The sequence below is a fragment of the Procambarus clarkii genome, chromosome 62 (genome assembly GCF_040958095.1).
Source record: "Procambarus clarkii isolate CNS0578487 chromosome 62, FALCON_Pclarkii_2.0, whole genome shotgun sequence".
NCBI classification, from domain to species: Eukaryota; Metazoa; Arthropoda; class Malacostraca; order Decapoda; family Cambaridae; genus Procambarus; species Procambarus clarkii.
The window spans coordinates 26,205,703-26,349,881 of NC_091211.1; the positions used below are offsets into that span (position 1 = coordinate 26,205,703).

A 144,179-nucleotide genomic window follows, 5' to 3' on the forward strand; every position below is an offset into this window, starting at 1 on the left:
AATGGCTTGTTGTATCTGCCAAATGTAAGGTCTTGATAAAAAAAGTCTCAAAGAAAACACTGCAAATGAAGGCAAAGAACATTTAAAAGCATACTATCAATGATGTAACTACAGTACAAAGTAACAGAATTCTACTTAAACAACTGACAATTTAAACATAGTGGTCTTAATAGGGGAAAGTTCAAAGAGTGTATTAAAAGTACAATGCAACAGACCTGGTTTCATGTGGGTTTATGGTGACTTAACGTACTCGTATTATCAGCACCTAGAACTAATCCTATGTTCAGAGACAAAATCCCAAGGAAAAGTGATGGTGGGAAAAACAAAGGAGGATAATCAATGTTGAGGCACTAATAAAACCAGCAGATAAAGTAACTCTGCAATGGCAATTAGCAATGAAATCCAGAAACATGAAGTGACTATGTTTACACACTCAAAAAGCATCCAGTGATGGCATGTTCCCATTTCAAAATTAAGGAAAATTCACAAGGATTAACACATCACTCAAGCAACCTAAAATGCACAGAGAACAGTCAGGAAAAATGTACAGTAGACAGAATTTTACATATAGGTGCTGACACCTGGTGACAGTTAAGGACAATGGTGTGGACTGGCCAACTAGCAATCAGCAAAGCTCTTTCTAGCAATCTCTCTGAATCTAAATAATACATGGAAGGGGTTTAATGTAAGACTCTCTGTCTCATCCACTGGTAACAACATGACCATGCCCATGGAAGCAACTGAATGGTACAACTGAGAACTGTAGAAGATGACTTTATTACTGTGGCCAATCATAAGAGGAAGAGGGACCTTCAACTTACATTGGCTGGACTGACAAGCTGTGTAGAATCTGAAACTATACTGTCACTAGGGGAGTCACTCTTCATTAATTTGATATTCTTTGAATTTACTTCAAATTTTTTTCTGAGAATTTCATCTTTTTTTCTCTCATCTCTCAAGAGACTAGTATAGCTGCCTTTAACTTTCCAATGTTGGTGCTTGTTCAGTGTCCTCTTGCCTTTCCCTTTCCTTTGTTTAACATTTGATGATTTGTTAAACTTAGTCTTCAGTTGGGGCTTGCCCAGCTTTTGCCCCTTCTGTACATCTTTACTTGTGGGTTGTGCCTTTTGCTTCTTATGTTTCCTCTTGGATACTGAAAGATCATTCTTCTTGGATTTCTTTGCAAGAGGTGCTTTGGCCATTTTTTATGTTCTGAAACGACACATAGAAGAATTAACACATTAATATTTATATGCAGTTGCCTTCAGACATCAATAAATCAATTACTGCATGAAAAAAATGGTGGCAACAGAAAGGAACCATTCTAAAGGAATGTTATAACAAAATATGACCTAAACTAAAAAACTTAGAATTTCTCAAAGCTAAGCAATTCATATAATTATATAAATAATAAATATATAAAATATTTTCATACAGTATTACTGGCACAGTAAGGAATGTAGAATGTGATTACACATAATATAAGTTGGAAAATACTAATTTTTATAACAAAATATGACTAAAATAAAAAACAAAGATTAAGCCTACTCAAATTAACCTACAATTATGAAAATAAAACCAATATATAAACTATTTTCTTACAAATATATTAGCAATGAATGTACAATATGAATAAACATAATTTGACTTTAATTTAATACTCATTGTAAACAAAATATTACCCAAAACAAAAAATGTAGAATTCCCCAAAGCTACCCAAATCTTTGAATAATTATATAAATAATAGATACTGTATATGAAATATTTTTCTATGGTATTACAGAATCAGTGATGAACGTAGAACATGACTACACATAACTGAAATTCCAAATATACTGGACAACAACTGTCATTTATCAGGCTCTTCAACTTCTACAAGTCACAAATGAAGTAATCTAAGGCACACTCCTTAATCTTTCAAAGCTCTCCATCTAGAAACACACGAATGACTGCCACACTTCAGGAGATCCTCTTCTGTTCTTTAACAGACTGAATTATGCACTCTCCTTACAACACAAGCTAGCACACACACGCATTCTGCCCCATGTGAACAGTTCTGATGGAATGTTCATGCATGTGAACAGAACTAATGGAATGTAAAATGCTAATGTACAATTTAATCAGACAAGGGATACAGGTCACTTCATACCCAAGACAGTCAAGCCTTGGCCTCTGGCTGTGCTCGGGGAGTAGAAGAACTCCCAGAATGCTCTCCAGGTATTACAGTTCACCAGCTTATTGTAAAACCTAATCCACCTAACCTTAATCTAACCCTGCCTAGATGATCAGCGCCTCAAGATGATCAGCGCCTGCGCTGCCTGCCTAATGAAATACAGCTCTCCACTGTTGAGGACAGGAAGCCTCTTAAATCATTGTGTCAGGGGACAAGCAGCCAGAGTATACATTTTAGGCTTATATTGAGGTCCCCCCCCAAAAAAAAGATCGAATTACTGACCATCCCAGGAAGTAACCCCACAAGATGACTTGACTCCTGGGTACCTAATTACTACTAGGTGAATATGGACATTAGGTGATAGGAAACATGCCCAACCATTTCTGTCCTGCCTGGGATTCGAACCCGGAATTCCCAATTGTGAGTCGGGAAAGAACCGGGCTGTACAACCGAAACACTTATCAAGGGTCCTGGTAGTACAGTCGAGTTCGTTCTTGAAGCACACTCGAGAATTCCGGGTTTGAATCCCAGGCAGGACAGGAATGGTTGGGTATATTTCCTTTCACCTAATGCATCTGTTAACCTAGCAGTAAGTACGTCCTCAGAAGTTAATCAGCTTGTTGTGATGTTGCATCCTGAGCGGGTTCAGTAATTCGACCCTGGCAGAGGGGGGGGGGGGGAAGGGGAGGAAGACATCGATAAAAGCTCAACATGTAGGAATATACTGGCTTCCTGTCACCCGACACAATGAATTATAATTATCGAGGTCTCCCCTAGACCAATTACTGACCTTCCCTAGGTTGCAACCCACAACAGTTGTCTAACTGCCACATGCTACAATTACTGCTAAATGAACAAAGGCATCAGGTGAATGGAAATGTGCCCAGATAAACGGTAAATCAGGTAGATACTTCTGAACGTGGAACCGTTTAGGTTGACCCAACTGCACGTTGTAGCTTTATCTAAATGCTATGTGTTGTTGGCTTTATAATAACAATAAATACCTATCACACACAGAGATCACACTAACGTGATGCATCAAATGATCCAGTAAGTTAAGTAGAACTTCGGTTTCAATCCCTTTTACCCTGTCGTAGCTCAGTCGATTAAGGCAGTGTCTGGGATGCTCCCGGACGCAGGTTCGAATCCTCGTCATGGCCCTTGTGGATTTGTTCAATAACTACCTACTATGTAAAAACTGTACTCAAACCCTCCTAATATTTGTTTGCAAATAAAATAATATTTGAGCGTAGAGGCTGTGCAAGGCCCTCCACGTGCACCTCTCACCACGCCTGCCACCTGCACTAACTCACAATACCCTGCATTAACCCCAGATGGTGTACATGTGTGTGTGTTCACCTCAGGTACCAGAGAAGCAACAGGTATTGGCTGTGTGCTACAGGAGCCACGAGGAGCGTCAACAGGAGCCACAGACCACAGCACACGAGGACCAACACCAAAACAATGTTGTCAACACCTCACTACGAGAGTAAACACTTCTTTCTCACAGCATCAATATTTTCATTAATAAATTGACATTAAATCATATAGTTTTATTTATTTCTTTCAATGCAAAATTTACTTCGGGTTGTGAATTACATAGATTGGTGTATGAGCATTACAGTCTCGCAGTCACTAACACGTACAGTATAGTGTTTCGGGCAGGTCCTTCAGCTAGCAATAAATGTAATTATACAGGATGTATTGTAACTAGAATTTGAATTTAACATAAAAACTACATTACAAATTTATAACATTGTTGTATGTCTCGAGTAGATTGACTGGATGAGGTTGAAGCACAAAAGTGGTATGACACTCGCCCGGGGTTTTGCGAGCACTTTGTCTTGGGCTCGTATCCTAGCCGGGGAGGATTGACTGGGCGCCAGTCCTTAACTGTAGCCTCTATTGACCCAAAAGTAAAATGAAAGTCGTACTCCAGGGAACATAGGCTTAAGGACTTGCCCGAAATACTATGGGTGCTAGTGGCTGTACAAGAATCGTATAAATATAATATAATATAATATAATATAATATAATATAATATAATATAATATAATATAATATAATATAATTTAATAAAATATAATATAATATATATATATATATATATATATATATATATATATATATATATATATATACATATATTATAGCTATAGTGTAGCCAAACTATATCTGAAACAATATATTTAACTTTGTCAGAGCTGCCAATTATATATGCCTTATAATGGACTAAGTTACCTGAGGGTCTCTATCTCTAGCGGCATCTATGGGGAGATAGGATACCACCAACTTGCCATAGGCTCCCCCATTATTCCTGAGGATTTATTCCATTTGTAGTTTAAACAGGGCATTTACATTGGCTTCAATGGGTATATTGATTCCATGGACTTATTACCCTCTAGGTGAAATGCATCTCCTGTTTTCTGTCCTACATTATGGTTTGTTGAGTTGCACTGTGACCAGTAGCACAAAACGATTACTTTTACCAGTACAGTAGCACGAAAGGATTACTTTTACCAGTACAGTAGCACGAAAGGATTACTTTTACCAGTACAGTAGCACGAAAGGATTACTTTTACCAGTACAGTAGCACGAAAGGATTACTTTTACCAGTACAGTAGCACGAAAGGATTACTTTTACCAGTACAGTAGCACGAAAGGATTACTTTTACCAGTTCAGTAGCACCAATGGATTACTTTTACCACCACAGTTGCACAAAGGATTACTTTTACCACCACAGTTGATTGATTGATTGACAGTTGAGAGGCGGGACCAAAGAGCCAGAGCTCAACCCCTGCAAGCACAACTAGGTGAGTACAGTTGCAAAAAGGATTACTTTTACCAGTACAGTTGCACAAAGGATTACTTTTATCACCACAGTTGCAAAAAGGATTACTTTTACCAGTACAGTAGCACAAAAGGCACAATTATAGATGGTGTTAATCAAACCCTAGTGGTTGTTGTTACGGTAATCTCCTGCTTAGGCAGTAGATCCTACCTGTTCCCTATACTGCCTATTCACCAACGTATCTGCATGCTCCAACATAAGGAATCATCAACAACAATACGTGCTCAAAACGTATGAAATTTCTAGACAGACACCACCCCACTCTACCCTCTAGTACCCAAGACACCTCGGCACCTGCTGTCTGGGTAAAGGCCTGGATGCCACTCGCTGGGCGACCAGACACTAGTTGGTTGTTTAATTGCCAGCCGATGGTTACCCACAACATTAGCGCCATCTATGCTGGCCTGGCCCATATAAAAGGAGCTTTGTGCTCCAAGCTGCAACATCTACTCTCGCTCCCCTGGGTGTCGGTAGACTCGAGCAGCTTTTGTATATTGTATTAATTTGCACCTCTCTTTTGCTTAACATAAAAACTCCCCTGTATTTATATTTCTTTTCATAATAGTGTGTTTTAGCAGAGTGGATAGTTATGTTAGTCATTTAAGTTTTTCTTGCCCGAAACGCTTTGCGTAATAGTGGCTTTAGGCATTGTATGTACTAGCCCTATCTATAAATCCATCACTCTTTGTAAAATCTCTTGTATGTATGTACCTTACCTAAATAAACATTTGATTTTATTTGATTTGTTATATTAAATGTTCCAAGGTTTTCATTCTTTGGTTTTTTACTTGCAGCTCTCGCACAGTAGAGGTCGCAAGCAGTCTTTACTTTATTTTACGTTTTTTTTATTTAATGTGCGATTGGCACAACACCAGCCAGAATAGCCACTGCTCTATTTCAGATTATCGTCACATTGTTGACATACTTTTTGTTTAATTTATCTGTACATCTAATTATATTAAATTACAATGGTAAATACAGGGTAGTGTAGTTTGCCTGAACCTTGGCTATTAGGATCAGCATAAGAGTAAGGCGTCTATAATCTCTTTAGGATAACAAAACGGATGGATATTGAAAAGCAACAATCAACAATATATATTAATAATGTAAGATACACAATGGTAGCAAACAATTCACGAGAAGTTAGGTCACTTGAGTTGCTAGAAGGCTTATTTAAGAAGAGTCCTGTGTCGACTGGTGAGGAGTAGAGAGGAGGGCTATTACTCTCAAGAATAATTATAGCTTTTGCTTCCCACATTACCATAGATCTTTGTCATCTTTAAATTTCATGCTGGGGATTATGGTTCTGTCATTTGTCATAGACATACATACTGTATATTACAAAAAAGGTTTGGCCCTAAAATGAAATTTTCTCATACTCTGCACAACATTTTTCCCAGTTAGATTCCATTTAGGATGACATTTTGCTTTCTTTGTTTTAACTGTTGCTTAATGCAGTTTATTATTTAACCATTTATTCCAGGTGCTTGTAGTCTCAGCCTTTTTGTGGTACCTTATCAAAAGCTTCCCCTATATATTATATATTCATTTGACAAATCTTTTTTAATATATTTATGGCTACTAAACATTTAAAAAGAAACACTAGCACCTATTCAACATTTTTCTAAAAATGGTTTCATGTTACAAAAACAGAGCTCAATGACAACACATTTGGGACTTTCACAGGCCTGGCTTGTGTAACAGAGGAGCTAATAGCAGGGTACAGTATATGCAATACTGTACTGCAATGCAGAAATAAGATCTCATAATGAAGGAAAGGAAAATATATGATAATAGAGTTCTGAGTATATTTTCAAACATACATCATATAAAACACTAATTTCCTCATTCAAAATTACTTCATTGTATACAGGTATTCTCATGCTACACATAATCAAGCAATAAAGGAAAAAATGTAATTTTGTTATACAATGTATAACAAAATTACTGCCATAAATTAAAGTACTGTACTGTATTTCAAAAGGACAAACTTATCTGAATAGTACAACTTATTTATTTCACCTGCTAAATGTCACGACATATTTAACTCATAGCAAAGGAAATTGCATTATAAATTGTGAATTGCATTATAAAACTGAAAACTTAAAGGAATGCTGTTATTATTTCATCCAATTTTAAATTTGTAGTAATCAGCACATGAGTAAACATTGCAGTTGGATCTTGGCTAAACGAGGTGCTACTGTAACCAGGTTTTGACTGTGTGTTGTAACTACAACACATGCTAAACTTGGTATTAATTTTAGTACTCAACCTGCTACATTTGTTATTTATTGACCTGGTATTATATGAAGGTTTTCCCTTAGGTTTTAGTGTAACCCCTGGGGCTGCTGATTTAGTTATGTCCTGGCTGAATATACAATTAAATTACCAGTACCTGATCTACTGGTTTTATATTGATCTTAATCCTCCGGCAATACTTATCTTATTGAAGCAGTGATCATTCAACCCCTGCTGCAGTTGGAAAAAATTACTCTGGTTGTTTTTTTTACATATTTTAATATTTAATTTATTCATTTTAAATCTGCAATCGCAATCTTGCTATTTCCTCATGCAGTTTTAAATTTTCTTCCTTCAACTCTGCAATTTCATTATTTTTTTGCAAAACCTGTTCCATGTTTTCTTTTTTCAGCCTTGCAATCTCATTATCTTTTTGAAAAATTTGTTTAAAACTTTCTTCTTTTAACTTTGCAATCTCAATATCTTTTAGACAAACTTCTGATTTTGTAACTTTAATGGGGGCATCTTTCAGTTCATCTTGATGGCTTGATTCCTGTATTGCATGTGTGTTTAAATCATTCTTGTGATCGCCTATTTGAATTACAGATAAATTATTGTGTCTTGCTTTACATCTTAAAGCATCGTCAGAGCAATTAGATTGCACAACCATATCATGACTGTGGTAAATAAATGATCGTTCATCTGTAAATGGGGGTTTAAACAATGATGATTCGAGCGCTTCACTTGCTGACGGCCTATTACTTGGTTCTGGGTCTGAGAGTTTCAGTATCCATGATGCCTGAAATACAATTACATCATCAATATCCATGAACATGTCTTATCCTACATTGGGTGTACAAATTTTAGTATCTGTACTTTCTTCTTCAATGCAAATTGGGATGTGTCAAGCATAATGGAAAAATATTATCTCACCCAAATTAAAAAGGACTGGACACCATTTATATCTGAAGGTCTGTATAATAAAGATTAATTTTGCTAACTGGAGGAAAAATAAAGTATTAGGTGTGGAGTGGTGGTGAGGCGTGGAAGTGATGTCTGGGAGTGAGACGTGTAAGTGAGGCATGAATGTGAGGCAAGGACGTGAGGTATTGGTGTATGTGAGTGGGGGTGAGAGAGAGAATGAGAAAGTGCATCACAAGAAGTCTGAATTTTTTAAAGGTGAACCAATAGCAGGCAATTAATTTCATTGTTACAAATCTTAGGTTTAGCTTATCTATGCATACAAAAACAATAGCTTTATATTTATTCATAATAACAATTACTGTACAATATAAGCAATATCCTTCATGGAGACTCCTACCATATTAATATGAATATTGTAATACTTACAATATTAGGCCAAGAAGCAATTACATCTTGGTTCAAATGTCTCTTCATTTTAAGTTTGTTGATTACATGGATTCTTTCTGATCCTGTATTGAATGACTGGAAAAGCTCCAGAAGTATTATCCCTAAATTATGCATATCACTCTGAAAAGAATTGGAAAATTATGCTTTTACACACACAAAAAAAATATATCTTATAATTTATGGGTGACTAATAAGAAATCACTATTTGAGTAGAAGTTATCATAGAATAATGATAACATGTGTGGAGAGATTTACTGTACTGCTCCTAAGCTGAATAAAAATATGATAATGATGAGTATGTTCATAGAAATTTCTGTAGAGATCTGTTAATGATAAATTTATCTAGAGGTGAAATAGTTTAATTAATATAAAGATAATACATATTACACCAATACCTTTTCATCATATTGACCTCCACTTGTGAGTTCTGGAGCTGCATAGATGGGAGTACCAACACCGCGGGTGTTTAGGTGCGTGCTCAGATATTGGAGTAAGACTGGACTGGGTGACAAAATCTGCCCCTCCATCTCCAGAAGTAGTCAAGTCAGGAAGTGAACGAGCCAAACCAAAGTCACCTACTTGGATATTTTTCCCATCCAAAGTAAAAAATATATTTGCAGGCTGTGGAAAAAAAAGTACATATGCTCAGTGACGAGAAAATAATTAGGCAAATGAATAAAGCACATATACATGCAAGCTGAGGTAAAAATAAGGCTCTGAATGAAGAGAAAAAGACCTTTTCTGAAGAGGCCATTGAGCTCCCTCAGGCGATGTCTGGTTCTTCCTTGGACATAGCCAAAATTCAGCCTGGTCAGCCCATCCCATGGGTGGTGGTGGAAAGGGTTACAGAAGCACATCGGTTCAGGAACTGAACCCCATAGTCTACTGCACAACGAAATAAATTGCTTACAAGGATAGTCACAAGTTACTTGAAAGATTTCTAGTGTCTGACTCTACACTCAAGTGAACTGTGTCCCAGTCAGCAGGAGGGGCCCACTGTTGTTGTTGTGGGAGCCGGTCGGCCAAGTGGACAGCACGCTGGACTTGTGATCCTGTGGTCTCGGGTTCGATTCCAGGCGCCGGTGAGAAACAATGGGCAGAGTATCTTTCATCCTATGCCCCTGTTACCTAGCAGTAAAATAGGTACCTGGGTGTTAGTCAGCTGTCACGGGCTGCTTCCTGGGGGTGGAGGCCTGGTCGAGGACCGGGCCGTGGGGCCCCTAAAATGCTCCGAAATCATCTCAAGAAAACTCAAGATAACTAGGTAACTACTGCCTGGCCATTCATGCCAGGCAGTAGTGACTGAGAGTTCCAATTACTGGTCCTTGTGATGTCATGTATCATTTGAAAAGGGCTTTAGATGTATTGGCATTCTACTTCTTGAGGTCATCCCAGGCTGGATGAATAATCCCCAGTGTCTCCCTGGCACCACCATAAGCCGGAAGGGATGTTTGAAAAGATCCTCGCTGCCTGGTGCTTTGTTCCAGATTCTGCCCAGGAAACATTAGTATCTTACCTTAGTGATCAAGTCAGCAATGTAATTCAAAATTATGGAAACAATAGCCCATAGCTTCCTATACAAAATATTAATCTCAGTAGTACTGTAGTAACATTATTATATAAATTATTTAACAAAACCCTTTTAAAAGTTCAAACTTACCTTTATGTCTCGATGAATAATTTTCTGCGAGTGAATATACTTCACAGCTAAGAGCACTTGCCTGAATAAGGACAAGCATTCAACTCGATTTATGGCAGCCTGCGTGTTGATAGCACTGGAAGTATGAGTTTCATTCCTGCTTATTAGCCAGTCCCTTAAAGATTTTCCACACAGTCCCATCTGGATAAAAAGAGTCATTCGAGCAATAGGAGGGCATCTACGATTCTGCTGTAGATCATTTCTGAATGAACGGTAAGGCAAAACCGATTTTTTACAAATATCGTCAGGAGAGGAGCTGAGGCTAAAAGAGTTGCAATCTAGAGCAGCTGTGCACTTTTCTTTGACAAAGGGCAAACTCAATGAAATTTCAGAACTTGACGAACTAATTTTCTTTTTACAATGATTATTTTCAAAAAATACTTTGCTTTCATCTGTTGAGCTTTTGGCATTCAAGCTTTCTTTATTAATAAATTTATTTAAATTATGAGTGAGATTGGAATTAGACTCGCACAAACCATTATTTAAAACTTCATTACTTTTTACAGAACTTAAAATATTTTTTTGTGTCCTTTTATAAAAAGAAATTTCCTTATCTATTTTTCTGTCTTCACGAGTAGCAAGACTTTTTTTTGCATCTTCACAAATACCATTACAAGTCTTGTGACCTATGGATCTTAAGTTTGGTTTGCTTTGAGCCTTGGTTTCTTCTCTGAAAGAAATTCCACCTGAAGATTCTTCAATTGAATCATCTTCTTCTTCCGAGCTGTAAGATAAAAGAAATTATTTAAAAAAATCTGTTAATGACAAAATGTATGAGATATTTACCAAAATAACCAGCTTTGAATCTAATGAAATGCTATTTTCTGGGCGAGCCTCTGAGGCTCCCTGAAGCTATCAAACTGACATGTGCCATATTACTTTGGTGCCATCCATCCCTGGAGTTTGAGTGCCTACTGGGGGGCCATGAGCCAGAACCTGGCACCCTCAGAGAGTTGCAGGGAGCAATATGAGCCCTGTATATTTAGAGTTTGTCATGTCTGCCATCGACCGATAATACCACCAGAAAGGTAGGCAAACCATTACAAACCTCTAACTGGTTAAAATTGCAACCTATGTCCAAACAGAGCCAAAGAACTCTCCCTAATAGAAAACATGGAAATAAGCAACACGCCATCCAACAAGGGCGCCCGCTCATTAGCGCCCCGCCCTCCCCAGATAGAGGGGGAATGGGATCCCGCTCAGGCAAGCCAGCCGCACCACCCTCAGTGAGAATGATGAAAACCATCGACTGAAGGGAAGGTGTCAGGGAGCCTATGGGGCTCACCCAGAAAATTGCATTTCATTACATTCAACACTGGTTTTCTATGGGTAGCTCCGTCGGCTCCTTGAAGCCGGGAGGCGGCAGCACTGCATGTCACACAACAAAGATGAGACAACCGGCCAAGACAGATGACCCAAGGCAACACAAGGCTGCAGAGGGCCTGGAACGTTGACAAGATATATGATGGTGAGGATGCTGTTCGATTTCAAAAACCCCGCACCCGAATATCGACCCAAGACATATTAACAAAGATGGCAGCAAGAGCTGCATATTTCCGTACATCATGGGCATGACCGCAGGCTGGCGAGACTTGAAAACCATGCGGACAACCTGAGAGGGAACCAGGGAAACCAGGTTTACCCAGAGTGCATCTACTGTAGCTGAACCAATAGTGCGTAGGTAGCGACATAAAGCCGCAACCGAATACAAAACATGATGCACCCCAGCCTAACCAACCAAGCATCAACAACCCACGGACCCCTCCAGAAACCAGCTGTCTAATTCTTTGCCAGAAAAGAAGGAGAAGGCTGCAGACGAAGATGAAGAAGGCCCCGGAGGATGCACCGGCACAGACTCCCCTCCCCCCCACGAAAAATTGGTTTTGCGAAACTCACGGCCCCCGGTAGGCACTCAAACTCCAAGAACGGATGGCACCAAACTAATATGGCACATGTGAGTTTGGTAGCTTCAGGGAGCCAACGGGGCTCCTCACAGAAATATCTTGAATTAACCTTTTGTTTGTACAGTAGTCACCTCCAAAATGCTTTGTTCCTCGGAGAGAAGAAATATTGCTAAAAATAAAGTGTCGACTGAATAATGAGCAGCACTTTGGAAGGGCCCCCCGTGCTTTATGCCATTTGCTTTCAAAGTCAAGCTTAGCAGGGTTTTCTTCCCTCACTGTCTAATGCAGGCCCATTTCCCAACCTGTGAGTTCACTAGATAGTAGATATGAACATCATGCCAAGCTCTGGAGACTGTTTATGCCTCAGAAGGTAAGTACTAAAAGTGTCTTGTACTACTAAAGGGGTGGGGATCTCAGTGGAGAGATTCATACCAACATAACAGATCACCAGAAACTTTTCAAAACATTCCAAACTCCCTCTAAATCAGGGGTTCTTAACTTGGAGTCCATGGATAGTTACCTTATTTATACTTTGTGTTGTTATACACTGTAAGAGGCAATCAATATTCAAGAAAATAAAGTATATTCATTTGCATACAAAGTGAATGTTTAAGTCCTTATGTGCATTCTTCTGGTGTTGGCATTTATAGTTTTCCCCAGATTTTCAAAAGGGTCCCTGACTAAATAAAAAAAGGTTAAGAACCACTGCTCTGAATGATCCTAGACCATTTGAGAATCAATAAGGATCACTATGAAACATTTAAAGACCCAGCACCAATTATGCTGACTGCCACTAGTGTTACCATGCAAATGAGTGATGTGAGGTGACAAGCCTAACTGTATGCCTGGCCTAGTCAAAACAATGCACAGGAATAGGGAACTAGCAAGGTACTGTAATACTCAAAAAGAGGATTGGCTGCGACATAACTACTGTATTTTAGTCTTGAAAATTATGGCTTAACTATCTATGCAAAAGATAAGGAACGACAACACTACACCTAAAACAATACTGAGGAATAGCAGCAAAATAATTTTCAGACTTACAAAAAATTACTTGTGTCAAATACTGTGCTGGTGTCGAAATTATCTTAATACACATTACTTGAAAAGCACTACTTACCTCGATAACTCTTCAATCCTGATTCTCTGCAGTGGTGATACATTCAAAACTTTTGGCCGTAGGATCACCGATGAAGGATTACGAGGTTTTCTTGCCAATGTCTCATTAAATTCAACACTGTGACTGAGGTGTGGTGGCAGGACATAAAGTTGTGTCCAAGCACAATGATAGCGTACAATGTGAGGATGGTCCAGCTGTGCCAGGGATGTCACTTCCCTCAATAAGTTGGCTTGGTCACTTTTACCATCATCTCTGCCCAAACAAAAATGTATATTATTAGTTGACAAACTTTTTTGCCTTTATGTGAGCAGAATTAGTAATGTATTTATTTATGCGAATAATTATTACATATTTGGATACAGTATTAAGAAATTACTGTGAAACAGAAATAAGATGACTGCAATTCTAAGAATTAAGAGTCAAGCATCATGCTAAATCTCAATGCAACAGGATCATGAAACGAAACGCTGCCCGAAACGCTTTGCGTAATAGTGGCTTTAGGCATTGTATGTAGTAGCTCTATCTATAAAGCCAACAAACTTTGTAAAATCTCTTTATGTATGTACCTTTGCCTAAATAAAAATTATTATAATTATTATTATAAAAATTATTATTATTATTATTATTATTATGAAAACTCTTATATAGATCAAATCCCTTGCATTCTGTTATATCAAGGTTATATTATGCTCACAGACTGCGTTATGAGCTAACCCACTCATTTAATCCCTAAAGCAGTCTTTTATGCCAAAAGCTAAAACAAATTGTCACTCCAGCAGCACAAGAGCTACACATCTCAGAACTTAGAACCCAAAAGAGAAGAGGTTAATTGTCTGGAAAATAGCCTATTGTGGAGAAACTTTGAAAGGGAGCTGAGAGATACAGTTAAGCAAATTCAGGTCTATGCAAGGCCAACAACTAGCAAGTGAACCAGTATAGAAGAATGAATGTGAATAGACTCACATAAGGAAATCCTGTTGTGGTGTAAGTGCTAGTTAGTGAGGGCATTGCTTAGTGGTCTCTGTGATGCTGAACAGCACTTGCTTAGTCTTTGAGTATACTGTACATTACTGTATATGAGTGAGTCTTCTAGATGTCATTCTGGACTGGACTTATCATTCTCCAGTGTCACCTTAGCACCAGTATGACCTAGCATGGACAATCTAAAAACATCCCTGCTGCATTAGTGCAGAGTGTTGATTTGCCTTGAGCATAATCCTACCCATGGAACCAGTAGGATTCTGTCTTAGAGAGCAACAGGGTGGGAAAGTTAGGAAAAACTGTCATAACAGAAATCTAATGTTGAGCAAACAGTGTCCGAGTTGATTAAAACAAAATGCATGATTAAAAAAAAATAAAAAATGATGGGGAAAGTACAATTAACTCACTTCACAGGAATAATTTTAATGGCGTAAAAACGCCCGTCTAGTCTATGTTCGGCCTTGACAACCACACCAAAGCCTCCTTTTCCCAAAATCTCCACTTCCGTAAATTCTCTAGTGTAGCGATCATCCAGGAGATGCCGATAAGAGTTTGTCATCATAAGTTGATTTCGTGGAGATGCTGGAAGTCGTAGCCTGTGTCAAGAAATTAACACAGTACTGTATAAACAATTAATTGTTACTTCTGGAATAATTTACTATCCTACCCTAATACATATGCAAGAGGTGACAAATGAAATGTTAAAGAAGCGGATGATGGTAGATTGGTGACAAAAGTGAATTAAATTAAATTCAAAAGTTAATTCTTAAATTCATGTGAATTTAAGAATTAAAAGGAGAGGACAGTCAAAAATAAAATGGCCATACATGGTCAGTATGAAGAAGCATAGGTGATCCATATGCAGATGAGGAGCCACAATAACGTGGCTAAAAAATGTTGACCTAACCACACACTAGAAAGTGAAGAGACGACGACGTTTCGGTCCATCTTGGACCATTATCAAGTCGATTATCACAATCGACTTGATAATGGTCTAGGACGGACCGAAACGTCGTCGTCTCTCCACTTTCTAGCGTGTGGTTTGGTCAGCATAGGTGATAAAGGCAAGGCTGAGTAGAAGTGATTTTAAGGAGTGAATACATTTGTATTTTACAGGACAGTTCACGAGGAGTATTGTACACCTAGTCTTACTAAATGATGGGGAGCTGTTCTTGATGACTGTTGGGGTTTGACGGTGATATTTTTTCAGTGAATCTACACTGTAGTGAAAAGATTCAAGAAATAAACAAGCAATAACTGACTTTTGTAAATATTCCCAACATTTCTCATTACTGAACATTATTTCCCTTATTCTTCATGACAGTGGGAAATTGGGAAATAATAATGAAAGAAATTAATGAATGAATGTCTTTTTGAGTATAATTCCCATTGTTAGGGACAGAAAGCCTGTATTTCGGCTAATTGATATTCCCGAAGACTAACTATTGACTTTCCCCAAGATGCAACCCACAACAATTGTCTACTTTCTGGGTACCTAATTTACTGCTAGATGAATAGAGGAATCAGACGAAAGGAAACGTGTGCAACCATTTCTGTCCTGCCCGGGGATTGAAACTGGATTCTGCGGTTTTTAGCCGAGAACATAGATCACTGTATTATGGGACTCATCTGTTTCCTACGGGCAGATGTATCTCCACCCCATGAAGAATGATGGATGATGATTAATGATGAATGATGAAAACTTCTAATACTTGAACTATGACTGGACCAACTTGTCTTTGCTCGAGATCGCCAAGTGGCAAAAAACAAACAAAAATCATAATTTGCTCTAATTTTACGGTTACCGTAACCTTTTCAGCATTATTATCTTACTTTTGTCCACATTCACTTTTGTGGTCATCTCTCACATAAATATCAAGAGGGAAGTACAGAACAATAATATATATAATAAAGTACTAACAATTAAAGTCACATTATTTTAATAAAAATCACACATACCGTAATATGGAAATGCACTTGCTAGATAAAGCTGACTAAGGTGCTTATTTAAAATTTAAAAATAATAACGAGGAGGTTAATAAAACTACTAACCTGGGAAGAACCAAGTTTGCAGAGTTTACTGGAATTTGACTTTGAGCATTTTCAAACAATTTTTCAAACTGTTTTATAAGGTTAGCCTGAAAATCTTGAAGCTCGGGAAAGGCATGCAGTGGTAAATATAGAGATGAGTTACACTGTCCAATCACCGTACACAAGGCTGAAAGGTGGGATATAAATCCAGGTTAGTGTATTACTGCCTTTGGTAAGTAAGCCAACATGGTAAGCTCACTAAAAGTCTATGGAACTGCATGGGATATGAAGTTGAACTTGATGAATTATGAATTCAAAGAACTTTATTAATAAGAAGTCACTTGGGACAGGGCCTCAACACTATTAAATGATTGCCTCTAAATAGTGGGATCAAGCCCTTCTAATGTACAGCATAATTAAGTGATTTCATTATGTTCATGAGACTTGGTACAAAGTTTCTCCTTAACCTTTAAGTGATTCCAATTGCTATCTGTGATTACCTCCTGTGCTCCAACCACCAGATGCAATTTTTTACATTAGTGTGAGAACTAATTTTTTGTCATGTACACCACAACCTAGGACCTGTAATTAGCTATAGTATTTAAAGGTTAAAGCAAGATCTAGCACATTCAGGGCAGGACGAGACTCCACATCATCACAGTGAGGAACTTTTCAAAATGTCCCTGCAGGGTTACACTAGTGTTAAGAGACAAGATAATACTTACCCAGCCCTGAATGACCTCCAGAGGCTTCATTCCAACAAAGTCAAAGCCTTTCATAGTGCTTCTGTACATTACAAACTGGCTGTTACCCATGACAGATGGGCATGTCATCTGTCATCACCAAATGACAACCAACGCCTCCGCATTAAACATAATCACATTATTTCTTACAGGGCTCAGTTCAGTGGAGTGCAGTAAAATGCAAGAATTGAATGAAATGGCTTATGTTAACCTCTGAAACTTCTTGTTTCAATGTGCAGTGGGCTCATGCTATAAACTGATACTTTTTGTTAGCATATATGAATCTATCATGTATTATATATCTGAACTTTAACCAACTAGCTCACATCGTTCTGTTTCGGTGTACATCAAATGTGGTTTTTATCATTCACAAGCACCCCAAAGTGCAAGGATGCTGTAGTCCTTTTAACACTGGTTATGAATATATCCTGCCTAACTGTAAAATAGTTCTATAGAAGTGCAGCGGATCAAGCAGTTCCTACAAGTGCAATGTCACCTCCAAATTGATAGACTGCAAGCTCAGAAATTGTAATAGAAATTTCTGGTGTTTAATTAAATTGCTGTATATACTACAATTTAGATCATTCTAAAACTACAACACTTTCCTGAAAAGCAATTGACTAACCTTTAAATAACACTTCTCTACTAGCGGGATCAGCTTCACGTTCTCGACAGAGCAGCTTAACCAAAATCTCAATGACTGTACTATTGTTAACAATTCCACGGCTAATACTGGGCAGAAGGTCTCCTGGAATGGCGGCATCACCACCCTGACCTAGAAGACGATTAGTGCTTTCATCATTTTACAAAATGTTATAAGGGATATTCTTAAAAATTAATAATTTCTTCTTAAAATATACAAAAATATACACTAGAGAAAATGTTTAGCAATTAGTCCTGTCTCAGCTCACTATGTAATAAGCAACCCGTTCTCGCAAATTCGTAAAGTCAATATTGACTTATTAAATAAGTGCATAGGTGACATACTAAACATAATAGATACCCTTAAAAAGCTTCATAGAAAACACCGACCTTACCTAACCTTGTTAGTATGTTAAGATAAGCATCTTATAGCTTCATAATTACAATTGTTACTTAACCTATTATTGGTATAGGTTAAGTAATAATTGTAATTACGAAGCAATAAGATGCTAATCTTAACATACTAACAAGGTTAGGTAAGGTCGGTGTTTTCTATGAAGCTTTTTAAGGGTATCTATTATGTCTAGTATATCACCTATGCACGTAGTTAATAAGTCAATATTGACTTTACGAATTTGCGAGAACGGGTTGGTAATAAGTTTAGATTAAGATACATGAGAAAACATACAATAAGTAAGATATTTAACATCATACTAGTATCTTGTCAGAGTACTGTATTTATTATTGTCAATTTGATGCATTTAAGAAACTTTAACCAGCAAATTTACAATAGAAAATTGTGGGCTATAAATCCAGTTTATCATACTAGAGTGAACTCAAATCTGACTAAGAGCTCATTATTTGAGTGTCAGTCACCAGAATTTTTTGTATTACAGTATTTAATAGGAGAATTCCATGTGTAAGGGAGAATCCTAGAGATCCAGAAGCTGACTTAAGCAGCTTCCTGCTGCGAGGGCCACTTATTCTATGGAGCTTATGATAATTTTATGATTTTCCTTAATCATCAATTACCTTTCACATCTCGGTTGCAACACACTACAACTGGTTTAATATTTCACTCAATGGGTTGAAAATTTCAAGAGGCTGATATTCGTATTATCATTGCAGCGACAATAACAACAGGCAATATTCCAATGGAATGAGGAAATATCAGTTTAACCTAATAAACCTAATTAAACCTAGCCTCCCTAGACAGAAGACTACATACCATAAGAATATCAGAGCAACCATTTTATCCATAAGCATATTTAACATTGGATAAGAAAGTGTCACGTCAGGGAGAGTACCTTTGCTCTTGGGGGGCCTTCACGTTTCTACTACTAAACTTACTTAACCTCACACACTTCTTCTTTTCATTATTATTTTGATCCCAGCATTTAATCTCATGTACACTTGTTAGCTACTTTACTGTGGCTTATTTCACACATGGCGCTGCTTCACTAAACACTCAAATTCATAATACTTTGTTTTAGTTTCCTTATAAAGAAATCTACACTTTAGTCAAAGTTTCACAGCTAAGATTATAAACTTTGCTCAGTTTCTGTGCATATAATCTATGGTAATACAAAGACTGGGCTTGCAAAACTGAACCATACAACTTTCTTGAACTGTATCTCTTTAAATATGTTATATTATATGCAAGGAGTCACAGATTCTCAACAGAGATTAACTGGTATTACAATTTTAAATGTAGTTTCAATAAGAACTTACTTATTGAGCTGTAAGAGTTAGACATTATAAAAGAATGAGTTCTTGATGCAGAGAATGTCTATACGAGCTCTTGGTGTTGAGACTGTTTACAGGACAACTGAGCTGAACGTTCACCACGTGCACTACATCAAGACCCGGATGTAAAGTTGCCAACATTCAGTAACTTATCAAACTCATTACTGCTTCAATTTAATTTCCACTTCTATCTATTTATAAATATAATGTTTCCAATTTTACCCATCACAAATTAAAAGTATGAAAAATATGATGGAACTAGAAACATGCACAAATATCAAATACAGTAATCATAACCACAGCCTACTCACCTAGTTGTACTAGGAGAGTACAACTAGGTTAGCACATCCTTGCCCTTGATACAGGATGTTTGTTATCAGTAGAAAAATCTCCACTTTTAATGATCACAGCTTCAATCTTATGTGAGGCAGTACTATATTACTTACCGTCTTCTCTAAACTTTCATTGTCAGTGCTGTAATCTGAAATGTAATGGGATCTTGTTTAACTTATTATTAGTTTTAATAAAATGACCTTCCCTGTCTATTTTCTTTAATTCTTTTCTACACGTTCAGAGTGTTTTCATATCTGTGTGTTTAGTATTCATTTGCATGTGTACTTGCCTTGTTCTAGTTGCCTAAATGTACTTGTCTAGTTGTATATGAGTCTGGAACTCTGGGATATTTCTAGCAAGGTTAACACCAATTGATGAAAAGAGGCTATTATATTCCGTTGCAGTTTCTAAATCCAATACCAGTGCATTACCATCTTCCGAGTTTAATCTGCTTGTTATTTGTGTTATTTATACACTAGGGTATTTCAGATGGTTTTTCATGTGTTTTTCATGGTTCCTTTTGCTTCTTTAAATCTGTTTATTATTATTAAATCTATTTTTATTATATTGGCAAGTGTTGAAAAGTATATTTTCTTTTTACTAGTTTTTTTGTAACTCTTCCAATCCTATGTTTTTTTTATATTCATGTTTCATGTTAATTGCTTTAAATATGCCATTTGAGAGTCAGGGGTTATTTAATCTTCTGGCAGTTACTTGATGAGACGAGGAAAATTTTGGTTGGTCAAAAATCTGGGTTTTTATCATTTTAATTAATATATAAACAGTGCAAGTTTAAATTGATATAGAAATAAGTTGGTCCATATTAAAGAATTTGTTTTTTAAACCTTCCCAGGTTTCTTAAACTAAAAAAATCCACCTGGGTGGGTAAATGGGTTGCTACCATGACAACCCTGATATACTGTACAGTATATCCATCCCAATATGTCCATCCTATTATATCCATCCCGAAATATCCATCTCAATACATTCCCTCTCAATATACAATCCATCCTCCTGTTTAGATGGTGCTTTTTGTAACTACAGTATGTGTACCATCGTACATACATAGAAATAATGGACAATTAGATAGTAGAATTTGATACTACAGTATTCACTTTATAGTCTGAAAAAAAAAAAAAACCTAAAAACCAAACTTAAACATTCCTAGGCCTAGTATAGCACATATATGTACTATATTAGGCCTCAGATACAGTAGCATGTATTAGGCCTAAGAAGGTTAGGTTAAGTTTTCTTTGCAATATCAATACAGATGCTTTTCCGGTTTGTCCAAATTCAACATATTTGTACTGATTTCTACCTTCTCATTGCATTTTACATCAATATATATGTATGATGGTCCTCATTGTTGCTATAAGTACTACCTAAACTGGAGGATGGGCTAAAATATATCTAAATATGTCAATATAGTATATCTTCTTCTCCCTCCTTAACTTTGTGGATGTGTTTTCACAACTCAAGAAGAATGAAGATACTGTACTTTATTCGTTTCCTAGTAAACATTAAGCACTAGCTAAAGTCTATGCTATCTACTGTAATAAAACAATAATTACTTTTTAACAATGCTCACCTTGCATAGGTGAAAATGATGTGATAGGTTGAAGTAGGGGCAAGTCATTATGCCAATTGAATTGAGGAGTGCCTCTATGGTTATTGTGTGTGTCAAATGCAGTAGCAGAACTGGAACCAGATGGAGAATGTAAATGGTCTGTAACTTGTGTCTGTAGTGGCGTGCCTGCATTACTTGCCAGCCCACGTCTAGGTCTGTATCTTCTCTTTTTCATCGCTAAACCCAAGTCCTGAGTAAGGAAACTAAATTATCAAGGAAAAATGTATAATGACAACAGAAATTTCATTATTTTATTCATTACAGTTATTATAGGAAACTGTCATTGCCCTTGAAATACTCTTCTAGTGCAGACAACAAGTCACAATACCGTGGCTGCAAATTAGATACCCAACCCACACAGCTGAAAATAGTGAAGATTATCAAGATGACTTGATAACGGTCCAGCATGGACCAAAACACTGTCACTCCCTATATTTTCAGATGTGTGAGTTCGGTGCCTTCCTATAATGTGACCGTGACAAATATTTTACTGTGACCCTGCTAATACAGTACAAAATACAGTATGCATATTTGACACCATCGGTCATTACTGCTTATCTATAATATCAGGATCGTATTGGTTACACTGTATGACTTACTGACAACTTTATGTTTGAAATTAAACTATGTTTACAATCGCTATAGGTAAACAACATAGACCCCCGTACCCTTACAAGAGGTAGGCAGAAGGCTGTTTTAGACAAACTTTAATAAATATATAGTACAAGGGGAAAGGAATTATCAGGGGAAAGCACTAAACCATTATGACTAAATAGCACTTGGAAGGGGGTTAGAATAAGGATTTGGGAAGAGACGGGGAAAAGGAATGGTGCCCAACCACTTGGACGGTCAGGGATTGAACGTCGACCTGCATGAAGTTCAACCGTCGCTCTACTGTCCAGCCTAAGTGGTTGGAGCCACATTGTAGGACAGAAAACAGGAGATGCTTTGTCACTCACAAGGGTTATATACCCTTGGAACTGCCTACCCACCAAAGCCATAAATGCCAAAATTTTGCTGAATTTTAAAATCCAGCGTGATAAAATTATCTGACACAAAGGGGGAACCTTTGACAAGCAGCCGGGTTCCTGTCCTCACCAAGGACACTGGAGATATAGCCCTAAGGTAAATTCAGGTAAATACTTTAAGACTGGAGACTCCCTTAAGATTCCATGTATGTCTCACACATTAGTATTCCTTAATACATACCTCCATATGTCGTTCAGTAATTACCTAAGTGTAGTTACAGGATGAGAGCTACGCTCGTGGTGTCCCGTCTTCCCAGCACTTTGTCATATAACGCTTTCAAACCACTGACGGTCTTGGCCTCCACCACCTTCTCACCTAACTTGTTCCAACCATCTACCACTCAGTTAAAAGTTAATTTCCTTGCATTTCTTCACAGTGGTGACTCTTCATTCTTCTTTGGTATATGTGTAGTTTACATTAAAGGTATCTCAGTAGTACAGTTGTACATGTTTTCTTTCCTCTAATGCCTCTGTTCACCAAGAAGTACCTAGGTACCCAAGGGTTAGCCAACTGTTGTGGGGCAGCATCCTGGGGTCAAGAGTTCCACCTTGGGCAGGGGCTTTGATACAACCCTAACGTACACATATACAGTATATACAAAGACTGCCTGTCTCCAACAAGGAATTATATTCTTCTGCTTCTTGAAGGTAAGTGGAGTTTGCCTGAAGGGTTTACCTTCCTCCCTGAGTGCAGAAGGAAGTGAGAGAGTGAGGCTGGTGGCGTGGTGCTCCCCAGGCGCCAGTGTGTGTGTGTGTTTACCTCCATCAGCTGTGTAGTTATGGGTTATTTACATAACACTACCTCCTTATAATTAATCATATTATACATGTGTGTAAGAGCCGCCCGTTGCTGCTACATTTATCATGAGTGTTTAAGAAAGGCGAGGAGTGAGGGTGACATGACTGAGGTCAATATTAGCACATTGTCTGTCAGCACCTGACACTTGAGTGACACCTAACACTTGATTGCAATTTAAACAAGTTAACAATTATACAAAAGACAATTAAATATAGCTTTGTTTACATAGGATTGTTGATCTATGCAACAAATTACTAAGTAATGATATAGACGTGGGGTCGTTGGATTGTTTCAGGTGAAACAATGACATGAGATTATTTACCTGAAAAGCTGCCTCGCAGGTGCTAATAAAGTTCATTTATTCATGTGTGTGTACTAATAATCCCAGTTAGGAGGCCTTAATACAACTGAGTGTATCTTAGCTAGCCACGTATCTAGTTAGCTTCCAATAAAATCCTATCATGGGTCGAGTTGATAGGAGGTTAATATATGATTATTGGTGCCATCTGCAGCCACTTTATCACGTAGATATTACAATTACTTATGCTATGAGCGGTAGCAGGAAGAGATTACCTTGAGGGTAAGTTATGATATAACTATACAATAGTGTGGCGAGGCAGCTGTGGTTCTCACACCTCGTAAAGCAGCATCAATTACGGAGCACATTTTTCTCAACACTTTATTACTCAATATATATACATCTTGAGGTGTATTCTGCTTAATACTCTATGTATATACTCTAGAAGTAAACTTTTTGCTCTAAAATATGTTCAGGAATAAAGTATGTTTGCTGATTTTTTAGTAATTAAGGTCTTAATAACCCTGCAAATATATAAGCCTCAAGCCAAGCCAAAACCAACTTATAGCGATTAAATATTTTAGATTTGGGTATGAGTTAAGTTACATTTAGGTTACATTTAGTGTACTAATGCGTTGTTAGTTAGTGTTTGGCCTGTAGTGATGTAGGAAATGTATATGTTTATCTCTCAGAATGTTCGGTAATACGTTTTATTGTTTGTGATGTATATCTATGTATGTATTAACACGATGTACTGAATGTGGTGAGAATAGCTTGAGCTACCTCATCCCTTTGTGTGTATTTTACCTCAATAAACTTATTTCAATTTCAATGTAGTGATGTGTGGTGAAGGTGAAATTGAAATTGAAATAAGTTTATTGAGGTAAAATACACACAAAGGGATGAGGTAGCTCAAGCTATTCTCACCCCGTTCAGTACATCGTGTTAATACATACATATAAACACATCACAAACAATAAACATATTACCAAACATTGTGAGAGATAAACATTTACATTGCCTCGTAGTGGAGGTGAGGGTTGAGGCTGACATGGCGTCAGTGGGGCGCCGCAAGCCACACCATCATCATGGCAGACCGTGAGGCTCTCGTCGCACAATTTACAGCTGTGTCTGGCGTGGATAGTGAGCGGGCCAGGTTCTTCCTAGAGTCAGCAGCATGGAATCTGGAGGTGAGAAAGTTGGTGGTTATGTTGAGTGTCATTAATGTTTTATGGGGACAATGTTTACCAGGAGTTTTGACATTTTTTTGTTTTTATATATTCGGTGTTAATATTTGTGTTGTAAAGCTGTCATGACTTCAAGGATTGTTACGGTGTGTTTAACCTTTCGTGGAAAGGCTAAAACGATTAGGAAATGAAGCATAGGTTAAGCTGTCGCATTGCGTCACAACTGCAATGTCACATGTTATTGTTGATGTTATGTTTACTGATCTACATGCAGGACGGACTCCTAGTTCAACTTTGACCACAACCATAGTCTGTGGTGCAAATTTAGCCCATTGGGGTCTTGATACGGCAGTCAGATATTCCAATTCAACGATCCGGAGTGTTACGATACCTGACACACTTACTGCCTCTGGGGTCACAGGGAAGTAATAGTTTTTTTTCATTTTATGGGTGGTTCTTCGGGCAGAGGAACGGTGTCCGGCACTGGTGTGGCGGAGAGGTGGCAGGTGTTGGTTGGCAAGTAATGTGCCCTCGGTGCATGGTGGGCAGCTGGCTCTTACTCTATTGTTGGTTGCTGGAAGACGTTTGTGAATTTGGCCATTTGGATGTGCGTTTAGGAGGAACCATAGCTTGCCTCCCGTAGGGACTCCTAAGTGGGGGTTCCCCAAACTATGTGTTTATTCACCTCAGTTTTACCCATGCATCAGAGAGGTTTACATGTGCTGTTAAAGAGTATCGTGCTGTTTATATTAACTCTACCCATCTCGACTACATCTAACCTAAGCTAATGCAGCTTAATCTAATAACGAATATGGTTTGAGTAATTAGAAAGCAAGTGTTGACAAATGTTTGTTATGTGGATGATGTGACTGCACACACACGTCTATTCTTCTTTGGACTACCCTTGACATGACAGTAAACTTGCACAATAGTAGTTAACAATATATATTTGATATAGGTTACAGTTTGCACAGTCGAGATACAGTGGGTCATAGGGTGGGGCTGGCGGCAGTTGTGTCCGTAGGGTAGCGTTGACGTCCATAGGACAGGGGTGGTGGCGATGGCATCCATAGGGCGGGGCTGGCGGCGGTGGCATCCGTAGGGCAGGGTTGGCGCCGATGGCGTCCGTAGGGCGGGGTTGGTGGCAGTGGCGTCCATAGGGCGGGGCTGGCAGTGGTGGCAACGGCAGCAGCGTCGGTATGGTGGATCTGCCGGTGAGATCCATCAAAGCACTCCATGTAATCATTCCGTTTGCAATGACATACGTGTATGAATATAGATTCGGTTCTCTTTAGTCAACCGAGACAAAATCTAGGAATTGCCTTAATCCACAGGTAAACTTGCAGATAGCAATCAGCATGACAGTTCCACATTCTGACAAAATCATGAATGAAAATCAGGAACGAAGAATTCACTGAATTTTATGTTAACAATTGGGATTGATTTTACCATTTACAATTTTTTCTAGTGGCTCAATTTATATTGACATTTTATGCACTGAGTTAAAAACTTTAAATAAGTTCAATTTGTTCACCTGCAGTACTGTATGTGGTTAAACAATTAGAAGTTTGACTTCATCTTCAAATGTGATATTACTTTTGTAGTGGGTGCAACATATATTGAACATTTTCTAGGGAGTGCAGAGCATAGAAAAGGTTGGAAGCCACTGACCCATACAAGTTCTGGAAGAGATTAGTCTATATTTTGGAGGTTACACTGCACAGTGTATATTTTCATTATTGACAGTTCTACTGTTGTTTAATGCATTTTTTTTTCATTTGGCATCAGTCTGCACTTAGCAGTTTTTACGAAGAGGGTGATGAGGAGGCAGCCAGTGAATCCTTAGGTGACCGTCCAGAAGCTGAGGGAGCACCCAGTGCACCGCAGAGGCCATCATCACAACCTACACCCCTCCAGAGGTACTTAATCTTACTATTACTAATAGTCTTGTGTGGCTCTTATTGCTTGAAAGATGCAAGATTAAAAGTCAAGTGTGGAATGCGTGTCCAGTTTTGTTCTTGTAAAAATTTTAAATAATACTGTACATAGAGTATTTGGAATAGCTACAGTGGGGGGAGACATGAAGAGAGTGGTAGTGGTCATTTACAACCAACAACCAATCATCAGGAAGCCTGAAAGTAATGTAAAAGGCAAGCCACAATGCCTTGGGCATTCAGGGTTAAAACTTTAATGCTTGAAGATTATAAGCAAGTAAGGCTAGGGGAAATTAGTTTGAAATAGTGTATGTTTGGCATATGTGAGAAATGTATAACTAAAATATTTTCTTTGTTTCATGTAAACTATAGAGCAGTGATCAACATGGATCATGACAGTGACAGCAGTGGCGAGGAAGATGGCCAGGCATTTTATGCTGGTGGTTCAGAGCATTCTGGCCAGCAGGTTCTGGGTCCACCCAAGAAGAAATCTGATGTTGTCGCCAAATTATTTAAATCTGCAAAAGAGTGAGTGCTACTTATGTGTGTTAATTTATTTATAAATTAATTCTGCATCTCTTGCCTTTTCTTTTATAACCTGTATACTGTATATATCTGTATAACTTGTATACTTCTAAATATATAAAGTATTGCCAACTTTGTTTCAGACATGGGGCAGAGGTTCTAGAAAGTGGACGGGAAGGGAAGAAACCCAAGAAAATTACCTTTGGTGGTACTGGGTATCGTCTGGGCGAAACTACTGATGACACCCAGGGTAAGAATTGGACAAATTCCAAAGGAATGTAACCATTACCCTGTATTTATATACAAATCTTGTAGCATTGTGTGAATTAATAATAGTGGCATAATTGAAAATACGGTATTGGGGAAATGAAACGGTAGTTTGAGTCTGCCCCTTGTTTGCTTCCTTAGCCAGGGCCTGGGTCCACTTAGGACACCATTCATGTGCCAAGCTCTAAGCAACCTTTATCCCTCCATGACAAGTCATTTTATAAAGGATTTTCCTGTGTAGTTTAGTCAGGTAGATAGTGGAAAGTTTGTTTTATTAATGTAAAAAGAGTGCAAGCAAATAGCAAGTATGACTTGAATTGGTAATGCATCAGTGAAGGTGAAATATGGGGGAGCTGCCAGTATTGATGAGGTTTAGACAAATTGTGTATAGATGGGATAATAAAGGTGGTATAGTTAAGTAAACTATGAGAGTCTTGTGTGTGTAGACACTAGTTGTTATGGTGGTGTTGGAGAGAGAAGAGAACCATGTGTCAATTTACAATTTTATAGCAACTATATTAAGAGTAATATAGTTGTTCCAAAGTTCCTCCAAAAGTCTAAAAAGGGGGGGGGGGAGCATTTCTTATGAGCTAACAGCCTGATTTTTTTTTACTCCCCCCCCCCCCCCTCACACACACAAAAGTCAGTAATGGGTAATGATGATGTGGCTAAACTATACAAGTAACATTTCTATATATTTCAGTAATACCAGACAGTTCAAAGAGAGAAGATCGACCACGTGATGTTACACTGAAGATGTGGCGGACTGGTTTCACTGTGGATGATGGGCCTCTTCAAGCTTATGATGACCCAGCAAATGCAGAGTTCTTGAATTCCATTAGGAGAAGGTGAATGCTTCTGTTATTACTTTAAGGAGTGAGGATAGTATAATAATAATTCATTGTGTTTGGGGGGATAGGCAGCCAGTGTATATACTGTATGCACGGTAGGTTTATGTTGACCTTCCCCAAAAGGTCAAACTATTTAACCCTCTCTAGGATGCAATCCCACAACAAGTGAATCTTTGGTACACATTTACTGCTAGGTGAACAGGGGCATTGGGTAATAGTTAGGAAACATACCCAACCATTTCTGTCCCGTCCAGGATTTGAATCTGGAATTCTCAATTGCAAGTCTAGAACGAACCCAACTGTACTGTGGTACTATGCAGTCACATAAATAACATACTCCTCGGGGACAAGACCATACAAATTTATATATAAAAAGGATTTTACCATACTTCAAAATACAGCAGGCCATTGACCAATGTGTAAATGTAGAGTATGGGTATAGAGTATGTGGCTGGCAATGTCTTGGTCATAGGTTCGCACCACCTCTCAGCCATAGTGGATTTTCTCATGAAAATGTTATCTTTTGTTCCCTGAATATGTACGATTGATAAAAAATTGGTCCTGGGCAAAACTATCATTCTTATTTTACTATAGGCCTTGGTACTTCTAGTGTATATTGTTTCTCACATTAATAAACATGGAATATTTCTTTATAAATGGCATGAATAGGTTGGATTTTATACAATTATAGATGGTTGAGGGAGGAGGAACACCCAGGCAGCAGTCTCACTTCCTCCCCACTACATGCTTTACATCAATGAGCTTTAACAAATGTTATTTATTGGGTCACTTTTGTGTAGACTGTGTGTGATATACACAGTGACAAGGAACGCCGAGTTGTCAGGCCTGGGCAACGAGTGTGTACATAGTTTGAGTCAGGGTAGTACACTAGTATTAAATAGTAATACTTCTGATAGTAGTATGTACTACTTAGTATATAGTATTTTTAAGAATGTCTATATTTTGTAGGAACCATATGTTGGCTAACCAACTACAGTATTGTATTCTTATTGTAGTAGCTTTATATAAGAATTGGAGAACAAGACAGTATCAGGGACAACTAACAGTCAATTTACCTCAATGCTTAAAGATTTGGATACTTTTCCTAAACCACATCAAAATATGATCATAAATATTAGAACATTCCAGTTTAGCAAACATAGGTGTCTTGTCATTTTGTTCCCCATGTATGTGTGCATGAGCACATCTGCAGCGAAATTGTTTACTTCCACTTGCAGATTCAAGTAACTTCATTTATTGTTACAGTGAAGTGCCCCTAGAGCTGATTCGAGAGGCAAGAGGTGGGGAGGTGTATATTAATATGGCTGACCACCGCCATGAAGATTATGCTCCATCTAAATCAGCTCGGAAGGCATTTACTGGTTCTGGACACACATTAGGCAGGTATGATACTACGTATTTAGTTTTAAGTTAAAAGGGCATGATAGCGGAATATTGTGTAATGGGCAAGGTTATGGCAGCAGTGAGTCGTATACAGATCTTAAATTAAGTACTGTATATGATTAGGACTTATCAAACTATATTACCATATCAGACATGTCCCCCAGAAGGCAGATTTAATTTTGGATGCTGTTTCGAGTTTCGTGATGCATATCGGTCGCATAACATATGACGCATAACTTTTGTGTGTAGAAGCTGTTAATAATGTAACTTGCCCTATCTTAATGTCTAAGTGTCCTAGATAAAAGTTTTAAAAAGTTAATCATTATTGCAATTCTAGCCCAGCACCCATGGTGGTAGGCCAAGAAACCCAACCTACTGGAGCAGTTGGTGGAGCAAGCAAGACTACTGCTCTTGTAGGAGCCTCCTCACCTCTTAAGACATTAGAGCACACTGCTCAAGAAAATCTAAGGGTTAACATGACAAAGCCCGTCACAAACATTCAGGTATGTACTTAATAACAGCTTTGTATCAGAATTCATTTGATGTTCTTTGGGATCTGCCCTTTTAATAGATGGTGACCATGATAGACTCATCTAAGTATTCTTACCATGTAATAGCTTTAAATATTTATAAGGATGCTGCATGTGTAATATGTTTTAAAAGAGTTCTGTATTCAAACTCTCATAATGCTTTCTTCTCTTTTTACTGTGTAATCTTGGTTGTCTCTTGCTGTACGCTGTTAAAGCAGTTTATCCATAGCCAAGTGTCTGACTTGACTAAAATATGACTAGCTTAATTTAACATTAATTAATTTTCCATATGAATAATTTTGATTAATTAATAATGTGAATTCTATACAGATTTTTTAACTTAGCAGGCATAACTTTATGAATATTTTAGATATGGAAAATTGATTAGCATCATCTGGTCATGATTTTTAGTACATTGTTTTATTTTCCAGATTCGTTTACCGGATGGTTCTCGTCTTGTGATAAAATTAAATCACTCGCACACTGTAGGGGATATTCGGGAATTTATAGTGACTGCTCGGCCAGCCCTTGAAACGGCAGAGTTTGCTCTTATGACCACTTTCCCATATGCAGAATTGACGAATGCCTCTCAAACTGTAGCAGAAGGAAAACTTTTAAATTCTGCTATAGTTGTAAAAACTAAATAATAACAGAGATGGATAGATAGATCAACCAGAAATGTGCACTTCTAAAATTACGATGCTTTCAGATGTGCTTATTACAATATTTTCATCCAAGGAAGAATATCTTGACAAAAATATTGACTAATTAGTGATATATTACTTAGTTAGGCTAAAAGCAAATGCTTTGTATAATTTTTTCTATAAATAATAAGGATATTGATATGCTATGAATTTGTATACAGTATATGTTTGCTTGATAATTTATATTTTGTATTCAGTAATGAAGTAGCAATAGTTTCATCAGCAATTGTTTTTTTTACCTTTATATAGTAGTGTTTCATTTCTTAGAATTGTCTTTATTGAACGTTTTCTCCATTTGTAAGCATTATTTGGCAGCCTCTACATTTAACACTGTTTGCTACAGTTTGAAATTACTGTAAGTGGAATTTTTTAATAGTATGGATTTTATTATATTTAAATGTAAAATGAAAGGTTCTGATAACCAAATTTATTTAGCAACACATGGAAATTAGAAACTGTTAAATTTACATTTTCTCTTGACTAAAATATCCCAGTTCTAGCCAAATTGAACAGGCATTATTTTCCTTTAAAACATCTGTATATTAGCATAATTCCACCTTCCAACTGTATTGTTACCACTGTTGACTTCTATATTTAAGTCTAATAATTCACTTGATTTGATAAGGAAGCAATAATTCTGTGATTATAATACACAGGATTGATATTAACCAAATAAAAAAAAAATGCGTAAATTTGCAAGTACAATGCGTACACAAGATTCTCCCATTCCGTTGTAATGAGTACATTATGTACACAAGATTGTCCCATTCCGTTGTAATAAATGTCTTCTTCACTATTTGTGTTGTGTGTTCATCATCTTGTTTATTTACTCTTTATATTCTTAATGTATGTGCATATTTAATAAAGATATTAGTTCCTAACTGGGTACAAAAATCAACGACTATTAAAATATTTGTGAACCTATGAACACACAAGTTATTGGCACTGATAAATTCACATAGGCTGTTTGAGATAGTGACAATTGGAATATTGATAATGTCAAGTATTCCCAGGCATCTACATAGAGAAGACCTGTTACACCACCAAATAGACAAGTGATTAAGACAGTACTGTACAAGCTACTGTGTTAACAAGGACCCAACGAATCTAACTTTTGTTAGGTCAGATATACATGCTATAGTCCTTTAATTTGTTTATGCAGTATATTAGCAGCATTTTAAGAGATTAAATTAATTATTACATGAAAATAGTTGGCTTGCAGGCACCTTCTCTTATTTTGGATGTTGGTCCTTAATATATATTTCTTAATAGATATTTTTTTACCCCCCCCCCCATCCCAGATAGGCCCAGTTTTTAACACATTAAATTATACAATATTTGAATGATACAATATATAAAGGGCCCCTGACAGCTGAGTGGACAGTGCTTCGGATTCGTAGTCCTGAGGTTCCGGGTTCGATCCCCGGTGGAGGTGGAGACAAATGGGCAAAATGTTTCTTTCACCCTGATGCCCCTGTTACCTAGCAGTAAATAGGTACCTGGGAGTTAGACAGTTGCTTCCTGGGGGATGTGTAACAAAAAGGAGGCCTGGTCAAAGGCGGGGATGCTAAGCCCCGAAATCATATCGAGAAAACCTCAAGATACAATATACAGTACAGTATATAATCATACACAAATGCATTGATTTTGTGTTTTAATACATAATTGTGCACGAGAAATAGGGTACATTAATTTTGTCAAATACCTTTTTGTAGCACAGGCTCTTTATATCTCAATAGGAGTAAAATGCACCTGCACCTTGAGCTATTTCCTCTGGGTTTGAGATCTGGACAGGGAGGGTTGACTGGGAACCGATCCTTAACTGTTATATATATACACTGGCTAGAACCTCAAGTGACGAGTGCCTCAATTGGCGAGCATTTTGAGTAACGAGCGCTCAGATCGCCGACAATTCATCTCGTATGGTGAGCGCTCATTTGAATAATGACAACCACAGTGGTGGGGTCACACTGCTTCTCGCACATTCTCAGACGCCTCTGACGATGCAAATAAATTGTTTTTTTGTTTAATGATGCTGGGATATAAAGGGGTGACTACTATGATGTTGCAAAGCATTGACTTTAATGTAGGAAAAAGAAATTAAATTTTTTGAACAACAACAAATGTCAAAAAGGTTTGTTCAGTGTTCGGCAGGTAGGCTGCTCCATAATGACATTGTTCTGCCTGCCGAACACCGAACGAACTTTTTTGACATTTGTTGTTTTTCTTGTTCATAAGGAGGAAATGACAAGCAATTACAATGGAGCCTCCGTGTAAACCCTGGTTAACTCTAGTCAGCCGTACTAAAAATTATGTTTTTATTTTCTTGGGTAATCAAAAGAACATTGTTAAAATTACTTATTTTGACAACTTTATTCTAAATTAGTTTATACAGTACATCTTAATAAACAATTTTCAGCATTTTTTTGTATATTTTTACAAATATTAAAAATAAAGATAAAATTATAAATCGATAAAAAGTACATCAACAACCTAGTGCCTTCTAAATTGTTTTTTAAATTTCTCATAATGAAAGTCATCTGTTGCTTTCTCTCCATGAGGTCTCTTCGGAGCAATGGTGGAGATTTTAACACCACCTCCCACCACAGGCTCCACAATCTTCTGCACTTTCTTCTCCTTCTTCTTTGCAGGTCCAGCTTCCTCCAAGTTAACTGAATCAAAAGGTTATTAATATATTAGTAAAGTCATACATGGACTAGAATATAGCACTAGTAGTTTTTATTATTAAAAATAAATAAATTACTAATTTTATGAAATAACTAATATCTGAGCTAGCCCCTCAGCTGATCCAATACTGTACCAAAGATCTGATTCACCCAGCATTGGACCAGTTATGTCATGCCACTATTTACATTAACCTCACCATGAATGGAATAATTAAAAGCATTCTAGTCTGTGAAACTGGAGATTACCCACAATCTACTTTCCCCCTTCCTCCCCAAAAATGTGTAATTCATCTGTAAAGTCCTGCAAGAAATACTTTCCTGGATTGCTGGAGCAATGGCCTCCAACAACCAGGAGGCCTGCTAGAGGACCAGCCAAAATCATCGCAAGGTAAGATAATCCTAGAAATACACTCAATCGTCATAAAATAAATTATCAGCTTAAACATTTCTACAATGTGACAAAGGAACAACATAAGATTTAATGTACCAAATCACATCACAAAGAGAAAATAACCTCTAGGAAAGTTTCTACCTTTGTTCAATATAAGCGAGTCCCATTTAATATACAGTATATTAAATAATACCATAATTCCAAAAAGATTGATATACTGTACTGTAGTTATCTCATTTAACTGCTATAAAAACTTACATCTGTTGTGCTGCACAAAGTTAACAGCCATATTTTTGGGCACAAACTCTGAAGGTCTTTCTTTCTTCATCATGCTTTCACGCAGCAACTTCTGCTTAGCTTCTTCTGTGGCTTCAATATTGCGAATTTTGGCTTCGAGACCCAAGTCTACTTCAGGGATACCACTCAACATCTAAAATGAGTTAATTTGGCATGAACCTTATGCTACATTATACAGTATATAAATATGCAATACTCTATTATATTACAGTGGGGAAAACAGACACATCGCTTGAAATATTTTAGGGCATTACGTGATATTCAACCCATGAGATGTCCAACGGCGGTGTCAAGAGAAGCTGATATTCATTAAGGATAACTATTATACATTTAATGGTACACACTTAGGTAATTACACACACATGCTTGAATGATTAATATGTCATAAGAGATCATTCATATTTATATGAATCATCACATAATAGCACTCTCACTTCCTCAAGGGTAACAGCATCTGGTATACCTGATTGCTCAACATTTCTTCGCTCCTTTTGCTAGTAGATTCTCGTAAAATATCAGGAACGGCATGCAGTGCTGCTTCCTCTAATGTCTGGTATCGCTGTTGCTCTTCGGGGTTTTCTTCAGATTGAATACCTTTGCGCTTTGCTAGATTTTCTTCAATATACTTTTGCCTGAAAACAAATGACAATTACAATAAAGTTTTTATTTTTAAAATCTACTAAATGCATTCTGCAACCACCTTATAATTTTTTGGTTAACAAAACATAAAAATTGGAATTAAAAAGCAAATTAAATTATTAGAATACATCAGTATTAAATACAAAACAAGAAATATTTTTCTAAGCTTTTATAATCAACAGCAGTGAAGGTCAACAGTGGCAAAGGAAATTTTTTTGTCTCATTGCTTTGACAATCACTGAAAGGATTACTGAACACCTATTTTCCAAATACACGGAAAATATAATAAGACGTTCTAATACTTTCAGTGACTCTTGCAAGAAAACTGGGAACCTATGTTATATTTCCTGCCAGCATTGAAGGATGCTAAACATGTTAAGTGTTATAAAGTCTCATGTCTTGGGACTTATAATAATCTACTGTGTTGCAATATTTTATCATGCTGATGTTATTTGAGCTTCCCTTACTTCTAAATATAAAGATTTCCTAATAAATAACCAAATGTCTTAATGCTAAGAGCTTAATAATCACTCATTTTGATCATATTTAAATTTAAATGCTGAATATTTTGTACTTTACTTTTTATACTGATTTTTTTTTGTATACTCAATTTACTACACTAAAAGGTTTAATGCATGTCTTTATTGACATCACTTATGATGGGGAAATAAACTAAAGTACTGTACAGGGATGGGCAATTCTAAGCACAGGTGCCAACACTTACACCTTCCCATCCCTGAGGTAATTTGTTGGGGCATACTGCTTGAAATATATGCTATATAGCAGCCTTAAATATGGGTTAGCTGTAGCCTAGACCAAGGGTTGCAAAATCAAATACGGACCAACCTCATTGGTTCAAAACTGTGAGCTCATTAAAGGCAAATATGTTTGGAAGGTGAACCACACCAGATCTACCCTATAAGATAAATATTTGACTCACTGACATATAAAATACAGTAGTTGAAATAACAGTACTGTACATTAATGCTAATGCTTAAGTATCTTTAAGTAATTGGAACTTGGTAATCTTACATTTCTGCATCTTCATCTCTTCTGTTAGTTTCAGCAGAAAAGGATGTTCCAATTCCTGTGTCATAAGCATCATCTGTCTTCTTGGCATTCTTCACTTGGCTTAAATCCAGCATTCCTCCTGACTTGGTCTTAAATGGATCATCCTATAAAAAAACACAAAAATAATTTGGGCATGTTTCAAACTAATATCTAGTATCAGGTACTTTTTAATACAACATGAATAATTACCTAAATTCATCTACATGTATTAGAAGAAGTAATTAAGAATGTGTATTTTAAACATATACGTACAGTATTACTAATACATTTATGCTCCTTCTAGTTCCTTTGCTTAAAATCAGTCAATTACTAAGTATGTAGACATCTTTCCTGGCTTCCAAACAACATTATTTGTAATGCCTAAAGAAATCCATATACAATACTTTACAGCACCCTCACCTGGTTGATGCATACTTTTACTACAGAGGAAACTCTTCACTTGCAAGAGAGTTTGGAGGCAACACTGTTGCTCTCTGAGTAATTCTTAAAATATGTGCACATCAAGAGCATCAAGTACATATAATAACAAAACTGTGTTAATAAAGTAATAACAATGTTATCTTACATCAGCACCTTCCTTCTTCACAGTCTTCTCTCCTACCAACAGCCCCTCCGCACTGATGCCTCCTTGCCGGCGACGATACTTGCGTAATTCCCTGCTCTCCTCCAGCTTTGCCCTGTAAAAGCATATCAGAGTATGATAAAAAATATTAAACATTTGAAGTTTATTTTAATACTTTTATCTCCAGCAAGGTCTACTACTGCTCTCAACAATATAGTTATTACCACATCACCATCTTCTCCACCGCATTCATCACCCATATGTACCTGGATTGTACGTGGATGGAGTTCTGGGAAATCTTGTACTCCTTAAGTTCAGCCTGGGTCCAGGCTCAACTTGTGATAACTTGGACCAACAGGCCGTTGCTTAGAGCAGCCCACAAGCCCACATATCTACTATAGCCTGGTTGGTCTGAAACTTCTTGCAGAAAACTCTGCAATTTTTCCAAAATTCCACTTTTGTTCTGGCAATATTTCTTATACTTGCTGGGAAGATATTGAACTGTGGACCTCTGATGTTCACAGTGTTTTTGATTGTGTCTATGGCACATCTACTCTTCACTTGCTCTATTCTGCATTTCTTTCCCTTTTGTTCACTCTAGTAAGTTGTTACTGTGTAAATTTGGGACCTGGTTCTCCAGCACTTTTTCATGTACTAGCCAAATTGTGCTTGCGGGGTCGAACTTCAGCTCTTAGGTCCCCCCCCCTCAAACACTATTTATTTATTTATATACAAGAAGGTACATTGGAGGTTAACAGAGAACATAGAAATTAAGTTATTTTACATTCTAGTTAAGCCACAAACACGCAGTGTTTCCCGAAGGTTAAGTATTGACCACTTTGGTAAGACAAGTTTCACACACAACTAATATATCACCTTCAAGAGATGTCTTACTTACAGAAGTGAATCTTCTTCGTTACTTGTTTCATCGTCTTCGTCCGAGTCTTTTTTCCGTCTAAAGTTCTTACATTTCACTTTTTTGAAGGCGATCTTAGACTTGCCGAGAACAGCTTGAGAGGCGGCCATGGTGTTTATGTTGGGTGGTCCAAGGCGGCCCCCGACGCCTGCCCCGGCACCCTCCCTCCTGTGCTGGCCGGAGGGAGGGCTTCACCTCTTGGGCCCCGCCTCTCAATTCTCAGTCAACCCCTCTACAGATTCCTAAGCCTATTACGCTCTATCATATTTACATTTGAAACTGTTTATGGAGTCTACCTCCACTACATCACTGCCCAGTGATGCGGTTATGTAACTTTTAAAGGTTCAAAGAAACCTTTAAACCACTAAACAATTTGTTGGATGTTGACCCGAACAATGTTTTCAAAAGGTCAGTTTCACAAGTCACTGGCTTCCTGTCCTCATCAAGACACTAGTATGTTAGTGGACCTCAGAGGTACAGTACTCAGGATATGTATTGTAAGATCGGGGGGGGGGGGGGGGGTCCAAGTCAGCCACCGACATCTGGGGTGTGGAGCCCAAACTGGCATCCGACGTCTCCTGTACTCACCTAGTTGTGCTTCCGGGGGTTGAGCTTTGGCTCTTTGGACCAACCTCTCAACCATCAATCTACTGGTGTACGGATTTCTGAGCTTCTTAAGCTCTATCATATCTAAATTTCAAACTGTGAATGGAGTCAGCCTCCACCACATCACTTCTTGTGTGTGGGGGTCCAAGCCATTCACTGACATCTACTGTGTGGGGTCCAAGATGAACTGCCAAAAATACTATACTCTTAGCCAAGATGTATTCAAGTTGTCAACATCACTTAGTCTACCAAATCTGCTACATACTCCATACAAGTGTACTGTTTGATTCATTTCATTGATAGACAGTGGGTCTCCTAGCTCCTGGTTACACTCTTCAAATTCATGAGAGTTCTTGTCTAATGACTATCCATTATGATTCCATTTGTTAAGGCAAGATTGTGTTCAACATTATCTATATTCACTGCAAGCTCGGCAAGTACACCGAGTTAATCGTATTCTTGCAGACAAATATGCGAGGGGATCCACAACTGTTTGATGTTGACTCTGACCCCATTATTAAATCCAGGCTGAATTGACAATTTTTCAATACCTCCCTCCATTGGCATGACTTAGTGAAAAAAATTGAAAGTTCATCACTTTGCTGGTGCAAAATATTGACTTGCAGTAACTGCAGTCTTATCCATGGAAGGAGCATGTTCTTACCAATCAGAACTACTGAGTGGTACAGGTGAAAAAATAATACACAGTATGCATAAAATAGTACAATAAAACAGCAGTTTTAATTAATTTCTTTTAAGTTCTTTAATTCAACATTATGCAAGTTGATGGAAGACTGTGGTGGGATACACAACATTTGATGCTTCACACGTCAGACTAAGGCAAAGTTGGCATGCATAGGTAAACCTGGATGATGCAAAAACTGTTAAGAAAAATTTTAACAATTTTAAATACAATTTGCAAGTCTTTTTATTAAAAGTACAAATTCTAATAAACATTTATATGTACTATCAAATACTGTTAAAGTTGAAATATATTATTTACTAGGAATATGATAATATGTTTCAGCCAAAAAGTCTTAACTTACGTTACACCTGTATAAAATTTGAGTTGCGCTACAGTACTGTATAGTATTCTCTGTACAATAAAAATATAGACTTGCATATAAATAGCATCACTTTTCAGGCACACAAGACCTAGATGCCAGCCATAAGCACTTATCAATCAAAAATGTATTTGAGATGAAAGGTATACAATGTCAATGATACAACCCATCCAGTGGGACAGCATATATTCTAATTACAGTATATAGTGAAAAAGGCATTTGGACATAATATGGACTTTTACCAAAATATAACATGTAAAATTTAATTTTGTTTAAAATAAAACAAGCAAAGTACAAATTAGAAAAACATTTAGACAACCTAACCAATATAAAGTTCAATATAGCTCATGACTAATATTATGTACTATAATAGTCTTAAGATAGATCAAGTTTCTTGGCTTCATTTATTGTTTATTTCAACACGAGCTTTGTGTCTCTGATTTTCAAGAGGACAAAATGCCTTTGTCACTACATGCGCTGCCTTATTGCTAACTGAATTGAGATGATGCATAAACCAGTTTGTGATACAATGTGTGATGTAAGTAGCAAATGATATCCTTTGTTTGAACATGTTCAAGATCACTTTCTTGATATATACATTACACTAAAATTAGGGCATCCTATTCAGCATTTAGAATGACAAAGCAGTTTCAACAAATTTTTAAGCATAAATAAAATTGATGATAAACTCAAGAGATGAAATTAAAGTTTAAGAAGACTGCTTAACTTTTCACATTTATACTATTTAAAAATTAACGACTAGTGGTGCATGGTGCTGATAAAAAATTAAGCTGTGGCATACTCTTATCTGAGTGGTCTTTCTATTCCTCTACTAAGCAAGGGCTTGGGTTTGCACAGGAAGCTGCTTGCACTTTTGGATCCACAGTGACCAAATGTGACAAGATATTGCAAGTGTCTTGTCACACACTGAAGACAATAGAGAGAATATTAATTAATATCCACTTACTATTCACCATAAAATGACCCTTACTATAAGACAAAAAACTAAATCAAACCACTCTACACCAACAGCAAGTGATCATTGGAAATCACAAGAATAGGCAATTATTGTTCTATTAATTAGCAACTCATCAAAGCACCACGAAGCACAAGGGCCACAGAGAATAAGTAAAAAAAAAAAAAAACATGCAGAGGCATAGAGTTCCACTCCCAGCATGAATTAGAGGGATGACAGGAGGTGCAAAGTTAAGTTTGGGAGATAACAGGAGGGGATGAATTGGTTTGTTGTTTTGTAAGGTAAGTGGTTACTTGGTGATCATTTGTGATACTCTCCAATGTCAACCCCCATTCCAGCTATGAGACAGGACTATTTGTCAAGTTCCTTCTCACAGTGAGGCTACACATTGGATAGAGCCTGGCATACGATCAGTGTCGAAAATGATCCCAGGCCCTGACTCAGGGAGCAACTGAGGGGACCCAGCTAAGAAAATGCAGCTTTAAAAATGAAGGTGAGAATGACTAGAGTACAACTCGAGTCTAGCATGGAGCCAAGGCCATGTTACATAAAAGGGAACACAGTACAGCTTCAAATGTTCATGTGTCCTTCAGATCAACAGGTACAAACAATAGATCAAACTTCATTAAGCTCAGTAGCAAATGAACCTGCATTTGCTTCCTAAAATTTAATACAAGACAGACAGCAAGCGATATTACCTTGAAATTATTAATTATCAATTGGTTTTTAACCAAAAAGTGTCCTAGCAACAATTATGTGCTGTGCATGTACAAGTTAGTATAATATTAAAGTTTTAAAACATAGTTTAGTACTAGAAATCTAAAGAAACTATCTTCCAAATGTAATCCATATCCTAATGACTAAACAGCACACCTGTTACTAATGTATAAATCTTGACCTGGATTAAGTCCAGGCTATGGCTTAAGAGGAGAAACTGCAGTGCTGTTCAGAAAGATTTCAGTCAACTTGTCATCTTGATATTACCCAAAATTAAGTTAGTGAGTATACCACTTTTTATGGAACATAGGACCCCACCTTTTTCTATCTTCAAAATACTATCCCTTAAAATATTACTCTACTTTCAATAGGCCAAAGATATGACTATTTTATTGCCAGTGACCAAACAATGTAGTTATAGCACTAGCCATACTGGGGGCTTCTGTATTTACTTTTGATCGATACTAGAATTCCTTCATGTTAAAAAAAATATAAATCATAATATCGATATACAGTATTATATATACTTTTAAATTCAAATAAAGAATGGTTTTTACCGAACTGTACTTTATTTTAAAAAATCAGATAATTATTATAAGGACTGAGGCCAAGCAAGTGACCACTCTGTCAGTACTTGGAATGCTGCTGGTCCGGCCTGTCTTCCTATAATTTGGAAGAGCACTAGCCTGTATATACACCTGCTATGCTTCTTCATATCTAAAAGTACTGCCTGCAGTCACTATCAGACTTAATCTTAAGACAGTCATCAGTTGTCAGACACAAATGTACTTAGCATATACACAATCATCAGACAGTCAGCCATCAGCCCATGACTTTGTCAGACCCAGTCTCACAAAGTCATCATAGGGAAATGGTAATGATAATTAAACAGAAGGATAATATGAGAAACAAATGTGAGGGGCATCTTAGAAATGACACCAGCACTGTTGCTGCCGTGCCAAAGGCTGCATAATGTTACCCTGAATATTATGAAATTACACGAAGGCTTAAGATACATTATAGAAACTTTCATTAAACTACTTAAATTATACTTATCAGTAAGAAGCTTAATCGTAAGTAAAATAAAACATTAAAATTATAAACATTATTTACTCCTAAAATAAAATGAACTTAATATAGATTTAATACACGCTTTCATTTAATGATGTTCTTAATTAAAATATATTAAAATCTTATTAAAGCTACATACCAAAACCTTTTAATTCCTGACCAGAGTTGAGTTACATCCTCCTATGCATGACATTATCAACTAACATGGACATCAAGGATGCTGCATCAAACTTTAACCCCTACTGAAACAAGTGATGCAAAGGAAGAGCCTTTAATTCTCTGAAAACCAATTCTGTTTATGTCACTTATAAAGATGTAACTGAGATTCTGTAATAAGCCCAGCTGCACGTGCCTCCTCAATTGCTTGATAATACTGATCAAAGTTTACAGTAAGGATGAATTCGCCCATCTTCATCCAGAGAGAACTGTGTAAGACTAGGATTCTGGAGTTCAGATGATTCTGTTGATGTTGTGTTAGTGTCTGTGTGATGGATGGGGCCATGGTCATCAACAGAGTTGCTCATACTCTCTAGAAAGTCCAGTCTGTGACCACGAGACCCTGGAAGCATATGTGAGCCTGGGAGGCCAGATAAGATGTCTGAATCCTCACGCAAAGTTAGATCATCACTGCTTGATGATGACGACGAATATTCCTGTAAAAATACAGTTACCATATAACTTTTAATGTACAGAACTAGACAGTTAAATCATCACTGCTTGATTATGATGAATACTCCTGAAAAATATAAAATTAGTTTTTAATGTACAAAACTGGACAAGTTTTGGCTATATTCGTACACATAAAATTCTAAGTAATGCCTTCTGAATCACCAAGAGGAAAACAAAATAAAATTGATTAGCACATTAGTAAAAAACAGAATAAAAAAAATCAAATTCAAAGGAATGATGCTGTTTGCCTTCACAATGATCCCTTCTAACCATTGCATGTGTTCACAACTTTTATAGTGAATATTTTCTTCCTGACACCTTTGTGGCTAATTTGTCTCTCTTGTTTTCCACCCCCCCCCTTAAATTTCTCTCTCTTTTTCAACAGTACCTCAAATGTGCTGTTGGTATAAGCTAAGGTGAGTTACTGAGGTGTCTTCCAAAAATAGACATTTCGTTATACTCAATGCCCTGTTTTCTGTGCTTATGCGAATTATGAAAGATGTAATTCTATCCTATTTGTTCGTACATTTGAAAACTTCATTCCAGGAAAGGTATCTAGGTTTCATAAATACAGTCCTCAAAGGGTTGATGGTGAAAGCCTTAACTATATATTACTATACTGTACATATATAAACTCGGGTTGTTGAATTTTCTTACTTGCTGCCTGGGTCGTGGTGGATGTCTGATCAGAGGGCGTGGAGAGCTACCGCCCAGAAGAGCTGACGAGGAAGTGAGGGCACATCGCAGAGGAAAGTTGAAATTGCGGATTATGAGACTGATATCATCACGCGAAGTGACATTTCTCTGTTTGGTGAGGTAGTTGTCGTGGTGCAAGCGTACTACTTTGTCAACAACTGTTTGTGCTACACTGGTCAGAGTTGGCTGTTCCACAAACTAGAAAATATTAAAATGTTGTAAGTACAATCAATGATTATGTTCCCATTTCATTTGAAATGAAGACTAGTCAGCCACGTGCTATCAGAACCCCTCGGGACCGAGACTGAATGGATAACATGTTGTGTTTGAATTAGTCATCCTGAAAAGCTAGGGGGTGGAAAACTTTGACAATTTTGAAGCAGAAATTCAACAGTGTTTTGTTTGTATTCACCAATATATGTTCTGATCTGCATAATAACAATGTTCCATCAACTATAATCTTCAAGTTATTTAGATAGAAAAGATGGTGGTGGATGATGATAGTGTTGGGTTGACTGAAGTGGAGATTAATGGTGATGAGGATTAGAGCTGATTGCGGAGTAGAGCTGCAGATTAGAGCTGTTTACAGCCCTAATCTGTGGATTAGAAAAACAGCTCTAATCTGTGGATTAGAGCTGTTTTTATCTTAACAGACCCCTAATCAGCTCAGCAGATTGCTTTTCACCATGTACTCTAATGTACCTAATGCCATGGCAGAGCCAAAAGCTTCTGAGCCATCCATTAGTGTATGAACACTGCTGAAGTGGTGCCGTGTACGGTCACTGGGCAAACGTGTTCCATCTTTATTACACATTTTTATTCAGACTGCCTCATTTGCAGGCTTATACTATCAATCATAATTTTATTCATAAATGTTCATTTTGTACATTTATAGTTCTTTAGTTTACACAAATTTACAGTAAATTATTTACCTAAGAGGAAGTCATAATAATAACATAACATGAAATAACATCCTACTTTTCATCACAAGTAGGATGATGAAAATACAATTTAAAGGACTAATAATCAATACTAAAAACTCATTGAGTTGGGGGGGGGGGTGCAACTATATAACATTACGACTACATAGCATTTGGAAGGGGTGTGAGGACATGGAGGTAGGACATGAGAATGGTGTCCAACCACTTGGACCATCAGGAATTGAACGGTGACCTTGCACAAAGCAGGGCCCCTTGTTCTCCTGACCAGCCCACATGGATGACGCCTCAGTGAGTGAGTTTGGCTCAGAGTGACATCACCATAGTGTGCAGGGCCATTATTGTTTAGGGGGCAGTTCTGCCCCTCTCAACCTGCTGGCTGGCTGGCTAGTGGGTAATGGTGTACTGGATACAGAAAATACATTTCACTTATTAAACGCAAGAATGACTAACTTGTTCAACAACCATCTGGGCGATCTCTTTATTGACTTGCTCAGAACCAGTGGAATCTTGGTAAGACTTGTAGAGGCCATCACTCATCAGGAGGAGGAAACTGAAAAATATTTTTCTCAGTGGCACAGAAATGCACTTAAAATGTTTTGTATTTTGGGAAAATTCTAGTAAAAATATAAAATTTTACAAAGCACTTTATATGCACAGCATTTAGAACAAGCTTACAGTAAATAATTACAATATTTAAGTTACCCTTTTGGGATAAATATTATTTGACAAAGTAATACTGTAATATAATGCTAATTATTTATAAGACACAAGAGTAATGTATATTACTTGGTAAGTAAGAGAAGCGGTGTTTTAATCTTTTAACCAAACTTTAACTAACTCAACACTCCTATACACTGCAAAATTCATAAATACAGTTGAGCCTCTGTAATAAAAAAGCAGAAAGTCACGCAATACACTGGAAATTCAAAACAGTTGATACACGGAATAATCCGACCTGTGACTTGGCTCACCTGCAAGACTCATCAATGGGCATGGATGTGATGTGTGGCTCTGCTATTACTGGCTCAGCTGTGGCAGAGCTCAAAATGTCAAACTCCTTATACCCTCCCTTCATGAAGTAGTTACCGATACATCTTGTCAGCTCATGATTACCAAATTTGGCTCCTGTTATGAAACACTGGTTAAAAAGTTCAAAGTATTGTATGCATTCATAGTGGCAAACAATTTCTAAGGTCAAGTACAATTTTTGTGATTTCTATCTTGAGGTGATACTAAATTCCAGTTTGAGTTATAACATTTGTATAATATTTCTCCAAATTTTCCAAATAAACAAATGCAAATTAAATTGCAATTACATGATTTTATTACTTTGACACAGTACTCCAGTTACTCCAGTACAAGAACTAGGATAAACATCATATCTATGAAAGAATATAATATTTAATTCAGTAAAAACAAACTTAATGCCATGCACTCTCACTAAAATGTGTTAAATCATATTATTACCTTGGATTTTAGAAGCAGATAGATTAAGGGACACTAAACGCTGAACTTCATCATGGCTACTCGTCGTGTGATCAGCTGTTAGTTGCTTCACTTTCAATACTCCCAATCTAGTGGGAATGAGTCAATCATGAAAATATTACTATATCTACACGAGGGACAAATATGATGAATTACTCGAGTCAACTGTATATTAATAATACGGTATACAGTACAGCCCATTAATGAAAAAGTAATTTAATTTTACAATTACTGTTTACATTGAGAGGTAAAGTCTGACCCATAACCCACCGTAACCAATAAGAACAACAGGGCAGTAACCTGTCCCTGATCTCACGAAGCATGTTACACTAACTGCATTCTTTTCTGTCATGTTCTGCTTAGAGTTTATAGCCAGTGGGTTCTGGAGGTTGAACTGTAGCTTTGCTGAAGGTACCTGCTGAATCTTCTGCATCCATGAAGGCAGTATACTGCTCTAGGTTGCCTCTCCTCTATCTGATTCCTGTTCAGTGGTATGGTATCTTGGCTATGTTTCATCTCCCCACCTTATAACCCTTCTTTTCCATCAGTACTCTCTTAAGTCCCATGTCTTCTTTCTTAGTAGAGTAGTTAGTAAATGGTTCTTTCTTCTATTGAAACTGGCTCAATTGAGCCACCAATGGGGAATTAGCTGAGAAATAGAGCAAAGAGTGAAATTAAACACTTTCTTAGCTGATCATGTAACATCCTTTTTGTGTTAACTTTCCTGTGAATGCTTGAGTGGCTTGAGTTTCATTTCAGCTTGAGTAATTCATTTCAAATTGATCTCATTTTCTTTTCTAACAGCACCCTTTTTTGTGAAAGTTATATATTTGAACCTTCTGTTTGCAGGTGTATCCCAGTCTTCACATACATAACCACTAAAGGGTACTACCAATATGCACGAACAAACTGTAGCAGTTGTGTGTGAAATGATAGCTAAAAATATTCCTAAAATATTTCATCCACTAATCTTATAGTTTAAAATTTTGAAAGGCATAAATATATTTGGTATTATACTGCAAGTACAGTAAACCTTGTGCAAAAGTCAAGGAAGTAAGGGAAGATATAGATATACTAGCCTTGAAAACTACCCAAAATAGTTTATTTAAACAGACATATGGAGACACAGAGATGTGAAGAGACGGAGATGTAGAGACAGAAACGTTAAAAAAAAATCACAAAATCACATGTGAAACTTTTTACTTTATGCTTTACAATATTAGAAAGAACAGAGTACTCATTACCTGTCTTTCTTACAGAGAAGAGCCCTGGAATCTCCAACATTGCCAACATAGAGCATTCCTCCATGTATGAGTGCCACAACTGCTGTTGTTCCTCCTCTAATATCTTGGTCAAGCACCTGTGTTGATAAACAAAAAATTCTATTTGAATGTAATACAATACTTCTATCTGCCGGGTCCCCTTGGTGGCTTCCTGAGCTACCCGTCTAGTTAGCACAAGCCCAACTTATCCCACCAGGCCCTTTAGTCTACCGCAGACAGGATCAGAATCTCGTCCACTCAATAGTGGTATGGGAGTCTGGGGATATTAGATCAATCCCAGCCAAGAGAAAAAAAAACACCAGATAGTTAGTGGCCCTAAACAAGTAACTGCATGGAAAAACACTGGCAACCTTGACAATGATGTCAGGGGGGGTCAATGTCTCAACTTCCTTCATTAGCAAGTTCTAGCTGCAAGTGCAAATATCTATAACATCACAGTATGATTAGATTAGATTGATTCTACTTCTAATTGTCTTATCATCCTAATTTTGATATAAATTGTGTCAATGTCTTAGTATGCTAATGGTAAACCTCATCTTGTTTTTACCTTTAAAATGGTAAGTTAAATGTCACTCATTTTATGCCAAATTTTTAAATTTTATTTAGATTGCTATATACAGGTTTAATTCAGCAACTATTGTAAAGAATGAAATGTATAAATCGTTAAAATAAAGAGTCTGATTCTGGTTAGGCAATATATTAATAATATTTAATTTAAATAATAATTCACTGTGTCGGGGGACAGGAAGCTGGAGTGTATTCATACACGTTCTGGCTTTTTCGAGGTCCCCCCCCCCCAAGGCTGAATTACTGACCCTGCCCAGGATGCAACCCCATAACAAGCTGACTAACTCCTGAGTACTTACTCACTCCTAGGTGAACAGAGGCATTAGGTTAAAGGAAACGTAGCCAACCATTTCTGTTACAATGAAAGATATATGTTCAAAGTTTTTACTGTTGTCATTCTGCAAATTAAAGTAATTGTTGACAACAAAATTAATAAAACAGATAACTAACCTGCAATCTGTTGACAGTTTCAGGAAAATTTTGAGCAGCTTCAAATTGAGACATTCCATCAGGTATTTTGTCCAGCAGTTGGGTGCGTTCAGCAATTTTTGGGTCAATAGATTCAAGAAAGGCATTCTCTACAGCCAAGAAGGCATCTCTAAAGACCTCCTTTACCTCCTCCTCTGTTGTTTTTCCAGTCAATTGCTCAAAACTTAACTCGGCTGGCATTCTCTGTAATATTGTACATAAATATTAAGTTCAAAGTAAACAATGAATACTAACAAATATTGTCATGGACTCTACAAATAGTGCAGTAAGCTTGCACTTTCACTAATAGATGAGGAGCAAGAATATATACAAGTGACTATTGTATATTGTACACACATGGAGTGTGCCTCCATGTGGACCACATGAATATCATAAATTATGAAAACTTCATAATAATACTTAAATTTTACTCAATTCTTATTACCATAGGTTAAAACTTTATCTTTAATAATCACCATAAAAATTCAAATAAATTTATCTAACTTTTTTATTCGCTGCATCACTAGTTGCCTGCTCCTGTACAGATTTGTCCATTGATACACAGCCACACCACACGATCATCAATACGTGCACGTGGCAATAAACTTACAATGCCAAAAATAAAGCACCAAGTTAAATAAAAGGCCCCTTTCTAAGGTAGCACCTTGGTTGTCTCCCATTAGCTTACACACCTGTAGTCTTTGTAGAACTCAGTCACTGTGCCAGACTGAGTGGTTTCATGTCCCAAGAGTCAAATACCCATTTCAAATATCATTTACATTTAGGTTTTTTCTGTTGGACATTTTGGATTTTTTCCTGCACATGGATATTGTAAAAGCACCCTGGCATATCCAACTAGCCCAATCTCTCGATTTGCCTCAACATGCAAAATCCACCATTAAATCCACCATTAGGTGGGTAACCGAAGTTACCCACCTAGCCTAAACAACCACCATACAGAATTTTTTTTTTTTTGCGAGTCACTACTTTTAATAACATGTTGCATTTGGTATGTTGGGGTTGGTTACCCTAACATACCATGGTGATGTTCTAGTTGAAAGAATGGGTTAATTCAACATGGCCCTAGATCCATGTTGAATTAACCCTAGGGTGCCAGTGCTATTATGCAAGGAAAACTACTGAGTGAGTCTACCCAGAAAGAGTCATTAAATTTGAAAGTTATATTGTATTGTATACCTAATCAAGCCAGTGTTTAAGGAAAGTTAGGTTTTATAATATTTGTGTGTAACATGCTATCTGTATTTCCCAACTGTGCATGGGATAACAATGATTTAATGTGCATTATTAATTCTTATAAAATGTGCTAGTTGAAAGCACTAATTAATAATGCAGTATACTGCAGTAAGCATATCTATGTTCTATGTATAATACTATATATTGGTTTGTAAAATATGATCCTGAGTAAACTATTGGTCCATATTATATACTGTACTTAATTAATATCAAAACAATTAATATTTATATGAAAATGTACCAAAAGAGCAACAATAGCATCACACAAACACTGTTTTGTTGATTTAATATTTAAAAAAATGTTTTTATCATACAACAATTAGTTCTGCTTTGTTATTGCCTTGAAAACATGAATCATCATCCTCACAGTGATAACAGTGACAAGCTAGATGTTAAGAAGTGCAAGACATTACCAACCTGCGATGCAAAGTAAGCAGCCTTTGCTCCATCATGGCCATCAAAAACCCCATAGAGGTAGGTTCCATTTTCATGGTCAAGACAGAAGTGAATGCTGCGATCCTCATACTCATGCTCAGAGCAAGGTGTGCCATCTTCACGGTACATCTGGTTTGCAGACATACCAACACCTATTAAACATCAAGTGCTGAATATAATGGAATACCTTTTTCTAGAAAGTCCCCAGTAGGTATCAAGCTAACTCTGATACTCTATCACCAAGCCTTATCCAAACATATCAGGCCAACAAGATCAGTTGTAGTGTAGTTTGCAATTTCCAACTATTAATTGGGTTTTTAGCTTTTCAATTTTTTGTCAAAGAGACGTTGATTGTTTTGTGACATTTTTCTGCTTTCTGGATGGTACCACAGCAGTTCCCCAGAGCTTTCTGCAGTGGCACCTCAGGGCTACCTCCAAATATCAGGCACCTAAAATTTCTCAGTCCACTGGGAGAAAAGGGTGTGGGGAGTGGATCTGGGTATCAAAGATCAACCAACTAAAGAGGTGAAAAACTGCTCACAAAGTGAAAAACAGCCACAAAATATATTGCACTCCCTTGCTTATAAAAAAAAAATCAACCTGTACAGGTACTGTATTCAAAAGTAGAACAATGAAGGACCTATGCAAGCGACATAGACCTTTCGGTCCATGGTGGACCGAAAGATCGTCATTTCTCCATTTACAGATGTGCGGGTTTTGAATCAAATGCAGTATCTAATTTCCTCACCATTGAATCCCATCTTGTGCTACTAACACACCTAGTACTGTACTTTATTACCTAGGCATACAACTACTGTATATTAAAAAAATTTCTTATTATCACTTTATATTAATAAATTATGTAAATTCAAATTCTGTCATTATATACCTGTCACTATTTATTTCTTATCCGAGATTGACCGCTTCGCTTTGCGATTTAAACATTCACTGCAAATTCTGTTAGCGTTTTAAGACTTGTCCAAAACACTATGCATGTTAGTGATTTTGCAATTAAGTACCACTTAAACACTAACATAAGTACTGTACTTTCAACACACAATGTACCTTTTTGCATATAAATAAAAATAAATTAATAAATAAATCTATAAAAAATAGGCTAAATTTATTGTATAATAAGTATCAATGTTAAAAAAAATATAATAGAATGTGTCTGGGAAGCTAAAGTTATAACCCAGGAGCCATAAGGACAGCTAAAAGATGTGCTTGAACACTGTCTTACAACACAGTGTAATACATTATTTTAAATTTGCATACAAGCAAACAAACAAATGGTATTTATACTTTAACAAAAGATTAAGAGAGAGAATTTGCCTCATAAAATTATAAAGATGTACCTGAGAGTTTACAGATGGGAAGGCCATCTGTCCACGTATCATTGTTTCTTATACCCGTCATCCCAAGAGATGTGGGCTTGATGGCCTGTGATGGCATTCTCTCCTACACGCACCTGCAATAAAAAAATTTTTAGAGGAAATATTAATAACCCCAAAGCTGAAACTGTATGGTCCTAGTTAAATAATTAGATCAAAACTAGGTTTTGACTAGGGTTGAAATTGGTTATGTGTTGCCAAACTAACACTTCTATAACTGTAAACAATGACAAAATGAGTAATTTTTATAAACAGATTGATATTCAATTAAATTAATCTAAAAGGAATGGTAATCTTAACCAAATGTAAAAACAAATAAGCATTTCTCTTAATTTGAGAATTGGACAAAAGAAAGAAGTGACCCTCAGTATGGGAAAATGGGGAAGAGTGAGCCTGCTGAACACAGCCAATAATGGCCACAGCCAGTGGACATTGACAACAAGACAGCAGACTGCACAAATACAGTACAGTAGCAGAAGACATTACCCCCTTCAAACAAAACTCAAGGGAGAAGTGACTTGACAAATGGAGAGTAAGAGTTACTGCAGAGACACTGCAACTATAAAAGTAAACAATGTACCCTGAATGGAAAATAAAGGCTCACTGTCCACTGGAAAATTCAAAATGTCAAAGTCTATCTGTACCAAGCATTATATCAATCCAGGTTTACCTGAGTTTACTTCTCAAATTAGGTTTTTGAGAAGTTTACTATATGGGGAAAAATCACAGCTCTACAGTCAGGAATCACAACACGTTCCCTAATGACCCTCAGGTGGAGCAGGAACGAAGCGTCTACCCAGCGTCGAGTTGAATCACGACTCCATTCGAACTTTTTAAGATACTGCACCAGGGTTTGGGGGAACAAATATATACAATAAAATAAGATCAATTCACAAACACAGTAAGGACCAACGGCATTTTTCCACCGTAGACTGACTTACCCCTCGACTCAACAAGAAATTATTACAATGACAACAACATAAAGAAATCCATTGCGAGAGTGAAGGGAGGACACTACTGGCCTTACCTCTCGCAGATCAGCTGAGAGCCAGACCAAAACACAGGTGTTCGTGAGCTCCGGATTCTCGTGGATTGTTGCATGCCAGAAACAATAACAAATCTTGCATTACACTAGTAACACTATCAATGATATTTTATTTATAAAATAAACAGAGGATTTGATTACTGTGAATAATTGTTGTTGTTAAGGGGAGCGACGGGATTAAGGCTTGTTTTTTGTTTTTTAAGATTCAGTAGCCATCAGTAGCATAACTTCCCCCACTACCATTAACAGTAAGGGTGCCGCAGGGCAGCTTCTTGGGACCTCTCCTATTTGTTATATACATCAATGATTTGCCAAATGTTTCTAACATTCTTAAACCTATATTATTTGCTGACGATATCACCTTCATCTATTCTGACCCCAACCCCCACACACTAAATAATATTTTCAACATTGTTACGGTAATCTCCTGCCTAACAGTTGAGCTTGTCTGTTCCTTTGCTGCATGTTCACCAAAGTACCTGTCTGCTTCAACATCAACAACAATACATGCCCAAAATGTATTGGTGCCTAGACAGACACCAACCCCCTCTGCCCTCCAATATCCAAGACACCAGCTCACTGGCTGTCTCCATTAATGCAAACACTCAAACAACAAGGTCGATAGGTACTTATCAACTGGGTGCCAAGTCATGTGGGAATAATAGGAAATGACATTGTAGACGAATCTGCAAAACTTGCAACTAAGAGAAGAAACGTAGACATTTACATACCACAGAGTCATACCCATCTTTGACTGCAGTCACTGTTAAATTTATTCATGTACATGACAGCCACCTCTCCACCATGATCACCTTCACATCACCTGAGGAAGCTACCTTTGCAACTAGCAACGGCTTCCGATGCTTTGGAATCGCCAGTACACCTCGACAGATCACCAAAGAATACTATTACCGGCTTCGTCAATGCTACAAGTGCTATAGCTATGAGCATTTCACAAAGAATTGTACATCTCAATACCAACAGTGCAGCAAGTGCGCCGGGAACCACCACTTCAAAAGCTGCATCGAATATCTTCACTGCCTTTTCTGTGATGGCGAACATACTGCCGTCGCCGACAACTGCAGTTGACCTGCAGTTTTCAAAATACGATACCTATCGGAAATATGATTCTTGAGTGTTATTTTCGAGCCGAATTCTGGATCATTGCTTGGACTTGGTATAGGTCGCTGTGCGCCAGACACCGTTCACGTCCACACTGGGCCAGTAACACTTGGTACAGGTCGCTGGTCGCCAGACACCGTTCACGTCCACAACAATCGGTGCACTGCAGGAAATTTAAGTCTTGATTAAAAGTTGTCTTCATGATTTGTGGCGTGTTATACACAACCAAGACATCGACGCTCGTCATAAATATAGTAAGCTTTGTGGCGCTATAGCATCAGCGGGTGTGTGGAGAGGGGCATGCCTGCAGTGTCAGGAGGGGGAGGGGCGTGCACTGCAGCATCAGCTGGGGGATATCAGGGTGGACAGGGACATAAGGGTGGACAGTCACTGTAGCATCTCCTGCTCGTGGTTGGATGCAAGGAGAGGTTGAGGCATTACAGGATAGGACATTGTTTGGTGACATCATGACGATTAGAGGCGGCTGTTTTCCCAGTTCTTTGCACTAGCCTGAATTGACACTGACCCTTTGCTTGATGGGCACCACATTGTTTTGCAGTCTGAACTGTGTATGCAAGGGGCACCACAACCCTTTCTCCAACCTGTCCTCCTAACAGAGCGTCTCATTTTGACATATACTCTACCCAAGTCCAAAAATCGTCGTACTAGAAAATGGTAGCGTCTCGCAAAATTGACATACGGTACTGTCCGGTTTTCTGTTTTGGATCCTCTGGTAGGTTAGGAGAGGGCACTTTAGTATGACAGTTTCTTGATGTTGGGAAACCTTAGGAGGACGGGCTGCTTTTCCCAGTGTTGGGAATGGTGGTTCAGGCATGGTCTTGAAGTGTTTGGTTCAAATACAGTACAGCATAGTATCTGGTGGTCTGCCCTCACACTCATGCTTTGCTTGTGTTTAATGCTTTAACTTTGAAGTTTTGATCGCAGGTCTTCTCTGGGGCTAGGTGTTCCCCTTGTTCCTCTCAGGTGTTCCTCCTCGGCCATCTCCCAAGGGCCAGCTCTGTTCTTTTTCCTGTTAAAAAATGTTGGCCGCCTCAGCCAAGGCACCGTTATGAGCAAGCTCGAGGAGCTAATGAAGAGCCCCTCAGAAAGTACCCGCTCCTACTCTGTTCCTTTCTTTATTGTGGGGATTGGCAGGAGGAAAGTGAGCATGTGTTGAGGCACCTCACGAGTAAAGTGTCAGGTTGGCAGAGACCCTCAGGTCTCTTTAGCTGCCATCTGCTGAATCAATGTTAGTGTATTTACTCCTTGGCAAATGCTAATTTGCCTTCTTTATTTTTAAGATCCTAATTTCTTTCAAGCAGTCATTTATTTGGGGCTTTTTGCCTTTTCGATATTTTTCCTGGGTTTTGGGTTGATCTCTGATCCCAAAGCTTTCTTTGCCTTGCAGAGTGAGCCAAATTCTGGTCCTGGCATTTGGTAATCAAGGGTGGATGTTTCAGAGGCTTGGAGCAATTGATTATGGCTTGGTAATACCAGCACTTAAGCTCAGGGAGCTAATTAGGTCCCACTAGAAAAGGACAATGATTGTACATATAATTATAAATATTCTATTGCATACATTACAGTATAACTTTTTAACTTCACAGTATTTAAGTATGAAAGCACAAATACAGTATGGTATATAAAATGCAGGTAGGCTAAACACGCCCCACAAATTTTAACATGAGGTTTAAAGAACATTACTTCATAGAGGCTGTTAGCCTCTTTAGGTGAAATTTGTCCCAACAAATAAAAATCATATTTGTGAATATCTAATAAAATTTTTAATCATGTGCAACAGTTTATATTAGTTTAGCTTTTGGTAGAGCTACTATCTGATCAACAAAAGGATTACTGCACTGACTTGCCCTTTGCCATCCTATTTATTTAACATGTTTTCAGGAGGTATGTAATAAAGGCTTCTTTTATTTTTGATTACCTCCAGGGTTAATAGCAGCCTTTGTCAGTGGTCAATATTTTAGTGTTACATACACAAAGTGACAAAACTGATTTGCACTTCATAAACCATTCCAGATATTGCTGGCATTAGTCGTCATCTCGTGGACGTACACAATAATAGCTGGAGTGGCCATTGCTCGCCGACAACTTCGGGTCATCGAGTCATTTGCTGATCAACAGACTTGAAAATGGGAAAAGGAAAAGATAAGAATTTAGGTAGTGTTTCAAAAATTTATTTGTGATTCTTGAGTTGCGAGTGTTGCTCTACATGTGTAGTCATTGGAAAGTTACTTTGCATGTAGATCAAAAGGTTATTGGCTTTTACTTGGTTTTTCATGTTGTGGCCACCCTCGGCAGTGTTAGTATTTTGAATGTCCAATCTTTCTTAATTTAAAATACTGTAATTAAATGGATTTTTGCTTGCATGGCTACTTAGTGAAATTTTAGTTAACTAATTAATAACCAACTAATTTACCCAAATAAAGAGCAACATTAAACAAACATGGAGAACAATTTCACAAATATTGGGATCAAAAAAGTCTTTAAATAGCAAACCGACTCTCCTGTCTAATAACGATGGTCAGCTTTCAGCCTCTGATTCTGCTATTGAGTTCAATAGGTTCTTCTCTTCCATTGGTTCATCCCTTGCTAATGATATTCCATCTTCCAGTACTGACATTAAGGACTATCTTACAGGGAACTATCCCCAGTCTCTGTACCTAAAGCCTATTAATTCCATTGACGTCAATGAGATAATCCTTTCCCTTAAAACCAAGTCTGGTGCCCTTGAGGAGATACCAACTTTAATCTACAAAAAAGCCTCCAGATCTTTAGCCCCTGCTATTGCTTTGCTCTTCAACAAGTCACTTGAACTCCAAACCTTTCCAGATATTCTAAAAAAAGCGAGAGTAACGCCTGTCCACAAATGTGGTGATCTCACAGATGTTAACAACTACAGACCTATATCAATCCTGCCAAACTTGTCAAAAATTTTTGAAAAACTAATCTATAAGCAGCTTTACTCATATCTAGCCAAACTCAATATACTTAGCCCTTGCCAATATGGCTTCAGGCCCAAAAAAAGCACTAACGATGCACTTATTAGTATGCTTAACTCGATTCATACAGCTCTTGATAAAAATGAGTTCCCTGTTGGGTTATTTGTGGACCTGCGTAAAGCTTTCGATACTGTCAACCACCAAAACCTTCTTCTTAAATTACATCATTATGGTGTCAGAGGACACTCCCTACAATACCTCAAATCCTACCTTACTGACAGGCTCCAATGTGTTTCTGTGAATAATACAATTTCGCCCACCCTACCCATCAACATTGGTGTTCCCCAGGGCAGCATACTTGGCCCTCTCCTCTTTCTCATCTACATTAATGACCTTCCAAATGCCTCCCAACACCTCAAACCAATCCTATTTGCTGACGACACAACCTTCATTTACTCCAGTCCTGATCCCCTTGCTCTAAATGCCACAGTAAATACTGAGCTAAATAAAGTCCATCTGTGGCTAACTGCCAACAAACTCACCCTTAACATTGACAAAACTTTCTATATTCTGTTTGGCAATAAATCCTCTAATCAAATAAATCTCAAAATAAACAATACCCAAATTTGTAACAAATTAGATGGCAAATTCCTTGGCATTCTCATTGACCACAAGCTGAATTTCCAGGGACACATTCTAAACATATCAAAAAAAGTTTCAAAAACTGTGGGCATTCTTTCTAAGATCAGATATTATGTACCACGCCCTGCCCTGGTGACTCTCTATTACTCCCTTATCTATCCATATCTCAACTATGGTATTTGTGCTTGGGGCTCTACTACCCAAAATCACTTACGTCCTCTAATTACTCAACACAAAGCTGCTATTAGGACAATATCCAACTCTGGCCCCAGACATCACTCGGTACCCCTACTCAAATCTCTGAATATGTTAGACATTAAGTCACTGCACATTCACTCATGTGTATTATACATATACAAAACGCTAAATTGTAATGCCAATCCTGATCTCAAAAGCTTCATAGAAGGTTGTAACAGAACCCATGAGCACCACACCAGAAATAAATACAGTTTTGATATTCCTAGAGTACGACTTAATCAAACCAGAAATGCTCTACAAATCAAGGGGCCCAGGATGTGGAATGACCTTCCCAACCATGTTAAAGACAGTACCTCTCTCAACCAGTTTAAGTTAAAAACGAAGCTATACCTAATAAATTCCATGTAACCTACCTTACCCTTCTATTGTCAACCCATGTATGTTTTTGTTTTTTTTTTTTTTGTTTTACAAATCAACGCTGTTTTAATGTAATTTTCTGTAATAATTTATAATTGTATTTGTGCTGTTTTTTCAACAATGTTCCCCCCCTCTTTTACCTCTATTTTTATTTGTACTCAACGCATTTTTTTCTTTTTACCCATTAGTTTTAAGCTTTAGTCAGTAGTGTTTTTTCCTGCCCGAAACGCTTTGCGTAATAGTGGCTTTAGGCATTGTATGTACTAGCTCTATCTATAAAGCCAACAAACTTTGTAAAATCTCTTTATGTATGTACCTTTGCCTAAATAAAAATTATTATTATTATTATTATTATTATTATTATTATTATTATTATTATTATTATTAATTTCACAGTCTAGAGTACAAGATGAGCATCACAACAATCAACCATAATTCATTACACATCTGTCCATAAATACACACACCAAATTGTCAGACACTGCATGTCCTGTCAGTGATGAGTAGCACTTTTTCTCACATTGTGCTGTGCAGAGTAATATTTGCAACTAATCTTTGTTTCAACATATGGATATTAACAATTGCAAAAAATTATGGTATAATATAGATTACAATTTACATGTTCATACTGTACAGTATTTATAAAATTGCTTAGGTAATTACACTTTGGTAATTACTGTAATTAATTAATTACTTGGTATCTGGCCAAGGACTGGGACTACAGTAGTTGAGAACTTGGAGAGCATCTTAACTTCAGCGTGTCATCTACAAAAGATGACACAAAGCTGTGACTTGTATTTTTTATTCCCCAGCATGTTCATTTCCAAGGCAGACTTGTGTGGGACTCTGTCAAAGGCCTCTTCTAAGTTCAGATACAATCAACTCGACTATCTCTTTCCTGTAAAATCTCTATGGCTCTATTATAAACACTAAGTAGATTTGTTACACAGGATCTTCCTGCTCAAAACTAGACTGCTATTATATTATTCATTTCTCTCCAGGTATGCCATCCATTTTGGTCTTAACTATTTTTTATAGTGTTTTGACTACCATACTTGCCAATTATATGGGTCTATAATTTAGAGGCACTTTTCTGCTACCATTTTTGTAGATTGGAACTGTTTGCCTTTTTCCATATATCTGCAAAGATTCCTGTACAGAAAGATGTTTGGAATACAGTATCAGTTGGAGTGGAATGCTCAGCTCAGGTGCACATTCTCTCGGAACACAAAATGAAACTCCATTTGGTCCAAATTAGCAATGTGTCTGGCTTTCTGAAAATCTCATTTTGCACAAACACACATTTGGAACTGTTCATTTAGTGTTTCACATATTTCTTTTTTTATCTTTGTAAATCTGTTCTCCATTTACAAGTATTGGGTAACTCAGGGTGACCATTAGTGCAGTTGTTAGTGCTGCCAGAGAGCAATCATGTAGTCCTTGTTAATTTCTGAGGAAGCCAACTCATTTGGGTATATTTCTTACACCTGATGCTGCTGTTCTCTAGGCAGTAACTATATACATGGGACTTGTTCTACTATTGTGGTTTGGATCCCACAATGACCAGTTGTTGGATAGAGATACTTTGATATGTTTAACAGGCTTCGGTCCCCAACAGTGAGAAACCATACACTTCTCTTTAACAAAAATTATCATCTTTCCATTTATGTTACTGTTTTATCTGATAAGTTACTAATGGTATGATTTCATCTAGAGGTGTATTGATGTACAGGATCAGTGGTATAGGTTATTTTTGCACTGAAGGTGTAAGAACACTAAATGCATAAGCATGAGAAGCATGAGAACATAAAGATAATACAGAATGAGGTACCAGAGGGCTAGGAATGAATACCTCTGAGTGAAAAGAGAAACAGAAAAGTAATTCAGGAATAATACTGTATTGCAATTAAAAACATTTAACATTTTCCATCTTAATTACCAGGTAGTCCAAAGAGAAGTGTTGACAGCCCCAAATCCCCCAAAATGAGAGGCATTGACTCATCTCCTTCTTTTCGGAGGGAACAATTAATAAGAAGTGAGCCACTACCACCAATCAGTGTCACACCATACCCTTTGTCAACATCTACAGAGATGGCGATGGCCATGAGTTCAGAGGCACAAGCATTACAGGTCAGTTAGTGCAATTGTTGATATTTATGAAGTGCTGAGTTGGACAGTTTATATGTCTAAGGATTTACTACGATTAGCATTTATTAAAGGTTTTTGTATTCAATTTTGATAAATGTGTTATCTTTAGCTAATGCCATTATTGTATACAGTGGTTAATTTGCATTTACAGGAAAGGGTGAAGGTGCTGTCAGATTTGGTCCATGAGTTGCAGAAAGCTAGGGATGACAATATTCCTCATATGAATTCCATTAATGCACTAGGAGACAAAATTGTCATAGAAGAAAAATTGACTGTCTCAAACCGGGTAAGTTTTGTGTACAAAATTTGTTTAATTGGCCACTAACAGAGGCACACACTATTTGCAGGCAATGAGTCACAATAACGTGGCTGAAGAATGTTGACCAGACCACACACTAGAAGGTGAAGGGACGACGACGTTTCGGTCCGTCCTGGACCATTCTCAAGTCGATTGTGACTTGAGAATCAACTTGAGAATGGTCCAGGACGGACCGAAACGTTGTCGTCCCTTCATCTTCTAGTGTGTGGTCTCGCACACACTATTTGTTTAATCAGATATTAAGATGTTTTCTTAATCAGGGACTAATTACTATACAGTATGTGTATTGTATTTGTAATATCAGTTCATATTATAATGAGCTTCTTTATCTGAAATAACTAGTGCACCAGAAAAAATTTAGAAAGATTTGAGGAATAGACTACTAATTAACACAAGAATGAGTAAAGAAAACTTGGGCAAGTTAAGCAGTGTTGGTGTGAAGGGATGCCTAGAAGGTGCCTTACAGCCAGTCTCACGTAGCTTCAATGCCATCTCGCCATCTTCTCTTTAATTATGTAGACCTTCAATTATCTGGGCATCTGGAAGTACCAATTGATCTGGATAATTAGCACTACACTATATGTATACAAGGAATGTTTGGTTAAAAATGCCAAGGAAGTGTATAAAGTTTTACAAACTTACGAAAATGAGAGGAGCTGCTTGGTGGGATGAGGAAGTGGTGTGAACAGATGATAAGCAAAGTAAATGGATTTTATGGATGTAAGGTGAACAATGGATAGGCAGAGTAGAAGGTATGGTGTAAGAGTAAACTGTGTGTAACAATATTAGCTATACCAAAAAAAAAGTGAAAGCCAGGCCCAAACTCTTGTTCTGAATGCCAGATGTCTGGATGAATGTTTTAGGATATTAAAGTTTTGTTTTCTTTTATGCATTCTGCAGATACTTATCACAGTGAAAGACATTTTTGTTACTTAAAAACTGTATAGGTTTGTATCATGGCAAAAGGGTTAAACTCCAACATATTCTTGCCTAATGTCAAAATCTGTTAATAGTGTTTCTAGTTAGACTTTCTGCTGAAAATACCTTGTAAAGTAAGCTTTCAGCTTAGTAAGGTTTTAAAAGAATGTTACTTATTGCATATTTATATATTATCTGTCCTTATCTAGAATAATAATTTAACTTCTAATGTATTTCAGACAAAGCTCAAAATGATGTATGAAAAAGGTGTGAGTGATGCTGAGAAAGAGGTGTCGCTAGTAAAGAAGGCACTCAACACTGTGTATCAAATTCGTAACATCCGTCATGATCTTCGCATACAGGTGAGCTAGTAATAAATGACTAAATTGCTATAATTATCTTATGTTATACATAATGTATTGTAGCTGACTTGGCATTAAACACCAGTCAATTCAGTGGTCACTATTTTATTTATAGAACCAATGCTTTAATCTCTCTCTCTCTCTCTCTCTATTAGGAAGTGACCTCATCTAAAGCTTCAGGTTGTTCTATAACCACATATCTCTTTCCATGCTCTTCATTACCTTCCCTCGCCCATTCTTTCACGTATTGTTCCACTCGTTGGGCAGCTTCACAAGATGTAACATACCCAGCTGGAATGCCAGGCAGAATAATGTTGGGCATATGTATTAACATGAAGCTCCCGATTCCAAAAATTGAAGACGCCATCATACAGCTCTCCACGATGAGATACCAATTCAGGGTTTCAAGACTATTATTGAAAGCATGAGTGGTAAAGGAATTACGTGCTTCACTTAAGTCTCATTCGAGTTCCAAGTCCTGGCATGTAGTTGTAAAGTGGTGTTGACCTATGACAGTTGTTTTCTTTGGTTAGCACCTAAAAAAAGAAAAAGAAAAAATATATCCTTGCCTTCTTGGGTTTCTGGAACAGATTTGGTTCAACACAAGTTGATCAATGACTATTTGTGACGGTGGGACCAAATCAGCTGGGTTGTCATGAATTGTAAATTGCAAGAAGCTTTTGTGTGGCAGGTAAGACAATCACTTTTGGAAGTGAGGCTCCACAGTTTGGTCTATAAGCTAAAAGCTCCAGTAATCATCCATAGGTAACCATGAAATTACTAGGGATCAGGAATATAACAAGTGATAAAATCTGTAAGTATGTTTTCTTTTAAATTATTTAAATTATTGAGATACAGTAACTTTACAGCATAGTGTATATAATGATGAATTCTAATTAAATCTCTTATTTCAGGCTAAGAATTCTGGAAACAAAGAAACTATCCGTCGTGGTGCCCTGATGAAAATGTTGCTGAACTGTGCTCAGACATTGCCTCTATGGATTGGTAATGCAGGGGATAAGCCACCTCCCTTATGTGGGGCTGTTCCTCCAGAACAGAATTATGTTGCAAAGGTATCTTGTCATGTATTCAACTATGTTTATGCTGAAAATTTGAATAACTGGAAAACACCATCATGAAAGCTTTATTGCTACTTGATAATTTTATTGCTACAGTGTCATAAATAATCCTAGCTGCCATTTCCTATCTGCTTCTGATGCCTAAACCATATTTGAGTATATCTCTTGGTCCACTCTGTTCTTCCACACCTCACATCTTCAGTGAATGAGCGAATATTATTTTGTTTTATCATTTTTAACCCATTTTTATACATTACTGTCATTCTCTGAAAAATGCTACTTCAACTTATGGAAGTGGAAAGCAGGATAATGATAATGGTGGTGCAGTATTACAGTTTGGTCTGCCAAATATCTTTATAGACACCCAACATATGTCATAATAATCAGCAAGGCTCTTTATTCAAAACTGTTTTCATAGAGATTGCAGCATATCATCTTGAATACAAATCAGCCTCATTCTCTTGTTTTTTCACTTTGCAGTGTGTGATGTCTATTTACCTTTTAAAAAATGAGTTACAAATTTGCTACCTTGAGGTTACCTTGAGGTGCTTCCGGGGAATAGTGTCCCCGCAGCCTGGTCGTCGACCAGGCCTCCTGGTTGCTGGACTGATCAACCAGGCTGTTGGACGTGGCTGCTCGCAGCCTGACGTATGAGTCGCAGCCTGGTTGATCAGGTATCCTTTGGAGGTCTAAATATTTTTTTATATAAAATAATTTCAGGTGAATGACATGGTGGCATGTCTTGTAAGAGGTAGTGAGGGGGAAGATAATTGGATCTTGGCAGAAGTTGTGAGCTACAACACTACCACAAACAAGTATGAGGTAGATGACATTGATGAAGAACAAAAAGAACGTCACACCCTCAGCCGCCGTCGAGTTTATCCTCTTCCGTTGATGAGAGCCAACCCAGAAGTAAACCCTGAAGCTTTGTACCCTAAAGGTTCTATAGGTGAGTCTTGCATATCATATGGGTGCTAGTTAAATGGAATTCCAGAAATTATTTTAAATTTGCTCCATAAATAGAAATTACTGTACCCTGCATCTAAGTACCATTAACAGAAGTGTACAGTCTACTCTCAAGTAAGTGTATGTAGTCATAGTATGTAGACTGAATTTATGAAGGAGATATTCTGAAGCCCATTAAAATAATTTTCAAGGAAATTTTTTGTTTGTTTTAGCTTGCACGGTGATGTCAACTCCCTGAAAAAGAGCCACAGAATTTTTATTTAAATGTGCTTATTGAGTTTCCATAGACCATGACTCGCTATGCTCTGCCTTACAAAATCTTTGCAAATGCTGTTAGAGCAATATTGATTAATGGTGATATAGTACAGTACATGGAGAACATTTGATGGTTATCCACAAGAATATGACTATCCTGAGTTTTGAGTTTTGTCCCTGGACTTAGGTGGCCCAGCCCCTAATTGCTTTTCGTCAAGGTCTTGAGTGTCTCGCCTAAAGAGGAGTGAAACTATCAGTCAATACATGAACAGCATTAAAATTTTGTTTTAAATACTCTTGATTGTTTTCCCAGTCATAGTTACTTTCTTAAATGCTGTGTCCTATAAAAATCCCTGAAAATGTGATTAGAGCAATATTATAGGGATTACATTATGTGATCTCATCAAATGTCCATAGGGAAGGGGGTTAAAATTAAAATAGCGTATGAAATATTGACGAGATGTGTCACATCACGAAGAATTTTTGATTGTGAATCTTCAGTGTATTAGTTGTTCATTGAAAGCCAAGTGAACCAACTCTGTGTCCTTTTTATTCACTTGTTTCTTTACTAGTGAATGGCCCATTTCTCTTAAGCACTCGCTCAATACTAAAGTAATATATTTAGTGTAGAATTAGTAGTATTTTGGGTTCCTGTAAGTCACAAAATGGCTTGCCATTCACTTTCTATCCTGGATTTCACATAATGCTTTCATTTTTAACTCAGTTGTTTCCGTATCTGTAATTATCTCGTCAACCTTTCTTCTTGTATGGAGGGAATGTTGTGCCCACTCAGATTTGCTTCTTTGTCTCATTTTACTGTAATGTTATTTGTGCATATATTTAGTCCTCTTAAAACATTGGCTCAGGGTTTTGTTATCACTTGTTCTTGCCAGATTATTTCTGTGAGATCATGATTAATTAGTTTCCAGTTAATAAGTTGTGCAGCTCTGTTGTCTGTGTATGTTTCAATTTCAATTAGTCTGTGGTTTGAGTAAGATGTATTTGAAATTGTTGTATCATATCAGTTTATCATTAATTTTTTGTAAGAAGCTCTTGGTTTTAGAATGCATCATTTTTCAATTATAATTCTTAATTAAAATGTGTGTGGCTGGAATGTACACTCTCAGGGAACACTATTTGGTGTAGATTAGGGAGTCAAGTATATACTGTATAACATTTTTAAGGCATAATTAAATCTGAAGGAAGATTCGCTAATATTGTACTGTAATATTCTCATACTCTATTTATAAAATATGATTTAAAAAAAAATGTGTGTGAAAACAAATTTTGAAGTATTATCGAGTGCTACTGTATAACTATTAAATATATAATTGGTGACATTATGCTATAAAGTAGCACTATAAATATTTTCTTCCTTAGTTATGGCCCTGTATCCCCAAACTACATGTTTCTACAAGGCAGTAATCAATCGGCTGCCGACATTAGCAACTGAAGAATACGAAGTTTTGTTTGAGGACCCTACATACGCTGATGGCTACTCTCCACCACTAATGGTTGCTCAGAGATACGTTATACAGATTAAGGAAGTCAGCAAAAAGAAATAATTTTAGAAGTAAATAAAATATTTGCCAATAATCCTGCTTCTCTCGTCCAGCATTAGAGAAGGAAATAAGTCATATTTAAGTGATACTATATAGTACAGTATAGCACTTTTTTAATTAACATACGTTTACTGACTGTGAGAAGACTGAATTACAGTATGCTGTTTATAGGAAACAATATAATTATTACTTAAGTATTTATATGATATAAAATGTTCAGGGAATAGAACTTTAAAGCATCTAAAACAAATAAATATTACATTTAAAAATTTCTTTTAATCATGTGTCCAACTTAATTTTATTACCTAATATTCAGTGACTCCTTGATTTATTTTGGTTGTAGATGGTCATCACAGGGAATCTTAGAACAAAACATAGTTTGGCACAGAATACAGTCTACCATCTTGGTTTGTTACAAAGGCATTCATTTATTCTATTTTTCTTGTTCACTTTGAATAGTAGGTTATAACTGTTGATCTGTTTGCTCTTAAAACAAGACAGACATTAATTACGTAGTATTTTCGAGACAGCAATTGCACAGACCCTAGTGCATTAATGTATTATTTCATTAACTTAATTGCAATTTTTTTCAGCTGAATTAAAGAATTTGTAATATACTTTGAAAGGAGGTGTCCAAGGCTCTTTGAAAGAGACGTAGGAGGTGAAGGGACATGAAGACTTTGGGAACAGCTACTATAGATGATATTTTCTACTTGTTATAACTAAATTATCATTCTCAACAAATTGTTCAAAATTTTTCCATTGACAAATTACATAAATTATTTTAAATCGTCGGATAAGCTAAAACAAATTTACTTTTTGGTAGTTACTCCTGGAAGAGCACACAGCATTTCGAACAGCAAGTTGGCTCCAGTGAGTGCAGTTGTTCCCTCAAAATCATATGGAGGAGAAACCTGAAAATATAAGATACACTTGTTTAATCTACTGTTGTTTATTGAAAGTAAAGTTACGATAAGGGATGTTTTAAAATAGGTATTACTTATTACACACTAAAATCTTAAGCTCAGGATGTCTTGAACTGAGGATGATTGTTTATATAGAATTTCAGTATTAGATGAATCATACAAAGATTATTTTCACAAACTAAGAGATGTTGAAAATAAATTGAATAAATGATCAAGATAGAGACCTGCAGTGTAAGTAATGGTGATATAGATTCCTATGATACTTATAATGAACACAATTATGATAGATTCTACTTGCCTCTACTAGAGAGCCCTACAAATCTATACCAGTTGACATTACTTTTTCTACCAGGAGACATATAAGGGACTTGCTTAACTAATGGGGGTCCCTAATTGCCTCTACCAAGGGACTCGTTTGCTTCCACTAGATGACTGTTTACCTCCACAGATCATTCCTTACCTACATCAGTAAATCCATCTTGTTTTCACCAGGGGACACACACACACCTCCACCAAGGGTCTCTCTCACCACCACCAGGGCTCGCTTACTTTCACCAAAGGTCATACTGACCTCTACCAGGGGTCACAATCACCTCCACCAGGGGTCTCACTCACCTCCACTAGATCACATCCTACCAGATTGAGGCCACGACATCCCCGCACGATTTCCAGTGCCTGTATGGGGGTCAGTCCTCCTATTTCCGGAGTACCTGCAAATCACATAAGGATTATTGTTTTACCTTGTTGGGCATTTATTAGTATATTTTATACTCTGCTATCATTATCAGAATAAGATGCAAGTCATATGCATTTGCCTATGAAAGCATTTGCTGCAACTCATGATTTTTTTTAAAAATTGACTGTAAATATAGAGTACAGTAATTGACTCTGGTGGGTAATATTTGTATTGTCTTCTCTAAATTATTAATTAGTTTTACAGATGTTAAGGTTTACAGCAGTCTATAGCATTTCTTGGTCTGATCTTGCATTTATTATTCAATTTCCAAACAGGATTAGTTATTGGAGGAATGTAATCCAGCCATTGCTTATATTAAATTACAGCAATATTCAATATCAGGAGTTTGTTATGCTGTATGCATCTTATTTATACTGATACATGTATGTTTTATTAATATTGAAGTCTGAGCTATGACTTTACTTTTCAGAAGATCTGAGAAACTTAGTATTGAATTGCACAGTGGACTTCATACTCGACTCACAATCAAAGGACCTGGGTTCAGTTTCTGGGTAGGATAGAAATGGTTGAGCATGCTTCTTTTCATCTGATACTTCTGTTCACCTAGCAGTAAACTAGGTACCTTGGAGTTTGGCAACTGTTGTGGGGTGGCATCCAGGGAAAGGTCAGCAGGTGGCTTAGGAGGACCTCGATAAGACTAAGTATATGTACAAGCTTCCTGTCCCCGACAACTTAAATTACATAGCAACAAAGTGTAACCAACTTCAAGATTGTAATGTAGCTTTAGCACTTTAAATACAGCATGGGATTAAGCTAACTTTGCCAACTTACCAGTGCCAGGACAGAAGCCAGGATCAATGGCATCAATATCAAAGGAGAGGTAGACGGGTCTGTCGCCCATCATCGCTCTCACTTCTTCCATGAGCGGCACGAGAGACTTGTACCAGCACTCCTCGGCCGTCACTACACGGAATCCCTGCAGCAAACATTGTCATTATATGGCATTGTACCACAATCATAATCCAAAATAATATATTCTTTCAATCTTAAAAATTTTGAGAAATATTAAGAACGTTGATGAAGTGCTGGATTTGCTGCTATAATTTGAAGTTAAAATAAAACATACAATGCTGGGTACTCCAATATTATACAAAAATAAAAATCGGATGAATCCATATCGAAGTGAGACGACAAAAAGCTAAAAAAAAAAAAAAAAAGAGTATGTGAAGTAGATAGCCACCATCAGTATCATCATGTGACAAGTCATCAGGGCTGTATCAAGTGTTGTTTTACAATGATTGTTTCAATTTCTATATACTGTATACACTGTTAACATTATTGTGCTACTGATTGTAACATAACCACTGTTTGTACTGTAATTGCTATATATATAACAATTATATATCATCTCTCATCACTTTACCTGACTCAACTGCCAAGCATTTGGTTCAGGTGAATGACTGGTACCTCGCAGACCAATCTGGACAGTGGCATGGGGGTCGATGAGCTCCTCCTCCACTGCCCGTCTGAAAGGTGTGCCGTGGTTGATCTTGGCTCCCAGCATGGTGTCGCTCACGTCAGAATGAGCATCCACATGAACCAATCCTACCTTGCCTCTCCTGGCCTTATCACATAAAAATAACATTACAATCAAAATAAACATAAATATTACCACCTTATACACACTTAAATATATATATCTAATTCACGAATTTAAGTGAAACGGGATTAAAAACATTTTGACATCTTTGCTACATCAACTGTAAAATTAAACTGTTTAAAACATAGTTTGCACAATAATTCAAAAGGGTTGACAGCAATCTGGCTTACTATACATTAGCATCTTTGGAGTAAGTATTCTTTGACTATTAAATAGCTGCCAAAACTGAAAACAAAAGCATCAAGTAGAGGCTAGAGATGTTAAACACAGTATGCCAAAGCTATGTGACAGAAGGAAAAGAGGCAATATGATATGTACAAAATGGTATCAGAATCGACAGAATTGACAAAGAGGAGCTTTGTAACCTGCAGCTTCAAGAACAAAAGGTCAAAGATTCGAGCTAAGAAAAGAAAGATGCAGAAAACATACAAAAGTTCTCTGCTGTGAACAGAGTTTTAGAAGGTTGGAATAAGCAAAGTGAGAAGGCTTTGGATGCCAAAACTCTCAGTAGTTATAATGTGGCACGTGACAGATTATTGGGAAGACAGGACACCATGAGCATAGCTCTCATCTTGTAACTACACTTAGTAACTACACAATTGTGAATGATGAAATTTATTTGTGATTTATCTAGCTTTAATGATGTTAATTAAAATTATGAACAAGAGAGTTCTCCCTCAATCTAATGGCCATATGATAAAGGGAAATGGTGAATTTGTTGTCAAAGAGCAGCTGTGAGCATTTGCTGCAAAATGTGCATAATGCTGTCGCACATGAAGATAATGTATACATCTGGCAAGAACCTAGATATAGCACAGAAGATATGCAATTTGGCAAAAAGAAATAATGATGACAGAAGTTGAGATGTGCACACCCCATCTTGTTGAGTTAATATTAGTACATGTGCATAGGTCATTAGTCACCTTGAAGGCTTGGAGTATGGGGTATGTTATGGTGTGGTCGCCACCTATGGTCAGAGGTATACAGTTAGTGCTGAGGAGCTGCATGTAGTACTCCCTGATGTTGACACAAGCCTCAGGCAGGCTGCAGCACCCCACCAGCAAGGGCATCAGTTAGTTGTAAACATACTTTGTGTTATGTATGTATGTATGTTCAGGTAAATTTATAATCTATGAAGATGGGAAATAAAAATAAATAAATATTAAATTAAGCAACTAGCTACATAATAGTTACTTCAAACTGATTATAGGACACAAAACAAAGTGGTAAGGGTGACATACTTGTACATGTTAATCCATACATCGCCCACATCGGCCACATTAAGAAAGTCGTAAGGGCATGCTCCTGTGGCAGAGTTGTAGGGCCGCAGGAGAACTGACTCGCTGCGTATCTGACGAGGCCCCATGCGGGTGCCGCTTCTGTTCGATGTTCCCACATCAAGTGGAACACCCACGAAACATGCATCTAAATCTGAAATATTAATCAAAGTTAAATTTGTATAGAAAATTGTTGACATGGAGAGTACTTGTCTGTTGGTGACTATCTGGGAGTGAGATCTAGTTCTTTATGCCCCACTGTTTATACCTGATGTGTTAATTACCTCTCTCTTGACATTAACATTTTCATCAATTTTGTTTTCTTAAATTTGTGGATGGAATTAGCTTCAACAACCACTTTCTTCAATGCATTCCACTAGCTGACTGCCAATATAGGGAAAAAGAACTTTCTTATTCTCTGATTGATTCTTGTAATTGCCTTCTTTCTTGTGGAGAGAGAATTAAATGCAGGTCTTCTATATTCTTTACCCATTTTCCTTACTTTCCACTCATTTGGATTAAATTCCAGCAGCCATTTATCTATCCACTCCTAAAGTTTGTCAGGGTCTTCTTTCAGCACCCTACAGTCCTCTTCAGTTCTTACTCTCCTCATCAAGTTTACATCATTGGCAAACATCAATATGTACAAGCTTATTCCCTCTGTGAGGTCATTTACGTAAATTAAAAAGAGCAGTGGTCCTAAGACAGGGCCCTGTGCAACACCTCTTTCCACTCCTCTCCATCCTGACATATCTTCTCTGACTATTGACTGTTTCTTGTCTGTCTGGTACTCCCGTACCCAGTCCAATATCTTTCCTGTTATCCCTGCTTGTCTTTCCATCTTGTGTATTGGTCTCTTGTGAAGAGCTGTATAGAGAGAGATAATAGGTGTATGCATCTAGGGAGCAAGTCCAGGAGATTGAATTTGGCTATAAGCAATAGACAGATGTGTGACTGGTAAGAAATGGAGGTGATAGGTGGTAGTTACACATAAATCCTTTACTTCAATTCAGCCTTTTCAAATTATGAATGCATTGATAAAATTAATCATACCATCTTGTAGATCAATCTTGATTAGTTTAATTAAGGTTACAGAACAATGGGCAAAAATCAATTGTGTCTGTTATAGAAGCAACTGCATCCTGATTAACCTGTCCCAATACTCTACAACACCCTCACTTCCTCAGCCCTTAAGGCAGGCTACCCATATACTCTGATCTAAATGGGCACAACTACTTGGGTATAAAAGTGATCGTCCATTTCAGACCATAAAATGGTGCAAGACTTTCAAGGTAAAATGAAAATGCACACTGGGTTGGTTTACTCAGCTGCTATAGTTACCTCGAGTGTCGGTGTGAACGGGGAGCCGCATGAAGGAAGTGATACCCTCCTGGACGTGCCATCTCATTGGAGGTCAGGGGTTTGTTGAGGTCTTTGCTTGGGGTAGTCTGTGTGATTGAAAGGTGCAGGCTCCGTACAACACCAGGAACGCTACACCTGTTGCTTCCTATGCTTAATCTCATTAAGCCCGCCATATCACACACTTGTTTCCACATGCTGGCCATCTCTGTACATACAACCATGCAGTCATTTGGAAGTTAATATAAGGGAAATAGTTTGTTTGGTGAATTAAGAGCACAAAGCTTTCTGGGTAAATGTGAGTTAATAATGTAGCTTGTATAACAAGGATAATAACAGTAAGGCGAGTTACTATGGTACTGTACTAATACAGTAATTGATGTACAATGCAAGACGTTTAAGAATCTTCCTCAATATTTATCTGAATTTACCTGAGGGCCAATAACACACTAGTGACCTCGATGAGGACAGGAAGCCATCAGTGTGTCAAAAATCCCTCTATATGTCCTAATAATTTTTTAAAGCTGGATTTTAAAATTCAGCAGTGTTTTGGTATTTATGGCTGGAGCATATCCAACATGATAAGATACAGACAAGGCAACTGAAGATAAGTGTAACAAATCTGAAATTTAACTAGACATAGGCATTCTAACCCAGATCAGCAACTTCCTCTCCAATATACCACTCACAGGATGATTATGCGGTGCTCGGTAAACTACTATTCACATGATGAGTACGGAGTGCACAATAAACAACCACTCACAGGGCGAGAATGAGGTGCTCAATAAACTATGTTCAACCGTTGGAACTAGGCAGATACGGTTCAAGGTGCTGCCATATACATATGTATTATCAAGTACAGTATAACTGTTATCACCTCAACTTATTCGTTTATGATAATACACAGTGGAGAGGCATGGTATGTTTAGGGCATTAGAGATAGTATGCATCCTCTCTATGATAAATGATCAGAAGACTTTTTAATATCGATAAATGCAAGACCTTGCATGTGAGGCATATCAACCCATGCCACAACTACCAAATTAACGGCATTGCTCTGCAGCAGACTGATGAAGAAAAGGACCTTGAAGTCAGAGTTCATCATTCGTAGAAAGTTGCACAACAGGTGGGAGCAACAGTAAAAAAAAAGCTTACCAAACCCCAGGAATAATCAAGCATACCTTTGACTTTAAGGACAAGAAGGTAGTCATTCAATTGAATAAATCTCTGGTGCGCTCCCACCTGCATTATTACATCCAGGCACAGAGACCTCATCTTCAGTCCCTATGTCTGCGACAGGCACACGTCTTGATCCGCAGCAGCTCCGTACTGCAGTTGCTCTCCGCCTTGCTGCCCCTATCCACACTGTTCATAGGTGTATTTGCGGCAAGGCAGATGCAGACTAATATGGATTGCAAGGTCTGCACTGTGGAAAATCAGGCGATTGGCACTCACGACACAACGAATTCTATATCATAAAGAGGAGCCTTGCCTGTGCCTAGTGTCCAGCAGAGAGAGTGTCACAATCTATTGAACTGTAACTCTGCTTTGCTGGCCGACCAGATGGAAATCACAATGCAACCTTGGAAAAATGGCAGACAATTGGTGTGGAACTATACTTGAGTATCCACCCTGGCAGCCATATACATCAACCTCTCTTTCGGCCAAGCAGGAGCTGCGGCAACACAGAGAGACAAGTCAACCAATTACAGGGAAATAGATCACCAGTACAACTTTGTTCCAATAGGATCCAAGGCCCTTGGTCTATGAGGAGAGAGTACAAGAAGGTTTCTTAAGGATCTTGGTTCCAGGCTCATTGAAAACACAAAAGACCCTAGAGCAGCAAGTTTTCTCTTCCTGCACCTCAGTGTGGCGTTCCAGAGGGGGAATGCCCGCTGAATCCTCGGTTCCTGCCCGGCATCGGAGGAGTTTGAAGAAATCTACAGCCTCTAGGAAACAAACTGCCCTTTATTTCCTCTTAATGTTCACCTTTTGTAACCAAACGAATCAGATATGTAACTGTGTAACCTTGTACAATAAAGTGTACAACATAAATAATAAAAAAGGAGTGAAATGAAGTGAAAACTCATATGCATTTAGAGTTAAATGGCAAGATTTTTCTCTGAATGCTCTGTATTCCCTTCTCCAAGGCTATGGGTCCCTACAATTGCACCAGAGTAGGGTGCACCAGTTTTATATATACAGTATATATATATATAACTGGTGGTTGTTTGGGTTGGTAGTAGTGAAGTAATACCCGTGTTATAAGGCGGCAGGGTGAGGAGCGGTGGAGTGTGGCAGGGATGGTGTGGCACTGTGGGGGCGGCCGGCCAGCACACCGGGCAGGCGGGCATGGTACCTGTTGCTAGCCCAGATGTGCTGCATCATTCTTATGTAGAGTACATGGGTACACGTTGTTCCTCGGGTCACACACCACATCTTCACTACACACTTGTGGACGCTCACTCCATACACACTGAAATGTAGATACTGTATGACAGCGCCAAGTAGGCTCAGGAACCTGTACACCATGTTTGTAATTACCTAAGTGTAGTTATAGGATGAGAGCTACGCTCGTGGTGTCCCGTCTTCCCAGTACTCTTTGTCATATAACGCTTTGAAGCTACTGACGGTCTTGGCCTCCACCACCTTCTCACCTAACTTGTTCCAACCATCTACCACTCTTGTGTGTTTATCTGCATGTTTAATTAACAGTTGTGTTTTTTGTTTTGCAGGTTTTAACAATTGTGTAACTAGCTTCATAAGATTGTCAAGGTGGTGGAAGCCAAGACTGTCAGTAGTTTCAAAGCGTTATATGACAAAGACTACTGGGAAGACGGGACACCACGAGCGTAGCTCTCATCCTGTAACTACACTTAGGGAATTACCAGTTGACAGTTAAGAGGCGGGACCAAAGAGCCTAAGCTCAACCCCCGCAAGCATAACTGAGTACTATTCAGTTCAGTAAATAGTACTCACTATTTTAGTATTATTCAGTAATACTATTCATCAGTATTCAGTAATACTATTCATAGTATTCAGTACTATTCAGTGATTGACAGTTGTTAATCTATCTGCCAGTTACCTAACTCGACCCCGGGTACCTGCATGTTTAGTACTAAATGAGGCATCTTCACCTGATGCTAGAGGCCTCAGGTGAAGGTGAAATGTTGCCCAACCGTGTCTGGCGTGCAGTGGGAGTTATTAGGGTGGCATAATATATGGGTGGGTGGCCGGGGGGGGGGGGTCACCGCCCCCTCCATCATCACCGGTCGATCGTCCTCTGGTTCCTCACATCAATTAACTCATCTAACAGCTCGTTGAAATACCTTGCTTACATTTTAGCCGTAAAAATTATATATGTTAATTTCACAAGTTAAAACGAATAAAAGTTTAAAGTATATAAATTGATGTAGTATATGTTTGTGTTGTTCGTGCGGTTGCTAGGCAACGGCGGCGTGTCAACAGAGGCCGGGGGCTGGAGGAAGGCAGCTCTTGTGTTGCTGTAACTTCTCCAGTGTCTTGTGTGTGTCGTGGCCAGCAGGAGAGCCATAGCAGTGGCTGCCACTACCACACACACACACCACCACAGCTTATCTTATGACCACACTGCACGACGCTGGCGCCCTGGCTGCTGACCACTTCTCACTGAAGCAATGGTGTCTTACTGTTAGCTTGATCGACGACCACCTAGGCCAGGCTAGTCTTCTGAGCTCGTCGTCTTGTTTTCATAATTACTTACGACACCAACTGAGCTTTTCAAGGATGCAACCAACAATAGTTAACTAACTCTCAGGTACCTATTTGCTGCAAGGTGAACAGCGGATCTGGGTGCAAGAAAAAGTGCCTAAACGTCTCGCCCTGCTTAAGAATCGAAGCTAGGACCAATAACTTTTGAACCGAGTTTATTAACCATTGTTATACAAGCCCCCCCCCCCACCTAGTCTGTTTTGTTTTTGATGGACCAAACTTAATCTGGAAATGTATGCCAATTTTATTTTGTGAGTTGAAAGTACCAGCAACTAATTATCAGTTGTGAGTTGAAAGAAAATTGAATGAAAGTTACTAGTGAATGAAGCATTTGCTATTTAGATGACTAATAGGTTTTCACATACAGTACACTTCACATTTATAGTGTATTTATTTATTTATTTATTTATGCATATACAAGAAGGTACATTGGGAATGTGAGGATACATAATATGGTAATTACAGTCTTGTAAAGCCACTAGTACACGCAGCGTTTCGGGCAGGTCCTTAATCTAAGAAAATTTTAAGTAGGTAAATGCTTGCAAAATTTATAGACAAAAAAAATGATAACAGTTACATGGAATGAAAAAAAGAAGATGAAACCATTTATACAAAGCAATATATCTTTTAAGGGGAAAAGGAGGGGGGGGGGGTAAATTTGGGATTGAAGCCAAACACAAAAGCCAAAGAGTTGTGATATAAAATGAGTTCTACAAATTTAAGTTATATGAGAATTTATGGACTAAGTAACTAGTGAGCAAAACATCAATCATCCAATAGCCTAGGTGAGTTCGGACAGACGAGTGTCGTGTGCTGGTTCCAAATGTTACCTGCTGCTGTCTCCCCCATTACTCTTCACCAGAGACTGGATGTATGCATGCTGCAGTGACACTCACTGTACTGAGAGTCTAGACAGGTAGATACATGACTCAGGTACACAACAGATTGTATCCCCACAAGAGGATACAATCCCATAGCCTTCAGTATACTTAATGGCATGTTCCTCTTCATCCTGAGCTCAGGGAATGGTAACTGGAAAACCCCTTGAAGGGACCCACCAGAAAGAGGTATTTCATTACATTCAATGAAACAATTTATTTTTTTCACATTCACTTTTAACAGTCTTATCTTATACATTTTTGTAACATTTCTTAACCTAATCTTCATAGCTTTCTTTCACACACTGATAAAAGAACTGTATGGAGGAGAACTATCATTAACTATCATAAATACCAGTATGACATAATCCAATTAGTCATATTAGCCCTATACACTACACAAGGTAAACGAGGGATTTGCACCCCTCCATTACATTTTAACTTTGATGTCCGTCATGATCTACTTCATTTGTACAGTCCCCCCCTGGCAAAGTGGTAATGTTACGGGACCCAAGCCCAGCGTCCGAGCACGGAGCAGTGACGACCGCGCCATCTGTGGGTCAGCTCCCGAAACTCCCTCCAAATGGATGACGCCAGCTAGTGGGGACGAGAAATACCAGCCACAAGGGCTAGTTTCCCATCCTAATCAGCTCATAACACAGCCGCTGCTGACCTCTGGTGAGGCGACGCTTGGACAGCAACGCCATCTATGGAGTGGATAGGTGGGCGTTTGTGTCTAAGCCTGTAAGTGGGGTGCCCTAGAGTGTCCCTAGTACTGATGACGTGTCTGATTACAGAGTCGACCTGGGACTGCTGTAATGAACGTTGGATCAGTCTACCCAAGGCAGCCGTCTTGTCTCCAAGTATTTGCTGCAGCAGCTGTGAGTCACCCCCCGGATGAACACTGAGGTGTTAGCCTGCCTGTGACGTGGCAGCTGAGGGATTGTCGTACCCGGGACTGACTGGTGGAGACGCTTAACCACTGGGGTGTTGTGAGGAGAGTGACCTGTGGGATCACACGAGGCTCCTGACTAGGGCTCGCTACCCTAGTATCGGTCGTCGAGTGGCCTAACCAGCGTTGCTGATTGGAACCTGCCAGCTACAGGCTGGATTTGTGGTTGAAGGCCTCCACGACGGTGCCCCCAGTGGAACTGTGATTTGGCTGGCCTGTGGCCAGGGTAGACTCAAGAGAATCGAAGGATTCGTCGTGAGGCCACAAGAGGACCAAGAGTTTAGCATCGTCGAGCACCGTGGAACACTCCGCGTCTTCAGAGGAAGACCACACTGTATATAATAGTGTTAATACCTCCCCCGTGTGATAAGATATATATTATTTATGGTGACGGTAATAATTATATTATTAAGTTTTTGCCTTTATTTCCCTTCCCCTTTAATTTACTTGCGTTACGGATCACATCCCTTGAAAGCCACTACTAGCTTGGGGCCGGATACCCAAACTCTACTTACATCAGAGAAAGAACCCGGTTGCGACCCGAGAGGGCCGTAACATGGTAAGACACTCGCCTGGTGTTTCACGAGTGCTTTGGCCGGGGAGGATTTACTGGGCGCCATTCCTTAACTGTAGCCTCTGTTCACCCAACAGTAAAATGGGTACCTGGTTGTTTTAAGTGATTTGGCGAGGTCGTATTCCGGGGAACATAGGATTAAGGATTTGTCCAAAACAATATGCGTGCTAGTGGCTGTACAAAGAATGCAAGAACTCTTGTATATAAAAAAAAAAAAGGAAATACAATAGTATATTAAATAACAAAGGTGTTATACTGATATACTTGTACATTAAAATCAAAGCAGTTACTCATTATACCATTAACCTTTACACATACACTACACCTTTACCTACATAGAAACTTATCAGAGCATTTAACAGTATTTTGCCAGCTCTGTATGAGCCCTTGTTCCATATTTAGTGGAGTAAAACAGTTTAAAATGGTACTTATTCTAGTGAGGCTAAATGCTAGTCTGAAAAAATAAGTGTTCTAGAAGGGTCCAGTGCTAAGACCTTCGAAAGCGACCAAGGTGCCACTCATAAAGTGAAGTCTCATTTAACTCGTTGCTTTATTTTTAGCCACTTCAACTAATGCTGGTTTTCAGCATTTACTTTTCATTATGCATCTTTTACCAGTACTGTACTATCTATTTATTCACTTTTTTTTATTCTTTTAAAACAGACCGTTGACAGTGGTAGAAGTTGTATGGTGAGCGACCAATGAGAAACTGAAACGAGGTATGTCGCGCTGGAAAAAGAAATCCTATGATGGCATTCACAGTTATGTAGAGCAAGTAGAGGACGTTTTGTTGAGCGAGAGTTCATGGTCGACCACTGACTCCGAGTGTTCAGGTTGCATCCACTTAAGTAGGGACGGTAATCTGCACAGTGAAGGTTGTAGTACCTCAGGACTTGAACTGGCAACTCTTTCTCCTATACAGACATTGTAAGTGATCGGTCCATGTACTTGGGCATTGTGATATTCCTGTCTGGTTTCATTCATTTCTTGGTTCTAACATGTTTAGATTCTCATAGAAACCATGTATGTTTTGGTTGTCATTAGTAGCTGTGTTTAGCTGGACTAGTTGTCTTGTACTTTTTCTTACTAAAGTCTTGGTAAACTGTACAGTACTGTTTTATGCTCGGTTTGATTGGTTTCAGTTGACTTGGAACCGTTTGTTTTTCTTAGACACCTCTTTTATTTATTTATTTATATAAATAAATAATATATATATATATATATATATATATATATATATATATATATATATATATATATATATATATATATATATATATATATATATATGTCGTACCTAGTAGCCAGAACTCACTTTTTGGCCTACTATTCAAGGCCCGATTTGCCTAATAAGCCAAGTTTTCCTGAATTAATATATATATATAATAGATATTATATTATATATAATATTGTGTGTGTGTAGTACTGTATATGTGTATTGTATACACTGAGCATGTACTGAGTATGCAGAAAAACCACATGTAAAAAATAGAGAATGCTAAACGCGTTTTCGGGTCAATTCGCCTTCATCAGAGCATTTTAGAATGAGGGCATTCATTCTAAAATGAATTCTCATTCATTCTCATTCTAAAATGCTCTAAGTAAAGCGAATTGAGCCTGAAAATGCATTTAGCATTCTCTATTTTTCACATGTTGGTTTTCTGCATATTTGGATCAGTGTTTTTGTGGTCGTTGTTGCGTACTGAGTACAGTATGTGTATTTGCTGTATAAGGTTACTGTATTCACAGTATTGTTTTATGAGACATGCCTTCATTGGGATAAAGGCTACTTCTTTATTGTGTACGATAAAGACATATCTTATTTGTACTTATTTTTTTGTTAAAAATTGTATTTCATACTCTAAGGGACAACAGCTGTGTATGGGATCTCCATGGAAATGCAAATTACATTCAGAGTGCCAGCAGTCATTGTGTACTGGGGGGAGGACTGAAGGCCTCCGTTGACTGCTCTCCCACACACTTAACCTCTGGTATAAGGTATTCATCTGATTTGCCATTTTGTAGAGTAAATATATGGATTTTATAGACATAAAATTCTTGTAATAGATTATTGGTAAATTTTATGGGTGTATGTTATAGGAATATGCCATATGCCATATTCATATTCACTGTAGTTCAGTTTCATATCCTTTGAGGTAAAGGTTGTGTGATAGTTTGCTGGGACCCATCTTTCTAACTCAGTATTGTATAGTCATACTGGCTTAGTACATTCCCTCTCATAAGTACTTCACTACAAAGGACAGAATAGGCCTTGAATCTATGACTTTCACTTGTCTGGTGTCCAGAAAAGCTATTCAAGCTCATATGGACACGTGGAATTTGCAAAGAATAAATGAAGAACATAAACATTTATTTCTGTCCCCATGGCGCAGTGGTAATGGACTCGCCCGGCGCTTCACGAGTGCTTTGGCCGGGGAGGATTGACTGGGTGCCAATCCTTATCTATAGCCTCTGTTCTGTCTCTGTAGCCTCTGAATGTTGCTGTCCCCTACACTTTTAGAGCAACATTCACTCCTTGTCTCTCTCTGTAGGGGCAGTATGTTATAGCAACCCTCATTCCTTGTCTCTCTCTGTAGGGGCGGTATGTTACAGCAACTCTCACTCCTCGCAGCTGGTGGCCAACCTTGGCATCACAACATATGTACTGCTCATTCTCGACGCTTTGCCTATGCTGCAACACTTGCCATTTATGTGTATGAGGTGAGTTAGTGTGATACGGTGTTCACAAGATATTGTTATTAGTGCTTTGTAAATTTTCTGTTATTCACAGTTCTGCATTTTATTGAAAAATGTACAATGATTATTGTTTATAATAATTTATTAATTTTCATAGATAAATAAATACAGTTGTTGTACCTATGCAGTAGTCAAAACCTCCTTCAATTTCCATATTCCAGGTTTTGTACATAAAACATTCTTCTTGCATGAAAACTGTGCATCTGGCCTTCATGTTTTTTTGGTTTTCTATCATATTTATTTTTGTCACTCATTTCTTTTTAAATGAAGCTTTAACTGTAAATAAACAGTTCAAAGAACTCTGCAGCTTACAATGTTCTTAAGAGTGAGTCCCATGTCAATGATTATGAGCCAATGTTGGTGGAGCCTTGCTTGCCATGAATGGGAATACTGCACACCCAAGTTTTACTATTTCTTGAGCTCTTGGATTCATTCATTCATGGATCAATTGACTATAAACAAATTTAGTTATGCATATAAGCAGTGAATAAACCCTCACTTCATGACTGTCTCAAATTTGTCATACCTAACACCTGCTGATGCCAATGTACTGTACTAATTTTTTATATCGGTTCATTGTTACTGAATGGAAAGTGCACAATATAATATATATTAATAAACATACATTATTTTGTGATTTACATAATTTATTTATTATTAATATTGCTAGGTTGAGACAGGAAGTAATCAATGGCAGTTGTGTAGCATCTTGGCTGACCACCGCAAGACCATAACCTGTCTTGATTGGCACCCTTGTAGTGATGACCTCCTCGCTAGGTGAGATATGTATCATTGTTATTGTTTAAGGTAACTAAATTCCAAATCATTAGAGAGAGAAGAATGTACAAAGTGGACAAAATTATTTAGTGTACAAATATTTGTTCATGTTGTTGGCATATTTTGTTTGCATAATTAGCGCACTCTAATTTTTCCAGTCCATTGTTATAACTTTGTGAGCAATTGCTTACTTTATTATTAATACAGCTTCCTTTTATATTAGATATATTATCCCATAATGCAATTATATTTAACAGTGCATCCTTGGATCAAAGAGTTTGTGTATGGAGTGTGGGAAGACAGTGTGTACTGCACGCAGTCAGCATCTGCCGAGTCCCTACTGTCGTTGCATGGTGCACAGGACACAGGTTAGTCAGCATCTGCCGAGTCCTCTCTGTTGTCACATGTTAGTGTACTGTAGATGTACAGTATAGGAAAGAGGGGAGTCAGTGTCTGCCGAGTTCCCTCTATGGTTGCATGGTGCACAGAACGCAGGTCAGAAAAATGATTTCATTGTTCCTGTAATTGAAATTTGAAAAATGTTACATGTCTGAGTGCATTAAAAAAAATTGAGCGAACTCATTCTATTGCTTCCTAAGGTTCCAGTACTGTATATTATCCTAGGCCACAAGGGTGGGGAACCAATGGCACAGTGTTCCGAACATAATAGATGCGTAACTATTTTGCTGTCATGCATACTCGGTTACTGGTCATTTAAACAAAGATTCTTTAAGAATGCTTTCAAACATATTTTTCTCAAATGGCACTCACCGAGAACTTTTTAGAAAACTATCACCAGTTTAGTCACACGTTCTCAAAAAGGTTCCCCACCCCTGGACCTAGGGAGTCGCTGGATATTGATCAGTCCAATCAAGAATAACTGACATGTGTTTTAAGTATTGCAGAATCCAACCTCTTTTAGAACGGGATAAACCCAAGAAAGAATTGATTAACTTCCTTTAACCCTCTTTGTGTACTTTTCATAAGATAGTCTATGTTCTAGGGTTGTTTAATTTCTTAAGGTATATTTTACTATAATTTTGTGTAATGTATCCATTACCTACTATAAAATTAATCGGCAATTGTGACATTTGAGTGGCTGAATTTCATGTTCCAGTAATGAGATGTGACCATTGTGGCTTAGTGCTTTCTCTTGATAATTACCTTGTCTTTATTTAAAACAGTACTGTACAGTATATTATAATGTATAAATTAATGCATTTCTTTTATTCAGGGATCTTCTTTCATTCTCCACTCAAAGTGGCCCAATTCAGTTGTGGGACTATACCGATAACAGTGAGCCTTATCCTGTCCGTGAAGATTATGGCTATACGCACCGGATTGTCACTTATCGCTGGCATCCCACTGTTCCAGGAAGGCTCGTCATTGGCCATGATGATGGAAAGCTTACTGTGTATAAAGAAGGTAACTTATAATCATCTTTATGACCAACGCAGAATTGTGTAGATATAATGATGCACAGGAAATATTTTTTTGTGTTGTTGGGTAATTTCTCATATTGGTGTTTTCTTTTCCATTTCATTGACTCAATTTGTTTTTGTGCACAATCCCACTTTTTCAAAGGTTATGATACTTGCATAAGTTTTCTCTTTGGAATTTCTTGTCCTTTGTATTCTTGTGTAATTTCACATTCCTTGAGGAATCTGCATTCATTTTTCATAATCGGAGTATCCCTAAAATACATAATTTTAGAAATGCAATGTGTAATTGGTGATTTTACTAAAATTTAAAATTCAGAATTTACATATCAACCATGTAACTTTATCGCATGTATTCTTTATAAATAAATATTTCATATAAGCCATAAAATTTGTAAATTTTGGTCATGCTTACCCTAAAGTTTCTATTTGGTTATACAGTATTTACAGAGAATGAAACTCGTGTTGGCTTTTGGTCAGTTTTTTTAGAATCTGCATTATAGAAATGCTTGAAATTGGTGTGAGTTTTACTTGGTGTTTAATTATCCATATTTATTTTAACCTTCTGGTCAAATTGTCACTACATACATACATACATACATACGTACATATACAGTATCCTGTAATACCGATTGAATAAAATAATGGGGGGCTTAGACCCTTCCTTTTCATCCCAACGTCCGTTGCATCTGGCATTGGCATAAGCTTGACAATTTTAATTAAAAATTAATTTGTTTTTCTGGAAGGGCTCCCTTTGTAGCTCCATGATGTGGCATAGCTTGGCACTGTGGCTGCCAAGCCTTTGGGTATTGCATCAGGCCTGAGATCCACCCGAGCCTACTGGGAGCCAGGGCCAGATGGGTGCTCTCTATGCTTGGGGATCCTAGGGATCTGATATAAACCCAAAACCCCCCCAAATTCCATATAAGTATAAGCAAATCAAAATAAATATTTGCTTGAGAGAATATTAATTACCCTGAAAGAAAGACAACAATCTTTACTTTGAAGTTAGTAACTCTACTGTGATGCACTCGAGTGCCACTAAATGACAACCCAGGTCACTTGTCTCCTTCCAGCTTGGCCATGAATGAGACTTCACCTTTCTGGAAGGTGTCTCTTGATCATTGGTGCTTAGTTTGTTCTGCTGGTGATGCATTATACACTCCGGTCTGTGGCCATGGTGTGGCATTTTGTGTGTGCTACTAACATGTGGTGAGTGATAAGTCACTCACACCACATGTGAGTGACTAATCTGAATGACTACACTTAACCCCTCTTCTCTTGCTTTGTTCCCAGTTTTTCTGTTTCAGTCAATTGTGAATTCTTCCAGTCAATAAGTGCAAGTTTTGTTTTTTTCCCCTAATTTATTTTCAGCTTCTAGGCTTGGGACTTTTGGCAGTCCAACAGTGTGTTATTCTCCCATTATTTATTTGATGTTCCTTGGCCTCGCTGCACCTATGTAGCACTTGGATGTTCGACATACCAGTGATGTTCTTCAGCCCCAGTCCTCCTTCTCTCCAGTTATTCCTCTGTGACTAAACCCCTGCCATCTGTTCTGATGTATTACTTTTTTGTTTTCAGCTCTCATTGACTTACTCTCTCTCAAGGCTCCATTGTGAGAATGCTCGAGAAGCTACTGAAGCTACGTTCAAGCTTTTGAATGTAAACAAGTGTATTTTTTGTTTGGAGTGGCCCCCCCCAGTAGCTCTTTTTTTTTTTCCCCCTTATTTTCCATGAGGTTGGGGATGGGAGGGTGCTGGTCACAGATGGTCCCAAATGAGGGGATAGTGGAGTGTGACTGTGGGTGACCTGGGCTGTCATTTGATGGCAAACCACATACAGTTAGGGTAGTTTCCCATGGCAATGAATGTTTGCCTTATTTACTAGGGGATCACTTTTTCATTCAAGCAATCACTTGTTTTATTGCACCTATGCTTTCTGGTGAATTTAACTCTGGTTTTGGGTTGATCTCTGATCCCTAGGCTCTACCTCACGTCAAAGTGAATCTGATTCTGGTTCCAGTTTCTTGTAGGCGACAAATGGGTTCCAGAAGCCTGTTGTGGAGGTCCAAGGCCTAGTTACCCTGTATATAAGCTATAGATGCTTTGGGGGGCCCACTAAGAGAGGGCATTTCATTACATTCAACACAATTATTTGCAAGTTATCATAACAAATACTGTATAGTTAAAAGTAAATTCTAAGAGAAACTGCAATGTATATTGTGATGAAAAGGTATACTCTCTGCTGCAGATGCTACTGTTTGGCACTGGGCTTCCACAATAATTGACACATCAAGCAGCGTCAATAACAATACATGTTGCAATTTTTTCACTTCAGGTAAATTGGCATTGCTTTTCATAAGTCATGTTTGTAATGGGAATGTTATCATTTTGATATTTGGCACCTGTGCAAGTTTTCGTACGATATGTTATAAATCTGCAACAAATATAGTATGACTGAGAAGTTCTTTCAAATTTTGAAATGATTTGTGTGTTGAACTGTGTGTTGTTTACAGAATAGTGTTCAAGTTTGTGGTGTCAATTCTTTCTTAATCCATTTATCATATTTACTCAAAGTTTTCTATGCCTTTCCTGGAGGACCCCCTCAGTTGCTGCCCAAGTCTTAGATGCATCAGGTCTGAGACCTATTCAGGCCTAGCGGGAGCTAAGACTAAGACTCTGGCTCTCTCTTTATGAGGCAAGTGAAGCTTGGAGATCAGAGATAGACCCAAATCTGAGAAAAACCCACTTGAAAGATTAAGCACACCAAAATTAGCAAATGCTTGAAGAAAATTAGTTACCTGAAGGGAATTAGGAAAATTACCATGGTGTAAACACCGTCACAATGATTCCTCTTCTCCCCAAGAGAGAGAGAGAGAGGTCTGTTCTGTGGGTGTCTGGTTTGACATCTACACCCTAATTCCTCTTAAGGCACCTCACCTCTGAATAGCACATGGAAACCCTTTCTCCGAAGCTGTTCACACTTCTCTGCCATATTGCAGTGACAGACTTCTATGTGGCTCACTCTTCCTTCTGTTACTACCCCTTTCTCTCTCTCCTCCTATTCTGGTAGGGAAAGTTACACAGGATTTGTGCCATAAGTGCTTCCTTTTAGTCACCCTGCAAAGTATTTTACCTGCAATTGCAAGCATCCTGGCTTCAATTTCTAGAAATTTCAGCATCCTTGTTTTGACTCCTGGTGCACTATTCTGCCTCTATTCCATTGAATGAGGTGGCAGGCAAAGTATAACAAACTGCCAAAATGTGCAACTTGGATGACCTGGGCTGTCATCTGGTGGTAATCAGGCATACTAAAAGCTGTGGTGATGCATTACAGCAAAGATTGTTACTCGTTTTCCTCAGAGTTACTAATTTCTTATCAAGCAGTTGCTTAATTTGATGTGTGTATGCTTTCTGCATGTGTTTTCTTGATTTTGGGTTGATCTCTGATCTTCAAGTTACCCTCGTCTCATAGAGAGCCTCATTTTGATCCTGGCTCCTAGTAGGCTTGGGGGAGTTTCGGAAGTCTTGTTCAATTCCCTAAGTCTTGGCAGTCCTAGTACTATAGCTAGGGAAGCTGGTGAGTGGTCTACCAGAAAGGGCATTTCATTATATTCAGTGCTGGATTTTTGTTTGCACATATGCATACATGAACCAATGACCTTTGACTTCCGTTAGCAGGCTTAGAGCTTTCCCTTTCCACACTTCATCGTAAACACAGTCTGTGGAATTTTGCTGTGTACCTGAGTCATATGGATAGATTTCAGAAAAGTGGCTGATAAACTGGCAAAATCTGCCATTCACATGTGCCTTCCCCCCCCCCTCCTGTTGGTACATATTACTTTCACAGAAGTACACAATTACAACTGATGAAAATGTACCACATTAGGGATATTCACTGCATTAACATGGAAGAGGAAATAAATACTGAGTGTTTTGGGGAATCTCTTATACAAAGGCAATTTTTTTTTCTTTTACCTCTGGCGAGATAAAAATCTGATCATAATCAACTATTTTACTGAAACTCTTGATAGTTAAATCAGTAGATGATTAATAATGTAGAGTGAATGAAGGATGTATTTAATCCATGCATGCTCAGGTTAACATTTAATGCAGATTTGGCAGTGCAAGGTTCATTTTGAACTATTATTTGATTTTGATGCTACACTTTTGCTTGCAAATTCTCATTAGCAGTAAATTGAAGCAACAAATGTGCACCTTGATGAGACTCGCTTTACATTGTTACTTGCTTTCCTCACCGACAGAGAACACTCGGTGATAAAATATGTGCTTTTATCCACTTCAGTAATAATTGCTTACTCACACATTTATGCTTCAGTCCTTAAAGGATAACATTGCAAACACTTTTCTAGTTTTAAAGGTTAATTCATAGCTTTTAAGAATATTTAAGTGATTATGAGTTGTGATTCAATGCTAGTTATACTGTATATAAATGATGGAGAAAGTGTAATTGTCATATTACACCTGGGGTGTCATATGTAGATTACATTAATGTATATCCTGAAAGTAAGTCTCAAGAGCACATATGCTTCCTGTTCATTGTTAAATTATCTCAAATGGAAATTACTTAATTATACAGTAAATATATTCATGTTTCTCTCTAAAATTGGTTGTTTGATCCATACCCTCCGACTATATTGCAGTACATATATGAGTATTTTCAATGAGAAATCTCTCGGAGCACAGAAAAGAAATGCTGTACTGAATTATAATTTTGTATTAGAAGTTAGAGGGAATGATATAGTAGGAGCATTAAATGCAGTACAAAAGTTTTCCTAGCAGTAGTATTGGTCTGGCACATTTACAAAAGTTGTGCTGGGAAACCAATATTGATGCCACTGTCTACACGTGACCCAAGCTGCTTTTATACTGTGTGTGTTTTTACCTAATTTAGCCTCATTATTACTCAGGGAATTATTGTGTAATGTAAATGGAATATATTCTCTTGTAATGTACAGTAATGGAAATTTATATATTTTATATATAAATTATTTATATATTTTTTCTGTTCCCAAAATAATATCTACACATTCTTTTTTAATGTGTTTAATGGTAATGTAAATTTTTTTTAATTTAATGTATTTTAATGTAATAATTATGTTTTAATTACATAAATGTAACAAAATCTGTAACTTGGTGAACTGTCAGAGTAGTTACAGATGCTTGCACTAAGATATTTATAAGACTTGAAACTTTGCCTATGCACGATTGTGACCCTCGGTTGCTGGCTTTATTATATACTATTATCTTTTAGAAATTAAATATTAATCATTATATGTACTAGGATATCAATTTAAAAAAATTATTTTTAGATGTCGGGAAGACGCATTACTCTGCTTTTCCCGAGGGTGGAGAGGACAATGAAGATCACACTCTTGTTACCCTTGAGTGGGACACTTGCTCACCAGACTACATCCTGGTGGCTTATAGAGCAGGTGCCCTCTGGCTTGTCGACGTTAATGCTATGAGGATAATCACCAAGTATATCATGCCAATTTCGGCAAGTGTGAATACGTTGGCATGGCTTCCCGACGCTCCAGGGATGTTTGTTACCGGAGGTATGCTCTTGAAGTCTTAATAAATATCTGTACTTTAATTAATAAGTTTAATGACAGTTTAAAGATTTTTTAATATTAAAATAGTTCAGTATGTTAAATTTAACAAGATACAGTAATATGGGAATGACCCATTTTCATATTTAGTCATTTTATAACTGATGGTATTAAAGCATTATTCGCTGCATGTAATTTCTGAGCCCCCCCAAAAAAAAAAATTTTGTGTTTGCGTACCAGCTAAATCTATTATATATACAATATATATCTGGATAACAGTAAAACACAGTACTGTGCTACTAGCCTGGATGACTAGCTTTTTGGATGACCAGCTTGTTGGTTGACTGGCTTGTTGGCTGATTGGTTTGTTAGCTGACTGGCTAGTTGGTTGATTGGCTTGTTGGTTGACTTTCTTGTTGGCTGATTGTTTTGTTGGCTGACTGGCTTGTTGGTTGACTGGTTACTTGAACTTTCAGGCCATCTCAAGGAAGATAGATTCTTGGGGGAAACAAGATATTGAAGGGTACTGGTAAATTACTTCATAGACCAAAGAATATCAATGTGTTTATATGCCATATCTCAGTACTGTAATTGAATATGCCATATTATTCTGTACTTTGTGGTTACCCTGACCTGTTTAAGCATCTTTAGTTGTCTGTGTACACATGTTGGGTTTCTCAATCTATGAATAACTTGGTGGATATTTATTAATTGATTTACTGTACTGTATTTGGAATAATCTTGCAGCTTACTTGCTGATACTGTAAATGTATTTAGTTTAATAATAATTTTCAGACAGGCATATCAATTAATTTCTGAACTTTTAATAGTAAGTTTTCCTGATAAGACCTCTCATGTTTCGTTATAGATGCTGAGAAAGGTATTCTCCGTGTTTGGACAGTCAATAAATCAACACCTATAGAAAATAATGTTTTAAAAGACACTGGGTTTCACGTTCTCTGTGCTACAAGAGCTAAAAATACAAATGTACCTAGAAACACTCATCAAGATCAAATTAATGATCTTTCTGGTGATAAGAAGGGGCTCATGATCCCTAATGTGTTGGTTGTTACACTGTTTAAGGACGGAGGAGTTGGTCTCTACCACCTTAGAAGAAAGCAGTGGATTTTCAATCGAGAGCATGTAAGTTTATGATGTTCATTCATTCACTAAGAATACTTTCTGCATTATATATATAGGTATTGTACTGTATTTCTATACTACTAATATTGTTTTTTGGAGGAATTCACCCCCCATCAGTAGTTTCCCTGAACTTTGGCACTGGACCTATCTAGGTCACTGCTTATATAACAGGCACTGAGGAAAGGTAAATTTTGTAAATAAGAGACAGGGAAGTGAATGGAGAGAGTGCATTAATCCACCACTGAGATAAACCACCCATACTTCTTGACTATTTTGGAGCCTAGCTTCTCTGGGGTGTCTTTTTTTGGGGGGGCCCCTTGTTGGTCTCTGGGTCTGACAGTCACTCTGGGCCTGGCATATTAGCACTGACCTGGAAAGGTTCAGTGTCAAGGCATAGGGTAAAGACAAAAATGTCAGAATAGACAATTCATTCCACTCGATGCTCTATTTGTAAATTGATGTTTGCTTGCATACTAATTTGGTAAATATAATTATTCATTAATAATCTTATGTTCAGATTCTTCTGTAGTATTTGATTATGTATTAGAAAGTGTACATAATATTCCTTAAGGTATAATAATGATGTAGTATACAGTACAACACAGTAACAATAATAATATAATTTGCAGGGCCACACAGAAACCATATTTGACTGCAGCTTTAAACCTGAGGATAGTGACCTATTGGCTACTGGCTCTTTTGATGGATCTATTAAAATTTGGAAAATAGACACGATGGAAACAGTAAGTGTTATTGGCTTTTTATCTCCTGTTTATAAACATAAAAAAATACATATTTTATTTAGGTAAAAGTATATACATAATGAGTTACAGAATGCTGGATTTGTAGATAAGAGATAGTATATACTATGCCTAAAGCCACTAATACAGCAATTTGGGCAAGAAATGTATAATGTTGTGACCAGCAATGTTATCAGATCTTGTTCATTGTTGGTGTACATTTCATGGGGGAGCCCCTTGTGACTTCCTGAAGCTACACTGATGATACAGTGCCAAACTACTTGGTGCCATCAGTTACAGAGTTTTTTTTGCTCATTTTACTGTGGCCCCCTTCGGTCCATGACTGCTTTCATAAGGCTCTGGTTTTGCTCTCTCTTGCCTCTGGTTATTGTGTGGGTGAGCTTCATGCTGTTCTTCAGTGCCGGGGTTTTTGTTCCTTCAGCCTTGGGGTTGTTTTGTTGATCTGTATCCGGCTCCTCCTTTTCTGGCGAAGGAGGAGTTGGATAGCTTCCGGAGGGGTCCTTTGGTGGTTGTTGCTCGGTTGGTTTGGCGGGGGGTACATCATGTGCTTTGTCCAGTGGCGGCTCTGCGTCGCTTCCTTCGTGCAAGTGCTTCTACTTCAGTGGACTCATTGTGAATTGTTTCGGTTCCTTGGCCCCCTGTTCCAGGGTTTGTGTTTCTTAGGTCGTCCACAGTGTTCTTTCAATTTGGCTAGCCTGCAGTCTACCCTCATTCCCATGACATTTGTTAGTTTGCTGCTCTACTGGCTGTTTGTCAGTGTGTGTGTTGGGCAAATATTCAGGTGCGGGAATTTTGGCAGTTGAACAGGGTCCTGGCAGTCTGGTATCCAATCGGTGTTCCTCCTTCCTTTCGACCACATGTGGCCTTGGGTCATGTGTTGCAACATGTGGCTTCTTCATTGTTATGATACCTGCAGTGCTCCCTCCTCCCTGGTTATTTCCCTTGTTTTCTTTTTCTGTGGGTCGGTAGCTTCAGAGAGCCTCAAGGGGTCTTCCCCAGAAAACCAGTGTTGAATGTAGTGAAATGCCAATTTCTGGGTGAGCCTCGGTGGCTCCCTTACACCCTCCCTCTCGCAGGGAGTCGGGGATTATTTTACCATCGTTATAGAACTGAGGGTAGAGCAGCCGGCTGACCCAGTCTGCCTCCTTCAGATCATCTATTAATGGGAGTTGTAATCACACACAGGGAATATGTGAGGTCAATGTAAAAGGAATATAAATTTCTTGAGAATGTGTGGGGTCGTATGCATGAATGGAGTAGCAGGAGTAAGGCACAGGGGAGGAGAAAGAAACCACTGATGAATACTATAGTGGCTATTATATTGTTTTGATTTACAAATGTTTGCAATAGAACTAGGAGAAGCAGCTCAGGAATATGAAAGGAACTTGCACCAAGAGCAGGAAAGTTATAGAGATGATGAAAGATATTTGTGTCAACTGTTCTGTAATATCCCCATTGCTTGAAAGCGTTGCATCTAAAATACACTTAATTCCAGGATTTTTTTGTTTTCCTTCAGGTAGACACACTTCCCAACTGTAATACCATCATATACACACTGTCTTGGGCACCAGCTGATCTTAACTGTATAGTAGCAGGTACTTCTGGGGGAGAGGTCTTCATCTGGGATGTTGGTAAACATAAGATCCTGCAAGGAATACGTTCACACAAAGACAAAAAAGTGTTTTGTGTGGCATGGAATCATAAGGATGCCAGAAGGATAGCATCAGCAGGTGAATATTTTTTCTGTATTATTAAAGTATGTGTGTTATATTTAGAAAAATATAAAAGGTACTGAAGACTTACGATTATTATAAAAATGTTGCATTTAAACCATTAAGCAAGAGAGTTGTAATTACATAGCCTGTTCTTTACTTTATATACATAAATTTAATTACAATATATAAAATAAATATGACTATAGTTTTCTTGTAATCAACTGTTCTTCCAATTTCCTCATACAATGAAACATTCTCTCATTCTTTTGCAACTTGTGGAACAGCACACAATTGTATAACATTCTCAACCATACATCCCATGTATACATTCCACATGTCACTGATTATTTGCTCAGTCATTTCCTCCTAAAACACAATCAAATTGTCTTTTGTACTCATTAACTAACTTAAACCCTCTTTCACCTTTTGGATCCTTGTGAAATAATAAATAATGGAAATAATTCTTTTATCATTGAAATGTTTTCTGTTACTATACTCCCAACATGTGGATAAATGGTATAAACCTCCCTCCAGTGTAATACAGTATTTTGTATTATGTTTGAATCATTTGTTGGAGCTGTAACTAGACAATTTTCAACTGTCTGTATGTGCCTAATAGAATTGGGATATTTCTTTCAGCCATATTATTGTGACTTACTCTCCACAACTGCCTGTTGTTTAAGAGTGAATCTGTTCAAGGCAGAAACCACTGTAGTATTCATATAATACGTCTCTTGACAGGTGAATCAGGGTTACTGCTATATCCACCAAGTGAGTGGGACACTTTTACAAGACTACCGTCACCCTGGCCCTGTTTATGGCTGTGATTGGCGTGATGCTGATATATTGGCTACAGGCTGTGAGGATGGGAAGATACGAATTTATAATGTAACCAAAAATAGAAGAGAACCTGTAACAGAGCTGAAAGGTAACCTAATATTATTTTACCTTGCACATGCCATGAAGTGAAATAATTTGGTTATATAAATAAACAATTTTAAATGCTTGGTACCAGTTATGTTCTAATGAAAGATATTTTCTTGGGTTTATTTCTGAACAAGACATCCCCTGGTAGTTTCTCTTAGCCCTGCCACTGGGGACACCCAGGTCACTGACAGCAGACCAAGCCCCCATATGGCCTTAAGTCCCCACCAAGACAGAAACCTTGCAAAGTGTCTTGTCTAGTAGTTTCTGGGTGAGGAGCATAGTGGAGAGCATACCTCAATCCACCAGTAGGAGAATCAGCTCACAATACACCAAAGGTAATCTCAAGCATCATGGCAATCCTTGGGATCATGTAAGATACTCGAGCATCATTCTGAAATTACATGTCAATCAACTGTTGTAATTCCCCAAACATCACCAGATTGGCAGCATTAGCTAGACTATAGACATGGGTGAGTTAGGGTTCACCTCTTTTTAGCTCTGCAGAGACATGCTCAAGTGCCAGGAACTGAAGATGTTATAGTGCTAGGACCTAGAGGTGCTGTTATTACACAGTATGAAAGATTCATGCAATCAGCAGGTTGTTAGATATGTAACTCAAATAATGACATTAAAATCAGCACAAGTCAGGTATGTTACTTCGTCTTGGGAGGAGAATTAGTTGGATATTTAATGAGTATTAGGCACAGCTTCAAGTGCTAATGAGAGGTCATTCTGGGCTTGTATGAGCTTTTCACAAGTGCCTCCCTAGACTCTTATACTGTGTGATATTGGATTTTGAGTTATGGAAGCAAGTGAATATACCTGGTCAGAAAGGAGCTATTGACATTGACTTGAAGCCTTATTTGTTTTATCAATATAATTTTAAACTATATTTTGCCTACATTACAAGACTTATTTTTGTAAAGCTATAATATCATTGTGTTTCAGCTCATCTGAAAAAAGTGTTTCGTGTGAAGTGGAACCCTGTGTATGATGATATCCTGTGTAGTGGCAGTGATGACTCATCAGTCAGAATATGGTCGTATTCTAAAGCACAATGTATAACAATCCTGGTTGGCCATTCGGACAATGTACGCGGTCTGGCTTGGTGTCCTGAGGTTCCCTTCCTGCTCATTTCTGGTTCGTGGGATCGCACGATAAGGGTGTGGGATGCACGTCACGCTACCTGCCTTGATGTTGCTCTGGACCATGGAGCTGATGTCTACGGTAAGCTATGAAAATCTCATGCTCGTCTCTTCATAATTTTCTTTCTGTTTTGACCTCGAGTTGAAATACAGAAGTTTCCTAAATATAAAATGTGGAGACAGTTGTCTTGTGTACATGAACTGCTGTAATAGTCAGGCATATAAATGAGCAAATCCACAAGGGCCGTGACGAGGATTCGAACCTACGTCAGAGAGCATCCCAGATGCTGCCTTAATCTGGCATATACCTTATTGAACTGGGGTTTTGTTTGTAAACTGATGTGATCATTTGTTCTTCATTCCTTATATATAATTTTATACATAAAGTACTGTACAGTGGAGTCCCATTCTAACAATGATTGTTCCTGGGTCCCTCAGTACATCACATCTTTCTTGGCATCCAATTGTTTTTTACACAATTTATGTTTATATTAGCTCAAACAAATATTTTGATGTCAGTTACATTTTTTTTTTTTTTTTTTTTTTTTTTTAGATATATACAAGAATTGTTACATTCTTGTACAGCCACTAGTACGCGTAGCGTTTCGGGCAAGTCCTTAATCCTATGGTCCCTGGAATACGATCCCCTGCCGCGAAGAATCGTTTTTTCATCCAAGTACACATTTTACTGTTGCGTTAAACAGAGGCTACAGTTAAGGAATTGCGCCCAGTAAATCCTCCCCGGCCAGGATACGAACCCATGACATAGCGCTCGCGGAACGCCAGGCGAGTGTCTTACCACTACACCACGGAGACTGCCACATGGAAAAGTACATTGTTTATTAATAAACATTCAATTCATCAGCTTCTTCCTAAGTTAAAATTTGATACTTTGTAAACCAAGATCATGCACTGTCAGACAGGATGACATAATGGATCAGCACTATGCAAACTTTTCATACTGTCCTTGCAAGGTCATTAAGGTTCTAGTCCAGTACTGAAGAACAGGCAGATGGTGAGTTACAGTAATGTTGTAAAAATTAGACTCCAAACCCACAAATTTGAAAATGAAGAATTAACAATGTTTTGATCTGTTGTAGATCATTATCAAGTTGTGTGCACTTGATGATGGTCTAGCACAGACTGAAACGTCGTCAGTGCTATATTTTCAGATTTGTAGGTTTGGTGTGTGAAGAACACATCAAAATACTGTATTTTGTACTGTACAAATACTGTAGCCATGAATTCCAGATAAGGGTTTGCTTATAAAAACCAAAGCCCTACATAACCCTGCCTTCATGTCACAGTTTGTGTGGTGCTGGTTCAGTATACTATCCTGCACAATTTCCTGTCTTATGGACCCAGCAGGAAAAAAATAACCCGTTAATATTTATACTCTCATCTGTATTTCAAATCTGGTATAGTTGAAATTTCTTCCATAGTTTAGATGTCTAAACTGCTGCATATAACTAACACTAACCACATCACATTTGTGTCTGAAAGAAAATTTGATGCAACACATCGCCTGTTGCATCAGATTTTCCATCAGATGGGGAGTCTGTTGGACCTGAAATCCATGGCACTGTGTACAGTAATGTATATATAGTGTTGTTTTATATATTAGGTTAGTGTAATCAGTGTATGGTATCACATAACTACAATTACAGTACTGTATAAATATTGAGAAATTAAACCACTTAGTCATTCCCTTACTCATGGCCCGACAGGGAGAAGAGGGGACGTAAAAAATCTACAGTGTGTTGGGAATGTGAATGACCTTTTGTTTAGGTTAGAATTTGGAAGTATCCTTTGGAGAGCTGTACATTTGCCAAAGGGAATGACCAAGTGGCTTCCTCAGAAGCAGCTTTCCATCTTAATTGTCATTTTTTAATATTTATAGGACTGAGCATCCACCCTGTACGTCCATTTCTACTAGCGTCCTGCTCAAGGGATTCCACATTGCGGCTTTGGTCATTGGCCTCATTTGTGATGCCACTCCAGCTTAAAGTTTTAGCAGGAAAACCCATTGATGAAATTATTGAGAACAGTGGTCAGTATCTAATTTTATTTACAATGTAATATATTACTGTACTTTAATCATGAGGTTGTTAGTCTTTTCATAGTAGTTTCCAATTGTCAAGAACAGAAAGCTTGTTAGACTTACCAAGTTCCCTCCTCCCCTGCTACCAAATGACTTGCCATTCTTCAGGGATTCAACCTACTGTACCTATTTACTACTAGGTGCACAGAGTCATCTGGTATAAAGAAAGCAAAGAAACATTGACAAGCATTTCACTCTGCCTGGAAATCACACCTAGGACCAGTTGTGAGCCAACAACTTTAAATATTGAGGTGAAAGATATGAAGTGATTTAAGCTATATAGGAGCTGTCTTGCCTACATCTGTCTTATACAATAGGAAGGTTGTTAACCAAACCACATACTAGAAGATGAAAAGATGACATTTTAGTTTATCCTGGACTATTATCAAGTCAATTGTCGACTTGATAATGGTCCAGGACAGACTGAAATGTCATCGTCTTTTCATCTTCCAGTGTGTGGTTTGGTCAACATTCTTCAGCCACGTTATTGTGACTCATCATCTGCATAGGAAAGTTGGCCCAAGTTGAAGGAGAGTTGAAGGTTGGCCCAAGGCACCAGGCATTTGTCAATATACTCCACGGGTGGCTTTCTAATTCACCTCGATAGTTATGTTTACCAATTGTAGTGCTTGAGATTCCAGCATTACTTATTTGGTAGCCCTATTTACTGTGCTCTCTTTGATAATTGGTAAAGTCATTATTTCTGCCTAGCGCACACTACTATTAGTGTGGATAGTTGTCCTCCTCACAACACACCTGTTGTTCACCATCATTACAGTGTTTACATATGGTAAAAATACAGTTATAATTATTATTGATGAAATATGACATTATCAGAATTTCGAAATGAAAGTTGACTATTTTTAGGAATCGACAAATATTTATTATGTTGTTCTCTACTTTTAAAGTTGATCACTATTTCAGAACAAAAGAACTTTTCCAGTGGCCTCCACTTATGTGGCCTGAGAGCAGACCACCTCCAGACTGCCTTACAAAAAGCAGACATCTCCCACCGACCCAACAAGAGACTGAAGTTATTCGCTGATCTCTTCTGTGTTGGTGTTGTATACTCTTGTTATTGGATTTCATTCCTTCATTTTAATGTATACTTTTGTTAAGTTTGAAGCTTTCCGTTCTAATTTTATGCACTAAAGCCTTGTTAAAGCCATTTTTTTCATATTTAATTGGTTATCCAAGCATATATTTAACCCTTTACATTAGTCTTTGACACACAGGAACATTAGTGATTTAATTAATAAAGTTTTGACTTGTGAAATCAGTACAATAATGTCTCCTGTTCTTGTTATATTCTCATTTGTGTTTATACATATAACAATTACATTCAGTACATTAATGTATATTGTACCCTATAAGATTTTTTACACAATTTTATTTGTGAAAAGCTTCTTTCTGAATGTGTTATTCTGCTGCATCCAAAGGAATTTCAATATCAAGAAAGTAAGTGACTTCAATGAAGCAGGTGAACATGAGGTACTATTACTAGTACAGAATCCATAGCATCTCCGCATGGTCCATCCAGCACTTAAATGTCCATCAGTCAGTTTATATTCTTGTCCATTTCTGATTCTTAGTGATGTCACTTTTGTGTCCATAAGTACGGATTAAAATACCCCAACAGCTTATCATAATACTCCTTGCTTCCTCCCTGCAAGCCCTAAGGTGAAACCAGCTTTGCTCATTGAAGTGCAAACTAACATCAGTACTTGTAATAGATCTAACAAAATTATCAAGCTAGAAGAGGGATTATTCAACAAATTCAATATTAATAATAAAAGGATACTGGAAAAAAATAAGCTTGGAACCTACCAACACTCGATGGGACTCTGTTCTAAGTAGTAAAAATAACATACAAGAAATAGAACAACTGACTGCAGTAGCATATAAAGTCTGTCTGAAACATGTTCCTTTGCAGAAAGCCAGAATGAGAACTAGCAGGTACGTTGTGTAACCTCAAAATTCCCCCGCCCATCCCCCTTCTCTTGGCTGATGGGCAGTCCATTGTTCTTGTTGGGAAAGTGGCATATTGTGTCATTTGTTGGTCATGGCCTGAAAAGATATTTTCTTTGAGACCCCATGCTAATCAGCCAGAAGCCACGACCAGAATTAGGCATTTTGTATGAAGTGAGGTGAGCATTGGGATCGGATTTAACCAAAATTGAGAATAACCCACCAGAAAGACTAGATCTCATGGAGTACTAGACTCTTGTCGTGGCTTCTGGTAGGTCAGCATGGGGTCTCAAGGGCTTGGGCACGTGTTAAGGCTTAACAACACCAGCATATAAGCTAAAGGGAGCTACTGGTGACTCACCAGAAAAGTGTATTTCATTACGAGCAATGCTTGATTTTTACAAAGCATTTTCAAAATATTTAAATTTTTAGTATATAAAATGCATTAATGTCGTGTTGTTGTGCAGGGTGATGTACGAATAAGGAACTTGTGGGATCTGGTGTCTGTGCTACAAGGACACACTGACATCTCGCAGCTTTCACCGAACTATACTCAGTCCATAATGCATCATTCTCACCTCATCAAGTGTTCACTGGTTGGTCTTAAAAAACTAACTTTTTAGGGGGGTCTTTTATTTTTTTCTTGACTGCAATCTTTATATATTAAGTGTATGTTGGTCTAATCTTTTCCTACATATTGTATATAATATTATGTGTATGTTTCCTTACTGTTAAGTGAAGGAAGGCATAAGGTGTAAGTAGGTACTCTGGGGTTAGGCAACTGCTGTGGGTTGCTTCATCAGATAGATCAGTATATATTAGCTTAGGGGGGACCTGAGCCTGGGAAACACATTAGGCTCAGTGAGCCTAACAGGTTTCCTGTCCCCAACAACGGGAAACCATATTCCTTATATTAGGCCATACCAGCTCCATCACCAACATCACTATAAGGGATAAGATATATCCATATAATGGGTATTTAGCACATTGTGGAATACTATACAACATAATAATTGGCATACTAACAAGGGCAGAATGTGACCTTACAACACATCATATATTAAATTAGGCCAGAAGTAGAAGAAGAAACCACCCAGAAGTAGATCTTAAAGTATCAGATTAACAACTGACCTACCATATGGCAAATATACTCCCAAAATTCACTCTAGAATGAATAGTTTACCAAGCATTTTTTAAAATACAGAATTCATCTTTCAATTTTCATTAATAAGATTGTTTCAATAGTTAATGTTTCACATCAGGCTGTGGCAGCAGAGCAAGAAATGGATGTTAATCGTGGCCAGGGTGTGTCCAGCCGCAAGCACTCGCTGGCAGAGAATCAAGAGCATCTGGCTGAATCATACCTCAGATGTGGGGCTCTTCAGCAGTACTGTGAGTTGATGACCAGACTCCACCAATGGGACCATGCTCTTGCCCTAGCACCAGCTGTTTCTGTGGATTATTGGCGCAAACTGATGGCCAGGTAGGTTGTGCAGCTGTACAGCTTCATATACTGTAGTTGTAAAGGATATATGGTATTATTCATCCCTTGAAATATAGACAGCGTAAGTACATTAAGCCTCTGCTGTCCTGACCACTTCCCACAAACCTCATGCAGAGGTAAATTCCAGCCTTAATAGGGTTGGCTCAACTTGTAAAGGTTATAACATCGGTTATTCGTGGCACTCTAAATAAGGCACTGGGACACTGGATCCAACACAAACATTTGTTAATATTGAACAAAGGCATTAAAGTTTTAAACTAATCTTGTTTGGGACATTGCGCCACTTTAATTACCACCTCATCATTAGAAAATCAATTTAGAATTAGTTTGCCAACACGAAATCTACTGCTTGCTTGATATTTTAAACTTAATAAAGGACCATCATCACTCCACCCACGAGGTTCATAAAACAAAAAAACACTCCACAAAACAAGGGATTGGAAATGTCAGCCTGCAGACACACTGCCAAGTCTTACAGAGCAAATGCCATCACTGAACTTAAATGTTCTCTACATTGGTGGATTGAAATTGAGTCAAAGATATGTAAGGAAGTTCCTGTTCCTTGTAAGGGTGATTAGCAAGTGAAGGAAGAGTTTGTTGAGGCCAATTCCATCCACAACTTTAAAAAGAAATACTGTATGATGATAATGTTCATAATGAGAGGTAATTAGTGCGCCAAATATAAATGACTGGGAGGCAGAGCATAAAGAACGTTGCTCTCCTGTAGTCACTGACAAGCAAGCATTACTGTGCCTGCAAAGTTCGGAGGAAAACACACTCCATTAAACACAGAATTATAATCACAGGCTTACCCAACCTATATGTGCTGCAATAGCTAGACATGGAGAAGACAAATTGGCTAGCAAGCCCCCAAAACACCCGATCTGTGATGCCCACCATCACAGACTGCTGCCATGACAACAGCAACACAAGAACAAACTACTCTTGATAAAGCAATCCCAGCTAGTTGCAGATGCCTCAAAAGTTTGCTCTTAACAAAGTGGAGAAATTTAACTCCCACAATGTTAATTACTTTTTTAATCCACCTGGACTTATCTTTGAGTGGATAACCAAGAACATGAGTGGATGTTACAAGCTACAACACCACATAAACAAAATGCGTGATACTGAACTAAACACCACTCCCCCAAGTGTAAGCCAACCACGAGAGCTGGATCCCTCACCCTTAAAATAAGGTCCTGAAGTGCCTTACTAAAACACTGCCATCCTACTTGTGCTAATCTGTTTTATATTTCAATTCTTATATTGAATCATCACATTGTTGATGCTCCCATCTCTCCTTATTGTGGATATATCCCCCACTTTTTTTGTCTTATTTTCATCTTTCTTTTGGCCCATTTTGACTTATAAAGATTGTTTACAGATGTTTTCTGTTAAGAAATATACCTCTGTCAGCACTTGTACTTACCAGTACAGTACTGTAGTACTATATTTACTCTATCTGATTTTCTAGAATAAATATAGAATTTAAAAACATACAACAGTGCATTGTTTAAAGTTTAGGGTAAAGAAAATAATGTGGCTTCAACTTTATTATGAAAGTCATTTTACTTTGTGGAATGTTAAACAGTATAGCATTGTAAGGCCATATAATTCATGCTAACTGTAGCACTGGTTATTAAGAAAGCAAAATGGGTAGTGTTGTGATTTTATAAAGTTGATTAGTAATGACATTTTACCAAAACATTGGGACTTTCTTTATTATTTATTATGATTCTTTATTATTTGTTTATTTTAGGTCTTATGAAAGAGCAAATTGTTATTTTTGTGACCATAATTTTCCTTTAGATGTGGTGCATTTTAATGTATACATATCATCTTTTTACTTACTGTAGTTTAGCAAAACAAAACTTTGTTAATAATTTTGTTTATATCTGTACATGCTTTCAGTGTGACCCCATATTTTTATCCTGATAATCTGTTCCATCCTCTGTACCCTAACAACCATTAACCTCAAACCCTAAGGCATGCAGAGCAGCTTTTGAGTGATGATAACGAAGCGTGTGTCCCGTACCTCTTGGCCACTCGTGATGCAGATAAACTCATCAATTTTCACATTGGCCGAGGTAGAGTAAACAACGCCATCCTTTCCCAGAGTTGTCACTGCACTGGAATGCCCACTGAGAATGCCGTGAGTGACCGTGCTCATATTTCACACAAGAGACGAACCACCAAAGTAATGCTTGAGCCTCCAGTACAGGACTGTTGCTGCTACCTAGTGATAGACTTTAGTGTAGATTTGTGTTGATTAAATTTGAGGTAAATAATGGAATACAGCAGCTGATCCATGAGTTGAGTCTTCATTGGCTGATTACTTAGTAAATGCACATAATGAGCATTAGTCTCATGTCATTGGCTAGATGATAACCAGGTGTCACAATCACAGAATTTAGAAGAGAATTTGACTATTATAGTTATAATTGACACAAACAGGATAAATGCCTGCTGTGGTTATTGGGGTGTAGATATTTCTCCGAGTTTGAAACTAGTTTTATACACTGTATAAGTTATTGTAGTTGGCACAAGTGCACTCTGTAGCACAATGATTAGCTCAGTCACCACACAACAGATTTGTCCTGGGTTTGATTTTTAGGCAGGGCAAGACTTTTTGGCATGTTTCCTTACACCTGATGCCTATATTCACCTAGCACCAAATAGGTACCTGGGAGCTAGTCATCCTAGAGTGTGTGTGTGTGTGTATGTGCGCCAGTCACTGGCATGGCAGTGGATGATGCAAGTTTCACTTGGTCAGTTGCGCAGATATTATTTGCTGCATTACCATGCAGACATTCTAGTGACAGGCTCCCTGTACACCAACAGTGTGATATAATACTAAACTAGTTGTGCCATGAGAGAAATCTATACTGCAATCTTACTGATCAAATGGAGAAAAAACAAGGCAGGTATATAAATAGTATCATGCAGTCAAACATTAAAAATTCCACATGGTTTGGGACCAAGCTTGTTACAGATATACTGTAGTGTAGTACTGGGTACCTGTTACACCATTCTAAACTAACTTGATACATTATATACACCGGTAATGGAAACATAACTTTGTACAGTACTTAACAAACCTGTAGACCTCATTTATTCTTAACTAGCTGTACCCGGCCACACGTTGCTGTGGCTCAGCACCGTATGCGTGTTGCTGAGCTACAGCAACCCCTCCCCTGTCCCCTCGTTCTCCCCACCATTTCCCACTCCCGCGTCCCCTCATCCTCCCCCACTCCCCCATCCTGTCGTCCTCCCTACCATTCTCCCCTGCCCCGTCTCCTCGTCCTCCCCACCATTCCCCCCTCCCCCGTCCCCTCGTCCTCCCCACCATCCCCCACTCCCCTGTCCTCTCGTCCTCCCCACCATTCTTCACTGCCCCGTCCCCTCATCCCCACCGTCCCCCACTGCCGCGTTCCCTTGACCTCCCAACCATCCCCCACTCCGTCCTTAATCCTATGTTCCCCAGAATACGAACTCAGCCAAATTGTTTAACAACCAGGTACCCATTTTACTGTTGGGTTAAACAGAGGCTACAGTTAAGGATTTGCACCCATCAAATCCTCCCCGGCCAAGATACAAACCCCGGCCAAAGCTCTCGTGAAATGCCAGGCAAGTGTCTTAACACTACACCATGTGGACATTGGTTTGGATTATTCTTGTGTATACAGTTCTGTATATTATAAATTACAAGAAATCTAAAAGCAGAACTTTTATCAGGTTTCATACATTTTTCTGATCGAAAACTATTTCCAGATCTCTGAGGTTTGTTATGCTAAGTTCCTGATTATTTAGGTCGGACAGTACTTTTTAAGATTTCTATACAGTACTGGCATAGACTTTTTCAAAATTAAATTTTTATATACATGTTTACACCTACTATCCCACAAACACTTGCATTCCTCTTCTACATTTTATCATTTCCTGCTCTATATTTTGTATCTAATCTTGTGATGACACTGCACTACTAAGGCTTAATAATGACTGCTCTCTTGCCTCTTGTAATGTGTCCATGCCCGGCAGTGCTTCTTCTGCTACTCTAACTCGGCACTTTTTCCTGCTGGATTTTATATTAAAGCTACACTTGACCATGGCAAATTTGTCCTAACTAGAAAATTCTCTTTACGAAGTTTATTCAATTTATTTAATAAGAAGAACACAGTAAAATTTACATGCATGTAAATTGGATACATAATTTAAAGACACCTAAATGGCATCCTTGTTTGAAATTTCTTGGGTTATTGTCATCTTGACTTTGCTCTTCTGTTTATATAACTTAAATCACAATGTATCAGGCTTTTACCTATAAGCAGGTAAAGTTTTATTCATATTACATAATTAGTTTTGTAGATTTTGGGTGAAATATAGTAAATAGGTGTAACACTAGTTAGAATGTTTTATAACCCTTACCAATTCTGAATATAAATTTAATGAAAGACTGTTTAGATTAAACAAGCTGTAAGTCTTCAAGATTACTGGACTACACAACTGTTAAAAATGAGGAGAGATGGCATAATTCACCCTTCAGATTAAGGATAAATAGGTGTAGTGCATCTGAAGTCTCTCTCCAAATCTCAGTGATGACACTGTGCTGATTAAAACCAGTTTTGACTTTCTGTTGGGTTTCCTCAATTTTGGTTTTGGTGGTCATTTCTTATTCTCTCCTAGCTCTTTTGTTACAGGTTGATATCCATTACTAGTTCCTCATACTATTTGGCATTAGCAGAGCTTCTCTAACTTTGTTAAACTGGTTCTTGCATTATATCATCCCTGGCTGACTCAAGCTTCACTAGAATGTACTTGATCCTTGGATCATGTGGTATTGTTCATATTTGCTAATCATTTTAGTGTGTCCTTCATTGGAGAACTCATTCTGGTATAGCATATAGTAGGGGTGGTACAGCATAAGGTAGCAGTGGTACAGTATATAGTAGGGGATGGTACAGTGTACAGGTATTGTAGGGATGGTACAGTAGTGTGGTACTGAAAGCAATAGTCAATACTAAAGAAGAATGACAAGTTGATGAGGTCCTTAAATAATGAAGAAGTGAACAAGAGATACAGTTTTCTCAAGACTGATCAATACAGCTAAATATCCCAAAATGGAAAGAAAAGATTTCGAGGCGAAGATTTGAAGAGTGTACAAACGAAGTTAGTGAGAACTATTTTGTAAAAATGCTAAAGATATGCTTGATGAACAAAGTAAGACTTGTGGCAAGGAGTTGACCATGCTGGGCTCTAGAACAGTGAAGAAATATTGTACATAAAGGGTAAAAGGAGCTAACCATGCAGGACTTAAGAAAATATCTTGTGATAAGGCATGATTTAACTTACTGGATAAGGAGGGAAACTGTGTAAGATATACACATTTCTAGAGATACACTCATGCATATTCTTACATAGAATGTAAAATTGTTATATTTTTGTCTTTTAATTATGGCTCTAGAATTTTACTGCTCATGAATGACTTAAGCAGGAACATTTAAATGGAATGGAATATAATGTGGCATGAAATGTATGATTGCATGAGTTTTTATATTCAAAAGACATTTTTAAATTTTGTAATATGCTGCATGACTATATTATATTGTACTTGCAATTTGCTGATGTATTAGAAACACTTTATTTAGTGAATAACCCCCTGAAGTCCTGAATAAATTCTCCCTATACTCATGAGTGGAATGTTTCCTTACGAAAAAAGCCTGTTGTTTAGCGGTGATTGTTGTAGAAATTAGATATGTATTTTCTTGTGATATAGCACATTGTTGCCTTTTCAGGCCACCTTGACAAAGCATTCTCAGAGTGTGTGGCACTGAGTAAAATTGGCAGAAGCAGTCGGAAAGGGCCCCCACCTGAGGTTCCACACAGAGTGTCGGCTGCAGAGATAAACGGGGCTCACGTTCAGGAGAGAACAGTGGAGTGTGCTCATTTAGTGGCAGAGTGGCACCTACTTCATGGTTCACCAATAATTGCTGCATGTGCCTTGTTGGCTGTGGATGATGTTAAGGTATGGCTGTTTTCTTTATTCAGTATATAGTATATGCTTCATACAAGTCAATCCAAGATATGTCTCATTTACCCACATATCACTCATGGCTTGGGGAAACATTTTCATGATAAAACAAATACTGTAGAGCAATAAGGAAATAGCTTCATATACATTAGGTAAGCTCCATGTTCAGTATGCGTATAAGGATGGTGATAATTACAATAATAATAATAATAATAATAATAATAATGATACCTCAATAATAATAAAATAGTAATTTTCTCAATAATAGTAATACTGTGCAGTTAGGCTTAGTATTATGTACTATTATATTATACATTTAATTTCTACACAATACATAGCATGCTCAGTTAAGAACGCTTAAATGGAGTGTGGCAACAGAAAGCTTAGCAGCAGCAGCAGCAGTAGTAGTGGTGGTGGGCTGATATGGGCTTTTCATATTACCCCAAGTCTGCTTTTAAACACTATGAAGCTCTTTAGCACTCCCTTGACAGTTTTTTATTATAATTAATTCTACAGTTAGCATTCAGTTAGCAACTGAAGCCCAGTCAGGGTTTCATGCATTACCCCCTTGCACTCTGGCTTTGGTCCAGGAGTTCTACCTTCAAATGCACATTGAAATATAATGTGATGTGTCAATAAGAAAATCAGTAGGAGTCATGAGGAGGATTTGAACCCGCACCCTAGGTGCCCCCAAGCACACACACCTATGTTGTGGTGTAGTGGTCTAGGGCATGTGCTTGGGAGTACTGTACCAAGTATGCGGATTCAAATTCTTCTCGTGGCTCCTACTGATTTTCTTGTTGATACATCACGTTAATGTGATTTCATTTCCCGTTTGAAGAGAAACATTAGAGGTGGAACTCCTGGGCTGCAGCCAGAGTGCATGAGTGCAATGTGTGAAACCCTGATTGGGCTAGAGTAGAAGCCTCAGGACCCCTAGAGGACTCAGTTGAATCACAGGTTGCATTTTTTTTTAAATCATGTTGTGGTGTAGTGGTCTAGAGTGTGTGCTTGAGAGTACCAAGTGTGCGGGTTCAAATTCTACTCATGGCTCCTACTAATTTTCCCATTGATTCATCACATTAATGTGATTTCATTGTGCAATATTTCTCTTTCCAGAGTGCACTTTCACTGCTTCTACGTGGCCACGAGTTGGAGCTTGTAGTTGCTGTAGGTCGTTTGCTAGGCTTTGAGACTCCAAAGCCAGAAAATGCAAGTAAGACTGATACTACAGAAATGAAGGGTCTGGTGGAAACATCATTACGTTACCTCACTTACCGTGCCATTCGACTTTCACTGTGGGAGCTTGCCATTGATCTCACCAAGACTCTGCCTGAGGTAAAGGAAAACTTTCTCGAATTGTCTACACTCTTGTTAATTTATTCTTGATCTGTCATATTATATTTTGTTCATAATGTGTACTATATACAGCTAATTATACAGCTAAATGTGTACTATATACAGCTAATTGAACAATACTGTAGTTTTCTTATTTTATGTTTATTTTCATAATGTAGGGAACAGATAAAACCATTCTACAAGCTGAGGTGTTGTTGTCATTTATGGGTGGGCACGAGGAGCAAGAAGCGTTATATGCTTACGCAGGATTCCCACCATCTGCAGATTGTCCAGAGAAAGCTATTGGTTCAGTGCTTGATCAAGTGCTTTATTTGTTGCTCTCACCACAACCACACAAGGGGCTTTCTAAAGGCCTAGAATTTTTACAAGGTAAAATTTTTTATTATATATACAGTATATCACCGTGTGATATCACGGTGATAATTTTGGAGGCGAGCATTTTGTCTCGTATAGCACTGTCAAAATTCACCGGTTACTTCAGTTAAACAGAGTAAAGTACAGTAATACCAGATATTCTTGGCAGTGACATAGAAGTTGCAACTAAAGGGTTTGATGGAGTGGTGGCCTGTATGTACTCGCCTAGTTGTGCTTGAGGGCTTTGATCTCTGGCTCTTTGGTCCAGCATGCGAGACGCTTATGTGGTATGATCATGACGAGTGAAGAGTTGGAGCCATAAAAATGGATTATCTGAGAAGCATGTGCACTGTTAGTAAGATAGAATAAGGAATGAAAATGTCATAGGAAGTGTGCAGAATTCAGTACAGCAGATGATTGAAGAGAGAGCATTGAGATCATTCATTTGTAAAACTAAATTATGTTTCTGATGAATGTGTGCATTTGAGGTAATTTGAAGGCAAGAGGAAAGGAGGAATGATAATAAGTTGATGAACAGACATGTTGAGTGAGTGAGGAAGCTTTGCCTCAACTCTGTCAAACTTTTGTTCATTAATTTCACTTGGATAAAACATCATTCACAGTCATTAATCTTTGTGAAGCATATGTTAGTCAAGAAGGTATATCATTAATAGTCATGTTTAAATTATGAAATTTGTTAACAGATCAGCTGATTGGCGGGAATCTTGATCGACCAAGTGTGTGGTATGTTCTTCGTCTGGTTCAGGCTGTCCCTCTTATCCAAACTGATGGAAAATGGGTGATTCGAAACGACCAGCGAGGAGAACTACTTGCTGTTTCTGCATACCTTGGGGCAGTGAAAGCTGCTGTATTAGAATATGGCCCTATTGTTCTACATCTTTTGAGTCATGCAAGGTATATTTTACTCATATTCTCTATCTGATGATAATTTTAAAATTATTTGATATGAAAAATGGAGTCGTCAGCAAATAATAATAATATACTCTATCTTGAATGATATTTTAATTCCTGGTACTGTATTAGCAAAAAAATTTTCATTTTTCATTATTGTCATCCCATTTCCCACTCTCAGAGGATGTAGAGGTATATGCATAAACAATCAAGTAGGTTATGTGGTTCCCACATTCTTATGCTTCGGGCATTCTTGTGGCTCCTTTGCAGGGATGAGTCGATGTCCTCTGTGTTGAGTGTTCCTGTCCCAGGAGACCAACCTGGGTTTCTTTTGGCCTTCGGTGTTCTGGTCTGGCAAGACCTTGTTTTGGGTACTTCCTGCACGTTCGTATACTGAAACCTACCTGTATGGTGTTCCACTATTTGGAATACATTTATTAATATGTGCATCATTTTTCTGATTATTTCTATTTCCTGGTCAGTTTGGCCTTCATCTGGGTGTTTTTCCAGTTTACTGGAATTGTGCAGGCTTCAGGTTGGGTGGTCCAGATCCCTGTACTGTATTTTTGAAGGTTTCAGGGGATTGATCCTGTGTTTCTGGGGGGTTGTTTCTGCACTTTGCTGGTACTCGTGTATTTTAAATTCTAAAAACTGAAAAAGGAGCTGCCTGCATTACCTAAGCAGCCACCAGCCAGTTATGAAACTGGCTGGAAGCTGCTTAGGCAATGCAGGCAGCTTCTCTTTCTCTCTACCCTTGTTCTGGCTTTTGTGTGTATAACTTGTTTTTCTCCTGTGATCTTCTTAAGATAGAGGTGAGGGTTGTTTGGAGGACTGATATACATTTTCATTTCAGCTCTACTGTCTTTTCAATGACCTGGTTGCTTGGATCAGTATGTCTTGCTTTGGGTTTATCGTACCATAAGTTTAGGATGTGTCTTGTGTGAGTGAGGCTTGTGCCTTCATGCTGGGATGGCTGAGGGGTTTGTCCACTGGGGACACTCTTGTGACCTCTGTATCCTTGCTCTTTGTTTGTGTTAGCCCTTCGTAAACTTGGCACCCAATTTACAGGTGTATTTTGTGATGCCAAGTTCATTGACTTCATTAACATGGAGAACCTAATTAACAAGGTAAAAAAGAAAACGACAGTTGGAGTTATGGAAGGGTTAATGGAACCAATGAATATGGAAGATCATGAAAGTAAACTCACTATTCTAAACAGTGCAAAGGTTCTGTGCTCATAATGCCAATCTATATTCCTTAAACTTGCTGACCTTCTTTAACCTCTTGTACTCACTGCATCACCCCCGTTTTTATTCTGAGACATGCCAGGCAGGATATGCCACTCTCAGTCACCCTCATGTCATCACCTCATATCTAGTCATCACTCATTTTATCTAAGAAATGAAGTGAGACAACTCATGATGCAATGTATGTTTTTCTCATATTCCTTTCTTCCAGTTATATCCTAGAGAAGCATAGGCCATCGAGCTGTGAGTTTCTTGCCGACCACATATCTGCAGCAAAAGCTAAGTAAGGGCTCCATAAAATATAAGCAGCACGTATGTATTTTCTGTAAGTGAATACTGTATTGCCATTGCTTTTGACTGAGTTAATCAGTAATCCTTGTTGGTCTCCTGTCACATGTGGGATATGTATCTTGGCTCTGCACAGGCAAAATTTTAGTTAATCAGCCTGTTTGTTCCTTGGGAACAAACAGGCTGATTTCTGTTCAACAAGGCTGTTCCTTGTTGTTGTTTCACAAGACGAGTTTTCCACATGACGAGCTCGGTGCCGGAACGGTTTAAACATTTAGCAGTCCAATGACTGGTGTTTAACCAGTCCTGGGTGGGACAGAAATAGTTGGGTACCTTTCCTACCACCTAATGCCTATGTTCACCAAGCGGTAAATAGATACCCAAAAGTTAACCATCTTGTTGGATTGCATCTTGGGGAGGGTCAGTAGTTCAACCTTGGGGGACCTCCATATAAGCCTAACAATATCTGTTATAGTATTACAATTGTTATTTAAGGAATTTTGAATCAATGGCCATCATATCCATCCCATAACAGGTGGGATGAAGGAGATTGTGACTGGGGTATCGACAGCAGCAAAAATCCTGAGATTTGGAGTGACGTTGGCATTACAAGAGTTAGCGGGTCTCATCTGCCCCGCCATTCTGACTCTCAAATTTGCTGCATAACTAACAAGATGATAAAGGTCAGTTAGGCTATGGCTTTTCTTGTTATAAACTTGGGAAGGATAAATCAGACATTGAATTTAAGATGATAATTACTGTAATAAGTTTCTTTCTATGAATACTGTAACTGGCTTCATCCTTGTTATTGATGAGTGACATCTCCACATACCCTTGCTAATTAGTACTTCTGAAACCTTGTTCTTATTTGGAATGCATAGTCATGCAATTAAGTTTATTATCACTAGAGAGTATTGCCTATTATAATTCTAAATACCATTTCACTTTTTAGGGTCCCAGTTACTTTCTGGAAAATGGAGAGTCCGTGATGGGCCAGAACGATGCACTCATGTGGGCAAAAGTCCACCCGTATTCACCTCTTGGCACCGGCCACCGACTTAATCCATTTTGAGCTACATTTTAAAAAAAACTGCACGCTGTTTTTAGTATAAAATTAATAAGCCAAACAAACTGAAATGATCTTGTCATTTTTCTCACCGAGATCAGGAAGGTAACATGACAGCACTTTCCACTTGCTACAGACATATGCCAAGTTCAATGTTGTACTGCTATAAAGACATAATGATAATTTTTAAACAATATAATGACTAGTTATATTGTTAAGGGGTAACATTTTGTAATTTTATAAGCATTTTGCACATTTTTATTCTGCAAGATTAATTGCTATTATTAATAGAGCTCTTATATTCCACTTATGGCTTGTCTAGTTGTCACAAATAGTAGGTAATAGTTCTGTTATGAATGATCTAGTTGACAACCATTCACAGATGGTAGCTACAATGTGTAGTGGTTTTACAAACCATTGAGAAAATTACTGAAATAATTTTATTAATATTTGTTTGCTCATAAATAAATATATATACAGTGGAACCTCGAGTGATGAGCGGCTCCAGTTATGAGCATTTCGAGTAACGAGCGAGTGACTCGCAGAAAATGTGTCTCGACCGATGAGCGTTCCCGCTGGTTCTCGGACATCTTCGACGACAATTTTGTTGTTGTTGTTTCACAAGACGAGTTTTCCACATGACGAGCTCGGTGCCGGAATGGTTTAAACTCGTTAATCTAGGTGCCACTATCTATCTATATATACTATACACTATAGTATATAATCTAGGTGCCACTCTATCTATACACTATACTCAAGGTGAGATTCATTCACTTATCTTCATAAATGTTACAGCAGCCAACAGGTGCATTGTTTGATATAATTTTGTCGAAAACAAAAAATAGTCTTTTAAAGCAAAGGAATTAACTTAAAGCTGAAATAAAGGGGCTCTTAAATTTTGAAACTCAAGCAGACATTGATGGCAATAAGGAATTTATTCTTTTATTACTAACTTTAGTATTTTCCTGATGTTAAATAATGGTTTGAAGTGCCAAATAATATGCATAACGAAATGCTAAAATGCCTGTCTTCAAAAGCATTAGAATAACTAATCGACATTTTTCATTTGTAGAAACTTTTATGTGAACGAAAATTTACCATTATTTGTAGTACCGTCAAAAACTGGAAAATCAGGACTAGAACCAGCAATCTACAGGTCTAGTGTCCTAAGAAGGTTCATGTGTAAATATTAGTGACAGATACGTCCCTGATGGGGTTTTGGGAGTTCTTCTTCTCCCAGAGTCCGGCCCAAGGCCAGGCTCGATTTGTGAGAGCTTTGCCCAACAATCTGTTGCTTGGAGCGGTCCGCAGGCCCACATATCCACCACAGCCCAGTTGGTCTGTATTGGTAGATAAACACCTACCTTCAGTGGTACAATACTTAGAAATCAGATATATTATTAGTATATATAGCTCAATATGGTCACATATATTACTGCCGAACTAAGATTTAGCACGACTCGTGCCCTTCAGTGGTTCATGGTGACAGCCTTAATAGCATGAACTTTTAAGACAGACAAATTACAAATATTTTAAAGTGTTATTTTAGCTACTGTATTTAAAAGTTTTATAATATTAGTATTGCCTTAGTCTGATGATATCCAAAGATTATAGGGTTTTTCTACACTGTTTTAAACACACATCCCTCATTGCCTTAATTCACTGTAATAATATTAGTTTGATATCAGTTATTATTGATGTTTTTTTACTGCACACATTATCAAAGATACATGAGAAGTAATTTAATTCAGCTTCAATGTGTGTACTGCACACACAGAGACTACTTACAAATGCCAGTATTTTATTCTAAGTACTGTACTAGTAAGACTACTACCATACATTTTGAGTACAGTAGTAGTAAGACTAGAATACTACAGTTCCCTGGCTGTACATAGTCAGATATATAAAACCCTTGTTCATAATTTCTGTCACAAATATTGGTAGGAGTAATAAATTACTACTAGTTGCAACCTAATGATGAAGACCACAAACATTCCTAACTTTATCTATTAAGTCACAGGGAACCCTTAGTCCAGTATTCACAATTCTGAAGTTATGCAACCTTTTTTTTTCTTTAATATTCAGTTTTAAGATTACTGCATTTGTGTAATGCTTTTAAAAGTATATTGTATGCAAATATAATCAAACCTCATTATGAAGCCTGTGTAATAAGTCCCACACATTACATAGCAAGGTCATAAATTATTTTACAATAATTGATTATTAAAGTAATTAGGCCTATCATTAGATAATACATAATATAATAAAATGAAGTTGTATACATGAGGATAAAACAAGTGACTGTCTTTAGGAAGGAGAAACAGGACTAAATTGTTAAGGGCATAATATTACTTATTAAGAGAAAAACATGAGGTCATAACAATTTATTCCAGACCAGTTGTTTTTCCGACCAATTAGCAGCACCATAATCTGTGCATGGCAAGATCTCTGCTTCTGTCACCTGGATGGTCTGCAGTAACACGTTTACAAGCCATTGTAAATTAGTTGATTTCTATGAATGACTTTTGCATGCTGCTTTTCACTGCTGTTGTCTGAAATTATAATAGAATGTATAATAATTATTTAAAAATTGTAATATAATTTGTAATTACTGTACTGTAATACAGTAATACAATTTTGTTGTTGGGAGGAGAGGTTATTTGGTATCTCTTATCAAAAACTGTTTCCCTGCTCTTAGGAAGTAGTAACAACTATTATTAAGGCAATTATAAGTGATTTCCTGTTCGCAAATAGAAGCATCACAAATATCGACAAAGAAATCACACTATAGGGTATACTGTATAAGCAAATTAATAAAGTCAACAGCTGGCTGTTGTAGATTATCATGTTCAAATTATGTATATGGTGAAGGTTTGATGTTGATCACTTGAATATGATCCACGATAACATGATTAATACCATGCGTGATCATCTGTGGATCAACCAAATGTGATTACCTTGTTAATGTCCTGGTAGAGGATTCTGAGTTGTCCTCACTGATTTTGTTCGAAGTTGTTGTGCCTTGTAGTTTATAGTGATCCCTCCAGTAAGTCCCTCCATGAATATGTTACATGTTATTTACAATGTACATCATCAAATGTTATGGATCTTCCCAGTGGGCAAAACATGCTAGAGTGGCGCTGACTCAAAATTGTTTGCCCAACATGTCCTCACTGGGTTTATGGAACAAATATTGTTGAGCTTGTTGAGCATTGCCAAGAGTTTAAAATCACAAGAATAACAGTTATTGTTTTGCTAAATATATGATATTTGAAGTAGACGTTTCACATGGGCCTAGTTGTCAACTTATGAGCTTTCATAAGTATTATTTTGTGCATAATGAAGTGAAGCTTCCAGGGCACGTTATTGTAATATGCCTTACATGGCTTTATTCTTTATTTAGAAAATGCAAATAATAATTAACAATATAGTAACTGCACTAGGTTTACAAATAACAATGCTGTAGCTAGGGCCATATTTTATATTAAGAATTTATATTACATAGTTTCAGTTATATTTCTTAAAAGTAGTGTTTGATTTTTTTTATATATTGACTGGGCTTGTAAATACAATATGTACAGTATATAGCATTTGAACATCCAGAATTTGGCATCTTCATGAATAATTTTACATGCTGAAAAATGAAGCAAATGGGAATATTGGAGACATGATACAGATGTGTATCATCATGAGGAAGTTTGCTATCATGTGTGTCATAGTGAGGAAGCCTGCTATCATGTGTATCATCGTGAGGAAGCCTGCTATCATGTGTGTCATAGTGAGGAACACAAGTGGGATGTTAGTGGAGAGGAAAACGGAGAAAGGAAATACCAGTACTGTACAAAGACAGACGACTTAGACTTGTAACTCGGCCAGGCAGGTGTTAAGTGTAGAAATTGTTTTTTGTTGTTAAACCAAAAAATTGAATTTATAAAGAATAAGTTTTAATGATGTAATTTATACAAGTGTGTGTAATAAAAATAAAAATTTTAGAATTATTTTTTTTTTAATTGCACTTGACATTGTCACCTTTTATAGATATGATAGATGAGAATATAGCATACTACTGTATTGCTAATCTTATTCAGTAATTAGGAACTTCATTACCAGTGCAGTTTTACATAGTGTTTAAAAAAAGGGAAACAGAAAACACATAAGCAAAATACTGTACAGTATATGGTAGAAATTTTGATGTAATTTTACAAGATAATGTTAAAGATTATTTGAAAAGAGATTGTAAATGTTAGTATTTTGGCTGTTGATAATAGTTAATAGAAACCATGTCAGTACAGCTTGATGGACATGGTAAGATATATGCCCGGCATATAAGCAGACTAAGCAAATGTAAAATCTAATGACATTCCTGTTTGCTTTTCAGTTTTATAATGTATCACTTATATCTTAAATTGAATACACTGTACTCTCAATACTGTATTGTTGAATAAATTGATTAATGTTGTAATGGGGGGGAGGGCCAAAACATTTCATGCTTGGGGCTCTCTGGGAATTAATCTCACTACTATTAGTAAGATTGTATGGCATTTTCAGAAGAATCTTTCAGAATATTCACACATTTTTTAATTTTAAATTTTAGTAACTTACTGTATTAGTCTGTTTAAATTTAAATGATCTTAGATGACCTAATAGTGAACAGTACTCGATCTACATTAACAATTTAATAATTGGTAAGTAGTGGATATTTTGCCCAAAACAAATTTTAATATAGTATAGTATAGTCATTTTGCTGCAACTGCTAATATTGGATGAAATGTATTGTTTATTATTGCAATACATCTGTTGCAGTCTATACCAAAGTACTGTAGTGTAGTTGTCAAGTGACCTGTGTCACAAAAACTGTACCTTCAGTAAGGACATTTTGACTTATCCAAACTTGAGCTAACTTGGGCTAATAAAAAGGTTGAAGATGTATGCTTCTTCAGACTTATGATCATTGGCATCAATAGGTTAGGTGCAACAGTGTAGGTTGGTTCTCTTGTGTTAATAAAAAGTGTAAAAATTGAACATTTGTCTAATCATGGGAAAGAACTGAAAATTTAAGCAAACAAATGCATATTTTTGAAAGAGTTGTTTAGAAATTTTATAAGAATTCAGGAAAGTTAAAATATTCAAAATAACAAAATAGTTTTTGTGAGCATACATCCTTATAGTGAGTGTTTGGTGATCCACAGTGGAGCATATTCCTATTTAACCTAAAGCTTGTGTAATATGAAGCATTGTTGCACTGCACATATTAACTTCCCAGTGAACAGGTTTAGCTACAAAGATTTTTGAAACTTTGTGATGGGACAAGTCTCATGTCATCAAGTGTCACAGTGGTCCCATGTTGTCAAGTGTCAGAGCTGTGAATTGGAATCCAAGAACAGTAATGCAAATAGAATATGAAAGCTTCACACATTGCATTATATTTACAAAAAAAATCTTTGTAAATTAATAAATTATTTAAATCACATGGAGAGTAGGTCCATGCACATTCTTGTGTTCAGTTCCAAAAATGTACAAGTTTATGGTACAGTTTTGTCATGTGGGTTACCATAGTCGGAGTCAGAAAGTCTGTTGAGCTTATCTAGGTCTCTAGTCTAGCTACTGACTCTCCCCAGGATGCAACCTTCAACACCTGCCTAACTCCTGGGTACCAATTTACTGCTAGGTGAACAGAGGCTTCGGGTGAAAGGAAACATTGCCCAAACACTTCTATCCTGCACGAGAATTGAATTGCAGACCTTTCAGTTGTGACCTGACTGCACTGATCTCTGCATCAAAGAACCAAATAACCCTTAACTTCACTGTTTATATGTATACATCTTGCTTGAAGCAGGAAGCTTGGGGTTCCTCTAGCTAAGAATAAGATTGTCCATGTGGTCATCTACCTTAGTGTTTTGCCTTAACATGGTTGAGTGATATCTGCTGCACTCTGCCATTAGCAATACACATGATAAGTTTGTTTGCAAAAATGTTAATGTGAACAGCTTATGTAGCCTTCGTTTTGCATACTGTATTTGCAAAATAAAACAATTATCAACTTGCTGTAATTTTTTTCACCATATATTCTGCTTTATGATAAGTTCTACTCGTCACATTTAAAGAATAGTTATACAATACACTACTACAACCCCCTAACCCCAATGACTATGACATATAGGGTGGCTTTAGTACTTCAATGATCCAAAGAACAGTCTAGCGTAACCTGTGAATTACCATGAACTCGTGCTGTAGTGACGGGGCAGTATGCCACAATGGCACTCAATAGGGTGGGCTTCCAATATGGGTCATTGGACTACCCACCAGAGGTATAGTCCATGACGGACTACTCTGCTTGTGGGATTGATGGTCTTTGAGGGTGGGTAAATTATCACTGCAGTGCTCTTCCCTGCTCAAAAATCCTGATGAATCATGGTGGCCCTCAGGTAAATTCAGGTAAACTGTACTTCACCCACACGTACCACACAAAAGCTGTGTTTTCTCCTAATTCATCCAGTACACACCTTTGACAAGCCGCCGGCTTCCTGTCCTCGTCAAGGCCACTAGGGTTAGTGGCCTTGAAGTAAATAGTTAACTATTCTGCATCTCAATCTACACCAATTCGTAAAGTTGGTGTATTTGTTTTATGCACTAAATTTACGTGAGTGTCACTAACATACTAGTGGCCTTAACGGGGACAAAAAGCTGGCGCCTTGTCATCAAAGGTCCCCCCATTTGTCCTGATGCTCTTTCAAGCTAGATTTTAAAGTTCTGCGGTGTTTTGACATTTACGGCTTCGGCGGGTAGGCTGTTCCACGGGTTTATAACCCTGTGGGTGTGAAAATCATCTGGTGTTCTCTGTCCTACATTGTGGCTTGTTGAGCTGGAAATCCTTAATGCTCCTTGTTTGTGTTACATCTGACCTACTGAAGGAATTATCTGGATCAACATCCTCCAAATTGTTCAGTATTTTCAACTTTTCGATGAGATCCGCGCTCTCATGTCTGGGTTACAGTGCTGTTAGCCCTGTGGCCCTCAACCGTTCCTGACATGAGAATCTTGGTGTAGAATGATTTTTGTCCGTGTTGAACTTTCTCCGAAGTATCTATATGTCCTTATAAGATAGTGAAGAACAATGCCAACTATACTACTACTTCTCAACAAGCTACAATACAAGACAGAAAAGAGGAGATGCTTTATCACCCATAGGGTTTGTAATATTCTCAGTTCTGCTTTAAAATAGCAAGGTTTGTGTTAAAATTATCAAAGAAAACGCGTGGGTGTGAGAGTCATCTGTTAGTGTGATGGTGAACTGTGAGGGGCAGGTCTGCCACACTCCTCCAGTGACTTGTCTGTCTATGGCTGTGTTGTTGTCAAGGTGTCGGCTGGTGAGGGTGTCAAGTGCTTCCCGCACCAACGCCAACATACGCTAACTAGCCGTATTATAAGGCACACGAGACTGGGTGAGGTCTCTACAAGGTAATGATATGACGGCCCAAAGTTAACTGGCAGGGATTTGTCATGTGAGAGCTGGCAACAGTCCCAGACTTGACCTCTCCTCACGTTGACGCCAGACCTCTTCCCACACCTCTCATGCCAGGCTCTCATGCCACACCCCTCATGCCAGACCTTCTCTTCTCATACCCTCACGCCAGACCCCCTCTCCCCATACCCTCACGCTAGACCACCTCTTCCTATACCCTCACGCCAGACCCCCTCTTCCCATACCCTCATGCCAGACCCCCTCTTCCCATACCCTCATGCCAGACCCCCTCTTCCCATACCCTCATGCCAGACCCCCTCTTCCCATACCCTCATGCCAGACCCTCTCGTAATTAAGAAGAATGTCATCGTTCGGTATATATACCTATTGTCAAGTAAATACTTTTGTTTCAGGTTTTTGTAATATATTGAGATGGCTGAAAGTAAGAGTAGTGGGGAAGATCCTCAGGAGACCACAGCAGCCACTGAGGCTACCAACACGCCTGACACAACGGACACGGAGAGAGAGTGGGCCCAGGCTGCTCAGTCGGAGTTCACAAAGGGCAACTATGCTACTGCTCTAACACACTTGAACCAGCTGCAAGGCTCCAGACCAAAGGATGCAAAGGTACAGGTGTTTGAGTGATGTTTCCCAGATATCATAATGTGCTGGAGCCATGTGAGGTAACCAATTAAGAATTTGAGATGTTAGCATTAACGTTAAAACTCGAGAACTAGGGGAAACAAAACAGAAAAATATATGTAGTATAAACATTTTAAGCATCGCTGAGAATGACCCCGAGATGTCCTGAGTGTTTATGATCAAGAACACACTGATGGGCGAGAATATTAGCCCTCAAACTGTGTATCCTATTTCTGTACCAGTTTTGACATGCTCGAGAAAAGTTATTCTGAAAAAATATTAAAGTGGTTTAGATATGGTGGGTCAGGAAAATTGAGCTTTTTCTGTAAAAATGAGGTAATATCACACAGGAATAACTTTGTCAGTTTATTTTCATTGTTTCTAGCCTTGTTTAGTTTTTTTTTCTGTGCTATTTCTTTCCAAACTGGTTTATTCATAGGTTGAAATTTGCAGGTACTTATGAATAAGGCTGTAATCGAGTACTACAAGAGTGATCTGAAGAAGACTGAAACGTTTCGCAAGCAGTTGGTAGATATTTGCTCACAGGTGAGAGCTTTTCTGTTAAATCTGTGTCCATGCTGGTTTTATATTCTTGATATACCACATCTAAAAAATATATTTTTTAAATGGGTCATATCTATTTGGAATAAAAATATTTTCTTCCTATGCAGTGTGGCTTCAAGATTGATGAAGTAGACTCCACAGATGAGGTTGACCGAAGTGTAATACACCTTAACCACTGCATCATCTTGTACCACCTCCACCAGTACCGAGCTTCACTCTCACTACTGGACAAGATGTATACAAGCTTGGAGTCCTTAGGTAAGCTTACATCCCATGGTCTTTTACTAAGACCTCAATTTGAAAGACTTGCCTTTTACTATGTACAAGTTTATATACAATCATTGACCCCTGTATTCTAATATCACTTTTTCCAAACAGGCTACTTTCCTGACAGGTCTCCTTCCAAAAAGTGATTAACCATCCCATCTCCAATCCTTATCTTGACCCCCTTCCAAGTGCTATATAATTGTAATGGCTTGGCACTTTCTCCCTGGTAATTCCCCTCTTATAGTCATCTGCCCCTCTCCCTTCTCCAAAAATACTTACAGTACTTCCATCCACACTAGCATATTAAAAAATATGTAGCCTATATAGTACTGTAGTGTAATAATGTTTTTTTCTCAAATACAAATTGCAGTTACATATATTGCACACTTCAGTCTAGGAAGATATATTGTAGCCATCCTTTTGTCTCTCGTGTTGAAACTTTGACTTTGTTGAACTTGATTAGGTTCATATGCTATACCTTTAGCTTCAGACATAAAGTTAGTCCTCTCCAGATATTCCACCATTCTCTTATTGATTTTCTTAAATGTTTTACAGAGTATACAAGTCATTAGTAGGCCTATAGTTTAAGGCCTCGTGTCTTCTGTATTGCTTTAGTATGGGCATCACATTTGCAGTCTTTCAGGTTTCTGGGAATTCCCCATTTCCTACTACAGTAATTCATTATAGATGTTAGTCAGAGGGTTCATGGCATATTTGCTGCCTCTCAATATCCATGGGAAAATCTGGTCTGATCCTACTCCTTTGCATGCATATAATTCATGTGGGTGCTAATTTATTTGCTTCTTAGTACCATTTATGTATTTTTTAATGGTTCCTATTCTTCCATTATGACTTGTATATCAGTTATATAATGTATAGCCATTCTGTCTGCATGTACCACTTGTAGTAGTCTTTTGCTGTGACACAATCATAAAATCTCCTATTGAGCTCTTTACAAACCTGTTTCTTTCTGCGAGGACAGTACACTTTTTCTTTTCATAGTCAAATTTCTTGGTTCATTACTATTGATTATCATCTTGTATGGCTGTATAGTAACAGTGGCTGCTCTTTGGCTTTAGCAACCATTTAATTTTCAAACTGCCTGTCTGCTTTTCTCCTGGCTAGTGTATTAATTTCTGGCCTACCTTATTGCCTCTGTACTATTGTCTGTACTTTTTCAAAACCATCTCTTTTTTTCTGTCTTTGACCTTCTTGCTTTGTGTCTTGAATAATGGGTTAATCACTTTGCTCTCCTTCTTTCTTGAATGGTATATACCTGTACTGTACTATCCTGTGGCTACCATGTATTTATGTGCTATGTACTCAGTCTCATTTGTTGCCCTTTAGCGTGTCCTCCTACTGGACTTGGAAGAAATCCTCCCACTCTCCTGTGATCCCATCTTCCTCTGTACCTGTTATTCCTCCTGCTCTCCTCTTTCAGCTCCATTATGTACATAAACATACAACACAAAAATATATATATATTTCACAGTGGTCACTGGCACCAAGCCTCATGTCTTAAACCCTTGATATCCACCTCTCTGGGTGAGTACCATGTCTTGTGTTGCCGGTTCATTCTCTCCCCTCCTGTATTATGTACTATGTCAGTAAGTATTTATTGTGAAAACCATAATTTTAACCTCTATGTTCTTGCCTCCATCGAGATCATGCATTAACAGTCTATTTTCCTGTAATTTAAGTTACAGAGAACTAGGAACTTAGCCTTTATCCAATCATTATTGACATTAGAATGTGAGGCATAGAATTTAATAGATTAGGAACAAGAAGGCTGGAATCATCGATATTAGAAGGGAAAAAAAAGTTAAATTTGTTAGAAAAATACAGCTATAGACCCATCAGCTTTGCAGGAGTCCTCAATGTACTGAAATTATAACACTAAAAACACAACATATAAACTACAGAGTTTTACATGAATGGGGTTTTGTGTTACTGTGGAAAGTTTGTGTATGCAGGTTTTAGTCCATATATATTATGGGTTTACAGTATTGTTCATCTATATTCAAGCTAGGCACATAAAAGGTTGTATATTATAAATTACTAGTTTTATGTATCTAACATTTGAATTTGTTTCCATTATTTTACATTATAGTGAAATTTAAAATAATGTATTAAGGTAATAAAGTAGGAGATTGACCACCTGCTTGTACAGTCGTTGTTACCTGCTTGAAACACTGACCTTTCAACCAGGTTCTTAATTTTGTCCTTGCTCTTATTTCTAGTTTGTTGCAAGGGGGCAAATTAATGTAAAGTGGGTAGGAGAGGACTTGTTACAAAGAAATGTTAATAACTGCAGCAATATAAATATTTGAGTACTGTACTTGGGACAAAGTGAAATTCATTAGATCATTTGATTACAATGCTGTTTAAGATGAAACTGTGAGCAGGATATATGAGGAGAGTATACTATATATGTTTGTATGTAATGTTCTCTTGCACAGAGGAGAGTGTGGGAATAGGTGTGTGTCTGGTGATGGCCGAGTGTCACCTGGGGGCGCACCACCCCGAGAGGGCTCTTGCCGTCATTGCTCACACGGAAACTACCTTCCTGCCCCAACCCCTTCCCCACACACCCTCCCACAAGCAACCACAACAGGAAAAAGAAAACAAGTAAGAAGACAGTTTTTCTTTGTAAGCAATAGTAAATTGATATACAGAAGAATTTAGTTGACATAGCCTAATTCTAAAGGGCAATGTTTATTCAGTTAGGAAGAACTATATAGGCATTGCATAAAATTTCATGTTGCTTTTGAAGTTGGCCTATATTGTCAAACTAATTATATAATCAATGCTACTTATGGCATGCCATATTTTCTGGTTAGGCCTCCTTAAAGCTTCCCAGAACTTTAGGAAAGAATGGGGATAAGAGATTGACCTAAAATAAAAGGAAAGCTGATCATAATGTCAAAGCAAAACAAAAACCAATGCTTGAGATAGGGAAAATTATGTTAATGAAAGGTTTGGTATCATTTGGCTTTGATGGAGCCCCTCTTGTTCAATTTTGATTCCCTATTTCTCGAGTAATCTCAAGGGCTTTTTAACTTCCAGGTAGCTCACTCTCCAAGTGTTCTTGGTCATTGGATCTGGTCTGGGTATTTTTTCCTCTCCTCGAATATTGGCTCCCTACATATTGAATGTTTTTTTTTGTCCTTGCCATGATTGTGTGGTGCTTTGGTTGCTGGACACAAAGCTAATGTTTCTCTTCCTGAGCATGCACCTCTGCTATCTTCAACTACAGTACATGTAAACCTTATTCCAGCTTTGATTATTTTCCTAATTCCAAGGAGCTGCTGTGAATAAGCTCTGGGGAGCAGCAACTGAGGGGAGCCAAACCAGAAATTGTGTTAAATGTAAGTGCCTTGGTAGCTCCCCAAGTTCAAGTTCAAGTATGTTTATTGAGACAAGAAAAAAAATACATCTCAAAGGGATAGAGTAGCTTAGGCTATTTCTACTCCCCCCCTTTCCCCCCCCCCCTTCTTCCCCCCCCTTCCCCCCCCCCCTTTCCCCCCCCCCCCCCCCTCCAGGGTAGCTCCCTATTCCAGCCCTGTCATTCCTTTCTTTCTCATGTTTTGGGGGGCTGGCACTGGTGGCTAGTGCATTTGGACCTTGGGTGTCTTGAACTTCCATCTTGAAGCAGTCAAGCAAGTTGGAACTATAATTAATCACCTTATGCCAACCAGCATTTGATTTGTTTTTCTTGTGTTGCCTCTCTTTCAAGCAGTAGCTTTTGTTTCATCTAGATTTTCTGGTCAGTTTTCCTATGTTCGGGTCGATCTCTAATCCCCATTTGCCTTGCCTTGAGAGGACCAGATTGTGGTCTTTGTTCCCAGTCGGCCAGCATATTTCTTAGACTTGGTTCATCCTGAAGGCTTATCTATACCAGGGCTTAAGCTCCAGGAAGCTACTGCAGGGCAGACCAGCAAGAGGTGTTTCATTGCATTTAACTCTTTCTTGTTGCATGTATGATGTTCTATATTAGTGAAAATTAACATTTATGTTCATCATTAGGTCCCCTGAAAAAAGTAGTGTGTCTGGAGGTACTGGCAGCACCAGCAGCAGCAGTAGCAGCAGTAGTAGCAGCAGTAGTAGCAGCACAAGCACTACCACAGATGAAATACGATGTAGTGCCACCCAAGAGCAGCTGAGAGGAAAGCTGCAGCAATTAAGAGTTAGGTCATTGCTAATGATGAGAGCTCTCAGGGTAGCCAAAAAAGAGTTGAAAACAATTGTCACACATGCCGTTACTGCTGGCAATTCTTTGGTAAGGAAAACCTGTCTACTGTATATATATACCCCTTCACATTTGATGGTCAAATAACAAGTTAGCAGTGCATGATTATGTTAATTTCTTAATTATATATCCTTGCTGAGGGTAGGAAATTCCTACTTTATTTTGCCACTGCTTTCTTTACATTAATTTGTAATTTAAAACACACACATTTATAATAAAACAAAGCTTGCTTCTGAAATTGGGTATTGTGGCCCCTTGCAGAACCTTTAATTATTTGCCTTGGATCTTTGCATGTCACAATAATGTATAAATGGAACTTGACAATTTCACTCCCTAATAGGACGATCTACTGGATACCATTATACTTACTGTACTACAGTACTTATGTGTACCTTAGTTGTAGTATACTAAAAATACATGTGTATACAGTACCTTGTACGCTATAGTGCAAAGGTATACCTTAGTCCACAAAGAAATCACGTTAAAGTGAGGTATTGGTGAGAATATCAGTTGAAGCCATGATAAAAGGCTTCGAACCTGCACAATGGGTACTCTCAAGTACAGTATATGCTTTAACCAACTAGGCCACGACATGCACATGTTGCTACATCATGTTAAAAGTTGTGGATCTCGTGGAGCTCATCTGCTTCCGGACAAGAACCGAAAACATAGCAGGCATTTCCCCTCTGGATCTCCACACTGAGGTAGTGAAACAGAAAACGGACAGCCCTTGGGTCTGGTGGTGCCAACGAGCCTGGAACCCAGTTCTTTGAGACGGCTCAGGGCACTCTTACTCCAGGGGGGCCGATCATCATGGATACTACGGGAACAAGGGTGTGCTGACTTTCCAGTTGCCTGTACTTGTTTGATTTTGATGTTTTCATGCGGTTGGCTGCATCACATGCTTGATCAGTACTGAGGTGTGTGTAGGTGTCAGTGAGGATGGATACACGTGTACCCCCAAACCAGCTAGGGTACCAGCCCCTAGGCATTCTGATGTATACTATGTCTAGGGGTTGGTGTACATAACCAGGCCCTATGCATTTCAACGCCCCTAGAAACCATGTTGCACATGGTTTCTAGGGGCACCAGCCTTTAGACTGACCTAGATAGGTCAGTCTTCTCGGAAAGCTTTTTGGTGGTCATACCAATAGAAGTAGAGTGACGGTGACATCCTTCATCTGGGCATATAAATTGGTATAACACACTTGCCTTTGATGAAGGTTTTATTGTTTATTAGGTTGTTCTTAAGTATTAAATAAAGTCCTTTTTGTTTTATAGTAAATACATTTATGTATGCATACATACATACATACTGAATAATATTTTTTGTTTTTTGGCAGAATGTAACTCTTATTAGTCTGAAGAGTCAATTAGAATATCTTCGAGGCAATTTTCGGAAGGCAATTAAAGTTCTCAATCAATGTGCAGCAATACCACCACCTAGTCTGTAAGTACATTGTGTATTACAATTATTTTTACTTGTGCATTATGTGAACTAGAGCTCTTTCACACCCACGATTACATGTGTGTGTGTGTGTGTGTGTACATACACAGGTAATACACACAGATGCATGTGAACACAAATACAAAAATCGAGGAAAATGCAGGACCTACTATAATTCTCCATGTAAAGTCATTTTGTTATATCCAGCCACAGCTTTTCATATGTTCATGCAACCTACACTTTAAACAAATACATGTCTATTGTTACTTAGTAATGTACTCCATAAATTAACAATATTATTTCCATCCCAATAATAACCAGGTCTTCTTAATCTCAACTTACTCGGATAGACAATCTAATTTGTCTATCAGCATGAAATAATTTGTATACTTTTATTTACTAGTTCTGTTTTCTACATTAATCTATGTTTCTATGATTGCATACCCTTGTGCAGGCACAAGTAGTAAATGCATTCGCTACTTTGGCCAAGTTTAGAATAACGTGAGAATGATTACATTTTTATTTACAAAATACATGAGATTTCCCAGTATAAATATACAGCAGTTGTATGGGTGTATATTTATACTGGAATACTAACAGAAATATAAAATAGAAAAGGTGCTATGCAATTGCCACATGACTTACAAAACGAGCTATAAAATGCTTGTCACTTTTCGTTGCAAAATGGGTAATGATACTGAATATTAAATTTTACTGTTTTCTATAAAAATCATCATTGTCTGTATTGTGAACATCTTAGTTTTATAAGCTTAAGTGAGTAAAGTAACTTTTGTTTTCTCTTTGTGAACTAGAACTTACGGTCCTAGTTTAGGTGTGATGTACTACAACAATCTAGGTGTAATACATCTTGGTCTGGGAAAGCCCACCGTAGCTTGCCTCTACCTGCAAAAGGCTCTCCAAGAAACACAATTATCTGAAGAGTCAAACTCATCAACACTGCCAGGTACTGTATTTATACAAATGTACATGCTAAGGCAATAGGAAACATGAGTAGGCACATACAACCTGCTAGGGATCGGAAACGGGTTGCTTGTTGGTTCAGTCAGTCTTCTTTATAGTTTCCCCAAGTGTATTTAATTAAATGCAGCTCTCTCGTAGCTTCAGTGTTTTTGCTGTTCTGTAGCTTTGCTTCTCATTGTATGAAGAACTTGTGTTCTGTATGCTACTTTGGTTTGGCTAACTAAACTGTTTCCTCTTTTGTATCACGATAGATCTCTTAAAGGAATGGTTGAGTTAATCCTGTCATTCCTTGTTTTGAAAAGTTCTCAGAGTTTGTCTTCAGCCTTTCCTAGTATTTCCAGGTGCCTTAGTTCTTGCATGAATTATGTTGCCCTACTCTTAACCTTTTCTAGTGTGATAATGTCATTTCAAGGCAAGGTGTCTATGCTTGAATACTCTAGAATAGTTCAGCTAGGGTTGTTTAAGGAATTTGTAATGCTGTGCCTTTTCAAATGTATGCAAGATTATTTCTAGAGTTTGATTGGCTTTTATAATAGCTGTCCAACTTGCCAAGTTGCTGTTAATGTTTTGTTAACTATAACTATGATGTGAAGGTTTCTGCCACAGGTGTAGTATTAGAGAAGTGTTGCCATTAGTATGGCAATACTGTAGTAATGCATATTGTTATGACCCACACATATGACAGGACCACCCATGACAAAAGTCAACCAAACTCAAGGAATGATCACATGTTCATTTGAATGCAATGACACAAAATTGTTCAATTAGCTTTACAGATCTCCTGTACAAGGACTAGTGTATTCAAGCATGGAAACTTCGCCTTCAAAAAATATGCAGGCGATGAGTCACAATAACGTGGCTGAAGTATGTTGACCAGACCACACACTAGAAATTGAAGGGACGACGACGTTTCGGTCCGTCCTGGACCATTCTCAAGTCGAAACGTCGTTGTCCCTTCAATTTCTAGTGTGTGGTCTGGTCAACATTCAAAAAATATATTATTTAGATCGAAATGGTCTACATGATGAGTATCACTCGGATCCAAGTTGGCTTACATATAGTGCTTTATTATCAAATACAGTATAATAACATTTAAAAAATTTATAGGATTTAAGTGAATACTGTATATTGATGAAATATTTAATAGGGAAACGAGTATCTCTTGTTTAAATCCAAAGAGCTTTTTGAAACCACTAATTAATCTTTCTACAACACAGGTGATACATTATCTAGTCGTCCTCTCTACCAGCTAAGCAGCAACGTTCAGCCGCAACTTTACTACAATCTGGGAGTTACCCTTCTACATATGAATAAGCCTGATAAAGCTTTTGATTTTCTGCTGGAAGTTCTACAAGTGCACTCCATGAATCCTCGGCTGTGGCTTCGACTCGCAGAATGCTGTATAGCTGTCCACAAATCTGTAAGTAATATATCTGAAGAGGGGACAGATTTAAATGGAACCTGGCTAGTATGAACCATCAGGGATATCTGCAGAGGGGCAGATAACCAAGATCACACTTGCTAAGACGATACAGCATCTAACTATGTACAGTACTGTACTGTACTGAGAAAGGCAAGATTCAGCAGCAACAAAGCCAGAACTAAGGCTCATGCTGAGCATGTTGTGTGGGAGAGTTTATTCAGTAAGACCACATCTCTATAGAATAGAGGTAGTCAAGATTATTTTGCTTGAACATCAAACTAGGATTATTTTAGTCATTAACATGAATGAAGAGAGCATTGTTCATTGTTGGTAAGAACACTTTTGTGTTCTTTAATCCTGACATTAAGAAATGTCATCACTTTCATGTCATTTGTATGACTTGGGTTATTATTTTAGTATTGCTATTATCACAACATTATGACTTCTCGATATTATCACTATTATTGCAACAATTCTCACTCATTTTGTAAGTAAATGTCAAAAGAAGGTTCCAAGTCATAGAGACTATGAAGCACTTATCTTGTAAATATGGTACAAGCTATTTAGAAGCTCCTCGTGCTGGAGTTTGTCACGTTTTAGAAATGTAATATTTGTTTGTGCCATGCAGGGTCTTGGTGAAGATATGGGTAGCAAGAAGGCCATCGTACAAGGCACAGTAGGGCTTGGCCTTCACCGCAAAATCTGCCTTGCCACGTGCATCAGTGACCACAACAGGAAATGGTAAGTCGTGTTGAAATTGGTTTTATATATTGAAAAATTAAATAATTACTTTTTTGTCTTTAAGCTTTTGGAAGTGTTTTAGCAGAACCTTGTTAGCCTTCTAGGACTGAATTTGTTCAAATGAATGAAATATACATGTATGTTATATCAATTCGGATAGCATATGTTGCACAAAAGCACAACCATTTATTCTGATATGCAGATATACATATTATAAATAGGCCTACACAAATTTAAAATTTTATAATTATTATAAGCAAATTGAACAGTTAATGCCTTCCTAGAAACTTTCAGTACACCTGAAAGTTGTCATTAAAAGAAAGAGTTCACCATTAAAAGTTGCAATAATGTAGAGGATTTGTTTCACAAATGTGTGGCATTGCTGATAAAAACCTAACATAACGAGGAGTCCCTGCAGTGGGCTGATTGTATATCTGTTGGTCCATCTGGCCAACTCCTCTTCCCCATATATCTATTGTGCCTCTATTTATTACTAGCAATGGCAGTTCTTTGATGTTGGACAGCAACCTATTCCTTTCCTTACAACCCTGTTGCTAAATAAGTACATCCTCATATCCTTCCTGAATTTGAACATCTCCATCCTTATGGCCATTGTTGGGGTATTGTAACCTGGTCTAATAGTTTCAAGACCTTACTTGTATCTTCCTTGTTGATACCTCTTCATCCACGTATACCTTGGTCATATCAAGGTATTCCCCTTTCTCCAGGGAATGCAGGCCAAGTAGACTTAATATCTCCTCATATGGGAGGTCCCGAACACCAGGAGTTAGTCTGGTTGTCCTAAGTTAGATTTTCTCAAGGGAATTGATGTGCATTCTGTATTACGGTGAGCAGAATTGGATGGCATAGTCTAAGGGCCTCACCATGGTCAAGTATAATTGGAGGATACTGCCAATGCATTTATTGCTGATGCTTCTGGTTATAAACCAGAAAATCTCTGCACTTTTTGTGCATTGATACATTGCTGCCTTGGTCACTGTCAGTCATGACCCTAACAGGAAAATAAAACAAAAGGTTGTTGGAGAGGGGCAAGCTGCATTGAAAAGTACTGCTGCCTTATATATTAGGTCAGTGCAGGAATATATATCGTGTAGTTGTCACTGGGTTCTCTGGTGGTGGTGGTGGCTACATTTGTCATTTACACTGTAAGATCTTGTAAAGTTTAGTTTTAGTTGAGTGCTATTAATTAACTGCTTTGTGAAAGGTAAAATTTATGGAACAAAATTTCATAAAAATTCTGAATAGTATACTATATGGTGGATCTGTTGTGTGTGTTAACTTGGACTAGCCTCAATTCATGCACACAGGAAAACGTGTGTAAATATTGAATACTGTATATAATTAAATAATTTTTTGTCAACCCGTTGCAGCTGTGATCCACAGTCCGAATCAGATGCTGCATTTCCTGAGCCCACCCTAGAGTTTGCTCGACTGTGTCTTAGTAATGCACTCACACTTCTACCAGAAAATGCATCTACTGCCTCACTTACCGATGAACAGGAAGCTTCAGGTAGTAAACTGGTTTGTTTTACGTGCTTGCTTTGTCTAAAGCTGACGTACTATATGACTGTATAACAATTAGTCATCTTTCTTTTTCACTATTACTCGTGGCTCAAAATAATATTGTCCACTTGCTTTTATTATCCTCTTACATATTTTATTCTCAGTAAGCCTTTATCATTTCTTGCCAGAAAATTACCTCTAATTAAATTCTTTGCATGCTTTGTTATGGTTTGTGTTACACTTCAAGTACTTTCTTTTAAGTTTGTATAATAGAAAACATTGGATAAAGTTTTCTCAGTACTACACAAAATGCTTTGTGTCTTACTTAGTGTCACATTTAAAGTTTATATGTTATGTTTTTGTTAATCATTAACTAAAATATATTTGTGTAGGTGTAATGCCCGAGCTGTACCCTGCTGGGCCCTCTTCTCCCTTGCGAGGGACAGAAGTGGTGAGTCTGCGGGTCTCAGCACTAGCGTGCAGTGCATATGTCAGTCTTTGCCTCTCAGACTACTCTACAGCACTCAGACATGCAGAAAAACTTCTAGTCACTCATCCAAAAATACCTGGAGTTTACAAGTAAGTTTTTGTCGTCGCCTGTTAATGTTACCAATACTTTTGGCCAGTTTGTATATATCTTTATATTTATATTGAGTGATCTTTACATGCATTACTGGTAGTTTCCTAATACATGTATTTAGTTTCCTTTATATTTGATTTGACTATAAAGAATGTTGCATTCTAGTCTTGCCTCCTTATCTTACCTACCAGAGGCCAGTGACTGCACAATTGTACCATACCTCTTAACATAACCTTCCTTGTGGTGACCTTTCTCATAATATTTTCTAATATTTGTGAGCTTACTGTTTTTGTTATTATAGCAGTACAGTATAGTGGAATCACAATAACGTGGCTGAAAATACAATGACTAAACCATTATCAAGTTGTGTGAGAATCACACAACTTGATAATGTTCCAGGGTGCACCGAAACTTTGTTGTTTCTTCGTTTTGTAACGTGTGGTTTGGTTATCGGCATAGTGGAATATCATTTCAATAAACCACGTGGGGTGGAGCCAATTCATGGCAACTGTGTGTGTGTGTTGTCCTCTCTTCTTCTCCCTAGACCCATCTGTCTATCACTTCCCTCAGTTTGTGTTTTTATTCATTTGTGTGTTTGCATACCTGTAATAAATGATAAACATTTATAAAGGTGTAAGCAATAGATTTTGAATTTTATTTCATATTTTAATAGAAAAAAGGGAAAAATTTACTTTTAAGAATTTGATTCCTCTTCTAGACTGTTGGGACACCTGTATGCTGGGGAAGCTCTTATATCTTTGGGTAAAGTATCCGAGGCTGTTGCCCACCTTGATCCTCGATTAGTGGGAGACTTGACCCTCTCTCCGTCAGCACAGGAAACTGGCCCAAGTCCAACACTTAATGTTTCCAATCAAGGTGAGTTTGTATTTATTATGCTCAAGGTCTAAATCCCAGCATATAAAATAATGCATATTAATCCCAACAGAATTATCCTTCATTTAAAAGAATTTTTAGAATAATGATGTTATGCGAGGGCCTTATGTACGTACGTAAGTAGTGTGTTGCATTATGTTCCTTCCTTTGCTTAGCATATTATAATGTATTTATTTCAGGCTGGTACCTGGGCTCAACAGCAACAGCTATGCAGGTGATGAGGTACAATCTTAGTGTTGCATATACTCTGAGGGGAGAATTGGAAAAAGCCAATAATTTGCTCAAAGAGGTAAGAAAAGTTGTAATTTAATATTACTTTGTTAATAAATTATAATTATTGAAATTGATAAAAGTGCAACTTATATTAATTTCCCCCTCTGGTGCAATGGGGACAATTGCACCATATTGATCAGTGTGCGAGTCACACATGATTTATAGTACCACACAAGATTTAAAACTCATACACATACACGGGGCTCATATTTGCTGCCTCAGGCCTCCAATAAACCTATGCCATCTTGGGAAAAAAAAAATGGTGAGCACCCCTCCTAGATGCAAGGGCCTCATTATTTAGAGGGTAACCTCAGGTAGCACATGCTGCACCAGCTACCCCAGGCGCAGTGCAGGGGTTAAATTGTCAATTTTACCTTAATTGTTTTTGTGGAGGTATGAACAGCAAGTAATGCTTACAACAGTTCCAAGTCATTTTAATTTGTGTTTTCCTATAGGTGTGGACAGAAAGCAATGGCAGTATGCCTGCACAGGTCATCATGCTGGCTATGTACATTCAACTTCGAATGGGTACGTACTGTTGCCAGTAACGTTTGCTGCTGCCAGAGTACATAAGGCAAACAGTAATGGTAGTGAAGAACATGATTATTTTTAGCATGCTTCTCAAGCAAAGATTTTATGACAAGCTACCATGAATTATTATTTTGTAACATAGCCACAAAATACAATGCCTAAAGTTATTTAGTGTTTGTTGTGCTTGAAAATGTTTTAAATTTGCATTATAAATTCTAGTTAATGTATTCTATATTAATGACCACTGTTTTTTTCCAGGTCATGTTGATGTTATGAAGAATATTGTTAAGAAGAACATCCTGCTAACGTGAAGTTTTTAAATTAAACTTTATATATTTTTTTTTTATTAAGATTTTTATGCCATCCAGCATTATACTCTCACTTGATATATCACATGATATAACATTATTCTGTCACTTGGTTTGCCACAGGATCCAGCATTATACTCCCACTTGATTTGCCACATGAACTAGCATTATGCTGTCACTTAAGGTGCACAGACATGGTGACTGTGAGAGGAAGCGAGGAGAGAGAAAGAGAGTGTGGCCAACACACAGCATGTGAGAAACAGAGCTGGGTGGAAACAGTTTGTAAGAATGGCGTGAATGTATTTGTATGCAATGTATGTGACATTTCATGACGAGCAATGTCCACAATGTTTTATCAAGCGGTGGGTACCTGCTGCGGATGAATGCTGGAGTGTGGTGGTGCACGAAGAGCACTGTACACTTGTCTCGTGAAGTGGTATGTAGCTGCTGCGGATGAATGCTGGAGTGTGGTGGTGCTTGTCTATCTCTGATGCTTTATATATTGTAATGTGAATGACATAATACACAAGTTATATTTTTTATCTTTTATTATTAATATCTATAATTTGTTAATATATTACACTCTTCTTCTTTCTCCGGGTTGAGACCCCACCCCATGAAAGTGGGAAATGAGGTAATGATAATGACTGTATGTAAGTGAGATTACATATTCTTGCCTCCCTCACAGTGTATATGGTTAATGTGAGTGAGGTAAGAGTGTAATATAGGTAAACAAGGTTGTAGTTCATAAAGTATTATGTCATACTACAAGTCTATTTTGCTCAGTAGTGTCTATGAATTATCCGAATTGTATGTTGTTTAATTAATTCAAAAATACATATTTCTCTTGTGCAGTAATGAAGCTGCTCATATAATTATATTATAGCTTTTGGGTATAATGTACATAAATTATATTCTGATAGTATCCCAGTTTTGCTGCTAATTTTGAAATATATGTTAATATCCTCGTAATGCCAGTTTAAATATCCTTCACTTACTAAATAATACTGTACTGTTTTTAGAAATATAGGAACTTGAACTTGCATTTATGACCTACACAAGTCCAGAGTACAATGTGTGATTAAACAATTATTTTCCATCAAAAAAGCAGGGGCATAAATTTTTATTACCTAAATTTATTTAATTTGTTAATTTCAGTAAAAAATGTAATTGGGGTAATACAAAACACAATAAATGTAAATGTGACCATGAAATGTGTGAACAAAGAACTTAATTTAATTATAATCGATGATCTCTTGGCAGACCACATCAGGTTAAATAGAACATCAATTTTAATTAAAGAACCTGTACTAAGTGGCAACTTAGTGGCTTCCCATGATTATATCACTGTCACAGAATTTAATGCATACACTAGCTCTTGTGTAACCTTTTGGTGTTTTAAGTACACTTCCTGTAGTTTTGCCATTTGTTATATAGGGTGGAGATCGGTGTGCCAGGGAACAGAGAACTGTCCGTTGGCACACATGAACCATTTAAGACAATCGTCCTCATTTTTTTTTTTGTCTGATATAGAACCATCAAATCATCTCTTGATATTTTTCAAGCACCCACTTCACTAACTATCCCGACAGCCACAAGTTGGCAGCTCTACTAACTACTGTCAGGAAGGGGAGCCACCTCTTTCCTGGGGCAAACTTCAGTGGTTCCCTGAAGCTACAATGTTGAGAAAAAAAGGCTCGCAATGAAAGGCTGATGACCCAGACATGACAAAAAATGCCAGTGGAATCTGAAAATGAAGGAAATATTCCCATGTCAAAAGACTAAACCACCCACTCAATGATCAGAAGCCAAAATACTGAAGGGTTAAAGTAAACCCCTTATTCCTATATTTTCCATTTCATTGAGCAAAATCTCATAAAACACACAAAATTTTGAGCCAACTTTGATGCAAGACACTAGTATTTAAAAATTTAATGTAGCTTAAGTTTATGTTTAATAACCATTAATATCCTGGATATGGCAATATATCTTAGATCATTAAAACACCAACTATTTACTCAAAGCAAATCTGCCACATACACAAACATTATACCAATTATTTAAACTGGACCATATTTACATTTAGTTCCCAGAAGCTGCTAGCCAGGTTATGGGAATGATTACATCTAGGAATGGCAGTTTAACTTCACTCTCCATCTCCATCTGACAGAGAAATGAGGGCATTAATCAGAGGCAATGTATCAGACTGGAGAAATGTCACTAGTGGAGTACCACAGGGTTCAGTTCTTGCACCGGTAGTGCTCATTGTTTACATAAAAGATCTGCCAGAAGGAATACAGAATTATATGAACATTTTTGCTGATGTAACTGTATTGAATTTTGTAACGTGCTCATCAAGATTGTAACTTGCTTAGCTAAATGAATTGTGGGATTCAGTCCATGAGCCCATTATGTGCCTTTGTAACCCTTTCCACTTCTGCCCACAAGATGGGTACAGGTGCATAATAAATAAACTAAACTGATAATGCTAAGATAAGAAACTTAAACGATTGTTATATTCTTCGAGAAGCCTTGGAGAAAATAAGAGTATGGATCAACATTTGGTAAAGAGAATTTAATGTAAATAAATGCCACATCATGGAATGTAGAATAGAATAAAATATGAGACACAACCCAAAAATGATGTGAAAAAGGTTTAAAGAATGCTGATAAGAGATTTACGGTGGTTATAGACAGAGAACTGTCAACTGAAGACCACACAAATAACTTTGTGCGAGGAGCCTATGCTATGCTTTCCAATTTTAGAATTACTTTTATATACATGGATGGCAAAATATTAAAGAAATTGTTCACGACCTTTGTGAGACCAAAGTTAGAATATGCAGCTGTTGTATGGTGCCCACATCTCAAAGAAACACATCAACAAACTGGAAAATGTGTAAAGACTTGCAAAGTTTAATCTCTCCCTCTACCCCCCACTCCAGACATCCAAGATGGGTGAGTCTAGCCCCAAGATTTGGCCTCCCTCTCTGGACACACACACAGACAGACCAGAGTTTGAAGATGAAGATTAAGCCACCCAAGAGGTGACACGGGCATGAATAGCCCGTAAGTGGTGGCCCTTTTGAGCCATTACCAGTATCAAGAGCTGATACTGGAGATCTGTGGAGGTGCGACTGCACCCTGCGTGACGGGAGATGTCTCCCGGATCAAATGGTGACCGGCCCATACGAGACAGCTTCTATTTATAACCATCTAATCCCACTCATATATATGTCCAACCCACGCTTGAAATACTACAGGGAGCCCTCCACCACGTCACGCGGTTACGCAGTAAGCCAGTGTTGCCAGATTGGGCTACAAGTAGCGAATTGGGCTACTTTTGAGAGCCCCGCGCTCCCAAATTTTTAATTTCGCTACTTGCTACTTTTTGGGCTAATTTAAAAGCAAGATGTGCTAATTTGGGCTATTAATGTTAAGAATGTACGATTGCGAGTTACATGAAAATAACTAAGCTGTAAATAATTGTAATTAATAATAATTGTATATATTAATTAATACTAAATAATATTATTTAATAAATTAGTCCCAATTTAATGCAGTTTTCTTCCAAGCACAGAAACTTGTAAATATAAATACAAGATAATAGATAGATCGATAAATAGACAACTTTCAAATATTGCACCAAGTAATGGCGAGAGGAAAAAACTAGACAGTATACATTACATTTGAAATTAATAATGGATGAATGGTAATAAATTGGTGTATGTTTGTAAATATACCAGACAAAGTTCATTTAATGGCAGAATTTAACCCTTTTACGTAAAAACTTTTATATCTCCTATTATTAATTATAACTAATCGAAAAAAGTCATAGTTTGTATATACAAGAGATGAAACAGAGAGCCATGAGCTAGAGCGATGTGCTGAGTCCATAAGGAGGCGGAGCTTCCAGAAATACCTTCCTGTGATTGGCTGTTGCGAGGAATACCAACACTCTTTTATGAATACAATTTAAACTAAGAAATAAGTTCTTGTGCACAACAACAAGGTTGTTGTGAAAAAGAACAACAATTTCTGTTTTGCACCTGACAGAAATCTCCATCTAACTGAATAATTTATTGGAATAAGAGGGCAGAACAGCGTATCATTATTTGTGTCAAGGCAACCCCCAATAATAACGTCACAAGTTAGGTAGCCAGCCCATTTTTATATAACATCTGTTATATCCTGCAATATTTAATTATCACTTTATTAACAAATTAAATAATTAACATTTCACTTTTTTGGGTAAATTAAAGTTAAAGCAGAATTCCATAAGCAGGACTGGTGGGCTGAACTAAGATGATTTACTTATAAGTGGATGGCACCTATAGCTGATCCCTTCCTGTGATTGGCTGTTGTGTGAATGTCAACAAAGAATATCTACCAATGATATGCCATATATTATGCACCCCATACCATCTGTGGGCGGAGCTAGGAACCTCCTACCCGAGCACAACAACCCGCCTTATGGGTTGCTGTTTGGCTATTTATAGTGCGTTGGAAAAATAAGAGATGGCGTTAGTTGTATTTTGTGGGGTAATTTGTTATAAGTGTAATTTGATGTCAACAGTTCTATAAACATCCTATAATGTTCATCTGTAACTTGACCCTAAATACTCGTTTATTAAACGAATTTATTGTTAGAGTTCATTAGGAGTCAACTGTGTTGAAGACTTTGTTCGAGTTTCCAACAAATACCTTCCTGTGATTGGCTGTTGTTGGGAATGCCAACGCTTATATGAATAAAATGCAAGATAAGAAATACGTCCTTTTGCTCAATAACCTTGTTGTTGTACAAAAGAACAACAATTTCTGTTTTATACAAGACAGAAGTTTCCATCTAACTGAATAATGTAGACCAATAAGAGGGCGGAGGCATTGTATCGCCGATATTATTTGTGTGTGGTAACACCCTCTGATGACGTCACAAGTTAGGTAGCCAGCCCATGTTTCTTTAACACTCGTTACATCCTGCAGTATTTAATTATCACTATAGTAATACTTTTAAATACTTAACATTTCACTTATTAGGTAGATTAAAGTTGAAACAGAATGTCATAAGCAAGGATGGTGTGTTCAATAAAGATGATTTATTAAATGGATGGAGCCTTTAGCTGATCCCTTCCTGTGATTGGCTGTTGTGTGAATGTCAACAAAGAGTTTCTACCAATGATATGCCATTTATTATGCACCCCATACCATCTGTGGGCGGAGCTTGGAACCTCCTACCCGAGCACAACAACCCGCCTTATGGGTTGCTGTTTGGCTATTTATAGTGCGTTGGAAAAGCAACAGATGGCGATAGTTGTATTTTGTGGGGTAATTTGTTATAAGTGTAATTTGATGTCAACAGATGGCGTAAGCTGTATCTTATGGCCACTGTTGACCAGCCAGTTGATAGTGTTCTCGTCTGCCGACAGATGGCATCAGCTGTATCATTATTACTTCCGAATTCCCTTTAAACACTGATCTACAAATCCCTTGGCTTATGATAAGATTTTATACCATTTATGATAAGTATTAGATAACTGGAGTTCCGCAATTACTTTTATTTATCAACTGTTCAGGATATCATCATATAACGTCTGGTTAGGACGTACTGCTCTCGATTGATGAAGATTAAGCCACCCAAGAGGTGGCACGGGCATAAATAGCCCGTAAATACTGCTCTCGTAATATTACTCAGGGGGGCGGGGGAACTGTCAAGTGAAAGCGCTCTTATTTTATATGATCTTATTTTATCTATAAATTATTATATTAAAGTTCCTTATGATACACGTAAATATTTATATTTATGATCCTTTGGGTGTGATATTGTTGTGATTGGTCAGAAAGATATGTTGGGCGTGCGGTGATTGGTCGGCTGCGGCGTCTTGTGTTTACAACGCTGGTGCAGCTCCAGCTCTTGTCTTGACGGTGATGGGCTCACAGGGCTACAGGAAAGCTTCTTCAATGTATCATGGCTGCTAGAGCTGGCCTGATCTTATTCACTGTCGTCTGCGTTTTTGGTTGTATTTACGCCTTTAAGGAGAGCAAAAGTTTCAATTATGATAAAGGTGAGAGTACTGTAATGTGATCGCTGAATAACGAGTTCCACAACTTATCTCCACGGTATGGGGTGCATAATAAAGAAAGAAATTGAATCTCCACCCAAGAAATTTACTATTTCATTCCATTACAGATTACGGTGTCCTTATAATTATCAAAAGCTTCCTAAAAACCGCCTAGCAATAAAATGACATAAATGTTGCCCAAAATTTACATAGTACTCATAAATACTTTTAATGAATTAATGAATATTGAATGTGAAAAAAGTTTTTGAAAGTATATAATTTTATAGAGTTTGGTCTTTAGACCTGAGAAAAATTGGGGCCTATGATCAAACCTACCCTAACCTATCCCAGTCAAATGTAACCTTAACTAACCTTTCCAAAACTATTCTAATCTAACTAAATCTAATGAAAATAAGAGATAACATGTTGTTTTATATATACAGTAATTATATATATTACATATAATATATATACTACAAAAATGGGCAGCACTGCAATAGCTCCAGTTTCCCACTCCTTAATTCCTTGCCTTGCATAGTTCACTGGGGCACTGTAGCTGGATATTGAGTGCTTTGATAGTTCAGACTGATTTTTGGTAATTTTACTGTTGCCACGAATCATTTGGATGGAGTTTGAGTGTTTTGAAGTGTTTGTGTCATAGTAACCAGTTTCTAATACACCCGATTTACCCGAGGGCCACTAACCCTAGTGGCCTCGATGAGGACAGGAAGTCGGCAGTATGTCGCAGGTCCCCCATTTCTTGATGATCTTTTCCAGGTAGATTTTGAAATTCAACAAAGTTTTGGCAGTTATGGCTTTGACAGGTAGGCAGTTCCATGGGTTTATAACCCTGTGAGTGAAAGTATCTCCTGTTTTCTGTCCTACATTGTGGCTTGTTTTTTTTAACCATATCCTTCTTTTCCTTATAATCAAAAGTATGCTTAATTATCTCAAGATTTTGGTTAGTTTTCTGACTGCTGCACCCACCTTTTTGTGCAACTTTTAATGAGTGGTAGATCTTGACTCCAAGGTTCCTCTTAGTGATGAATTGCATTATACTCTCCATTGAGCTCATTGCCCCTTTATAGGTAGTAAGACAATTTGCAATGATACTACCAAGATGTTGCTCTAAAAGGGCATTTCATTTTATTTAATGTTCTATATTTACCCCTATCTTATAATTTTGCAGGTGTAGTGTCAAACCTCTCTCACTGCCCTGGACGTTATTGTGGTCGTACAAGACTAGAAAATGGATCGTGGTCAGCTTGTGGGGCATGCGAGAGAGGACTTCGACGCAATAATAGAAGTGCTTGTGAAGAGTGCAATGACACCCCAGAGTTTTATGACAAGCTCTATCTTGGTTTTATGGGTCTATTGCCCTTAACCTTTCATTTAGGCTGCATTGATGCTGCTGCAAAGAGAAGAACGTAAGTTAGAATTCTTTATACATACAGTATAGCACAGTTTGTATATCATACAGATACTGTAAGTACAGCAGGGCCTCATTATTTTCTGGGTATGTGTTTGTGACATACCTGCAAGTGATAAAACTACAAAGGCTGAAACTAAGTTCTATGGGAAAAAGGCAGGTTCCTACCTGCCCTGACTTAAAAAAAAACAACTTAAACTTAACTTAAAACTTAAGACTCAGACTTAATAAAAGGACAGTATTTCAGTGTTCAATAAATGTTGAAAAAATAAACGATATACTGTTCTTATCTAATTGCACTTACATTAAAAGATATATGCTTGTGGTGTCCTGTCATCTTTATAAATCTTATCAAATGCATCATAAAACTTGTGGTAGTTTTGGCATATGAAATTTTACCCTGATGGTTGCTACATCCCAACTACAGTATTCTATTCTTAACAAATATTTTCTGATACAGTATTCTTATTTTTTCTACATTGATATTTCTTGATCTTCGATCTACATCCTCTAAATCTGTTTGGGATAGACAGTTTTTGAGGAGGGTCTTTTGTGCTGCGAATAGCAGGAAATAGCTTCTGCTCCCTTCTCTTGCCTGCTGTGGTGGTGCACAAGCAAGATCCATTTCCATATGTTGGCCATGAATGGAGACCCGAGAATGCCCTTGTGCTCTTTCATTTGGGAGTTGAGCTTGCCTAACAGTTGTGACCACTAGGGAGGAAACATGTTTCTATGGTGAGGGGGGGGGATGGGGGGCAAGGTTTGGTGCAGCCTATCTAAACAATTTGACTCGTCTGGCTATCCCCATCTAGTTAGACATTCAGTTAAGTATGCATTGTAGGATTGGTTCCCTTTTTGCTCCCTGGGATGCCATTCAGCCCTGCAATGAGTACTGTTCTGGTTACTCCTGAGGTTGCTTGCCTGTGTGCCACCCATGTGGGCTCTATGGCGGGTGCTAGAGAGTGAATTCTTTATCTATTACTTTTTTTGTTAACCTCTGACCTTATTTCTCCTCAGACTCGTGCAGTGGGCAACCAGGCCCCCCTAGCTGGACCGGTATGGAAGGACGGGCTCTATAGCCCTGGCTATGTTGGGCCCAGGCCAGGCTTCTTCTCTGACTATCCCTACTGACTTTCTCCATTTCCCTGGCTAGGTTGCATCCCAAGCCCTCAGTGGTGACTGCTTCATCTCTTGGTGTGGCGCCAGCTTCATTGTGACAACTGCACTGTTTATCCCCCCCTCCTTCATGTGGGTTCCCAGTACCATCACCATGCTCACATGCATTTCACTCCTATGTTCCAGGATTTGTTTGGCCTGCTATGTGGCCTAAATACTGTATTTTGATCATTAGCAATGAATGTACCCACCCTGAAGATGTGCACATCCATAAGCACTTAATTGACTGTGGAGTCTCAGGTTACTTTTAACTCCACCCAGGCTGGCATGTGTGTAGCTAGGGCCTTTTCTCAAGAGGCAGCCGAATGCTTAGCTACTTTATCCTGCAACTGGTGAGACCCCAGTTCCTGTGTCCAAAAATATCCTGTTGAATGCCAGCATTGGCACTGGTGTTCTCCTGCACCATGTTGCAACTGGTGATCGTGATCTGAAAGGCTGCCATGAGAAAATTAAATATATTCTCAAGCCCAGGGATATATTTCTATCCTCCAGTTGACTTCTTCACTCGTCCCCCTCGTCTTTGTCGTCATCAACCTCTTTGAATATCAATTCAGCGCATGGTAAAGATCACTTTTGATGATAGGAGCCTTCCAACTAATGTTATTCTTGCCAATTCCAGATGCTCTGTTCAGGACTACATCCCCTCTCCATGCCACTGCAATAGGTGTTAGAAATTCGGTCATGGTTCTTCCTAGTGCAGTAGCGAAATGTTCCTTTGCCCCTTGTGTGGCAACCTTGGACATTCTCATACTGATTGAAAGACTGATCTTTCTAAGCTTGCTGAATCAATTGCAGTGAGACCCACCCTACCTTTTCTCGTACATGCATTCATTGAGAGTTTGAATATGCCATCCTCGTCTTGAAGCATTGCGATTGTATATCTTTCCCTTGAAGCTCTGTGCCAGTTCTGCCATCTTGGATCTTTCTCTACCAATACTTATGCTCATGTGTTGCGCTGCTCTGCTCTTCCCCACACGTCTCCCTTTCATCATTCCAAAACCATTTCCAAACCTTAAATCCCAACACCTCCACCAGCTCCTCTTCTTCTGTTCTTCTCTGATCTATGGCCACAAGGGTTTCACTTGGATTTCTGACTGTCAGTTCCAACCTTCCTTCCCATTCTTCTTCCACCTGCCATGTTACCACATCTTCTCTACTTCCTCTTCCTTCTCTTTTCTCTGTGCCCTCCTTCACTTTTCAACCCCCATCTTTCTTCTCAGTCTTCCCCTCTGTCTATTGGCACTTAACTCCTGTCCATCCAGACTGATATCCATGCTCCTCCCAGTCATCTTCATGCTGTCTGTTCTCATTCTCCCTCACCTACTGAGACTATGGAGGCCATTCCACAGTACATTGCTATTGGCACACCTGTGTCTCATAGTCAGAAACGGAAACCTGGTTCCTCTTCCTCCCCAGTGGGTAACAACCACTTCAGATGGACGGTACCACATGGTACCATCTGGGAGGTGAAATCCTGTGAGAGTCAAATAGAGAAAAAGATCTGGGGGATGATATCACACCGGACCTGTCCTCAAAGTCCCACATCAAAAGGATATCATCAGCAGCATATGCTAGATTGACCAACATAAGAACTGCCTTTAGAAACATGTGTAAGGAATCGTTTAGGATCTTGTATACTACTTATGTCAGACCAATCTCGGAGTATGCAGCTCCAGCCTGGAGTCTATACCTAGTTAAACACAAGACAAAGTTAGAGAAGATTCAGAGGTATGCCACCAGATTAGTCCCAGAACGGAGAGGTATGAGCTACATGGAAAGGCTAAGGGAGCTGAATCTCGCATCCCTGGAATGACAGAAAAGTAAGAGGATACATGATAACCACTTACAAAATTCTCAGGGGAATTGACAGGGTAGACAAAGACAAACTATTCAGCACGGGTGGAACACGGACAAGGGGACAGGTGGAAACTTAGTACCCAGATGAGCCACCAAGACATTAGAAAGAATTTGTTCAGTGTCAGGGTAGTTAACACGGAATGCATTATGCAGTAATGTGGTGGAGGCAGAGTCCATACACAGTTTCAAATGTAGATTTGATAGAGCCCAATAGGCTTCAGAATCTGTACACCAGCTGATTGACAGTTGAGAGGCGGAACCAAAGAGCCAAAGCTCAACCTCTCAAGCACAACTAGGTGAGTATATTTTTGACTGTCAGGCCTTCATCAGAGCTAGACAGAACTGCTGTCAGAACAGGCAGCTCTGACCTAAGGGATCAACCCTGAGAGTTCAACATTATCTCTAAACACCAGGGGATTTCTATAGAGCAACAAGGATGAACAAGGAATAACATAATTTTAAGTAAAAGTTATCACACACACTTCAGTTCTAGAGATCTTAAAGCCACGATTGGCAGCCCAGTACAAATGTGAACTGATACTAGCAAAATTGTGTTTTCCAGACAAGCGCAAATCATGGGCTAATTGCATATATAAATTACCAGATAGTGGTTTTATCTAATCTGTAGCTCTAATATCAATGATTTTTATTTCAGGTTTACTCGAGAAGTAATGGCTCTCTATGCTTTAGCCATTATTGAAGTAACTATAGCAGCAGTTGTAACACTACTTATGACTGAGCCATATGGGTCCTTCAGCATTCGCTCATGTAAGGTGCGAAAGTTAGCTGACTGGTACCCACTTCTTCACAACCCAAATCCAAATTATGAGGGTGTGTTGCACTGCACTCAAGAGGCCATTTATCCATTGTAAGTTGTTTAAGTGATCTGTGTTTTAAGTATAATATTGCTAGCATAAAATTTCTAATGTGACAATAGAAATGTTCAACAAATTTATAATCCATATAAAATAATATTTGTAGATTTAACATATTATTGGTTGCTCATCTGATTTACAAATGAAGGCAAAAAAAAGTATTTAATATCTATAAACTACAGTACGATGTAGTCTACACTACATTACTCATTAAGGAAGAAAATATTTTTGTTAAATATTTTCCTTTCAGGTATTCCATGGTGTTTGTGTTTTATACCCTTTGTTTACTGGTGATGTTAATGATCCGGCCATTCCTGTCATCAAAGCTTCTACCAGGCCGAGGGAAATCTGCTATTTACTCGGCACTGTACTTCCTTCCTGCCCTTATTGTTACCCATGCTGTAGGTGCAGGGCTCATATGTACGTACCCAAATATTACTTTGTTTCTACCTAATAGCAGCAGGTTCAAGGTATACACACACATAATATATATATATATATATACATACACTGTTATGATATATACACACATTATTATGGGTAATACTTCATTTTTTAAGCTAAAAACTTACATTTTATATTATCTTTTTCAGATTAT

The 144,179-nt window shown here is 37.9% G+C and overlaps 10 protein-coding genes and 2 long non-coding RNA genes across 14 annotated transcripts in view; 5 read left to right on the plus strand and 7 right to left on the minus strand.

The window, feature by feature from the left end:
* Positions 1-3,687, minus strand: part of LOC123766578 (ribosomal L1 domain-containing protein 1) — an 11,866-nt gene extending 8,179 nt beyond the window's left edge. The window contains 3 exon segments of the mRNA XM_045755844.2: positions 1-15; positions 822-1,212; positions 3,533-3,687. The exon segment at positions 1-15 is cut by the window's left edge and continues 170 nt beyond it. Of these exon segments, the coding sequence (XP_045611800.1) occupies positions 1-15; positions 822-1,202 (396 nt within the window). The 5' untranslated portion in view covers positions 1,203-1,212; positions 3,533-3,687.
* A 3,864-nt stretch (positions 3,688-7,551) lies between these two features.
* LOC123766575 (eukaryotic translation initiation factor 2-alpha kinase 1) lies at positions 7,552-23,269 on the minus strand. The gene is given in 11 exon segments (XM_045755838.2): positions 7,552-8,062; positions 8,614-8,754; positions 9,030-9,101; positions 9,103-9,255; positions 10,295-11,057; positions 13,358-13,609; positions 14,746-14,934; positions 16,391-16,556; positions 17,738-17,887; positions 21,422-21,650; positions 22,670-23,269. Coding segments are annotated over 11 exon segments (2,622 nt in total). The 5' UTR covers positions 22,676-23,269; the 3' UTR covers positions 7,552-7,561.
* Positions 23,270-24,616: 1,347 nt separating this feature from the next.
* Positions 24,617-31,783, plus strand: p47 (NSFL1 cofactor p47). Its single transcript, XM_045755843.2, has 8 exons — positions 24,617-24,775; positions 26,561-26,691; positions 27,079-27,234; positions 27,375-27,481; positions 28,202-28,346; positions 29,616-29,753; positions 30,091-30,256; positions 30,715-31,783. Exons 1-8 carry the CDS (start codon positions 24,674-24,676, stop codon positions 30,928-30,930), a joined length of 1,161 nt encoding a protein of 386 aa, XP_045611799.1. The 5' UTR covers positions 24,617-24,673; the 3' UTR covers positions 30,931-31,783.
* Positions 31,784-33,332: 1,549 nt separating this feature from the next.
* On the minus strand, positions 33,333-37,726 carry LOC123766574 (splicing factor C9orf78 homolog). Its single transcript, XM_045755837.2, has 6 exons — positions 37,533-37,726; positions 36,638-36,749; positions 36,034-36,176; positions 34,826-34,994; positions 34,324-34,495; positions 33,333-33,659 (listed from the first exon to the last, which is right to left on the minus strand). Exons 1-6 carry the CDS (start codon positions 37,658-37,660, stop codon positions 33,481-33,483), a joined length of 903 nt encoding a protein of 300 aa, XP_045611793.1. The 5' UTR covers positions 37,661-37,726; the 3' UTR covers positions 33,333-33,480.
* Positions 37,727-38,866: 1,140 nt separating this feature from the next.
* On the minus strand, positions 38,867-52,257 carry LOC123766573 (TGF-beta-activated kinase 1 and MAP3K7-binding protein 1). 2 transcript variants are annotated; one of them, XM_045755834.2, is made up of 10 exons: positions 52,201-52,257; positions 51,138-51,250; positions 49,765-49,934; positions 48,076-48,297; positions 47,020-47,135; positions 45,758-45,864; positions 45,262-45,415; positions 44,741-44,840; positions 43,311-43,547; positions 38,867-42,637 (listed from the first exon to the last, which is right to left on the minus strand). In XM_045755834.2, exons 2-10 carry the CDS (start codon positions 51,232-51,234, stop codon positions 42,362-42,364), a joined length of 1,479 nt encoding a protein of 492 aa, XP_045611790.2. In that variant the 5' UTR covers positions 51,235-51,250; positions 52,201-52,257; the 3' UTR covers positions 38,867-42,361. The 2 variants fall into 2 exon arrangements, with proteins under 2 accessions (XP_045611790.2, XP_045611792.2); XM_045755836.2 differs by having other exon boundaries at positions 52,115-52,216.
* Positions 52,258-53,455: 1,198 nt separating this feature from the next.
* Positions 53,456-65,432, plus strand: Sgf29 (SAGA-associated factor 29). Of its 2 annotated transcripts, XM_045755832.2 has the most exons (8): positions 53,456-53,594; positions 55,375-55,515; positions 59,497-59,684; positions 59,854-59,988; positions 61,179-61,301; positions 62,216-62,374; positions 63,101-63,329; positions 64,982-65,432. In XM_045755832.2, the coding sequence occupies exons 2-8, from the start codon at positions 55,488-55,490 to the stop codon at positions 65,164-65,166; spliced, it is 1,047 nt and encodes a 348-aa protein (XP_045611788.1). In that variant the 5' UTR covers positions 53,456-53,594; positions 55,375-55,487; the 3' UTR covers positions 65,167-65,432. The 2 variants fall into 2 exon arrangements, with proteins under 2 accessions (XP_045611788.1, XP_045611789.1); XM_045755833.2 differs by lacking the exon at positions 55,375-55,515 and having other exon boundaries at positions 53,459-53,594; positions 64,982-65,304.
* LOC123766570 (guanidinobutyrase) lies at positions 61,697-73,560 on the minus strand. Its single transcript, XM_045755830.2, is given in 10 exon segments — positions 61,697-61,837; positions 65,980-66,077; positions 66,705-66,799; positions 67,618-67,762; positions 68,210-68,410; positions 69,370-69,490; positions 69,688-69,877; positions 71,065-71,110; positions 71,112-71,290; positions 73,340-73,560. Coding segments are annotated over 10 exon segments (1,179 nt in total). The 5' UTR covers positions 73,437-73,560; the 3' UTR covers positions 61,697-61,830.
* Positions 73,561-74,540: 980 nt separating this feature from the next.
* LOC123766569 (WD repeat-containing protein 17) lies at positions 74,541-110,442 on the plus strand. The gene is made up of 25 exons (XM_069308396.1): positions 74,541-74,781; positions 77,900-78,163; positions 79,103-79,234; positions 79,834-79,957; positions 80,664-80,770; positions 81,028-81,138; positions 82,005-82,195; positions 87,542-87,787; positions 88,650-88,924; positions 89,554-89,667; positions 91,202-91,441; positions 92,151-92,328; positions 93,276-93,554; positions 95,373-95,522; positions 96,498-96,628; positions 98,009-98,137; positions 98,804-99,024; positions 101,032-101,132; positions 104,838-105,067; positions 106,193-106,411; positions 106,591-106,801; positions 107,491-107,701; positions 109,157-109,228; positions 109,769-109,916; positions 110,186-110,442. The coding sequence occupies exons 2-25, from the start codon at positions 77,958-77,960 to the stop codon at positions 110,303-110,305; spliced, it is 4,146 nt and encodes a 1,381-aa protein (XP_069164497.1). The 5' UTR covers positions 74,541-74,781; positions 77,900-77,957; the 3' UTR covers positions 110,306-110,442.
* A 2,226-nt stretch (positions 110,443-112,668) lies between these two features.
* LOC138354287 (uncharacterized) lies at positions 112,669-116,648 on the minus strand. Its single transcript, XR_011223538.1, has 2 exons — positions 116,516-116,648; positions 112,669-112,851 (listed from the first exon to the last, which is right to left on the minus strand). It is a non-coding gene; the product is annotated as an uncharacterized lncRNA (long non-coding RNA).
* A 972-nt stretch (positions 116,649-117,620) lies between these two features.
* Not10 (CCR4-NOT transcription complex subunit 10) lies at positions 117,621-133,157 on the plus strand. Its single transcript, XM_045755827.2, has 16 exons — positions 117,621-117,757; positions 118,175-118,388; positions 118,857-118,949; positions 119,075-119,225; positions 121,694-121,862; positions 123,261-123,513; positions 124,827-124,933; positions 125,743-125,894; positions 127,129-127,331; positions 127,963-128,075; positions 129,467-129,606; positions 129,992-130,178; positions 130,898-131,055; positions 131,253-131,362; positions 131,802-131,874; positions 132,136-133,157. Exons 2-16 carry the CDS (start codon positions 118,194-118,196, stop codon positions 132,186-132,188), a joined length of 2,157 nt encoding a protein of 718 aa, XP_045611783.1. The 5' UTR covers positions 117,621-117,757; positions 118,175-118,193; the 3' UTR covers positions 132,189-133,157.
* Positions 133,158-133,792: 635 nt separating this feature from the next.
* LOC138354288 (uncharacterized) lies at positions 133,793-135,422 on the minus strand. Its single transcript, XR_011223539.1, has 3 exons — positions 135,283-135,422; positions 134,266-134,348; positions 133,793-133,932 (listed from the first exon to the last, which is right to left on the minus strand). It is a non-coding gene; the product is annotated as an uncharacterized lncRNA (long non-coding RNA).
* Positions 135,423-138,052: 2,630 nt separating this feature from the next.
* Positions 138,053-144,179, plus strand: part of LOC123766567 (JNK1/MAPK8-associated membrane protein) — a 7,639-nt gene continuing 1,512 nt past the window's right edge. The window contains exons 1-5 of the mRNA XM_045755826.2: positions 138,053-138,247; positions 139,434-139,671; positions 143,362-143,574; positions 143,832-144,001; positions 144,175-144,179. The exon at positions 144,175-144,179 is cut by the window's right edge and continues 72 nt beyond it. Coding sequence (XP_045611782.1) covers positions 138,151-138,247; positions 139,434-139,671; positions 143,362-143,574; positions 143,832-144,001; positions 144,175-144,179 — 723 coding nt within the window. The 5' untranslated portion in view covers positions 138,053-138,150. The remainder of the gene's footprint in view (positions 138,248-139,433; positions 139,672-143,361; positions 143,575-143,831; positions 144,002-144,174) is intronic.

What these genes read in the sequence shown, in the direction of transcription:
- p47 (XM_045755843.2), top strand. Translation starts at nt 24,674, where the DNA reads ATGGCAGACCGTGAGGCTCTCGTCGCACAATTTACAGCTGTGTCTGGC. An exon ending in TTATTTAAATCTGCAAAAGA is followed by an intron (nt 27,235 to 27,374) that starts GTGAGTGCTACT and finishes ACTTTGTTTCAG; the next exon opens with ACATGGGGCAGAGGTTCTAG. An exon ending in TTGAATTCCATTAGGAGAAG is followed by an intron (nt 28,347 to 29,615) that starts GTGAATGCTTCT and finishes TTATTGTTACAG; the next exon opens with TGAAGTGCCCCTAGAGCTGA.
- LOC123766574 (XM_045755837.2), bottom strand. Translation starts at nt 37,660, where the DNA reads ATGGCCGCCTCTCAAGCTGTTCTCGGCAAGTCTAAGATCGCCTTCAAA. An exon ending in AACGAAGAAGATTCACTTCT is followed by an intron (nt 36,750 to 37,532) that starts GTAAGTAAGACA and finishes ATGCTTTTACAG; the next exon opens with GGCAAAGCTGGAGGAGAGCA. An exon ending in CTTTGTGCAGCACAACAGAT is followed by an intron (nt 33,660 to 34,323) that starts GTAAGTTTTTAT and finishes CTTTTGATTCAG; the next exon opens with TTAACTTGGAGGAAGCTGGA.
- LOC123766573 (XM_045755834.2), bottom strand. Translation starts at nt 51,234, where the DNA reads ATGCCATCACAGGCCATCAAGCCCACATCTCTTGGGATGACGGGTATA. An exon ending in CTGCTTACTTTGCATCGCAG is followed by an intron (nt 48,298 to 49,764) that starts GTTGGTAATGTC and finishes ACAATATTACAG; the next exon opens with AGAATGCCAGCCGAGTTAAG. An exon ending in CCCAGATGGTTGTTGAACAA is followed by an intron (nt 43,548 to 44,740) that starts GTTAGTCATTCT and finishes AATATTTTCTAG; the next exon opens with TTTGTGGAACAGCCAACTCT.
- Sgf29 (XM_045755832.2), top strand. Translation starts at nt 55,488, where the DNA reads ATGGGAAAAGGAAAAGATAAGAATTTAG. An exon ending in CAGAGGCACAAGCATTACAG is followed by an intron (nt 59,685 to 59,853) that starts GTCAGTTAGTGC and finishes TTGCATTTACAG; the next exon opens with GAAAGGGTGAAGGTGCTGTC. An exon ending in AACAGAATTATGTTGCAAAG is followed by an intron (nt 62,375 to 63,100) that starts GTATCTTGTCAT and finishes AAATAATTTCAG; the next exon opens with GTGAATGACATGGTGGCATG.
- LOC123766569 (XM_069308396.1), top strand. Translation starts at nt 77,958, where the DNA reads ATGTCGCGCTGGAAAAAGAAATCCTATGATGGCATTCACAGTTATGTA. An exon ending in GGATTTTCAATCGAGAGCAT is followed by an intron (nt 88,925 to 89,553) that starts GTAAGTTTATGA and finishes TATAATTTGCAG; the next exon opens with GGCCACACAGAAACCATATT. An exon ending in TGAAATTATTGAGAACAGTG is followed by an intron (nt 95,523 to 96,497) that starts GTCAGTATCTAA and finishes TCACTATTTCAG; the next exon opens with AACAAAAGAACTTTTCCAGT.
- Not10 (XM_045755827.2), top strand. Translation starts at nt 118,194, where the DNA reads ATGGCTGAAAGTAAGAGTAGTGGGGAAGATCCTCAGGAGACCACAGCA. An exon ending in GTATAGCTGTCCACAAATCT is followed by an intron (nt 127,332 to 127,962) that starts GTAAGTAATATA and finishes TGTGCCATGCAG; the next exon opens with GGTCTTGGTGAAGATATGGG. An exon ending in GTACATTCAACTTCGAATGG is followed by an intron (nt 131,875 to 132,135) that starts GTACGTACTGTT and finishes GTTTTTTTCCAG; the next exon opens with GTCATGTTGATGTTATGAAG.